This window comes from Falco peregrinus, chromosome 2 (assembly GCF_023634155.1).
Source record: "Falco peregrinus isolate bFalPer1 chromosome 2, bFalPer1.pri, whole genome shotgun sequence".
Lineage (NCBI taxonomy): Eukaryota > Metazoa > Chordata > Aves > Falconiformes > Falconidae > Falco > Falco peregrinus.
Genome location: NC_073722.1, coordinates 35,367,575 through 35,511,753, shown reverse-complemented (window position 1 = coordinate 35,511,753; position 144,179 = coordinate 35,367,575). Strand labels below are relative to the sequence as shown.

Genomic DNA, 144,179 nt, shown 5'->3' with positions numbered 1-144,179 from the left:
CCTCACCCCTGTGTGTGTATCCAGTAATTTTCAATGTCAATGGATCCCACAGGCCACGGAGCACGTCCCCATCCCGCTGGGGACGTGGAGAGGTGGCCTCAGAGGTGCATGGGGAGGCCATGACAGGGCCTCAGGAGCCACTTTGGGCTGATGCCTGCCCCAGAGCCCAGCCTGAGCGACTGCCACTGCCAGAGTGAGCCTGTCTGTGGGGCTGGGCCTGGGCCTGACCCATGAGCTGCCTCCCTGCTGCCAGGCCCCGCATGGCGCCAAGGGCTGGGGCCACTCCAGCTGCCCCCCACCTGCTGTGCTCCCTGCTGGGGCAGCGGGACAGGCCCTGCCCTCATGGACGCCGGGGGAGTCCCTGCAGCTTTCGACTGACATGCAGAGATTGAGTTTGAAGATGGTAGGGATAACTGTTCTTCACACACACAAGCACAGGGTGTTATTTGCATGAGTAAATAATTGTGTTTAGTAATCCATGGCTTATTAAAGTTCTGATTTTGAGAGCAAGTCCTCAGATAACTGGCATTTTGGGGTAACTTCTGTAAGGGGAAAGGAGTGGGTAGGTACAGACAGGAGCATGTCTGTGGTCACAGGGAGAGCGAATGGTGGGGGCTGGGGAGCAGGGAGGCTGAGGTGGAAGGGGCAGGTGCCAGAAAGGAAAAGCAGCAGGCTGTTACAGATCAGAAGCAAGAGCAAAACCTCTGTGCTGTAAAATTTCACGTAGTCTATAGAGAAGCAGGTTTAATCGACACAGCTGCTGAACTGCACTGGATTTTAGTGGGTAACCTGGAAGTTATAGATGGGCAAATATGGTAACTGTAAGTGTGTGATCTACTTGTCCTTGCAGCCAGCAATCTGGTTGTCAGGAACTGGAAAAATGCTTGTTGTTGTGAAAACCACGTTACTCCCTGGGCAGTTTTAGGGACATTCAAACTTAGTCAGTATTCTAACGGGTTTCCTATAACTTCAAGATTTCCTGTGATTCCTTGTTAGACTTTTTGTTATTTATCTTTGCTAGTACTATGCTGGTACCAAAAGTTCATAGAGAATTCTTCTCAGGTGGCATAATTTGCTGGGAACACACCCATTCACTGATAAAATCACCCATATTTGCCTCCCCCCCCCCCCTCCCCCAAGTAACAACAAATAATGTCAAGGTAAAGATTTTTTTTTTTCTTTTGCAGCCACACCCAGCATACTGTAACTGTGAGTCAGCCTTGCGTTCATCATATGTAGCAAAGCGATCGGCCTAATTCTGTAAGGGTAAGAATAAATGACCATTCATTTTCCAGCTAACAGTGTAACAGCCATAAATATTTCCTTCCAATGGAAAACTATATAAACTAGTTTGCGGAATATCCTGTTTTTCTCCTTAAAATGTCTGATTATGACTGAAGATGTGAAGTCAAACTAGTTTTTTATTTGCAATGGTTTAAATCTGGAACATATCCATTGACTTCAGTACAGAGATTACACATATTTAGGCAGAACACGGCTTAGCTTAAGTCCTTATGGTTAAAAGTTTTTACAGGGTTATAACATTCAAAATTCATTTGCTACAATGAATTCTGAAGAAAAACTTTCGGTATGTTAAACTCTTGTGAAACATCCATTACATATGCCCAAAGTACCATAAGAATATTAGGGGAATGTAAAACTTCATGCTTCTTTTATTTCCAAATCTCAAATAACTTTGGAATCAGTCTTCTTTATAAACTGGAAAACTGTGACTAGTTTGTCAAGCAATCATAACATGTCACAATCTTTTTTGCCTCAGGAAAAAACCCAAAGGATCTTCCTAATATACAGTTAGTACACAAAACTATTCCTTTTCTACAGAAATCTTTTAAAGATCAGATTGTCTAAACATTTAGATGTGCTTAAAGTTAAGTAGGTAAGCAGTTTCTATTCGGTTCAATGGAACTACTCTTGTATAATGTTTATGTATTATTATGTTTATGTTTGAGAACACACATATATATTATAATATTTGCAGTGAGTGTTTGAATTAATACCATTTTCATATGTGTATGCTGATCTGTAACAAATCTAGCTTTTTGCGTAACAGTGATGATGATGAGAAAAATAGTGAATAGTGATGAGAAAAAAGCTATGAACAGTAATAGAATTGCCGAGGTTAATTGATATGAAGTAATTCTTAGTGTTTGCAGTCATTTCTTGTTAGATAAGATTGATTTTCCTGGGTACTGCTGTATGTGTCAATATTCTGCACCATAAATGGACAGAGTTAGATGTAATATATATGGTAATAAATTTGCCATTTAGTTTATGTACTCTCAATACATCAGAAGTAGTTTACTAGATATTTGAATGATCATGGTCCTCCCAAGAAAGGTGACACAGACACCACTGAGAAAGAGATGTGTTGACAATTTCCTGTTAATAGACTGTAGAATTGACAACAACTAAATAAAAAAAAAAAACGATCAACAGACTTCTCTAGCTTTCCTGAACCTATTTTTTGGAACCTCATTAAAGCCAATATGGAGTTTGACATTGGTACTTCAAAGTATAGACCTTCAGTTCCATTCAGTGGTTAAAAATATATTTATCTTTCATGTTATGATTTATTAAATTTGTGTCAATGAAGGGGAAATATAGATACATAAATAGTACAACCTCATTCCTTATGAATAATATGTGGAAACTGAAGTGAAATAAAACAATATGCTGGACAATATAATAATGGGGACATTCATTATTTTAAATAGTCAACATCTTTGCTGGGTATGAGTGTTTAAATAAATATATAGCCAAACTATTCTTCTAACTTGTTTTTTATTTAGATAACAGGTATATTTATCTTTTATTATATTCATTTAATATTTGTATCTCTCATTAGACTCTTGAAAAGTCTAAAAGCTCTGTTAATTCTTTAAAATAAATATACAAAGTCTCTTACTTCAAAATAGAAAAGTTTTGTTTAGTCTAAGACAGCTGTGACAACATGAAAAAATGAAAACACAGCACAAATATTAGCATTCTACTTTCCCTTTTTAGCGTACTAACAGAACATCATATGAATTGTATGTTAGGAAAAGACAACTATCACAGCTCTTTTAAGACCTGTGTTATTTCTGTATAGAATATATTTTAATGAAAAATCCAGCTAATGTTATAATTCAATCTGAGATGTCAAAATTAAACCTATTTCAGAGAGGTGAACTCTATTAAAATAAACTATTGCATCAGGTATAGAAATCACATATCTTTTAGAGCTAGAAAGAAAAGTGTTCTATTGGCATGGAAAATTTCCAGATCTCAGTAAGACCAAGGAAGCAGCTTGTTTCCTGAGATGTGAAAGTGTTTATGCCTCTTCCTTTCTCCCTTTTTCATATAAAAGAAAAACGTAAAAGATATAAAGTAAAACTATCTCCTTTCTCCCTATTATGAGACAATGCAATTACAATGCAGCTATGTGAATTCATATTGTATCAAAAACCCGTTTTCACAAAGTAAAACCAAAACCATTGTAAACTCGAATACATGGAAGCAGTGCCAAACACAGCAAAGAGACCATAACAGGACCATAATGCTTATCTTATTTACACCACTGTGCTTTCATTGTCAGAATTAATAGCGGAGGGAAAACACAACAAATTTGAGTTTTCTGATGCTAAGTGTCAGTCATGCATAGGAACAGCTCTTAACTGTAATGCCACTTTAGATTCTAGTCTTATAACAGTATTGCTGTGGATTGCTTTGATGTACTCCCATTCCAGCTGTTGTGGCTTGCTCCTTAGTCTGTCCACCTTGTTTTGTAATTCAGCTTCATGGGCAATAGGACATGATCCATTGGTTTACATACCTTCTAATTGCTCTTCCTAAACTGTTGCACCACCGGACATGCAGTGAGACCAAGAATATAGCATTCCAGACAGCTCTTCTAACGAGATTTTGGTTGACAATGGCTTGTACAGATAAGCCAGTCTTGCAGATTCTGAGCCAGTTACTGCCTACCGTATGAGACCTCTCCCAAACTGAAGTTTTCTGATGATTATACATGACTAATTTTAAAAGATAGTATCACAACACACTACCTCTGCCATTTCCCATTAAAAATATCTCAGACAAATAATGTCCTCATCATTAGGCCTGAGGCATACTTCTGACAACCTGCTGATTATACCTGTGTAGGTTAGAGACTGTTAACGCTTAACTCATCTGAGCTCAGTCTTTATCACTGGCTCAGTCTGACTTTGAATACCTGCCTAAGATTGTCATGCAGGTCTTTTTGTTTTGTGGTATAAACCATTTGGCTGTTTCTTTTGGCATAGTACCCTCTTTATACCTTTGAATATTCTACTGCCATGTAAATTTACTGGGACCTTGTGAATCATAACAGTGTGTCACACAGAAAAAGTCATTCTTCGTGTCCTGCTTGTGAACAGATTTTCAGGAAAGCAATAAATACTTGTCAGTGGTGCAGTCCTCTGCTTCAAAAATGTTTATGTTGTGTATCCATCTCAAGAAGCATTGGCATTGACAATTGACCAGCTTTTTGGGAATTATCATTATGCAGGCCTGGAATGACTATATTTCCTTCCTTGTGATTTCAAAACTGTATCCATTCAAAATTGAGTTACAGGCATTTTTTAACTCATAGGAATTGTTTTTAAATATGCTTTTCAACAATGATGGAATATATTCACCTGTTCAACAGAAAATGGACTTACTGCAATGTGGAACAGCTTTCCAAGCTTCTCCACAAAAGCTAATCACAACATTTGCTTATGGTGGAAAAAAATTCTGTTTTAGATAGTTGTTAATCAGAGATTTCATCATGACAGAACATATTTTTGATTAATTTTCCTCTACTTCTGATATAGCAATAAATTGATTTGTTGAATTATACCTACCTGATCAATACCTCATTTGTCCAGCACAAGATCTTGTGCTTTGGAAGTCTTGCTGTAACTATGGAAATGGTGAAGCAAATAGTCATCTGATACCTACAGTCTGTGTTGTAATAAAATAGTATTTTCCACAGGCCCAGGCAATCTGGGCTCCTCTGGTAATCTGCTCTACAACCTGGCCTCAGTTTTCTGTAGGGTTTGCATTGCAGGATTTTTACATGTTCATCCTTGTACATATTCACCTAATTTGTACTCAGTGTGAGAGCTGATGTTTTCAGCATCCTATACGGTAGTGCATTAGATGCCATTCTTGGTAATGTAACAGTAAAGCACCTCTCTACTACATCTGTCCCATTTTCTCCTACTGAATCTTTGTGTGTTATAGTTCCTACTGGCAAACATGGCAGCCAGGTTTCCCTTCTTGGTTTCTATAAATTTTCATTTTGTTTTTGTGAGACCTCACTTTACTTGTAGTAAAGAAGTTCCTAAGCTATCTTCACACATCCAACTGCATGATGACCAGGCCAGGAAGATTAGTCTACAAAAGTATAGAGTGCATGAAAAGCTATGTGATGATTGGAAAGTCAGACAATAGGAGAGCTATAGCCATGAATTTATGTGCATTTATTGACAGCAAGCACTGCAGTTACACAAAACAGAGCACTGTATATAGCTGCTGTAGAGCTCCATCATGTATCTCTGACCACTGCCAAGTTATCCTGTTGTCTCAGCAGAGCTGTCTTCCCTTGGGTGCCCTCTGTGGTTAGCCTAATTATCTGCAGGATCTTTTGTAAAGCTGTTTGTGCTATAAAAATTTCATTTTTGCTACTGCTGAAGTCTTCATCTTTGCTGTCATCTGTCTAGAATCCTTTTGTATTTGCCACCCTTCAGCCTTCACTTGAATTAAATTATTATTTTCTTCTTGGATCTTTGCCTTCCCTTTCTTCTGTTTCTGATCATGTTCCACCTTGATTGACACTGCAATTATTATGTCCCCAGCTATTATGTGGATGTCTATAACATCTCCATGTTTCACTGTTGCTTTGTGGAAATAATTTCTTCATTGCACTTATTCCAAAATCTAGATGTTATCGTTCTTGTAGCTGCCTCAGGAGTTCAATAGTCTAGATGATTCCTCATTTAGACAGACTTGCCAATATCAGTCATTTTTTTTTGTCTAGAAGAGTGAATATGTTTTCACCAAGTAATCTATGCTGAACATTTTAATGAGCAAATGGAATAGTGCTTAGCAAAGACCTGCTAAAATGTCTGGGATTAGGATAAATTACAGGTTTTTAGTTATGATTAAATTATAAACCATTGCGGATATGTTCATTTTGGCCTTGACCTTTGCTTATGAGATGCTTGGGTACAATTTTAAGTCTGTCTCCTGCAAAGAGGTTATTTTTCTGGCCAAGCTTGATAATAGTGACTGACTGATATATGTACTCTGCTGGCATATCTGCATGCCTGCAAGGGCTTCCTGAATCATACAATCGGATTTTGTGTGTGTGTGCTGGCTGCCTTAATACTCAACACTTGTATTAAGGTATTGTGTTTTCTCAGTCTAACATGAGACACAAAGAACTGAAGACCTGACCTTAAATGGTGTTCAAGGGACTTAGCTTGGAACTGCCTCCTGTTTTAAGTGTAACACTAAAGTGGGTGGGCCCCTGGCATCTCACTCAGAACTTGAACTGAGAAAAACTTGACTTCATGCCCAATATCAGTCTTGATTATTAAAATGTGGAAAACTGAGATTTGCTGTGCATAGTGAACTACTTTTCCTGCTCAGCTTTATTCTATTCTGGGTGCAGGTTTAATCAGATTCAATTGCATCCATACATTTTGAGTATTGCCATACAGGTAAACTTAGTTCAATTCTGCATGTGGAAGAGTAATTAGTTTATTGTATAATTTTGCAGCATGTTACTCAGAAGGCTGAGCAAAACATAGTACTTGTACGCTATAGCACATATGCACTGTTCCTCTGTGTGAGCTCTTCATGTCTCTCTTATTCTGGTTATGTCTACCTTAGCTACTAGCAAGTTGCTGAGGACACCCACACAAGTGTTTGCAGCAGGGAGAGGTTACTTCAGGTTAGCTTGGCTTGCAGTCTGTTACCAGCTGAAGTGTATTATTTCAGAAGTACATTAGGTAAAGCCTTGCACTGTATCTCAGTCTTATCCAAAGAAAATAAATTAATGCATTCTGAGACTGCCCTGCAATGCAAACCAGTGTGTAGTAACTGGAGACAACTGGGGGACTTTCTTCACAAGGGCACTTTTGGTCTGAAAGAGAATGCCACTTTAGAGGTAACCTCTGGCGCTCAAGTGTTGTGACACTCTCTAGGATGCTTTGAACTGGCAAGAATTATAAGGATGGGACAATATTTCTATTTCTGTGCCTATGTTTTGCAAGATCCTGTTAATGACTATTAATTTTTTCCGTTACAAATCAGTATCTGTGACACTTTTCTAAAGTCTCTTATTCCTGTCTCCTGCTTCATCCTGGTTACCTATTTTTCTAATATTTCCAAATACCTAATTTCTTGCCTCTTACCTCTGCTATATTACAAACTTGCACGACTGCTTTTTTCCTATACCTAAAAATGGATAGTCTGTAATTACTCTGAAGACTTTATTAGAATCAAAGCATATTCATAACCATTACACATAATGAAAGGCTGTTATGAGATTTGAGAATCTTTGCCTCTATGGGAATTAAAACACAGCTTTTAAATACCTTACTATTTTGTTGTTTCCTGGAGCCTAGAGCTGTATGAAGAGTGCTGGTCCAGTCACCTCACTTCTCTGAAAAATTGCCAAGAATAAATTAGGCTAGAAATGGCTTACAGTTCTAGTGTATTTTTTAAATATTGCTTTTAAGTTAACTTGTGTTATTTGTTCATTTTGCTTTGTCATGTATCTATGGTGTCAGCCAAAATAACCTCTTTTTCTTTTAACTCAACTGGTGTCACTTCTGACACAATGCTTCCTAGCTGTTGGCTTTCTATACTATGTGGATTCAGAGTGAGAACAAAGGATGTTGAAAACTTCTCTTGCCAAATACCGTACTATACCTGCAGTGCTCCAGACTGTTTCATATAAGAGCTGCTTCCACCTTCTTCCTCTGACAGAAGCTTAGTTAATAGAAATGCCTCATTGTAATGCAGCATTATTACAGTATAATACACTTGTGTTAACTTAGTTCTTTTGGGGTGTATTTATAGCTCTATATTTAGTATAGAGGAGAAAGAATCAGGTCCTCTGTATTAGAGAACAGGACATTCTTGAAAAAGATGTAGCATACATGTTGCTTCACTGATATAAACAGCCTCATGAGGTTGAATAGGTGACTTGCGTAGGCAAAATACTTAAACATTTAAGTACCTATGGGATCAGAATTTTAGTGTGTATTACATTAATTGAGGGTAGAAACCTGGATCAACAGAATCCTCTGGGAAGATTTAGTATAGCTTCACTAAAGGGAATTTCTGCATTGCAAACCTCTTGAAGATCTTCAAAGGAATCAGCAATCATGTAGCTAAAGGTGGTCTGGCTGATAGTTTACCTGTATTTGTCCAAAGGCTTTTAAGGTAGCTAAGTAGTCATGGAATAAGAGGAAGGTCCCACTGACAAATTGCTGTTAAAAGATAACCAAAAAAGTATATATTTTTCTTACAAGGAAGAGTGGTTACCACTGTAGTTCCACTCTAGCTGTGCCATCAGCTTATAAATGCCCATCAATTTATGAATGATTTAGAAAATTATATTATTGTGGGTGAGAGAAATTTCAAATGATATTATTTACTAGAGCATTTGAAGACAGCTAAAGGACCTTAGAAGTCTAAGTGGCTATGTAATGAAGGGACAGTTGACATTCACTGTAAATATATACAACAATGATACACAAGAGGAAAAACAATCCTAACTTCACATGTGAACTGGCAGCCTGAAACTTTGCCATTACCATTCACAAGTGAATGGGCACTGTGATAAATAGTTCTGTCAAAACATGAGCTTAACATTCAGCAGTGGACAAAAAGGAATGTCAAGAATTTTAACAAAAGGAAGAAAAAGCAAATGCTAAATAAATGTTTATGCCACTGTAAATAAATGCTTAATTTTCTAGAATACTGCAATTTTTTTTAATCTCACTACAGAAGATTATAGGCCTACAGCAGAAATTGTAGAGGTTCAAAGAACAGTAAAGATGATCAAAGATATAGAATAATTCCAGCATGAGTCATGATTAAACTGAATGATTTCTGATTGAATGAGAGAAGACTGGATAGCCATATGGTGAAGCTCTACAGAATCGTAACTATCAGGAGATAGACGTGGAGAGGCTGGAGGAAGAGGTAGTTGAGAGACTTGAGAAACCTCTTCAGTGTCTCTTACAGGACAAGAACTAGGGACTAATGAATAAAGTTGGTACGAATATAGTTCAAAACAGAAGGAGGTGGTTGATCATGTGGTGGGGGTGTATATATTCTGAACTTTTAGCCAAAGGATGTTTTATATTAAAAAAATTAACATGGGCTCAAGCAGACAACTGTAAAGATAGAAGATACTTAGAAGTGTGATGCAAGTACTTGGAAGAAGTTATTAAATAGATAAGCTCCATCAGATTCAAGAAATTCCATAAATTGAAAATAGTTGAAGCCAGGAAAATATTAGAGAAAATACAATTTGTGCTTGCCCTGTACTTGCTTTTCCCTAGCTGCTTCCTTTGTCTTTTAGAATTGGGATACTAGAAAACTATCATTACTCTGAACCCATGGTCTCATAGTTTTCTGTACTTCAGTTCTGGTTCATTATTTATATTTTCTACTTATTAATTATTTCTATTTATTCTTGTGAATAAAATTAGTTTCTACATTAGTACATGTCAGTAGTCACTTTGTTGAAACTGACTAATTTACACTGGCATTCCTAACAAATTTATCCAGATTTGGTTCTCTGTTACATAGAAGCAGTCTGTCAACCTCTCTGAGCAATGTGTTTCAAAGAAAAAAAGTGTCAAAGTAAGTTGTTAATGTGATTAATGAGAAGCATTAATAAAACCCATGTTCTTATATCCTGGAAATTATGGGGTGAACTTTGCCATTAAACTAAGTTAATTAAACTTATGTGCAGAAAGTCCATTTAATAGCTACTGACTATGAGTTTTTATTTGCAGTTATTTCTTCTAGGTTTCTACTTACTCTGCTCTGTTCAGGAGCCATGGTAAAGGTGTGGTTCTGTAGGATGAAGTACAAAGTTGCTTTAAACTTTTAGTCAGAATGTACCAAGAAACATGATCTGAGAAAAATTTCAGCTGAAAGCAATGCAGAAGTTAATTTGGTTCCATGTTGGGTTCTCTTGGAAGGGAAAAGGGAACTTGTTAGTATTTACTAAACAGTAATGATTTCAGATTACTACCAGAGCAGGCATAGACTTCATACTCTTACCAACTCCATGTAACCATCACTCCAAAAAACATAATTATAAAAACTTTAGATTGCCTTTCATTATTAAGTAAGCTTTTACCTCAGGGTAATTACTACAAGCAAAATGCATGCAGTGACAAGGAGCTTCAGTTTTTCTACCAGGTAAATAAATATTAAAAAAATGAGGGACCCGAAGGCATACTGCTGACCTAATCTGTTTTATCTCAAGGCAAAACTGAAGAATCTTGCCTCTACTAAGCTTTTACTTCAACATAGGTCTGTAACTTTGGGTGTAAAAATAAAGCAAAGCAAAAACAACAATAAAAAACAATCCCTCTCAAATTACTATTTTCTAAAGTAATAAAGCAGGAAATTATCTTCGCTGAGAAACAAAACAAACAGGATTCTAGGATCATTACATGTGTATGTTTCACTTGGAAAACCAGGCAAATCAACAGAACCCTGGCTTAGATTTTTAAAAGAATGTAAACCTGCAGGTTGTTTGCCAGGAAAAAAAATATTTTATTTGAAAACTCTTATGCGATTTAGTGTAATTAGCAAATTTTGCTAAGAATGGTCTTTATCAAAGGACCAATATCTATCCCCACACATAGTCCAGCCCCCCAGGGGTGGTGATGAGTTATTTGCATCCTAATAGTTTGAGAAACTTCCTTCTTTTGTAACACTAAGATGATAAAGATCACCAGACTATTCTCAATGTAATCATTAGTAGACCTCTTTGTTTTCAGATGAGTCCTAATTTAGACCTCAGGTAAACAGATGAGCTATCTCATGCATCTTGTTTTATCCAAAAAAATCAAGGTGTTCATTACTCAGTTTAGCTAGCATATGATAACTAAGATTGCCAGTATGAAGTAAAGTCCTAATGAATATAAATGTGTTCATAATTTTAATATGAATTTGGAGATCAAACTAGACCTTTGCTGCAGCACAATCTGCTATAGCGAATTACTAATGTGTGAAAGCTGCAAATTGCCTGTCTTCATTAAGAATTTGTTAGGTATTTGTTACCATAGGTGAGGACACACCTAGTTTCCTAGTGAAGACATATCCTTTGTAAAATAGCTTCGATGTTTGGAAAAGGCTATGCTACCTGCAGGCAGGCAAATAAGCAAGCAGGCAGATTCAGGCACCCAGAAGTTTACAGTCATTTGGACTACTTGCCTGCTTCAAATTAAGCAGCTGCTAAATGCTTTGTGGCTCACAGCCTACATTTTGGAATTTGAGTCCCTTCCCCCTCCCCCATCGGTCTGAGAGAGCATGCTATCAAGACCTTTATGTAGCTGGTGTTAAGGCAGACTTTTAAAGTCTTTTGCTTAGAGAGCTGTATACAGTAGGGTTTTGTTTAATTTATACAGTTAATGTCTCTCTTTTTAGCAAGGGATTGTTTATTTTTGTTTAGTGGATTTTTTTTTTTTTGTTTGTTTGCTTGAGAGTATGGTCATGCAATGGTAGAAAGTTTTTGGAACCCGAAGAACCAATATTAATAATGCTACAGGGTGGATAAACAACACAGCTAAGATTGTTAAAAAAACTGATAGGAACCAGTATATAAACAAAACTAGTGGGTTTTTACTTGTTTTCAAGAAAGCTAACTGAAAGCAAATTTAGCAAATGGCAAGATTCCAAATGCTGTAGCTAGAACATGCCATAATTAATCTTATAATTTTTTTCTGATGTATGACAGTGATTCATTTTGCAATAACTGTTTAATATAATGCATGACTTCTCTTTTTTTTTTGTTATGGAAGTCTGAAAGCAAACAACATAGGAAAACATTGTCTCAGCTATGCCAGTTGTGACTGTGAGAAGGCAGGGATATAGGAATGGTTTGAAGATGTAGAAAGGTACTTCTCTTGCAGTTAGGGCAGATAGTCTTGACAGAAATTATCCATCCAGTTGCACCTTTTCTACACCAATCATATAGTGGTAACGTGCCCATAGCACCACGTATGTTTCCAGTCTCCTAATAACACAGAGTGAAATTCTTGAATTCTTGCTAAATAATTGCTGTCTTCTGCAGGCTAATAGGAATAACAAAGATTTCATGTAGCTAGTATATTTGGTACTGTTTACGTACATGTATATAGACACGTGCATAAACATACACGTAGGCAGAGGTATGTAAAAATACAATTCAAAATAATTAGGAGATATTCAGCCATTTGTTTTCTCATTTTGTCTTATGAAAATCAATTCAATGAATTAATACAAAACAAATTGATAAAAATAATAGCTCAAGAATTAATCTATTAAATGAAATTAACAGCAACTATCAATTAATATTAATTATAAAACAACATCTTATAGTCTTAAGATTATATAAAGTGATATTTTTTAATCTTCTTTTCTTGCAGACCCTGTGTTTTGAATCCATGGTTCCATAGCAGCAGGTCAGTCTATTATCAGTTGTCTAGTTATGCTTAACACTTCCTTTTAATTATAAGTATAACATTTAGCATGACAGACTGTATTTCCCAAATAGAGGGATCTTTCCTGATTTTGATGTATGTGTTCTGGAGACTCATATTTTCTGATCAGTAGCTGTTGTGAAAACAAGACATAGTTTACATTGCTTCTTGAAGGTTAAATTCTTCATGTGCTGAAGCTAATTTAATTTACTTCACTCCTAGAACATCTTGGAGCAATATTTTGACTCCCCACCACTCTGGGTGGGTATAGAGTGCTCCTAACTCTGATTCAAGAAGGAAGACAAGTGCACAATACATTGACCCCTTCAAGATGATACTATTTTTTTCAATCAGAAGACAGTTGTTACATGTAGGCATATGTACGAAACTGGCAATAGAGATATTTTTTGATACCCATGAAGGTATTATGCAAACTGAAATGGATGTTTATATGTGTATGCAGTTTATGAAAGTTCTTTACTTGAGTAGAAAGAAAGGTATGCTAAGAAAGGACTATGAAGTCAAGGTCATTTAGTTCTGGTGATACTAAGACAACTTGGTCTAAGAAAAGCTGCTTGACCTGCTCTGACAACTTGTGTAGGCTGCCACAAGTTTTCAGTAAGATCTCTAGCTTATCTCAGTTTCTCTGTCAGTAAAATCTGGGTAACATCAATGATCCTACTTCAAATTAGCTCTTGGAGGTTGCTTGTACAACAAATTGGGTACAGAATCTGACTTTGTTCTCACACTGGTGTTGCACTTGGATGAATAAGTGAGATGATTGCTCAGAATATGCTCTGGCTTTACACAGAGCAGGATCAAACTATTAAATGTGGCAGATAATGTGTTTGTCATTGTGCATTTCATTTGACTTTTGTTTGCATTGAAATAGCAGTTAATATCAGTATAGAATAAATTATGTTGTTATGTTTTCTTACCTAAGTGATTTACCTACTGAGCCTAGTGAAAAGCAAATGAGAAGTTTGTGAGTGAAAGCTCCAACAATAATTTCCAAAGAGATACAGTTTTGCTGTGATAACTGCACATGGTGACACAGGTCTCTTGCGGGAAAGTGATAAGTACATTCAGGATTAGAGTTATGCAAATTGATCTGATACTGTATCCCACCCAAATATTTTTATTGTGCTGCACACCTTTAAAAAAACCCAACAAACCAACAAACAGCAAAGTGCTCTCACAAAAATGTGTCTATATGAACTATTCAGTAGAGATGTTATTTTAAGGAAAATTAAACTGGCATAACCCATAAAGGAGATAATATGTTTTAAATTGTTTGTGTGTCCTCATTTAGAACCAGAACATTTTAGTATTAATCTTACTTTGGATATTGTGTTGTTATCACGCTGATATGGTGTACATCACTCATAGAAAAATAAGGAAACTTAGTTTTGTTTTGCATTTCCCTTTATGTGTAACACAAAGCTTTAAATTAATTTGACTTTGAATTTCTCTTGGATTTCCTTTTTACAAGGCTATATGTTAATTTATGAATTGAAAATGAAAGATTTTGCTTAAAATATTGAGTTTTTCACAAATTTTTGCTTACATTTTTTGTGGTAAAAACATCCAAACCTGTTGTTTGCCTTGATCAAATTGTCCAATAAACAGGGCTTTTCTAAGTAGGAGGCTGCGTTTATGTTCACATAGCCATTCCAGGTTGCAAAATGCAGAGCAATTATCTGCTGAGGCTCATATATCACACCAGGGGTACGGCCAGTGTTCTAAATTGAAGTTCTGTACACAGACTCTACAAAAATCTAGATCATACGATACCTAGTAATTTCGTTTAGTTTGCGTAATGGCTAAATACTGACTAGTGAGACTGAATCACCATGGAATCTCTGGAAAGACAGAGAACTGAATTAAATAGGATCTTGCATATAGGGTGAAGCCTCATTCTTGCAGTCTGCCCAGCAATTTATATAGATGGATGTGTATGGGACCTGATGCGGTTGTGAGCCAGCTTGTTTGTTTGCTAGTTCTGTGTATGCCTCAGTTTGTTTTTTAATTAGAGATATAGAGGAAATCCTTGCTTTTAATGATACATTTGGAATTTCAGAAAGGACTTATGATTCTTTTTTGGCTGGTCTGTGATTATAAGAATGAGCTGAAGAAAAACATATGTGATACCAAGATATTAATTTTGTATTAAAGCTTGTATATAAGACCTGATGTGATTTCCACAGCTTTTTCAGTAGCAATAACACTGCTGAATCAAACCCAGGGCAGTGGGGGAAGCTGTGTGTGTTCTGGAAGTCTTGCAGATGATAAGATTAGAAACTGGAGTCCAGTAAATTCAGACAACAGTGAACTTAGTGTCAGAGTGGATGGACATTTTTTTCTTGGGTTACGTTCTTATATGCTGTTTCTCAATATACAGAGATAAACCATATGTGTTTGACAGGCTAACTCTGGGTAAGGAAGCAACCACAAAAGAATAGATGAAGTGTTATGTGAAATAAGTGTTTTTCCATTGCAGTATTTTACATTGTTCTGCCTTACAAAACAAGAGCTGTCCTCATGGCCAGGCAATTTTTAGGAATACAAACTGACAGTAGACAAAAATGACATTGTATAATATATTTTGAGGTGAAAAAACCCTGTATTTTTTAAATGGAGAAAAGCTCACACACAAAATCAAGTTGGAATTTCAGTGTATGGTACCACACTGATGTTATTTTTATTTAGATAGTAGAGTAACTAATGGTGTGCACTGTAGATATTAGTAAAGGTAAGTAGCAATATTAGCTTTCCATGCACTTGCTACTGAAGCACATAGACCAGATCTCTGGGGAATTTATATCATAATTTCTAGCACCACTTGGAGAATCTGCTATATGCCTTTCATGTAGTCTTGTCCAGGCAACTCTAGAATTGTTACGGGTACACAGAAATGTGACAATTGTGCTAAGAGTCTGCTTTGATTTCATTTTAAGGCAATTTGGTACTCTTGACTTATAGATGTTTGTGTGACAACTGACTTGAGATACTTGAAGAATGCATGTTATTGTAATTTAGGTTTTTTGCATGTATGAATACTGAGCAACAAAGTAAGACAACCCCCCAAGTTGTACCACGAAAATAATCCAACCTAAAAAATCCCTGTTCTCACAATCAGTCATAACTCCTGAATTCCAGTCAAAAGCATTTTTGTGCAATGCATAGTTAAACATGGAACTCCATCCCACAGATGTTGTAGATGACAGAATTTTTATCTGCTCCAAGGGAAACTTGAACAAGTTCAAAGGATAAAACTCCATTAGGGATTTCTAAACATGCCGAAATTACCTACAGCTTGGAGATACCTGCACACATTTGGTAATCGGGAGTACTCACAGACAGTATGTTATGTGTTTTTCCTGTCCTTACACATTTTCTAAGCATGTACTATTGACTCATCACAGGCAGGCTGTTGGACTAATGGACCTTTGGTCTAAGGTAGTATGGCTCAGCTATGTTTAAATCCTCCTTCTCAGCATTTGGAAAATTCTAGTTTAGTATTTTTAAATTATTATTATCTGAAGCAAAACCATATATAATTTCAGCTCCATTCCAGTGTAAATTTTACAAAGTTGTCAAGTAGAATTTTCTATGAGTTTTTGTTACTGTGTGTTAAAGTGCACGTTCTACCTTGCAGGTGGACTCTTTCTACTCTGTCTACTGCTATACAGATGAAATTTACACAGAAGCCTGACTCCTTATGTAAAAAAATTGAAAAAAATTAAAATGTTATGGAAAGTATTAACAATCCAGTAGTTTCACACTGCCCTGAACTGGAGTTCTCTCATGCTTATTGTTAGAATTATATTTATTATTATTTTGAAGAACAATTAAAAAAATCTTAATATGGCTAGCTTTAGCCAGAAAGGCAAAGTGCAGCAAGGTATTGTCAAACACTAAATTCAGCCTCTGAGTCTAAATTAGAAATAGGTTTTATTGTTTTCTTTAGAGTGAAAATACTTATCTGTGGTATGAAGTCTTTCCATGAATATTTCTTAAGTTTTTGGTAGAGGAATTAACTGCTAGTTAATTGTGATATATGTCCATATGAGACTGCTGAATAAAAAGCAGAATTTGAAGGGTAGTAATAATGAGATTATTCATTATAGTTATTTTTGGCATTGTAAAACCTGAAGTAATCTTGCTTTATGCGGTCCCCAAGCAAAGAAGTCTGTAATATGAGACCCTGTTCATACTTGGCAGTCTTATAAAACAAATGAAAATCCTGTTAAGCTTTCATATTCTTAAACATTTTCAACTAAACTGAATACTTCCATTGTCTAATAGCATCAAATAATTATTTACAATGGTAATGATGGGTACAAAATGGCAAGAGTATAGCGTAACAAATCTTGGAGCTAATGATGTTTTGAACCAAGAAGCATATCTTTTACTTTTTGGAACTTAGCAGATACAATTACACGTATCAGTAATTCATCAATGTCCCATATATTTTAACAAGAACTAAATGTGATTTGAAACACAATTGCTATCATTCTATCTTTTTTTTTTTTTTTTTTTTTAGGGGAAACAAAACTATCAGTAAGCATTTTAATATCCTGTTTTCCAAGGCAATAGCTTGACATATTTCTAAGTCAACTGGAAACACTCTTGGCAAGACTGCTAAGTAGAAATTTAACATGTAACAATGAACTTCTTGTTTTTAAACTGTCTACAAGAATATGTACACACTTGAGGGCAAAGAGAATTCTAAATTTAGGAGATTGCTTTAGGCTTAAGAGGTGTTTAATTTAACTAAACAGAAGACCACAAAAAAACCCAAGTCTATTTTGCAGACTCTTTTCTATACTATTTTCCTCTTCTCTGATGTGAATTTCAGGGTGAAAGAGTTCTCCATACTCTTCTCTTAGACCACGTGCCATGAGCTATTTATCACAGGTAGGAAGGCTCTTCAGTGGCACCAGAGCCTCTTATGTGGCTTTGAGGTAACAGGATCAAGTGAGAGACAGTAGTCCATCAGCACAAAGCTGACAAGCCATTCAAATGAGCAGATTAAGCTCGTGAGGTACTGATGAAACAGAAGAAAAAGGTTCAAGAGAAGTAATCTCTCTCTCTCTCTCCGATTTGTATAAGAGCTATATTTTATTTCTCCAGCACACCACCACTATCCCTCACCCTGCCTGAAGACATGAAGTCAAATTATTGTATACCAACTTCCTGAACTATGCCCTCTTTTAAAAGGTACTCTTCAAGGAATCTAGCAAATACCACTTTTACAGTCAATGGGCAAGGCAATTCTTTCAGATTTTTCCAAAGTAAAAGTTAAAACCAAACCAGACTTTAAAAAAAGAAAAGGGAAACAACAAATAAGTGAAATCTTTCATCATTTTCAAGGAAAAATTCCAAATTACTAAAAAAGAATAATTAATTTCAAGTTCAAAACCCACTTCCACAGGACATTTCAGCCATACGTTTGGTCTTCAGTTTTTCTCCCCTCTCACAGTAATTGCCTTTCTACACTATATATTCTGAAGAACAATTACTATGATTCTGATAAAGCAAGGTTTAAAGCTCTGTTCCGTGCCAAAAAAAAAAAAAAGGCTTTCTAAAATTGCACAAGCACTTGCATTCAACCCTTTTGAGAAAAGTGAATTTTATCATTCTCTTTTTGTCATAAAACACTCCAAAACATCTTCTGTCATGCAGATGTGAAAAAGAGATTAATGAGTTGAATTCACACTTGAGTGTTGCAGTTTGAGGAAGCAGCAGCAAGCGCAGAATGCAGCTAAAGATACTAGAAGAGAAAGAAGAGCAAAGGTCACTGGCTTTGATTACACTGATAGGGAAGCTGGTATCTCTAACTTGGTTTTTGAACTTTGTGTTTACTGCAGTGTGAGATAAAGCTTTCTGAAGTCACATAAGGACACAAAAACTTGCCACTGACTGTATATGAAAGAGGAACCAAAAGAAGAAACTATTCTGATTGTAGGCGTTACAAAGTTTACAAAGAAATTTGTTTCCAATTTTTTCTATATATTTTCTAAGATTAAAAAACCCTAAATTTGTAGTTTAGAGTAGATCCAGTGAAGGAAGGGAAAGAGCATATTTATCACTTACAATTGGATGACAGAAGAATTTCAGCCCAGATGTTATGAACTGTATAAAAGCAGATGTATATCTGGTATTTCCATTATTTTCAGCCAGTTTTTCTTAAGAACAAGTCATGTGTTTTGACTCCATTCAGTCTGACTCATAATGAAGCACAAACACGTTTCCTCCGTACACCTCCAGCGCTTGTAGTTTTCATGTAATTCCCTTCACAATGGGAAACCTCTCAACAAAAATAACTATGGAATTGAAAACTAGAGAGTTTAGGGGGAAATGGAAGTGTATGGTACTCATAAAAATTTGATTGCAATCTGTTTGCTGAGGCACAATAATGTAGCTTAATCTGTAGACCCATGGGTCTGATTATAACTACTTATTTTAGCATTCCAGAAAAAGAGAGCATTTCTTTCTTTGGCAATGAACTCTTGTAAGTACGAGCAACACAGCATTACTAAGAAGGTACACTAGAGAAGAAAACCAGTGAAACTGCTTTTGAATAAATGAATGCAGAGCTGTATGTGTATAGTCTGTTGTGGTAGGATTCATTTTATCAGACAGGAAAAAACACATATAAATCAACACTAAATTACCTTGTTGCATTGAAAAACAGTGTTATTCAAATGGCATGATAGTGACTATTGAGTTGTTAGGAAGAGAAGAACAGGTTGTTCCAACTGCCTGCATCTTGCTGGCCTTTTCTCTTGGGAATGGCTGAGAGTACAAGTGGCTCTTGGTAATACCACTGAGCATAAAAAAAAGATGGACCAAGGCAGTAAAGTAAAATATTAAATTAATCCAGTGTTTCTTGTGTCATCATTGCATTACTAAGAACTGAAGGATGGAGCCTGCTGCTGCTATTGACCAATCTTAAGTTCCTCTGTTGATGTCTTTTAGGGTTTTTCCCATTTTGAAATGTTAAAATAATTTATCTTGGTACTTATTCATAATTTCTGTGTTCATAAATAGAAAAGATTCTTTTTTTTTTTTTTCCCCACAGAGGCACCGTAAAAACACAAATGGAGCTGTCAGATAATGTGATGATCAGTAATGTAGAAAAGACCACTATTACAGAAGATCAGTATTGCAAATCTAAATTGTAAAGGACCAGTGTTGTAGAAAACAAGACACTGTATCTGCAAACCAATTAGATACAACTAAAAAATGCTGAATATAATGTAGAAAAAACTGAACTTTTTTAATGATGATGTTCAGATTCTATTTTGCAGTAGCAGTGGTTGAACATCTCAGGTTTAACTACCTGGTTATGCTGCCTGTAGCAACCCACCAGTCTCATCCCTACCTCTCATGGGGGGCTTGAGGCAGGGGCTCCCCACCACAAAACCAGTAATCTGGCTAGACTTGTCCAGGAGGAAAGACCTTAATTAACATCTGCCATTAAACGTTGTCCATTTAGGGCTTTATTTCTTTCAGTAGCAGCTCTGTGGATAGAATACCCTAATCATGGATGGGTATTACAAAATCCTGCCAGAACTACTGTCCCATCAGTTCTGCTAGCTGAGGTATTTGTATATTCATTCCTGAGATCATTTCAGTCAAAATGAACCAGTTTAAGTCTAGCTGTTTAAACTAACCAGCTCATTTTGAAGAGAGTTACTTAGGGACTTGAGAAACTGAGCTAACAGGTAGCTAACCTGAGAAGGGCCTTGAGTAGGGACTTTGTCAGCTGCTTCAAGAAATGCCATAATTTTTTTTGTTCCTTTAGAAATATCCCAGAAACCCTGCAGTACTATGGAGCAAATGCCATTGCTTCTTTTGGTAGTTAGCTTGGTCACTATTTTCCATTCAGAGGGGCAATTCTTGGGGTGAATATGATATGCATTCGTTCAGACCTGTTGGCTTATGGAGTCCATTAAACTAAACTTTGGAATCAGTTTGTTTGTAGTTCTGAGCCAGTAGCTTTAGCCAGTTTGATTACTCTCTGTTTTCATTGTTCCTAACATTAAGTCTGAAAGAACAGTTATTGCACAGGCATCATCTATAACAGGCCTTGTAAGAGATGCCTGCTATTTATGTGATTATTCCAGAATAACTATGTCTATTTTTAATATACTGTGCTACATAATAGAGACAATAAAAATGGTTGTTGCTGCTAAAGAGGATGTACCATGAAGTTAAATAATAAATGGAAATAAATTAGGATTATAGACATGATGCCAATCACAAAAACGTAAATGGCTCTTGTCACTAAAGGGAATTAACCTAATATCTGCGCAACACTTTTAATTCTATTTTTGTTTTGTTAGCGATGTGGGAATCTCACTTTAGCCATCCAATTAAAACATGTTAAGTGAAGATATTTTCTATTCTCTTTTCTTGAAAGACTTATTCCAACTTGAAAGTTGGAATAAACTGAATGAACATATTACTGAATAATAATCTCTAAGTTGAGAACAACTTTTATGTAGGAAAATGCTGAAAGTATCTAGCTTCATTTAAAGAGCTGTAATGGCTCATGTTGGTCTGTGGAATTAATATTTTGCTGTGTTTCTGTACATAGATAAACATAAATAGATAAACAACTATTTCAGTGTAGTTAATGTATTATGATTGGTTATTCGTCATGTTGGTTGGCTAATTCTCACTAATATTAAAATTCTTACTAAAGTGACATTTATAACACCCTACTCAACATACCAACTTCTCCCATGAGAAGTTCCTGTCAGTACAAGAGAAATCTAATCCCAAGCAATTGAACAAAGTGGTTTGTATATACTCTTTCTCCTTCCCCTCCTTATCCAGAATAGAAATTCACCCATGCCACAGGTATTTTTGGCTATAAATATTAATTGTGGGTTTTGAAATATGAAATGTTCTTCTTTATTTATATACATAAAATGATCTCACAAATACATGCATGTTTTTATTGATCCAGAAGAAATTTTGATCTCAAGATTAGTATGCACTAGAAGTATACTGAAAGTAAATGAGTGCATTTTGGGGTATAAACCTGGACAAATTACCTTTCTTTCCTGCTCCTCAGCAGAATGATTGACTGAAAGAGATTTTAGAAAATTGTGTTATTTCTCTTGAGAAATAGCATTTTTGATCCCTTTTGAAGATTGTGATTGCAGTTTCAGATGACTGAACCAATTAAAGAACAAGTCATACTAAAAGATATAGCCACATCTCCCACAGTCCTGACTTTAAGCAGCTAGAATTGACTGTTCCTTCCCTGTTTTTATTGGTAAAACAGAAATAGTGAGCTTAGTGAGCTGAATTAGATTCCTCAAGTGCGGCCACAGAGCTGATATGACGGAGAGTTCAGGGCTGTAGATCTGGGCATCAGGGAGGAGAGTGGAAGGAATGAGATCACTTCTTTCACTGTCAGTGGGTTGCTGGACTGACTTAATTTTTACCACATTATCTGGAAGATTATGCTGCACACAGTGTAGTAAGTGAGCTAGCACTGATTTCAGTAGTTCAATCAACACTGTGACTGAACTAACAATAGTAAAAACAGGCCCCACTTGGCTTTCTTCTGACTAATTGTAAGTTCATGACAGAGCAGGAATTTAACATATTCTCCAAAGCTGGTGCTCTAGTGAGTCACTCCTAAATTATACACTGTTTTTAGGGTATACTAAGGTATGCTAGATCCTAACTAGTTCCTGGAAAAATATATTTGTTCTTGTTTTGCTGTTGCGTTTATCTAAGATAATAAAAATATTGTATAACAACTTAATGTCAATAAAAATACTGACTCAGGGCTATACACCCAAAGTACATATTTTGCTTTGCAGTGACAAAAGGTTATGACATTCAATTCCTAGCCAACATTTCACATATCTCTGTTTACTATTCACATGTACATAGTCAGATCGAATAGTACATGCCGTCATGAGTAAAATGCATTATGTAATAACATGTAGTTTCTAAGTACTGGAAATTTTATCTGCATACACACATCTCTGCGTGTGTATGTATGTATGTGCACATGTGCATATTCACACAGTAATGGAAACAATGGACTAGAAAGAAATTACTTAGTCATTGAAAGAAATCATTCTGCTGTAGGCAATCACATTATATTCCATAAAAAGAGTTGTCTTTTTGAAATATTGTACCCTTATTGCTTTTGTTGGAAGTCTATTCCAATTCTTGAATGCTCTGTAGGTTAGAACTCTTTCATGTATAAGAAGAAAGCCTAAAAGACTAATGACTAATTTTGTTCTCTTTTTTCCTGACATTCTTTCTTAGCTTAAAGAGATCTTTTTTGTTCTTAGTGTTTATCCCTCAACAGGTTTATAAGGATATGCTCAGTTTCCAGAGATCAGTTATATATCCTTTTTGTTTCTATTACCAGATTAAAAAATTTAAGCTCTTCAAGCCTTCTCATGTGAAAGACAATTTTAATATTCTTCTTGTAATCCAAGCAGTCCTCTGGATCTGTGTTTTGTTTCCAGGACTGTTGAATGGGATCTATTAATAATAAAAGTGTATCTGCTGCTGTTTCTTAGGATTTCTTTTGCCTTTTTCTCACCTTGCAACACATGACAGTTTACTATAATTCTGTAGTCATCTTTAAGTTCTTCTTGGGCATTTCCAGCTGACTGGCTACCAGTTTACAGCAGAATTTTAAGACTTTCTGTGTTGTACTATTGAATGAAAATCATGTCCTCCCCTCTCCACTGTACAAGATAATTAAGAAGTTTATGGAAAATGTTGTACATATTTCCAAACAGCTGTGTTTTGAAGTTGTGGAACAGAATTTTCAGCCACACTGTAATGGGGAATTACAGAAGTTGCTATGATAGAACACATTTACTGGTAATGCTGATCTGACATTGTGCCTTGTGCTTCTGAAGTAGTCAAGCAGTTGATGGGGCAGTAGCTATTACATTTAGTTTAACCAACTGCACCTCCTTAGAAAGAGTTTTTGATACCAGGAATGTGTACACCTATGACTTGATAACATCTCTGGCATGACAGGAGCCCAGAACAGGGAATTTCCATGTTCAGTGTAATGCATTTTATTGAGCTTTCACCCTTACAGGGAAAATTCAACCATTTATGCCTTTTTTTTTCCTTTTCACTGTTTCCTTTTATGTATGGCTTAAAACCTCTCGCAAAACCCCTAAAAACCCACTCCAAAACTAAAGCAAATGGTTAAGTTGCTCTAAAGTTACAATTAATTTTCTTGTAGTTCTTTTGTTACCCATCCTCAGAGAGGTTTCCTCAGAGCAACACCCTCACAGCTGTTTGGCTGAAGAAATTCACAACCAGCCCTTCTGCTCTATTTATTTTTGTAGTCATTTACACCATTGCAAACATGTATAAAAACAAAATCAAAATAACAGCAACCTCTTGGATTAGGTATAAGTAAATAAAATAATGCCAGACACCTTGGGAAAAAAAAAAAAAGAAAAAAAGGCAGGAAAATACTTTCTACCATGCTTCATAATGTAATTTATCTGCATGTCTTTTTTCAACAGAACATATCTCTTTATTCACTGCAGATATAACATTACTGAAATAGTATTCTGTCCCATAATTCAGTATATCTAGTAAACCATGACAGCCATTAAGCATGAGCCACAAAAGAAAACAGGACTCTTATTAGCAAAATAAATTCAGGTGAAAAGAACAAATGACTTTTCTTGAAATACTGAAATTCTCAATATGTAATTCATTGCTAATTACTGTACTTCTCAGGACACACAACCTCATATTCCCTCTCTCACTTAACAATCAGAGATGCAACTGATATGGAAGATGGATGCAAAAGGACAACTCACCTTCGCCAATTAATAGTTAATGCCTTTTCTTTAGAAAGTGCGTAACAGAAGAAATATTCCACAATGAACATAAGCCAGCTAAAATTAAATCAGCCTCCAATTTACACCAAAGAGCTTGGTTTTGATAGATGAAATACTTCACTGCCCTCCCTTTCAATTTTAAAATAAGCATCTTCTTGTGTATACATTTTACACACTAATAACTATATAAGATAAAAGACTGAAAATCAGGTCTATTATCTTCTTTGTGTCTTAAATGATTTAAGAGGAATTCTTAGCATTGGATTAATAATGTTCTTCAGATGTTTGACATTACATCAAAGGAAGCATTTGGATTTCCTGACATTTCAGGATTTTGGAAGACTATTTAGTTTTGTTTTTCTTTTTCCCATGTGCTTTCTGAAATAACTGGCCACCCCATTTAATAATTCTTGACATGCTGAAAAGTTTAGCAAGTTCAGAGAAAAACGTCCTTTAAAAGTAAGTATTGATTCTGACCATATTGATCTTAGCACCAGTAAGGAGGGAAGAGCAGTGTGGGTGTGCTCTTAGAAGTATTGTAAACCCAGCTGTAAAGATATTAAACCATTGTGCTATATTTCACTGCCTTTTAGATTACTGCAATTATACAAAACCTCAAAAAGATAAATTATATCTTCTTTAAGAACAGTGGAAGATAACTTTAAACATAGCTGTCTATAACACTACTACAGATTTCCTGATTCCGCTTGCTGCAAAGGCTTTTTCTTCTCAGCAGATCTACCTGTCTTTCCATAAATGACGTTGCCTTTTGGGGATAACATCAATATAACTGTTGGTACTATGGTCAAAGAATGCTAGAAAGTTATATTTTTTCCCCTTACTAGCTAATGGCTGAAACTAATTTAGAGGAATTCTAAAGGTTCTGCAATAGGGAAACCCAATGTCTTTGGAATTAACCAGTGCTATGCAGATGAAAATATGATACTTATAAAAGCTGTACTTGGCTTATCCTCCACCCTCCCCAGATAAAGCATCAGGGGAACAGAAAGCACTTTGATCAACAAAAAGGTGGAGAGAGAGATGCTGGGCAAGGTAGGCTGCAAGACCGGCTTATATTCTGATCATCAGTACCCCCAAAAGGAATGAAAGGTATCCCAGAAATCAATAATGCCTTTATTGCCAGTTTGTAGTAGGTCATGCCACTTGATTTAATTAGGTTCATTTACAGTGGGTTCTTCTGGAAGCTGTGTCTAGATACTCATATGAAAATGGGCTAGAACATCTCAGTTACTTATTGGAAATAGGTGTTTTCTGTTCTTTCCCTTAGGAGATTTAATGGTGCCCATGTGACTTCTATCCAATGATGCAAGTTTCCTGGTGTTCTGAAAACCTAATGCTTCATTTCTTTATATGAATCTCTCTCATCATTACTAGTCATAAATAATACCTCTGTATCATCGTTTTTATGAATTGTCAATGAAGTCTTATTGTAGAGTAAATTCTTTTTTCTTGTTTGGTGCTTATAAGGTAGCTGTTAAACTGCTAAATGAATGATAACCAACTAGATTTTGTAAGAAAGCAGGTTTCACTGAGTCTGCTAACTGTGCCCTCAAAAATGCATAAAATAACCTTAAGAAGCTCTACATTCTTAGGAGAAATCCCTTATATAATGATAGCTTAGCATTCACCAGGGAACTGCCTCCAGCAGAAGTTATCCTAAGTTATGAATAGGTTGAATACTTTAAATTGATAATTTTCAGTATAAATACATTTGCTGTTAAAAGATTTCAAAATATTTGTGCTAATAGAAGAACATTTAATGTATAAATAACTTGTCTATCATTTGATGGTTGGAAGACATTTTTCAGGAGCTGTTTTTAATGTCTTATTAGTTGTAACATTAATAATCAGAGATGAAATGCTGTAAATTTGGCTGTGGAGCCAATGAAAAGTCAAAGGACAAGTTCAGGGAAGGTGATTATGCTTTGAGCAATACAATAGTACTTTCAGATTTTTTATAATGTCAGTTGCAATGGTATTGTTTTCATGAGTCCATTAGCTTGGTTTTACCTTGACCTTGAGCTGTCATTCCTGAGAAATTACATAATTGATTTAGCAGTAACAGAACACAGACACTCCACAGTTATTTCACAGATGTAATTTTTTCCCTTAATAACTTTTTAATTTATCTGCTTACTCAGTATTTCTCATATAATCCCGAAAATTTATTGCTTATGAAAAATAAACCAAGATAGTTCATTTAAAACAAACCTATAATTTGTATTTATTTAAAGTTCTTGAATAATCCAGTTATTTTAATGATTACATATTTGTTTCTGCCCTTGCATTTTGGTGACCTTCTGTGTTCCTCTGTCTCTCAATTAAAATCAAGTTGTTTACATGGGTCCCTTGCTTAAAGGCTAGGAACTAAATGTGTCAGTGCTTTAATCAGCAGTTGAAGATCTTTCTATATTCTCTAAAATATTGTTATCATGCATATACTTCAAGGAATTACATGTAAAACCTTCCTCCAATTTTATCACAAAAATTTTCCATTCAACAACAGAAAGGCCTCTTCTGTAGGCACCAGCTATATGCTGAAAGTATTCTAACAGCTCTCTAACAGTGACAGTCCTGCATCTTCCATGATAATTTGTGCCTGGGAGTGTACATGGGTGAAAAGGAAAAAAAGGAAAATCTGTTTTTTATTTTCTGAAAGCAAGACGTGGCATGAAATGAATATTTACTTGAAATCTTCATGCTTTCTTCCTTAAAAGCACTGTTATTACAGCATATGGATAATATGTACTTTGGCTGTGACAGGGACACTTCAGAATTATCGAGTGATGGGGACAGCTCTACCAACACAGTCTTAAAACATTTTGAAATGTTGTGTGAAGCTGGGGAAGGAATTTTAAAGGGAGCCTTTTGTTCCTTGGAAAAGATTCATATTACATTGTTTTTATGTCACTTCACACTAGAAGTGAGCTAAGTATTTTGCTCAAGTAAGCAAAACAAGAGACTAACTGGTATTTGTGCACAAAAGAGAATCTACGGATTAGTACGATTCTAATCATGCTAATTATGATTAGTATGATTATTCTACTCTGATTTGATTGTTAATAATTTTTTTTTGTCCCCCCAAGTCAAGTTTGTTTTGCCTGTGACAGTAATTGGTGAATGATCTCTCTCTGTTCTTATCTTGACCTTATCTTAGCTTTCAATTATATTTTTTTCTCCCCTGTCCATCTGAGGAAGGGGACTGATAGGGCAGCTTTGGTGGGACCCTGGCATGCATTTGTATGTGTATGTGGGTGTGTTAAGAGCAGGAAGAACTTAATAAGACTTTATTGTGAGAGAGTGGTCAGAGGATTTGGGTTATCAGACTATTGCTGCATGTTACAGCAGTGATCTGTGTCTTTGTCTGTGCAGTCCAGCCTGGCTCATTGTAGCCCTACTATTTATTGTTTATTCCACTGTGCCCTTGGTTTTTCCTGCTGTTTTTTTCCCCCAGGATATCAGTTACTATTTTGTGTATTGCCAGTTCACTCCAGCAGTTGTGTAAAGACCTCTACATCAACTTGATAAAGTTATTCCTTCTTATCAGCAAAGCATGCAGGGGACTCAGGTTTCTGGGAAGGAACATTTGGTAAGAGTGGGATGAGCTGGGGTATTAAAAAGAAGTACCCCATGGGGTGGAAAAAATTAAACAGGTCTCAGTTCCTTGTACTGAACGCTACTCAGATTGTAAATGTTCTGCAAGACACAGGTCCTAGCCTGACTGAGGAGGTCAGGGAATGGGTAGTTACTGTGAGAAAGAGATTCTTACTTTCAACTTCCCAAACAACTCTGTCCTTTTGTCCTTTGAAATGAGGTTGTAACTATTGATACTGGGATACTTTGGGCAATATGAGTCCTGTGAAGACTAAGTCTGTACCTGCCATCACTAATATGAAGATGATACACAAAAGTCATGAGGCCATGGAGGGAAAGTAAGCAACGACACCAAGACTTGAAGACACTTAATATGTTGCATCTACACTATGGATGTGGCCCTAAGTATAACTAATAGCAGTAAGGTTATTTTTGACCTTGGAATGGGCTCAAGTTATCCTTTCTTACTCTTCTACAATTCCAGTAATAACTGGAGTTAGAAGTTGTCCTGGAGAAACAGGAAAGGTAATTTGGTTCTTCCTCTTTTTTGGGTAACCTTTTCCTGTAAAATACACTGAAGATTCATAGAGCTATTGTCACAGGTGCCGTATGAAGAGATTCAGTTCATAGCTTTTTGTTCATTCTGTAAATAATAGAAATCGTTGCATCATAGATTGTTTTTCTCCACAAGACAGATGTGGTTTTCATTACATGATTTCAGAATGGAGTTAATTACATGTTCCTGTTAAGTAAACAGAAGTGTTTGTTTTGATTCTGCTGCCTTCAAAACTATGTAGATGCAGCCATGGAGTCTGGCTAGTTGGGCTAGGTTTCAAATTAGCTGCTCAAGAATAATTACCTGCTGTGGATTTATTTGTATGGACAAAAGGACTGGGAATGCATCTACACATTGTTCTTCTACCCTTTTCCCCTTCTGAATCAACTGATCTCCCAAAAGAAGCAGAGCAAGAGTCTGCCTTAGTTTCACATTCATCTATGGAGTGATAAATCTGCCAAATTCCTGTTTTTTCCAGTATAGATAATCTTAGGAGTAGCGTAGTAATGCAGTTAAATGGCTAGAATTCTTGTACATATAAAGGAGAAACAGATAAGAGAAGAGCTGATTGAAAAGAAGGTCTCCAAGGTTTTGCATTTTTTCCCGAAAGAAATGCAACAACAATCAAGAGTGATTCTCCAGCAGGTAAAATCTGTTTAATCACTTGTGCAAGTTTTTCCCCTCTTTTTCCATGAACTCTGGAGAGATCTGATCAAAGACAAGTTCCTATTGGCACAGAAACTCCAGGGATGCAATTTATGTGTTTGGACTAAGAGCAGTGCCAAAGACAGCTCTGTTCCTTGGTATGTCTGTTTGGAGAAGACATCCAGATTCTGAAGGAGTCTATTTCCTTCCACAGGGGATTTAGTAAAGATTTATTTTAATGACCATTACTCTCCAGGGATCCATGAAAAGGCAAGAGCTGTTGTCCTCTACTAGATTTAAGATGTTGATAAAGAAAATCTCAACTCAGACTTTCAAGTAGGAATGGAACAAAAGCATGAACTATTGGGAATAGTTATGGACCCTCTCTGACACAGGCTAAATAAAAAGAAGTGATCTTTTTCTAGATCTCAACTCAAATAAGTTGTATAAAGCTAGGAGATTTAAGTGTTTCTTTCCTTGTTCTGACTTCTTTAATAACTACTTACTGTCTGGAAATAAACAGTACCAAAAAAAAATAAATATCCTGTTTCCATAGGCTTTTATCCTGAAAATTAAAAAAAAAAAAAAAAAAAAAAGAGATTGGAGGATAAAGAGTCAAAGAGTTGTACAATGAAAGGATTTTCTTTTAGTGTTCCTGCATGTTGCCTGATTATTATCTTACCATCTCTGAGAATATTTTCCATGTTTATTCTACTATTTAAAATATTACTGTGTAATTGAAACTATTGAAATTACACATGTATGAAATGAATAAGTCTTAAAAAGCCTCTCTCAGCCATTGCTGAAGTCAGTATAAATATTTCCACTTCGGGCAGAGCAAGACTGGATTGCAGCATGATACAAGAGGCAAGATGGTAAGCATATTTTACAGCTGTTCAAGTTTGGTTCAGATGTTCAGTTTACATTCTGCTGCACTATATTTTTATGAACAGAGTATTTTTAAAATAATTCATTAACTTACAGGCGCACAGCAATTAAACACTAGAAAGGACTCATAATTTTCTTAACTCCCTGAGTTCAGAATATTTGTTTCAGGTCTGAAGCAAACTGAAATTTTTCAGAATGATTATGTCAAAGATACTGATTCAATTTCCTTTGGAAAAGTAATTAAATTTCCAGCCTGCAACGAGGCATATAACCACTGCCTTTTAGAAGCAGGTAGGCCAGCTTGATCCAATTTCCTTAGACATTTTTTCATTGACTTAAGATCCATAGAACAGGGCTATTGGGAACTCCCCAAAGAGGCTTGACAGCAAATTCTTGTTCAAACCAGATTCACAGAAAGTCTAGCCACTAAAACTGTATCAAGGATATTAAGTTCAGAAAATGGCAACACCACAATGAATTGTCACTCACTGATCTTAAACAATTGACTAGATGTAGAGGAATGAAGGCAGTGGGTTGATTATCATTGATAACATGCAGCTGTGGCCTTGCTGCAGCGGCAGTGGGTTGATTGACATGGATGATGTGCAGCTGTAGCTTGTTCCGGTCAGTGGTTAAATAGTGCTGAGGATTGTGGGAGAGGGGGGTTGGATGGAGGAGGAGTAGTAGTGGTGGTGTGGTCTGATTTCTGGAGGAAGGAGATTCAGCACAAATACCAGAATCTGACCAAAGGTAAAGCCTTGTTGCAGCCTGCTAGTTTGTTTGTGCTGCAACAACTAGGCACTTTGGAAAACTGGTTATATCTTTTTTTTGTGGAGCTTATATAAGTTGGATGAGGATGCATAGCTTATAACATTCATAAGTTTTTAATATTCTCTGTGATTTTCTCACTCAGATGTGACACTAGGAGGTTTTTCTTCCAGGAAGGCAGGTCAGAGTGATCAGGTAGTTGTGTTAGCTACCATGAAGCTAGCAGGGTTCTAAGACATTATTCATATTCTAAGAATAAGACAAATAAAATGCCTGTTATTTTGTTAAAGATTTTTGTCTCAAAAACCTGTGACAATCCTCACACAGTAGTTACATCTTAGCCTTTTTTTTATTCCTCTGGTGTGTTAAATATCAGTTAAAAGTCAGTCTACTTTGCTATGCTACTTTTCTGTACTTTCTAGCAGGGGCTAGAAGCAAGCTTAGCAGCATCTTTCCCTGGCAATATTCATATTCTGTTTGGTGTTTTTTGAAAAGTTGAAGTGGCAAAAACATGTATTTTGGACATACTTTACATATACTTCTGTAAAAATATTATAGGGGTGGACAATTCTGTTGGAAATCTGTCCTTCTGCATTTTAGTGCACTTACAGGCACCTAAAGTACCACATGAATGCTCTGTTGGGAATATAATGATAAACAAACCATTTTCAGCACTCCAGTATGGCTGGTGTCTTACAGTATACTTCTCATAGTTTGTCTTCATTCCTGCTAAAAGCTCTGTTTGCTCCAGAACGTCTGGGTAGGCAAGTGCAAGGCGCCAACAGGGTAAGAAAGGTGCAAATAAAGCTTTGGAGGACAACTTCTCAGAATCATTTGTTGGATAAGCAGTTATTTTACCACTTGCTTTCATGAAAATTCCATCATGCTCTGATAAGGCAGCCTTGCCTAAAAATCAGTGGCAGAAAAGCTTTTAATCATCTTTTGTTCAAGATGAATAGGTAAACATAGCTTGTGCATCTGTACACTCAATTTTTGTGACCATAAATAAAGCTGCAAAATTGTGATGCATATGTAAATTGTGACTGATGTATGTGCAGCCTGGCAGGGACAGACAAACACATAGCAAAGAGGACTTGTGTGCTTACTAGGGCTTAAATTTGACCCTGAATTAGGAAACTGTTAAACATCGAATGAATAATGGAAAACACTAACACTTCCTAGCACGCTGCAAAAAATAGTTTTATTTGGAATGACTTTGTGCATGCCAAAAGAAGCATGCAGGATATGTTTCTGTGGTTGCTACAAGTAAAATAATCTGCATTATTTTTTGATGGGTTAAGTAACCTTGTAAAATTCACAGGTGATCAAACACTGGCTGTGCCCTGGAATTACGCTGTAGCCATCTCATAAATATTAGAGAATACGATATGGTTGGGTGAGAGATAGTACAGGTTCAGGAGGGATTATGAGGGTGGACAGGAAAAGACAATGTATGGGATTTTCTGTGAGTTTACAGAAATTACCCAGCAGTCCCTTTGGGCATCCCAAAGGAACGGTACCCCTCAGGTGAAACCAGGGAAGGAATAAATAAATTTTGTAAATTCTGATAGGATTTAGACATAGGTTTAACACTTTGAAAATGTGTCGTGAAGAAGGTGCTTATAGAAGACTTTAGGCAACTTGGACATGTTAATACTGAATACTGAACTTGAACTTTTCCCAGCATTACATAGTAAAGGAAGGAAAGAGGTGAGAAAGGGATATGAGTACATGAATTTTCTTGTAACTCTTATCCCAAGTGATTGGTTATGGTCTCAGGGAAGAGGATGGATTTCAATGTTAAGCTGAGTCCATACTTTCCCTTATAGGGGGAGCCAGGGTGCGAGCATAAGCATGAATGTTGTAGGTAAAAATGGAGTATTAGAAGTTTGATAGTCTGAAAGACAATGTAACTGTTCTACAAGTGGAGCAGCCGTGTGAAATGCTGATGCTAATCAGAGGGGAGAAATAGTTAGAAGGGGAGCAGGGATAACAAATTGGTTCAACACACTTAGCTCTATATCGGACTGCAGCATTGGAATAGACTACCTCTCCACTGAAAGCATTCTGAAGATGTCATTAAGCAATAAAGGAATTAATGCAGGGGTGAAATCAAATCAGGCCAAAATGTAAGGAGCTCTTAGAAAGATGCCTTCTTATACCATCTGTACTTTACCTGATGTCGATTGCATTATTCATACTGCATATGAAGCACTGAATTCCTGCTACCACAACCAGTAGCCTAGATGAGACTTGAACAACTGCTGTCTTGCACTGCAGCTATTGAGTAAAGTCCTCAAAGAATGTCCTAGTCTCCCAGGTGGATCAGATTTGCTGTGAGATACAAAGCTGTTGGGAAGAAAAGATGGAGAAAGGGAGAGAGATGAAAGACCTATTACATTTTCACTGTTCCCTCACCTAGAAGCTGCTTTGGTACTGCTTCAATACTCTACACAAAGTTATGTGGTCTCACATATTTACAATAACAAAATTCAAACGTTTTTTGGAATTTGGAAACCTAAAGTAAATCTGAGGCTACTGAAAAGGACACTTTTGAAACTGCTCTAAAATTTATTTTCTCAAAACTGTGTGGTGTTTTTGTATTACCTCTGACCACATTTGTATAAAGTTGAAATGTTTCCTGTTGAAATGAGGTATACTGTTTTTATCTTTACTGAGCCCCTTTTATTTGTAATAGTTATATAAAGCAGTTGCTTTTTAATTCAGTTGAATGATCATTGCAAAGCCCAGGGAAAAAAATTAGTACAACAAATACTATATTAGTTAATTTTTAATTTGTAAATACTGCTGTGAACCTTAAATATATTGTTTTCTGACTTTTAGCAAACAATTTGTTAACTAGTATTTGATTCAAAATTAATAGTGTGCATCAGGGTCTCATTTAACTAACATCTATATCATGAAAGAGAATGTGTTGTATTCTCTTGAGAAATTAAGGAGAAACAGTAAATGGATGTTAATGTTACACTGTAGTATCTGTTTTAGTCTGCAAATGTTTCATAGTATCTACTTGTAATAATATCCTTAGTATCACTTCAGATCAAACTTCAAGGTGTTCTTACTGCTGTTTCCGTATTTGTTCAGTGAATGTGTAAAGTGGTGAAGTCTGCTAGGAAAGCAAGAGGGCTATCACAAGGCAGACTGATCTGCTTACATTGCTGAAATGTGTGTGGTCACCTCATCTTAGATATAATATGAAGTTATATATATATAGCTTTCAGAGAGGAATGCTTCCTTCTTTGCATTTATTACAGCATAACAACATAAGTGTTGTAAATAAGTGGAATAGCTGTCGTGCGTAACTGAGGTATTTGTACCTGTGCTCTGAAGGCATCCTTAACATGAAGAATCTACTCCAAAGACCTTCTAACTTTAGCAAATTTGGGAACAGAGTGTAAATTATTGTTTTCATCTTTTTTTTTTTAAATGCTTTAAAAATTGGTTGGTGATTCATTTTCTGTTGGATAAAATCCTATATGTAGCAATAAGTATTTGACAATCGATAGATACTTAAAGTAAATTACTTATTTCTGTTTTATAAAGCCTTTTTTATTTAATAAAATATTCAGGTACAAAAATGTTTACATTTTCATATGTGTATTTAGATGTAAACCCTTGGGGTTGGTTCTTACTAAATTAACATCTCAGCTATTTTTGTTCCTAAGACAGCATTACCTCCATACATTTCCATCTCTTTCAAAAGGAGGTGTAGTTTGTACCATGAATAGTGCTTATGCTTCATAGATTTCCTTCTTAGTAATGAGTGTCAGTGCGTGAAGTTTCTACATGAAGGATGCGTTTGGCTAGAGTTTATCTCCTTGAACAGAATCTGAACATCGATGACAACCCCCAATTCATATGAAAGGGAGCCATCTTCTGGTGTAATTTATACTTTCCTAAGAAATTATGATGCTTATTGCTATGAGAAACAAGAGATGGATGGGGAGAGAAACTGGTTTTGCATATAATGCAATGAACAATAACTGAAATTTGTAAGAATTTCTAGCATCCTCTTTGAATAAGTTCAGCCACATTCTACCGATGTGTGGGCTTATTCTGATCTAATATACCTACATGAGGTTTACTCCTACCTCATGCAGTGGCAAACAAGCTGCAGTATCATGTGCTTTTAAAAACAACAGTTTGAATGTCTCCTGTACCTACTGAATATGCCTAATGAGAATAACTAAATATATCCAAAGTAACACACTGGTTTTCAAGGCAGGTCAGGTATGTTATTACTAAAATAGAGGCTAACATTTCAAGAAAAGTTTTTTTCAGTATTGTGAGGGAAAATGCAAAGTCTTGCATCCAGGAAGTAACAACCCTATGCACCAGTGTATGCTGGGGGATGATCAGCTGGAAAGCAGATGTACAGAAAAGGACATGAGGGTCCTGTGTGCACCAAGCTGAACATGAGCCAGGAATGTGCCCCTGCAGCAAAGGTGGGTAATGGTATCCTTGGCTGCATTAAGAGCGTTGTCAGCAGGTCAAGGGAGGTGATCCTTACCCTTTACTCAGTACTGGTAGGACCACACCTGGAGTACGTTGTCCAGTTCTGGGGGATCTCATCATTTGTATACAAATTTTTTCGGTGATGCCCAGTGACAGGAGAAGAGGCAGTGTGCATAAACCAAAACACAGGAGTTTCCTTTTGAATATCAGGAAACACTTTACTCTGAGAGTGACTGAGCACTGGCACAGATGGCCCACAGAGGCTGTGGGGTCTCCATCTTTGGAGATACTAAAAAAGCATTTGAACATGGTCAGTTTTCAAAAGCCATCTCAACATGGTCATGGGCAACCAGCTCTAAGAGGCTGTGCTTGAACAGGGGAGTTGGACAAGATGACATCCAGAGGTACCTTACAACCTCAACCATTCTGTGACTTTGTGAATCTGTGAAGTAATGTTGAAATATCTAATTTTTTTCAATGACAAAATATTATATAGAAAATATATATTTGTTTATTAAAGGTTTGGAGATATATTATTCAAATTTTGAAAGTTTCATTTATTCCCAAAATTAAATATTCTCTGTAATTCTTGTTTTGTGGCTGTTTTGGATTGTCATCCAGGGTTTTAAATTCACATGCTTGTTTCTTATTCAGAAAAAAAATCTCAGATCCTGCTAGTGTATAGAGAGTAAGATACTAGAGATAAAATCCACTGCATAGACTACATGGAATTAAATATTTATTTAATTTTAAAAATAATTAGGTGGCTATGTATGTAGACATGAAAAAGAGGATATTTGATATCTGTTTTCCCAGAATTCCATGTTGAAAAGAATGCGCAGTTTATGCAACACAATCGTGTGTTGATCTCTTTAAGATCTGTTACTTCTTTTTTCTATGACTCTTGAGTCACTTTATCTGGCTGTTACTTTCTGGTTTAATTTCTTTTTGCACACCTGGTACAGTGTATTTTCAGATTTCATGCTCTTGAAACTGTGCACCTCAGCATGGAAACATTTGTTACTACTGTAGTTTCATGACTTTGTTGTGAACATACCTGAACAAGGACAGAGGTACAGTTATGCTTTGCTCTTGGGAAGACAAGATGGTATAGACTTGTTGGAGGAACCCCTGTCATAACTAGCAGGGGTCTGATCACACTGTTCTGCAGGCTTTGTGACAGCATGGTTAGGATTTCTGTTCCAATTCCACTGGTGGTCCTGATATATTTCACTGTTCTTTTGATAAATTTTCATTTCATAAAGTTCAGCAACTTATGGCTTGGAGCTGAATTACTAACAACAGATAATGGAAATACTTCATTTACGAGTATAGCAGATTTTTTTGTGTTTGTATCCCATTAACATGAAAGGCAAATTGAAAGCAGTGAACTGATGTTGCTTTTTGTCATATAGGGGGCAGGGAGCACAAAGCAACTATGCTGAGACTGCTAAAGATTTCTAGCCTAAATGGCATCATGTTGACATGTGGCTATTACTGACGTGATGTATACTCTTTGCAAGCGTATTAACACTGTTGTAATCAGATCAGCAGAACTCAGACTGTTCCCAAAGGACTTCTTATTTGCTAACTTCACTTCAGTATTCTTGAAATCATTTTCTATCAAGGAGTACTTAGGAGGGCCCACAGATCTATAAAGTTTCTATAAGGCTATTTTGCTGCAAGTGAAATTCTTTGTCTTTTGGTAATAAGATGAGCAGCAAAAAAAATATTTTGGAGTGGCTGTAATTATTTCAATAGGCATTTATAAAGATGATTTTGCCTGAGTTTTCAGAATGAGCTTTTTTCAGAACTGGAGCCCATCTTCCACCTGTCCTCTGGGGAGATCTTGCTGTTCGCTCACTGTAAAGGAAGCCTTGGAGGATCATACTCCTAATTCAGTGTCTGTCACCCTCCACCATGATCTCTGAAAACACATCTTTGTACACTTCATTAAAACAGTTAAAGTGTTTTGAAGCTTAACCTGAATAATATAAAAACTGAAGGCACTCTATTCTTCTTTCTCAGGTTTTCACTCGTGAAATATTTAATGGTAATGCACCTTAACTACTGCTGAGGGTTTCATCCTTTTTTCCAATAGTGTTGATAGACTCTCCTGTGACTTTAAACCCATTGCCTAAAATACCATAAAAATAATCACGCTCTTTCTGAAAAAACTTAAGTTTATTTTTCTTTGATCAAAATATCTACAATGACATGGGTGACACCATAAATTTCACATATTTTAATACTTCTGTCTGCACAGAATGTCAGTTTAAGTGCAATATGATACTGTAATACAATAAAAAGGAATTTAATCGAATCCATGCACAATACATTTATAGAGTTTTATCAAAAAGGAAGTACTTTGGGATGAAATTGCCATCAGACAGAATTCACAGGAGAATATTTTGAAAACTCACAAACAAATTATTAATACACTACCATATTTTTTTTTCTTTTTTCTTGCTGTTGCCTTTAAAAAGCTGGGATCACTAACACACAAAATACTGTATATTATGTTAAATCTTTATGTCAAAAGCTTATGGCACAATTTCTTTTTATACAACTCACAATTACACATCCATGGAACATTAGTAGCTACTTTAGTCCATTTCATCTGTTAACATCACTCTGTCATACATTAAAATACAAACATAAGAAATGTTTCTTGCATATTTCACAAAAATGAAAGTGAAGAAGTGCAGTAATATTCAAGAATGTCACGGATACAGGATGAGCCAACATTCTTCTGGCATTTAACCCTCTGCTTCTAGCAATCTAACCTGCTTCTACAAGCCTTCCAAACTGATAGTATTTCAGTAACTACTGTAAGTGATGTGTGTTGCCTGAAGGCACCTTTTCCATAACCACTGCAAAATAGAATACCCATTTTATTATTAAAAAGTAGTTTGGTTTGCAAATTGTATTTTTCTTCTTAGTTGCCTCAAAAAGGAAAAAAGCCATGATGATCTGATACTGTTCTCGCCAAATAACCATATGATTGTACAGTAAGATGTAGATAAAGATATTTTACTATTTCACAGGGGTACTGTAAGAATTAATAGCTCATTTGGCAGTTTCAAAATTTAAGGCCAAATTTTACTCTGCTGGATTAGATTAATTCCCATGGTAGCTCAAATGAGAGCAGAAGTTGCACATAAAGTATATCTATCTTTTGCAACCAACCATCTCAGCCTGGGCTGGGAACTGTATGAATAAATTCATTTCCATCTAATATAAAATTATTGCTCAAAATTTTTTTTTAAGGTTAAGGAAGACTTTTTATCTTTCCCTATTGTTAAAAATACATGGTTTTGTACAGTTTATTAGATTCTATTTTTATCTACATTATCAACCTACAGTTCTGTTAGGGGTTATAGTACAAAGTGGAAGCAATACCTTACTCCTTAAATGTAAAGTGCACATCTAAATGACCTAAATATGTCTTCTTTCTAGTGACTAAAGAGAATCATCTCTCACATATCACAAAAGACTTTCTATAAATCAGCCTATAACAAGGTTTTGCAATAAATGCTAATAAAGAGAATCCAAAGAAAACTAAATCTGATTGAGCTGAAAAAATAATTAGATCTCATATTCTTCCTGAATTCCACTAACCTGCTTAAGTAACAATGCTTGTTGTCAAAACTCCTTGAAAGTAGAATGTGCTTTATTTTGGTGTTAAAATAGCTAAATTCTAAACAGTAAATCACTAGTATCCCTTCTTCCTTTTCTTCTCCAAGCCTCCTCTAGATGATCAGTATTACAGAGAGAAAAAAGCCAACCCTCTAAACATGAAAACCTGTTTTGTTGATATTTGAATATAGTTTTTAAAATAAAATGTATTTTGCTGTTCAGAATTTTAGCAGGAGTTTGGTACTGTGGTAGCTGGGTATATCTACTGCACCTCTAAGGGACCTTCCTTATCCTCTCTCAAGATCATGAAGGTTTGGCCTTACAAGGTTTGACATGGATTTGGCCACATCTTTCTTCGGTGCAGGAAGAAAAGACAGTCATATGAGAAGTTCCAGGCACTGCTTTGGTCCCTCTTATGCTCTGTACAGCACATGCTTTTCATCCTGTACCCTCCTGCTCAGCTCCATTAAGAATGTGGATGGTGTGCAAGTCGATTCTCTAACTGCACAGGTAGAAACTACTGTCAAAGGAGAATACATACTTTGCAGCGGTTGACATAAATTGTTTCCGCCTGTAGGTACTGCTTCCATCTGAAGAAGTGTACCTACAGAGAGGATACGGGGGGGATGGGGGAAAGTAGTAAGGACGCCTCTTGCTTTCTTCTTTCCCCTTTATGGTGACTGTGACAGCTTTTTGGTAGCTGTGTTGTTGGAGCATTCCTCCAGATCCTAGTTTCTCTGTCTGTTTTCAATGTATTGCAATAATCTTCTACTGCCAGTATTCTGTTTTTGGAGTATAGGACTGGTCTAGAGAGACCACAGAAACATGATCCGAGTGGCACAGAGTCTTCACCTATGATGAATAATGACTTGGGGCAAAACTGTGTTAGCCTGTCACGTAAGGGTTGTGCTTACAAGAAGCCTTCTTGTGTGGTTTTGCTAAGTTCCTGTATTCTACAGAGCCCAGGTTCAGTGATTGTGAGGTGAGGTAGCTATCTACTTCAGCCTAATAAATGGGGTCTTTTTTAGCTGTAGGAGAAGCCCTGCTAGGTAACATATGCTTCAAGCATTATTTCCCTGATGATTATTTTTCTGCCTCCCTGCTGCCTCTTTCACAGGACAGTAGCATAAATACTGCAGTCTGATAATACTTCAGAGTATTGACTCTTGCATCTTCTTAATATTATTCCCTGCTACTTCATTATAAAGTTACAAAAGAATCATAACCCACACTGATATTAGCTGATGACAGTAGCTGTTGATTCTAGCTCTGCACAGAGGGCTGGCATGCCTGCTGGCATTTTGGGACTTTTCTGCTAGTCAGTGGTGAATAGCAGGTGGTTTCTTATCTCAAATTACATTTCTTTCTTTACCATGTGACTTTACACTAAGTCATTTAGGAATAATCTAAATTAAATTTAAAGTTCTGCTTTCTTTTGGAAAACATGTTATTTAGTGGACAGCAGAGGCTTCTGTTACCTGGCACTTCCAGTAAAAAAAACAAACCACAAAACCATCAGTTCAGGAGAGATTGTTTCCATTACATCAAAATAGAAAATCTTTACTTACCTGGGGGCAGCAGAATCACATGCCAAATGTTATGTGCATTTAAATACATGATAATGGAACCATTTCTTTGCTTTTCCCCTCTGTTTACTCTAGTCAAAGTGAAATGTGGCACAGGGGTTATTTCCCCTCACTGAGGTAATAGGTTCATATATGAATGAAGGGTCTTGTCCTTCTTGCTTAACAAATTACACTCTTTCTGACTCCTTGTTACATTTTGCCAGTGTTACAATCCAGTTTCTCCTTTATTACTTCCAGGATTTCCTGTCTGATTCTCTCTTTGAAAGCAGAGACCTTTTCTGCCTTAAAGAGTGAAGAAAGAAATTAGGGCTAGATTTATTAATCTCTACAGTACTCAGATTTGTTAATGTTTTCAATACAAGGTAGTACTACATGTGTGAGTGCAACAGGCTATATTGAATGCCTGGGTAAGAGGCAATGTGAACCAGGTACCCAAGTGTTACAAACAAGAATAACTATGAGCTATTCTGATCTGGCCAGCATTTTTTTCATACGCTGATCCCTTCAATTAATAATTCCTTATTAAATGAAATTCAGCTACTTTAGAAGGAAAGAAGACAGATGATCCTGAAAGGTAATGTAATTTTTTGATTGCCTCTTGATTATGGATCTAGTACTTCAAACAGTCCTTACATAAAATACTGTTGACTTCACTGACAGGAGAAGCAAGTTAACATCCCTTTTCATGTGATACAGCTAATGATAACTTTAAGAAAGTTGAATATAACCCAACTGAAATGTCAGACATTAGTTCATGATAACCCCTCGCATACATGAGCACCTTCATAAGTGAACCGGATTTTTGGAGCATGCACATAAAGAAATCAACAAAAATAAGACACAGCCTCAGCAAAAAATAATGGTTTGAAATTGAGTTCATTTCAGATCATAAATAAAGCAAAACTATATAAAAATTGTTTTAAAATAAAGGAGGATCATACAGATTCTTTCCGAAACAGCTGAACAAAATCTGAGAGCTGCTATTTTAGAATCTTTCTAACTAATCCTTGGAGGAAAACAAAAACAAACCCAACCCATCCCAAGGTTGCTGTTATAAACCTCAGTGCAGAGTTACATTGCTTCTGTTATTTCATATGCACCATGCCTTTGGCAGTGCACCAGATGTTTGCCTCCAGCTGGTTTTGCTTTTGTATACAAACTCTGAGCAACAACAAACAAAAAATAAAAATATTTTGCAATGAGAAACAGCCTCAGCTACTGGACTTAAAGCAGCCAGCATTTCTAAATGTCAGATTTCCATATCTTAGCATGTTTTTGGTTTTCAATAGAAAACACTCTTGCCTATAAGCTATGTCTTAAATGTGATCTATTGTGTTACAATTCAAAGAAGCAGCTAATATGAATTTTTTTTTTTTAATCCTAAACAGGGAAAATCTAAGACTTTTAGTAGTTGTTCTCCTGTTTGTTAGTGTGAAGTACAACAAATGTATGTAAAAGACCAGGCAGATCCTACTTCAGGTTTCTGAAGAGCTGCGTGTTTTTCCAAAGTTGTGAAGTGTTTCTTATTCACTCTTAAAGTCATATAAATATACTTCAAAGAACAAGTCAGAAAACTTGATATATTCACAAACTAAACTTCCTGTATTTTGGTAACATGTTGGAGGTAAATGTGCATAAACACAGCTGTACTCGTCCTCCAAATGTTTCGGTGAAGCGGTTGACTAGTTACTTTTAATTTTCGTCCAAGATCTCTTTCCCTTGAATCAAAATGAAGCAGTACAAGATTTTGATGTAGTTTGTCTATCTCACAAGCTGTATGAGTTTTATCAATTGAGAAAAAAAGAACCCTTCAAAAAAATATAAATGAGTGAAATATATTATGTTTCAATTATTAAATTGTATGTAATTAAAAGAAAAAATCCTTTGCACTAATCAATACTTTATAAATGTTAATGTATTTCCCATGTGATATGCAGACTATTAGGCTATAGATACCTTGTGCTGTCAGATTATTTCAACATACAGCTTCCGGGGGAACGGTAATATGAAGTACCTTAAATAAATTATATAACTTTAAATGTGTCAAATGTGCGCATTGCAAAACCACAGGTACCGTCCTTAAAACAAGAAAACATCCTTAACATTGTAATCTGAAATCAAGAATCTGTCATTATCTTCTAAAATTGAAATAAAGGTTAAAAATACTAATCTATTCTGTCATACTGTGGGGTTTACCTAGGGTATTCTGGATCAATTGTTTTAATTAAAAATACACCAGAATTTAAAAAATTTCATGAACATCAAAGAATACTGTACAATTGTACCACTATGTAACAGTATGTATAAATACTTGGCAGTAAAGCTTCAGCAGAGAGTGATTTGCAATGAAAAAGTTAATACTTCGTTTGACACAGAAAGTTTGCAATAGCAGATGTATCGTCTCTGGGTGTCATTCTTCCATTCCACTGTGACTGGGCATTGCAGGCCATGCAGGATATTTCCCGCCCCCCCCCTCTGAATGTATTTAACTCTCCCAATCACTCCTTTCATGTGTATTCTTAACAGAAAGCCTCCTGTTGAGCATGGCAGCCAGATCCGTATGCACTACAAGCCTTAATCTCTTTTATTGGTGAATGTCCTCATGCCTGATGATTTTGTAAATTACCCAATAAAAAATGTTGAAAATCAGAAAGGCTAATGGGAAACAAGCTCTGGATATTGTGTCTATCTTCTTGGCCCGGTCAATGAATACCTTTCTCATGTCATCAGGGCTTTTTGGTGCAGCTTGAATAGGATTATTTGGCCCCTTTGGTGTCACTCCATCTTTTGCTTGCAGACATGGGCCCATTCCATATGCTGTAAAGCTAAACTGACTTTCGCGTACGTCATCATCCTGTTGAAAAAAAGAGAGGAAAAAAAAAGAAAAAAGCAAGAAAGTGTTGGGTTTTTTTTAATTTATTATTATTTACAGAAATCTTACCAGCTTCTAAATAGCAATTATTACATCATTACCTCAGTGACTTCTTGAATCCACAGTTTATCTTAACTGGTTGAAATTTCAGCCCTATCAGTGTCTGTCAAAAATATTGCAGGTGCATTAATAAGAACAGAATTTTCCTATTTGTTTATAGTTTCTGTAATCTATTTGGAGAAAAGAGAAAGCTTAGTAAACTAGTGGTAATCAGGCACAACTTCTGACTTGGTTTAATTTTCCTGTTTACAGTAAATATCCGTAGTCTTCAACTGGGCACACTTCACACTGGTCTTTCAGAGAACAGCCATTAACTCTATATGTTACTTAACAAAATGAGATCCTGGCCTCTAGAGGTATTCATCGTACAAGTGCTAATGATGTTCACGTTGATTATATTAGTGACAATTCTGCCTATTTGGTCATGGCGTATTTAGTTAATCTTATCTTTATGCTTTATTTCTGCTGTTCCCTGTGAATGCATTAGACAAAGAAAATAGTATGTAAAGTGTCTTTCATTCATTTTATTTTAAACTAAAGACCAGATTTTTCTTCTCATTCATTCTTCTGTCAAATCAGGGGAGATCTAGCAAAGACATTCTGAGTTTAGGGAGCTATAAGAGAAAGTGGTTTTAAATCCTGTGGCACAAACAAAAGTAAGTGGTCTGAAGTGATATATATTTTCGCAGCATGTGTTTCAAAAGAATGTGGCTTCTGGCTTGACAAACATTTTGTACTCTTTACCTGGTTATAGATATTCTCAAATAATAAACGAGGTACAAATGCAGGCAAATAAATGATACACAGACTGTGAAGCCAGGGGCAGACTTGGTTCTGAAATATATCCCAGTGTATTCCTTCACTATGTATGCTACCCAAGGATAGTCAGATGATTTTGATGGCATTCACAATTTTTTAAATACTGATTTTTAAATTCAGGATTTCCTATCTTTTATGTCTAATTTAGACTAGTTGCTTTAGGTTTCTAGACTTTTATGAAGGATGACAAAATACTATGTGTTTATTATTTCTTAAGTATTTTGGAAAATAATTTCCATAACACTTAAAAAAAGAATTGAGAAGCAGTCAATTTTCCTTTTGTAAGAGAAGTTTTGATATTTTGAAGGTCTTCTTCAATTAGATTAAAATAAAAGGGTAAAAAGAGTTAATTATCAAAGCAAATAAAATAATCCATATTTCAGTTCAGTAATTCTGGAAGCATTTGTGTTTTATTTAAACCTCTTTATACAAATGTAATTTCTGAATGAACACAGTTTAAATCCAAAATTCTGAATTTTTTGATTTAAAATACCTGTGACATTTGAAAAATCTGAATTTGTTTTGGAATAGAGAATTAATTCTAAACGTATTTTAAAATCTTGATTGAGTAGTTGAAGAACCATCGTTAATTACTTTTTTTAAAAAAATCCAGTGATATTTATTGTCAATGTCAGTTGAATAAGTTATCTATGAAAGAATGCTGATCAGTTACTTAGTTTGAAGTAAACTAGTTGGCAATCAGCATGAGCATCCAAGCAGAGCTGTAGTTACCACCCAGCTTCAATAGTTTTTCATATATGCAAATTGGAAAAATGTGTAGACTAAAATAGTTCAGTGAAACTACTATACTTCAAATCTGTATTAGAATTCTCCTATAAAAACAAAAATAAAGCAAAATTAACATGAAAGAAACGGAGGAGGAAAAATCACTGACTTCAATATGGAAATGAATAACAGAAATACAAAATGATAGGTTCATTATTTGATGACGTGATAAAAAAAGATCTCATTACTGCAATAGTGTTCCTCTCCTGTCAGAAAAGGATTGGAAATAACATCTTTATAGAAGCTGTATTCCAGCAGAGTTGTAGTGTTGCATTCCAGTTAACAGAAGTTACAAATACATGGACTGTCAGAATTTACACCAAACTTGCCCTTTAAACACCTTCTATGTACACCACTATGTACAATTCAGGGTTTTTTACAATGCAGTTTTTTCACGCTTCTCCAGAAAATAATGTTTATGATTGCACAGCCTCAAAAAGATAATAAAATAATTCTTCTGAGTAGCAACTTTCAGTTGGATATGTTTTCAGGATGAGGCACTATATACTAAGACTTTACTGTCTTTGTTCTATGCTCCTGATCCCCTACAGTGGTTTTCAAGGCCATTTTTTTTTTTGCTTTGAGAAGTCCTGAATTTAGTCTGCAAGCAGACTGCTTAGAAATATTCTCTGTTGTTGAGTGAGTGACGTGAAGGTCCTTCTAGGAGTACAGCATTTCTGCCCAGTGTGTGTTGGATGGCATGTCTGCAAGGGCAGGCAGGATGGTTGGAGCCTGCCAGTCAGACCAAAGTGCCAGGGCTAATGGGTATGCAAGAAAGGGCACCTTCCAGAGCTTTGTAACATGCCAGGTATCACCATAATTTTTTTCTGAGTTACTGGCTGAAATATCTAAAATGTGGTTCTGTAAGTTTTCCAGCAGGTTCATAATGCAGAAAAATCATTAATTTGGCCTCAGGTTCATATCTGAGTGTGCTTGTGCACATCAGGAAAGGTATAGTTACTGTTATTATTGATACTAACATTTGAGTGTGTTTCCAAAGGCATTTTTATAAAATGTCAGTGACACCCATTTGTTTTTATCAAGTGACTTGGCTACAGTCCCTCTTTTTGACTAGAAATACTTCTTACAGTGCACGTGAGTCCACAGCCGTTGAAATCAACTAATGGAAGTATCCTGTATGCCCCAGCTGAGAATCTGGACTATGAATCTTCCTGGAAAAGTCCTGCATTTTCGTGGTGGTGTTTTTTTTTTTAAAAAAAAACTAATAAGGAAGCTTGCTTTTTTTCCCTGGTCTTTTGTGTATTTGTTTAGTGCATCATCACTAAAGAAAAGAAAATGAATGATTTCTTATTGATTTTTGATAAAGCTTTTAAAATCTTATTATGAATGAATTTTAAGAAGGGTTTGATATGAATGTCCTTTAATAAAGGTTTGGTACGAATGTGCTTTTCACACATGGTTTTGGAATTAAAAGTTTGAAGGTTATTCTGCATACAGCTACATAGAAATATTTTATCATTTCTATTAAAATTACTGTAATTAAAGAATGGAAATAAATATAGATAATTTTTTTTATTTAGAAAGAATTCTTTGGAGACCTGAAGGAAATAATTTCAATTAGTTTATTTTCATATCAGTGCTGTTCCACAAAATACTTAGCTATAAAGTATTAGAAAGCTGTCAGTTTCTGTGGCCCTGACTGCTGTTGTCTGTCCATATATTTAATAATACATTTCTCTTGAGTAATATGCATAAGAGCTGAAAATATCTCCATAGTCCTTTGACTGTAGGTTGTAGTAATAGCTTGAAGACTTATTTGAAGCCTTGGCTTGGTTATTTGAACACTATTTTTTATTGTTCATTTTTGAGAGTAAAAGTGTTATTAAATTTTTGGTACTACAGACAGCTTGGTTTTAAATGCTGATGTGGTAGTAACTGATTTCTCCATGAACTGATGTCACTATTTCTTTGCAGTTCAAGAGTAAAATTTTAATACTATATTTTAATCCGATTTAAACAGATCAAAATGGATTACAAAATTAACAAGACAGGTACCTTTATTAACATTTCACGTCATCACATACAGGTAGCAATGAAGGTACATGGAGTTCACGTGGGAAGACAAAAGGACAGGGCCTCTGTTAATGATTGGATATCACGTTATGACAAATAGGACATCTTCTTCATCGTTTACCCTTAAATTTGTATTGTAGATTTGAGGCAAAGTCCCGTCTATAGGTCCTGTACATCTCAAGCCATTGCTATGCTGCAATGATTCACTGATTTCATTTCCATCAAGAACTCCCTCAAAATACTTTCATCAAAACGGATGGGTGGGTTGACCAAAAAGAAAACAAAAGAAAAGAGGTGTGATTACCATTAAAGACAATCTAGTTTGCATGTCTATTTTCCCCACTAAAGATACGTTGATCTTTAGGTTTTTGAAAATAGAATTAAAAGATTGACTATTCCTGAAAACTAAATATATTAAAAGCTAATTTAAAATCAAAGTATTATTAAGTATACGTGCAGTTAATCTTTTTCCCTGTACAGTGTAAATGCAACTAAGAAAACGCACTGTTCATAGCTATATGTCGTTATCCCTGTATGACTTCTGATTCTGCCATTTTTAACTTTTGTTTCTCAAGACTGAAAAGAGTGTAACTGTAAATGGATAATTAATATTCATTCATTCTGAAGGATATTTCCATCACATTAGTAATATAAGATTTGTGAAATAGTTTTGTTCATTGGCCAGATTTCTTTTTCTGACAGAGAAAAAGCACTACGGATCATATATGGACTACAAAATGAAGTCTTAAATTAGGGACCAAAATCCCCATGTTCTCATGATTCATAATGCGATTTGTGTAATCATAAACAAATTAGACCCTTTTTGAAAAATCTCCTATACCTTTTGTGATGCGTATTGAAAAACAGCAATGAGTAAATTGTATATTATGTAGCAATAAGTTTTCATTTATAAATGTATTTATAGCACAATCCCAGACACTTCAGAATTTTTGTCAATTCTGTGCAAATTGGATTTAGCCTCTGAAAAGAAATTTGCCTTTCAGTTATTTGGAATCATTGAAGTCCATGCTTACAACCATAAAAACGGTAGCCAGAGGGTGCAGTTATACCTAAGAATTGCCTTTGATGCTGCTGTTACTGTTTGGGAAGGGAGGCTGCAAGGGAGGATGTACTAGCTGGTCTAAGAAAGAGGCAGTGACTACTTGAAAAAGCATAAGGAAAATGGCAAGAATAGATGAGCTTTGGATGCCAAAATATCTTGATACAGCTCTGTAAATAACTACATTTTATATAACTGTACAATTTTCTATAAAACTCAGCAGCTCTTATTTTGTTTGCTACACTAATTTACTGCAGAGATTTTATCTGAGCTCAGTCAAATGCTTTTTAAGAGAGAGATTTCAGTTCTGTGTTTTTAATCAGCATTGAGAAGGAATAACCCATAGTTCTGACAAAATTTCAAAAATGCTCTAAACTCGGAAAAACTGTGAATTTGTTTAAGGAGATGTTTGGAGTTAAAATTGAACGTAATGATTTGGACAAAGAATCTGAAAAATAGAGGAGAGCTGGTAAGTGCAAATACAAGGTACTACATTTAGCCAGGAATAATCAACTTCACAAACATAAGATGGAAAGTGAATGGTTCTGCAGTAGTTCTGGAAAGAGACGTGTGAGTTATGGAAGGTAGCAATCTCGATATGTCATTAAAAAGGCAAATGGAAAACTGGTTTGGATAAACCTGCGAGTTATGGAGGGTAGCAATCTTGATATGTCATTAAAAAAGCAAATGGAAAACTGGTTTGGATAAACAAATGTATAACTTCCATCATGTGGTCATTTGGCTACTCTCAGCTGTTACTGGCTAGGCTTCATGTTGCAAACACAGTTTTGAGGAATTATATAGACTTACTAGGAAAATTCCCAGGGAAGGAGAATGAGAACGAGAAAAAAAACCCCAGATTGTACCAACTGGGAATATTTAAAGAAAAGAAGACTGAATGGAAATGTGCAAATTGCTACATCAAGGAATGAAGTAGTCTGTTCTTTGTCCCACTCTAGACAAGCCATGAGAGTCCAAAAAGGGCATTAGTAAAAAAACTTTCTAAACCATTGGAATAGATTTCAGAGGAGCTTGTGGAATTTTTGTGACTGGGATGAATTAGGTATAACTGATCCTGATTTATGTCAGGAAAATGGATTCATTGACTTCCCAAGGGCATTCCAGCACTGAAATTCAATCGTCTGATCATTGGCTAGGGTTTACTGGGTAAAAGTAAATAATAAATAGCTTCCCTATTGCAATTAGATATTTATTCATGCATGTTCTCTTCTGTCAATGTATACCTGAAATAAAACATTTCTAGACCCATCTATTTTTGGATTTTTGCAACACAGTCAAATCACTAGGAATTTTGCCGTACCCTTGGCAGGTAAAATGCCAGTGCCAAAAAGATCTATATTCATTGGTTGGAATTTACCTGGTAGAAAAACCTAATCCTTGTAAAATGTCCCAAGATGGCAAGCATATAGGATGAAAATGTCAAATAAGTTATCCTAACTGCTCTATTTCTCTAATCTATTTGGACATAAATACTGAATAGAATAACAGTTTTCACTTTGAAAACAAAGAGGATTTAATGTTCAAGAAAACCTCTGTAGTTTGCTTCAAATGCAGCCTTTTAACCTAACTTCTTTTCGTGTCTTATGACTTTGTGGTCAAATGAACAATTCTGTATACGTGGTAGTTTCAAAAGTCAATACAATCTAATTCCTGAGAGCCAGTGGCTGTTTGACCTAGTCCAAGGGGACAACAAACCCTTACAAAACTTTATAAACATGAGCTATAGTAACTGACTTTGAAAAAGACAAAAGAGGAAGGAAACAGAAAATTTGACTTATGATCCTAGGGTCTGCTTTTCATGTTAGAAATCATGGTGAATAAATAATAATATTTATGGTAAAGAAGGCTAGATATTAACCGTATCTATTCTTATATAGCTATAACTATAGCTTCCTTTAATCCATAAGACATCATTTATTATTTATATACCAGAGGGTTTAGGATGTGATCCATTTTTTTTTAAGAGGTAAAATCTCTATGCCATAATGTTTCAAGTTCTTATATATTTATTGGGCAGGGAATTGTTTAATAAAACAATGAGAAAAAGAGAAGCAATTAGCTGAGCTGTCTCTAGAGCTTGAGAAGGTGTGTTCTTAAAGATTAGCTCGGGCCAGGAGCTCTAGCTCTACACAGAATTGGAATCACTCAAGAAATGTTCAGTTAAATTAATCTTTTTAGAAATATTTCTCAAAATCATAACCTTGCATAGGAACAAAGCATTTTTTGGCAGATTTAGGCTGAGAAACCTGTCTCATGATGAAACATACAGATACAGGCAGGAAGGGAAAGCCATATACCGTCCAAATATAGTTAATATGCTCACTTGAGTTTTATTAAAAAAGCATGGAAATGCATGCCTTCATCCTTCAGAATCTAAGGGGAGTACTTGATATTGTACTATAGACCCTGCATTCTCTAAATCTAATCCTCTAATTTTATGAGTACCTAGCAAGCAACCTACCTGAAACTAGAAGACTGTCTAATGAAGTGTCAAATTAGAATAAGGACTTTTAAGTGTGTATTCAAAAATACCATGATGTGAAGCACTCATCCAGCAAAACACTTAAGTCAATGAGACTATTCATGTGCATACTTGTTAGGCGGTCTTCTCTTAGAAGTGCTTTGTATATTGTGGAGCTGTCCTCACATACCTCTAAGGTGAAATTTGATTGATTTTGATTGCTGAAGGTGTGTCTTTGGTGAGCTTGAAGTCTTGCTAAGAGGGGGCTGGAAAAAGATTTGGTTTGATTCTGAGGAAAGAGGGTAACGCTACTACCTGCCAATTTCTAAGCCCTGTGATTATAATAATGAATGTGTACTTAAGGAAGCGAAAAGGTGTCACTATAGTTGAATGCGGTAAATTTGCCTGAGATCCAGAAGACACTAAAATACATGGTGAAAAAAATAATGGACTGAAGTATAGTCACATATCACTCACCAGAGCTGTTTGTATTCGACACATGACGCATTCGTGGTGGCTCACCTGCCCCCTGTCCTGCAGTCCATCTCTGCCTATCCCATTCCCACCATTCCAAACCTTTAAGCAGCTTTCAGAGAGCTGCCATATTTCAAAAACAAACACCCTGTCACAAAAGTGCTACTTTCCTCTTGTGTGTCTCAGAAAGCATTTTTTCTGCTACTGTCAGTGAAAAGAAAAAAACACATTTTTCACAGGTACAAATGTTGAAAGCAAGTACATGCAGTCTGAATCATCCTCTAGGCTACAGTACATTAGTTTCTCTCTGAAGCTGAATTAGCTTAGAACTCGACACACAGGAATGTCTGAAAATATCGTCATTTGAGTGTCCAGCCTGTCTTTTAACATGGAGTCTTGCTAGCAGAGACTGCTTAGGTAGGCCTTACAGCATGACAGGTTTTTAATATCTTCTAACTAAAAGCGAAACAACCTGTAAAATATCTTCTTGTGATGTAAGTAGTAAATTGAGGTAAGTCTTCAGGAACAAAAGATGGCTGAAATGAGTTATATTGCTACAGACTTTCATCCACAGTAATATTCTAGATAGTGACTGAAAGCCAGTAGAAAGGCTCGGAGTGACATCAGTGGTGGGTACTCATTTAATGAGTAATTTGGAGATATATTTATTCTTTGAAAAATCAGAAGTAGGAGTTATGTATTGTTGTAAGAAATTTTACTTATTGCTTGATTTAAGAGAAGAGTTCAGAATTCAAACCTGTAGTCTTAGCTCTTTGACTTTGCACACTGGTAGTGGCATATTTTAGTTAGTTTAGTGGTAGTTTAGTTAGCTTCAGCTATAAATTATATATTAATAACCATTGCTGTATTAACGTTTCTTACTAGTTATATAAACAATCTATGCTATGTTAACATGACAGAAGGAAAAAACCAGCCCCAAACTTCTCAGCCTTTTAAAGGGAAATGTTTGTTCTTCCACCAATAATATCAATTGAATAAGTATTTTTTGTATTAAAATAATATTTACATGAAACACATCTGTTAAGGCTTTGAACTGAATACAAGAATGAAATTTAAGAAACATTATTTGTTGAATCTCAGTATAGTACAAACTGCTGCAAGCACCAGTAACATTCATCCACTGAAGTATAATGTAACTCTTCTAACAGAGTGAAATCCATGCTTGTACAGATGGCTCCCACATGGCCCATGCCTCATTTAAATCTTTCTTAATCCCTCTTTTAGGAATTCAAGTTGGATTTATGCAGTGCATAGTCCTTGTAGTGACCCTCTGCCTATAGTGAATTTCATTCTATGCTGCCATATTATTTGTATTGCCACTTTAATCTACAGTATGTTTACCAAATTAACCCTATATCCTGGCACAAATCAATCTCAGACTCTCTTGCAAAGTTGTGAATATGGTAACTTTTACCTTGTTCTTCTTCCTCTTGCGACGGAATCTCAGAAGTTCTTTATGCTGCCTTGACACAAAGTTCACAGCTGCATACTCCAAAAGTGCAGAAAATACAAAGAGCAGACACACAGCCATCCAGATGTCAATCGCTTTGACATATGACACCTGTGCAGAGAATAGAATAGAAGACTGAATATGTTAAGACCACAGATGTGAAGTTTAGTATTTCACATCAGGAGGAAGTGCATTAATATCTCCACATCCCAACACTACTTCCATCAAACAACATTTAGCATGAAAGCCAGCTAATAAGAAGGACAACAATTCAATCTGTAAGCATTAAATATTATTTTTGAAAATGTGGTCTTTCACAAAATGTGTTTACTGTTTACTTCATTAATGGTTCCTCATAGTGTACTGTGTATTTTATCACAAACCAAATAATCCAGAAGCAGCACATGCTCTTCCTCTATTTGTCCTCCTGACATCTGTGAATGATACTAAGGAGGCATAGAATAGATTATAGTGGGACCAGTGGGAATTCCTGTATTATAACAGAGCTGATCTAAAGCCCTGAAATAGAAATTAGGTGGCAGGAAGGAGATATATGACGAACTCTGATGTGTTCATTCACTGCTAATTTAGGCATGTTAAGTCAAAAATATAGGTTCAAAATTAGTCCTGTAATGTTGACACAGTGGAAGTATTGAAAATCAGTTACAGGGTGGATGGAATCGTTGCAATCCTTTATTGCCAAGCTCAGCTGCAGGATATAATCTGAAGTAGAAAACTAGGGCCTGTTCCCTCTCTCTGCAAATCTGCAAGAGCTTTTTTTCATACAAGCCAACATAGCTTCAGACCTCAAAAATGTGATGAAAACATACGTAGCTCTCTTGGGTAACCTCTTAGGTTGTTGCTTTTCTGAGTTTTTACAGCATTCTATTTTCTTATGTGTTGATGCTACGTTTGGATGCATATATATGAGGCACAAAGAACACTCACTTCTGTTAAAGGTATCTATTTTACTTAGGAAAAAATCTAATTAGCCAACCTGAATATTGCATGTTAAAACTAATATAGAAGTAGACTTTGTACATTTTTATTGTACATATTTTATTTCTACTAACTGCAATGGCATGTGAAGATGGTTAAGGAATAACCCTTAAAATGAAAAACAAAATCTTTAAAGCAATGGCAGGTCAGAAATCTTAAATACTTATAGAAATATGTAAGAAATACATTATTTACATTGTGTGGTGAGTGATTCTTTATACCATTATTTGGAGCTATTTAGCTTCACATTTTTCTACATGTTGATGTAAATGTGTTTGTAACTAGTCGAGTTACATTGTAATGTAGGCAGGTTTTGAGAAAGGAATGTAATTGAGAACAGTTTGGAATCTATGACCTTTAGAAATTCAGTCATATCTGCTAGCACGTCATCAGAGACTGGGATCTGGAAAAGGACGAGCTAGTCATTTGTTAAGCAGAATTTATGGAGTACTGAATAACGTTGCTTTCATCAGTTGCTGAGGTTTATGGAATTTAGTAGGTATGTAGTTGGCTAAATAGTTGAGATGGGGATAAATAGAGTATATTTGATTGGTGACTCAAAGAACCTCTAAGTATTTCAAAGTTATTTATCTCCTTTAGAAGATGTTTAAATGCTAACAATTAAAACACATATGGTTGACTGAAGGTGTTTATTTGCCACATAACATTATGACTTTGTACTAATGTGGTACAAAGGAAATTCTGCTTACCTTTGGAAGAGATGCTCGTGAACCTGAGCTTTGTGTTGTCATGGTCAGTACAGTTGTTATGCCTAAAGCCACTCTGGCTGGAGCTGCATCCATATTGATCCAAAATGACACCCAGGAGAGAATGACAATCAAGAGACTCGGTATGTACATCTGGATGAGATAGTAACCCATCTGCCTTTCAAGGTGAAATCGCACCTCAATACACGTAAACTTTCCTTTTTATAACAAAGAAGAAATAGTCAATAGAACGTTCTTTACTGTCAACATCTAGTGTACACTTTAAAGAATTTACACTCCATCAAATGTACTTGTTCTCTAATGAAATATGAATGTTTTAATTTCTCTTCAGTGGTTTTTAATATGCATGTTGCCCATTATAATAGGTGTATCTACTGGAAAGAAAGGGGACAGAAAACCTGAAAATTTAAGAATTCAATAACCTCTGGAACTCTTCTTTCCTTATAAAAGCCAAAGCACAATTCACTATAACAGGGAAGTTCCTCTGTGTGATCACACTTATTTTTCACTTATTGTTTGAAAATACAGCTATATGTAAATATATATCTCCCATTGTATAACATCTTCTTTGTCTTTTGGTTCAATTTTAAGCTTAAATTTATTTTTTTAATCCAATGAATTTGGGAAAAATATAGTGAGATTAATGTGGACATTAGGTTATCAATAGGAGATTCTGCTAAATCTCTCTTGATCCCTAAACTGTTTCAGCTCAAAAGTACAGTGACCAAGATTCAAACAGAAATCAAGGACTTGATATTAGACAACTTCAGAAAGCTAATTGAATGACCTTATTTTTCCAGGTAGTGCACATCAAGTAAATTCTACTGCTTTAAGCAAATGAGAAAAACAACAACAACAACAAAATAATCTATTGTTAGCTCATAGAAGCATAAAACCATTTCCTTTCTCTTATCCAGATTGAGTGTGTTTTTGTTTTGTTTTTTTTTTTTTTTTTAACCTTGTAAACTGTAGGGTATTTCACAGATCTTGACCTGGTCTCATTATAGTTTCTAATTCTGCTCAATGCTTATATTAGTCACATATGAATGGTGCTGGAGGCAATGCTATTACTGTAAATAACGTATATGTGAAACAGTTTCTTACAGCAGAAACATACATACCTCAGATTTCTTCCTTATTTGAATGAAAGCATTTACTAATTCTAAGTTTAACATGAAAGCTATATAGTTATTTATTTCTGAAGTTGTATGAAGTTGTTTGGTTATGTTTTCCAATAGTTTTTGATAGATATTTTCCTAATCCATTTATATTTACCAAAATGCCATTTGATAGCAAATCATTCCACATTAATAGTGCTTTAATATTTATCACATTAACAGAATTTATGTAACGGACTTCTTTACGAGCTTATCCTATACTAATTTAATATATTGTGTATTATACTGTGACAATAGTGTTAGGCATACAGAAATGAATTTCAGAGAAATTAAAACCAAAATGTTTTTATTCTAGACATATTAAGTGCTTGCAAATATCTTCTGAACTTCATTATTTTCATAATAGTTCTCTTAAAAGGCTATTAGTTCTTTCTATGGTGTCATAGTAAATGTTATTGGATGAAATTTTTATTCTGCTGAGGCAGTAAAAAAATATTTCGTAAGATGATGGTTATGATGTTCAATTTTAAATTGTTGTGATATCTCAGGAGTTTTATATCTGCTGGCTCAATTATTAGTTCCATTCCTAATTGCTCATGTTTTCTGAATCCTATCTACACTCCTGCAATCTGTGTCCCAAATCCTGGCTCAACCATCTGCTGCCCCAGCTTCAAAACCGATTTCTGCTTCAATCAAGGGATGCAGTCCTTGTTTAACAAAGTGAATGGGAATTTTGGTGTCTACCAGGGTTTTCACCTACATTTCTCTTCCAGTATCTTCAAAAGGATACTGACACAAGGCATTCTTTTGCTTAGCAGTTCAGTACGCCCCGCCTAACTAGAAGTTCTGCACTGACTGGCCTTTGTCAGAATCATATTCTTACTTCAAACTGGTCCTTACCCAGAAGATTCCTTTTTTGTGACACCTATTAATTCAGCAGCCTTGGAAAGCAGTAGTCTATCTCTCATACATCACAGTATATCATGGTGGTAAGTAGTGACAGAAATGCATCTAACAAATCTAGGTCTTTTGTAAAGCCATTTTATTTGGCATCACATCAGCCAGAATTACAGTTCAGCATGGAACATTTCCTTCTTATAGGGTCTTATACTCTTCTTTCCAAACAAATTAGGAAGGAAAACTAAGGAGCATCAGAATGGGTAATTTATGCATAACCGGAGTGTCAATAAACATTGGCTATTGCTTGTACATTTTTTTTTTCTCCAAAGAAAGGTGGGATAAGAGATCTGAGTTTCTCTTCTGAGTAATCAAGTGGGCTTGAGTTATTACAGAGCTCTCAGCACAAAAATACTGTGGTCCTAAACAGAGAGCAATAAATAATATACTAGCTCTGATGTGGATTATTTTTATGTAGTTGCATGTTTGCCAGGTTTATCTGAACTAAGAGGAAGGAGAGGACTAGCTGTGGACCACAGAACCCTAACAAAATGAAAGAGATTCTGAATGAAAGAATTGCAGATGGAATATACAGTAACCACAGAAAAGGAGAGAAAAGAGACAGGATGATGAAGAGGCCAGAACTAGGACTGAATGATGTGTCGGAGGAATTATACTGAATGATTTTTTTCTTGGTTTTGTACTTTTGTAAACATCATCGGCCAAGGTAAAAAAAAAAAACAATCAATCAAACAAAAAACAAAAAAGCCAAAAAAAAAAGGTGAAGTGTGTCTCTAAGTGGTAAAGTACCTTTGCTTAACTCCACAAAATGTGTGACGTAGACTCCTGCCTTTGCCTTAGGCCCACTGAGTTTATGGACATGCCAGTCATAAGTCTACTGTTTCCCAGACAAGACCACTGTGCTCCTCATCTGTTCTGTTCTAGTGTAGCACTGAAAAATTAGTATGTGGCAACTCCTCAGGGAGGCTGGTGGCCACCCAGGTGCATACTTCTCTCTGTTACTCCACTGCTGACTGTTGGGGCAAGGCGGCAGTTGGGAGTGTCTTGGCACTGCAATTGCTGGTCTAAGTGTGGAACGTGTGACTTTTTTTTTTTGCCCTTCTTCTGATATCAGAACCACCTGCATAAACCTGGCTAATGAAGCAGAATGGAAAAAGAACATTTATACTAGCAGATGTGAGCCTCAGCTAGGAGGCAGCCAGCAGAGGCTGTGCTGTTGTTTCCCCACTTAAGCCAGCATCTAGCTGTGGGCCTTCTTTCTCTTCATGTTTTCCATTTCAATTTCAAATCCAGGTTAGCTGTGGTTTATCTATTTGACTGGATGCTTGAACAGATCAGAAGAGACATACCCATGAAGTCAGCTCAGCTGGGGAAGGAGATAGACAAGCAACTAAGAACACTGGTCTAATAATTCATTACAGTACGTAAAAGATAAGCTCTAGTTCATTCTAATATGCACTGCAAATGTCATGGAGAGTGGCTAGGAGGAGTATATGCACCTTTGTGGTATCGTGGTTTTGCTGAGGCTGAGTAACAAATGAAGGCCTGATGCTAGTTTCAGACCAGAGCTAAATACAGACACGCACACAATGGACAGATTTTTGTAATGCAAAAGAAAAAAAACAGCTAAGCATTTTTTCCTGAAACAGAGGTAATGTTCTTGGCGTTTGTAAGTCTAGCCTAACCAGGGATTCAAGTGCACCGAAGGCACCAAAAGTGCTGCACTGCTGTGTGCTGTACCCATGCATATGAAGTGAATGTACTGGTATATATGCACATGATTGTGCATTTGTCTCTCTTACACATGTGCTTTGGTAACAATGTCAGATCTGCTGGGCTGGTATGATTACCATACAGTGTACATAGTAAAACCAATGCTGTAGTGGAAAAATGTATATTCCAGTCAGTCTATGTAATTCTTCTTTCTCCCAGAAAGTATAAGTAGCTTTTCTTGGGAGTTAGCATTTAGGTCACATATTCTTTTTTGGTTGTTGCTGCTGTGGCCAACTGTGAGTAACCTGAGGAGAACAATTTTTTACCTTAACACACCTTCACATGACACAGCATCCTCTGACCAAGGCAAGTGATGTTTAAGCAGTGGGCTATGCAGGCAGCAGTATGCTTGTGTCATTAAAGGTACTGCCAGCAGTGTAGGATGTGCAAGGGAAATCAAGTGTAAGTAGTAGCTTTCAGGCCATAAGGAGTCTTTCTTTTCAGTTTTGTCTGCCTCAAACTGCTCCAGAGGCAGTAGTTGGTAGAGCTTAAATATATTTGTCCCCTTTAAGCAACCCTTAAGATATCCCCCAGGGGAAGCTTTTCTTACTGTATCCTTACAGTGTCACGATCATGTTTACAGTTTTCAACCGAGGAAGGCTGAGTATCTGTTTCAGAAGTTACATAGAAAGTTTTTATAATGGGGAATCACCTTAGGAAACTGAGCCAAGGAAACAGTGTGCCTGAGAAACAATAAAGGTAAGAGTAATAAAATTTATTAAATCACTATGACATTAGAAATTAATAACATAAGAAATCAGAAAATTAATGTGTAAACAAAAAAGAAGGAACTAAGCATGCAGAGATTCAACTATTAATTCATGCAGAATGGTGAGATATCTGCTGAAGGTTCTGGTTATTGACACTACTTTAGATACTAGTAAGCCATAGTCTGTCCTTCCTTATCAGAAAAGCCACTGCTAATACTATTAAGTGATCTACTGTGAAGTATTTTATGGATATAGAGAGGGCGGTGGCTTAAAGACTATACAGCTTCAAGATATTACATTAAACTAGTTACTTAATATAAGAATTTTATACTTGATGAATAAAGAATGATTCAAAGATTAGCAAAATTGAACTTAACTAAGGTTAGCAAATCTGAATAAATCTTTATGGAGCCCTACAGAGTATAAGTTTTAGATCTGGGAAATGGATATTTTATATTCTGTTTACTATACATCTGTCAATATGGATGTAGGCCACACAATTCTGTTTTTACCAGTAACCGATAACCAACAAACAGGCAGCCCAAGGGCTAAAATATTGCTAGCTGTGGAGGTTTGCTAACAGAATCCTGGGACAATTGAACTGTGATGATGGTCATTGCATTTTCTAGCACTGCATTTTCTTCCTTGAACAACAGCTAGAGACACAGGTTTAACGTGAAATTAAGTACTGAAAGATAGCAGGAAAGGGGAAAGGGAGAATGAGACTTCTCCAGTGGCTAGGATATGCTCAGTCTAAATGGCTGAATTACATTTAGATCCCTAATACAATACAGAGTTTCTCCCATTTCTCTGTCTTCTGGAAATTCCTTTCTTATGCAGCTCAATTCTTCTACTCCCCATAAAGATCCTAAGCATTCAAGCTCGATCTGAATTTGAAAATTGTGTTAGACAGAGTATTTATTTCTAGATGTTATTCTGAACCTCTGCAGTGTTTTCCATTTTTAGACTTAGAAAAATCAGTTCTTCATTTTATGAGGAAAAGATAACACAGTACAAAAGCCAGCTGACACACTTTTCTCTATAGACAGAAAAGCAGACAGTCCTCTCTACTAAAATCAAAAGTTAAAGACTTCTTATACGACAAAACAATAGGGGGACTCAAAACAGATTTTTGTATGGATGGATTGATGCAACTTGGCTACTGTACTTTATGACTTTGACTGTTTTCTAATGTTTAATACCTTGGATTCCCAGGTTTTCACTAAATTGTTGCCATTGCAATCCTTTTGAGTTTTCTTGTCTACTCTCTGTACCCTTCTAAGAAGGAAAAAAGGACTGATATTTACTCAAACCAAATGTCTATTGCAGGACAATTCACATTGAGAATAGTACGTTTTATTTATATTTATACATATATATATATACAGAATAAATAAAAAAAAATCTAACTGCAGGCCATCATAGAGTTCCCCTTTGCTGTATTTTTCCAGCCCTTCCCTAATGCTGGTTCTGACACTCGTCTCATCATGAGCTGGGACACATCAGTGTGCTAGGTAGTAGAAAACCTAGTCCTTTATGTATGTCTGTGTTAAAGCCCCAGACAGATGAAGTTTTGATCAGTATTGTCCTGAAACAAAATTACTCATCATGTAATTAATCAAGGATTTTGTTACAAGCCCTGCATACGTGAGCCCTAATGTTTCAGATTATCAGCTAGTACACAGGATGGAATCATCCTGGCAAAGATTGCTGTTGCCTTTAGTAGGAGTGAAGGTATTGGTTCCAAGTGTCCTCAGACAAACTGGATTAATGATAAAAAGCCCCAAAACACCAAATAGAAAGCTTTTTACTTTTAAAGTTATTAATGCTAAAATAATTTTCTGAGGACTATTTTGTGTTACAACTGAAATAACTGGCTGAAACCAGACATATTCTCAGAAGGAAATACAACTGTACTGCCATGAGGGATGGCATGGACTACCAACACTTTCCTTCTGCGTTTTTTTTTACATGCTTTCTTTTTGCTCTGCATCTGCTAAAAGAAGACCATAATTAAGCTTATTTGGCTACAAAGCACAGTGTGTTATGTATCACACCACAAACATAATGGCAGATGATTTTCACGGAAAGCGTGGAGAAGGAGAATGAAATATATAAATTGACTTTTCCATGAGGCAGTACTGCTCTTTATACTTTCTCTCCTGTTTGAGTCATTACCAGAATCACCACTAGGCAAGCGAGTTTACCTTGTACAGTAAAAAGATTTCCTTTTTATTCCTCCCAGAATGTTCCACCATCATTTTAGAGACATTCTGCTTTACTTATTACTGAAATACAGTTAAATACTTTCTGTCCTTTTGCCTTCCTGTGATAAAATTTCTTAAGTACACAAGACAGTCCATAAATTCTGTGTGTGTGCAAAGAGACTGTCTTCATAAAGTTGACTATATATAAGTAAAGTTAGCTGAAATTATTTTTATATATAATAAGGACAAGGAGACAGGGTAATAAAGCAGCACTTGGTAAGTGCAGTCTCCAGACACTTTTTTGCAATTTGCACTGAAATATGAATTGCAATTTGAGTATATTTTGCTGATAAAAAGTACTTATAAAAGTACTTGGCTTTTCCTTGTCGTAAAATGAGGCTATAACTAAGATCATGCAGCCTGACTAGAAGTGATGATTTTTGAGTGTCTAGTATATAGAATACATGAGTGCTCATATATTCGGCTGGTGTCTATCTATCTAAAGCCAAGATTCACAAAATGACTGTAAGTATGTACTGCCATCCATTTTTTTTTTCAAGTCAGACTGCGAATATCAGTGGCATATTGCGGGGTATCAGTGCTGATGCTGTCACTTGCCATTGACTACGTAAGTTCTTGGTCAGGAAGGAAGTGACTTTACATAGCTTATTTGGAAACAAACCTGGGGCAGGTGATAAACTTAACATTGATGTAAGACTGATATTGACTGCAGTAAAGGAAAGTTGAAAATAAATGTGGAAAATAGTAACTATTTTTTTTTTCAACTTGATGGCTTTGCACTTGCAATTCCTATCTCTCTCAGAATGGCGGACCAAGCTGCCATCGAGAAGGACCTCCATAGGCTGGAGGTCCCATTGCAACATTATGACAGTCATTAAAGACAAATGTACATTTCTGCAATAAGAATGGGGTAACCCCATGCACTTGTACACGCTGGGGATCAACTAGGTAGGCAGCAGTTGTACAGGGAAGGCTAGGTAGATATCAAGTTGAACAGAAATCATCAGAAGAAATATTGAGTTGAACAGAAGTCTTGTGAGGTGAAAGACTAGTCACATGCTATAATGTGTTAGGAGGGACAGAGGGGGGAGAAGTAGAAACTAAGGAGGATCTGATAGCAACATAAATATCAAGGACATCTAGATGTAATGTCTCTACTTCCAGGAAAGCTGATCAATTTGTATTCATTGAAACTTTAAGGTAGAATGTGTAAATTTTCATCAGCGCAAGGGAGACAACTGAAGTCTCTTCTGCAGAGAAAAATGCCCTGTTGGACTCAGGCAGTGCTGTTTTCTGTGTCTAGGACTGGTCACATCCTCAGCCTGTCAGACTCTGTTTTTCAATTTTTTTTAAATATATGTGTTTTTATATATATGTATATATATATATTTATAATTTCTCTTTTTTTCAGTGAAGGAATGAGCAGCTTCAGCGATTCCATGCCCATAGAATACCTCCTGGATAAAAAGTACAAATACCCTTTTCTGAGAAGTGGACCCAAGGGGTTAAAAAAGCATGGCTTAAAAATTATTGCTATAGTCTCCAAAAGAGTGGTTTAGGTGTTTATCAAAACAAGTAGCTGTTTGAGTTCTTGTTGGCAGAAGAAGGCATCAAAGTTATGTCTCCTTTAGTTGCTATGCTGATGGCAGCACAATGGCCCAATATAAGGCGTTAAGTCAGTTGAAGGTAAGGCCTAGAAGGGGCAGTCTACAGGTTGTTAAGCAACTTGTTTGACGTTAAGGGGGAACAAAAGCAATCACGAGAAAAGATGGTGTTTGGGAAGTATGTGTTAGGAGAATGGGGAATGTGGTGTTAAGGAAGTGGGCCATTTTTCGCATCACAGATTTAAGCATACAGACTCATCAGGAAGGGTCACATAGAGAACCCATCGGCTCTGGTGGTGGGTGTAGCAACCACTGTTTCCAGGACCACTATGTGCAATACTTTGAGCCAAACCCCATTAATCTATGTAAGACTGTTCTGAGCAGCACCATGCAAGTGCAGGTTTAGCGTGTTACCCGTGGTGTATAAATAAAGCCAAGATTCAGAGTATTTCTGTTTGTGGCTGTTAGCCAATGCTATTATGTACATATTCATGCTATCATATATGGGTCTTTTTGAAGTTGTGATTGAACATACCTGCAATTGAAAGTAAAATTAGGTGTTGCATAAAAGCCCAGGGGAGCAATGCATGTCACATAGGAGGTGAATGAGGATGTGGTAAAGCAAGACCATTCTTGTAATGGGAATGGTTCAAATGTGATTTTTCTGGTTGTTAATGATTCTACTTCCCTTGCCAAATTTGTCACTGTGGAAATGCAATTGAATGTGAAAACATGAAAATGATCAGAAATGTTGCATCACTTCAGAACACAAGACTTGATGAGCCATTATGCTGTACCGTTGCTGAAACTGTTATGTCCCTATATTTAGAAGCAGTTTATTTTTCAAGCTGTGGTTACAGTGATCCATTTTCAATTGGGCATGAAACACTGACGAGACATGCACTGATGAGCTTCCACATACTGTCCTGAAGCTTCAAATTAATTTGTTTCACAGGGAGACTTTTGGTTTTTTTCCTGTTTTATAGGATGTCTCAGAAGAGCTTTCTGTCCTGGGCTGTAACTAAATTTAAATTAAAAACCCTTCTTTGGTCACTTATTGCATACCAGCTGCAGTTGCTTAGCATTCCTTTAAGAATTAATTTTATCTAATCTGTTGTAGGCCAGAGAAACAGGCTTCATTTCTAGGTTTGTTTTTTTTTCTTTTGTTTTGTGTTTTCTTTGTGTGTGAGTGTGTGTGTAGAATCCTAAAGGAGTATCTGTCTACAGTATCTCATATCAGGTGCCTTAAGAAAGCACATTACTGGTCACATATGCGAGTGACATAATGGAGGTAAAGAAACTCTTAGTTGTTGTTTCTTTTAATATAATATTTAGGATTTTTTAGTCTGTGCACAGTAGTTAACTAGTAGTAAGAAAGATATGAAAGGCACTCCCACCCTCCTGGAAATCAAACCAAACCTCTCTAATTTGATTAAATTAACATCATACTGAAGACTTGAACAAAAAATAAAGGGAGAAAATGTTATGTTGAAGAGGAGAATGTAGCAAAGGTAGTCCTGCATGAGTAAGACTATCTTTTCTTTCTGGTTTGCCCTGCCAAAATTCTTCTAAATTTTTACCTGTAATTTTGGTGTGGTAACTCAGAGCAGGCCACTCTGCTGTTTCCTCTGGTGAGGATGTACCCTTCTGCCTGCAGCTGGTGTCACTCACCATTGCATTTCCCCCCTCCCCACCTGTCACAGGCAGGTCCCACAGCTGCAACTGTACTTGTTTGCTGAGGTTTTTTTCAAGTCTTCAATCTGAAGTGTGCGGTGGGTGCCTGCATCCAGGCTTCCCCAGTTTTCTGTATTAATAAATGGCTTGAATTTTTATGGACAAAGGAAATGGCCCAATTATTATTTTTTTTGGCCACAGAAATGCAGTTTGGCCAAAGCAGTACAGAAATATAAGGGACTGATGATTGGCTGCACTGTCCTTTAGAGTTACGACAGTAAACCTTCTCCCAGCTAAATGTGACAGCAGTTCACAGGGGTAAGTGCACTTGTTTTGTAGGTACATTTTGAGAGTCATGAGACTTTACATGAAGTTAATAACATCTGTTGCTCCCGCTTCCCAGCTCAGTTTAGGGCCACAGTGAAAAAGACAATAGATGTAAGTTGACCCCATGCAACCTAGTGTGTTATGCCTAGACATAGCATGTTTTACTATTTCTGCTTGGAAGAAAATGAACCAACTTAAACAGGCTTGAAACATATGTTATGAAAAAAAAGCAGTGGCTCAAAATGAGTGAAAAAATGAAGTTTCAGTCAAAATCAAAAGGTCTAAACTATGATGATTATAATGAAAGTTCCTAGACAAATGTGCAAGAGTACAATTCAGCTTTGGGTGAGGTGTTTGGAAACCACTGGAAATTCTGACATTTTAAAACAGTTCAATATCAGATTAAGTAATTATTAATTCCTCAGAGATTTTTGATGCATCATGTTGTCCAAATGAACTTTGGAAAAATTAGAATACTTTCTACCGCAAATTCTCATTTGTTAATATCACTATACAGGTTATAGAAGTACAGTTACATGCACACATCAAAATGGCACAAAAGCAGGAGAGTCCTAGGAAGGAAGAAGAGGTTGCCTATAGATCTCAAAGGAGACAGAGAAAAAAAAAAGAAAATAAAATTTCCTTTTCATAAGGATTATGGCAAAAAGAAAAAAGAATAATATGAATTTCATTACCATTAACAAAGGGATGAATGAGTGAAAACATCACCACGCTATAGGATATGTATGTCCATTTTTGGAAGGGTTTTAAGGATTAGCCAGGTGTTAGTACTTGACCAGTAAAAGTGCTCAAAATGTCTCTACCAATATCTCCCCACTCTAAATGGAAATTATTAGAGAAACTTTCCCTCCCTTAGGGCACCATGGCATTTGTGATAAAACTCAGTGTTGAAAAGTGCTCTTCCTTAATTTTGAGTACAACAAGACATCCCTTATGAATGCCACCTATTGAATTTTTTCCCCTCTGCCATTTTGGCAGAATCTGAATGAATCATTCTAATCTTAAATTTCAAGACATGTTTAATCTAGAATCATACCAGAGACCATAAATTAAAAAAGATATGGATTAGAATGAAAGAGCTCTTGATTTTTTTCCCATTAGAAGGTAGAAGCTATGCATTCTTAGCCATTGATACATGCTTTTTGAGGATTATTATGCCTGTGATTGTCCAGTTATTCAGATAATTTTTTTACAATTGAAACTGACTATATTATTAATGTTAAAACCTCAAATTTTCAAATAATCCCAGAGATGATAAGCTAAACATGGCAGTTCTACAAAGGCTTCAACTTGGAAAGGCCATATCTAGTTTGGACACCTGGCCACTGTACGTTAAGGATGTTTTCAGCTTGTTTGCATTGCCCCCTTGCTGTATGAAATAGGGCAGGGATAGCTGGCTTGGCAGCTCTGTGTCCCTTTTTCTGGACTGAGCCAAACCATGCTTAGTGCATAACATACGGACCTTTGGATATCAGTGGTGCTTCAGATCCCACAGTGTAGATGTGGTCATGGCACCCACTGTAAATATAAAACTCCTGACTGAATTGCTTCTGAATTATTTCAGCTATGTATTTTCTTAAGTTTACTGAAAGAGCAGTTAGATCAGCCTTCAGGTAGATTTGTTTTGTTGTGTCAGTTATTTAAGACTATTATCCTGCACAATGCACTTGTGCATTTTATCTTTGTGTGTTCAATGAGAATATAAAAAAAAACCCCACAACTACAACCACAAAACAACCTCTCCAAATTAACAATAAATGTTAAATGTCTTTCCAGTTTTAATCACTAATACACTTTCCTACCTGTATTGTAATGCTTGGTGCAGTAACATAAATCCTTTTCTTCTTTCAACAGAAACTGTGGCAGAGTGAGACCTTCTGCTACTTGAACTGCTCCCTTTTCTTGCCATTCAAAAATGAGATCATTCATTGTGTATCCAACTAAAAAAAATAATAATGCAACAAACAACACATAAACTCTAAGTCATCTGCAAACTTTGAAAATCAGGGGCATACCAAATAGTGATGACTTAAATAAATTCATAAAAAGGAGATAACGTGGGAGGTCTGCTTGTACCTGTTAATCACAAAGTGATTATCTGCCATTTTATACCATACTGAAATAGAAAAAAAGCCAGACTTATGCATCCTTGGTGAAATCTTGATAAATAGGTAGTTTATTAACGGAATTAACAAAAGCATCAAAATAAGTTAAACACTGAATTCTCTTGGGTGATTGGGGAAATCTTACCCTCCCCAGCCCATAAAGGATAAAATAGGCCCTTTACACTCAGACCTCTTTGTCCTTTTATTTGAGGTGAAATGGTGGATTATCAAAGATATGTTTATGTGTTTATGTTAATTTGAATTGTTAAGTGCAAATTCTTCAAAGAGAACAACAAATTAAAATTTCTGAAGGAGTGAGGTACTAATTGAAAAATACTTTTCTCTGAAACTGGTATAAAACAAGGGAAAGCAATTGATTGTAACCTTCTCATATTAGCTGACTGTGATGTATTATAAAGGCATTCAGTTTTAATATTCAGATTCCTGCACTTATTCATACTGTATGCATGTGTGTATAAAATTAAATAAAATAGCAAAAGCCGTAGTAGAAGTACTAATCAAGGGTAAGCCTTTTTAACGGGCAGGTACTATTTCCTGCTGTTTCCCCCTCTCAGTTTGCATGGGATATCAGTGGGGAAAATAGCTCTACTTCCTCTGAATATGTGATATATTATCTTTCCAGTATATCCCTGGCATCTTATTATAATTTTTTTCTCAATAAATTTTATCTGGTTATGGCAACTAGGAGAGAAAAAGAAGGCTTCCTATTCTTATTCAAGTTTCACTAAGAATTTATCAGAATCTAATAGATTTGGACAAAGTGAGATTTTAGGATTGAAATCTAAAACCAGATAGGTTCTATTGTTGTAATAGTTTGAATGACAAAGGTACAGGTTGAGCCAGAAGGAAAAAGGAGTAATTTTTACATCTAAATTATATACCTTTCATTCATCTGTTTTGCTGCTTTGGAATATTTCCTTTCTGCTTTAGTCTAATGCTAATGAGCTGTTGAGGGTAACCTACTGATAACTGGAAATATCTTTTAACCTTTCAGTAACAAATTATAGTTCAATGTATGATGTTAAGAACTTTCTATGAGTTACTGTCTGCCGGCAAATACTGAAATTTTGAGTTCCAGTGAACAAAATAACCTCTTTGGTGTGTGAGCATAAATCTTTCCTCTATTATTTTCAGTGACTCCATTACTCTTTGAATACATCTATAAATGCTATTCAGTCATAACAGCCTGATATGCTGACCTCAAATCTGAGAGATACTTCATCCTTTCTGATCTGTCTATGTTGGATACACCTATAAGGTAAGAATTGCTGTTCATAAGTTTAAAACTGTTTTCAATAAATCTCCTTGCTTCTCGATTCTCCATGTTTGTTCTGGGGAGTACCTTTATACAAGGTATTCACAGGCACTCAGGCTGACTGTTGGTTTACTTTGGTATTTTGTTGAGACTGTATGAATATGGTAAAAATTAGATTATATTCTTTTAAATAAGTATTTAATCAAGATCAGATGTTACTCAAGTCATTACAAGCATATATTCACTGTGCAAGGAAACATTTATTTTTTTGTCTTATTGAATCCATGACATTCCAGAAACACAGTCTTAAAATTCACCATTAAATGCCATAAACTATGAACAAGCAGAAGTACAGCTTTTATCAAACTTTGCATGAATTCAGACAAAATCAGTTGTGTGTAAAGCAGTTTATCATTTGAAGCATGTAGATTATGGCCAGAAGTGATATCCTCTGAGTAAAACTCATTGAGCTGACAAGAAACAACTGCTGTGTCAAAATGTATTTCAATAAATCAGATTCATTCATCTCTAATGCATGCTTTTAATTTTATTTACCCTGCCCACTAATTCTTCTGTAGTGCAATCTATTAAAAATCATAGCACTGCTGATGGAGTAAGTAATTTTTATCATGTTTACATTTTAAATACCCAAATATAACTTTAGCATTTAATACTATAACTCTGTAACTTTGGTTTTGTATGTCAAAATCATAATTATAAAGTAAATATGTCTTAAAATATAGAGTAGCTTAATGGAGATGTGAGCTTATGTTGTATGAAAGAAATTTCAAATAGTATAATATGTATTGTATTTCTACTAGGTATATTTAATTAAATCTCTATTAAATTTATGGTCCTTTATTAAATGTGAAATACATGGCCCAATCAAATGTGCTGATTGAATTAAGGATATCCAAAATCTTGTAATAATCCTGTAATTGGGGAAGTGACAAAACAAATTATTTAAGCATATTGAACTATTTGATAACACAAATTTGTCTCTAAATTTTCCTTAGTAAGTAGTATTAACAAGGACAGTTATTCTTGATTTTCTGAATGAAAATATTATTTGGTACAGTTCCAAATAAACTGATGATCTCTTCCTTTTGTCCAGTTACTGCATTGTTTTGTTCTTGGCATGGAGAAAATGAAGAAAGACAACAGTGGAAAGTATCTGGTCACCAGCAGAGATAAAGCAGAATCAGAGAAATTGCAAGAACAAACTCAGCCCATGTCCTAGGCACATCCCACAGTATTCTATGCATAAAAGGGCTAAACCCCTCATTGTTCTGTGTTAGAAATTTTCCAGGAGGAACAGCAATACTAATAGGTAACTGGGCTTCCTTAATATCTCAAAAAGAGGAAAATATTTTTGTGTTTTAATTAATTTTATGAAGAAGAATTGCTGAACACCACTTAGAATGCTCATGGTATTGTGTGCACTGTGCATAAGGGGAAAAAGGCATTTTTAGAGAAATGGCCCTTTAAACCAGTCAGTGGTTACCGTATTCTAGTATTACTACAGTTTATGTGTATGGTGTTATATATGCAATGAGCCTAAAAATCAGTCCCCCAGCATCCTAATTTTGGGAGTCTTGCTGATTAATGTATTTAGTGTTCCTTATTGAAGTGGCTGGGCTTCCAGCAGCACAAGAAGACATCATGGCAGATTTTGAAATGACCTTAAAGTTCAGTCTCAGCAACAAAGTAGAGACTTAGGATCCTGATATGGATAAAGCACCAGATTGCTTAGTGCCATCAATGGGATGGTGGGGGCTAGGTGCACAGCAAGTAGTGGAAGTGTAGGGAGCTTTGGTCATGAAAATCTTGAAGCCTCGAGGGCAGTGTTGTTTTTTTAGATTTAGGATCCTAGAATTGCCAGTCATCAAATTTTGAAGTATTAGAACTATGTGGATAACTTTAAAATACTGATGCTGCTCTCTGAATTCAACAGGACTATACAGATGTTTCATGCATATGTATTTGCAGTACTGAGGCTTACTAATCACAGAAATAATTAGATGCTGCAACAAAGGTCTCTGCTAAAATGCTTTTACCTTACTAATCTAGATGAAGAAAGTACACTCATCCATTCACTGCTGAAATGAGTTTTACAGGAATAAAAATGAAAAGTTAATTATTTAATTTTCTGTATAAGATTAGCAACTGATTAGTTGAGAAAAAACAGATAAGAGAAGTGAGTAATGGTGCTCTTTTTTTCCAGGTTTATGCAGCACCGGTTAATCTAACTGATTAAGCTCATAATTAAAACTGAGTGTTCCTGAGGCACAATTGCAGTTAAAAATGTTTGATCTGAATACAGTAGTACCCAAATAGTAAAATTCAATAAGACAGATACCTTTGTGTAGTCTTTCAAATTTTGCTTTGATATTCTTGAATAATGGCACTGCTAGTAGAAAGGGCTAATTTGTTGGGTAGATATATGCAGACACAGTTCAAAAAGAATATATTAGGAATAGATTATTCTGCCAATGATTGATAAATGTATACAGGTTCGATCCAGGGCGTTAATTTCTCATGAAATAAACAGAAAGCATGATAATTAAGATAACACAAAACATCTTAAACTAAATTCTAGAAATACTAAACCTGAGGTCGACCTGAGCTTTAGGCTCCTACTCAGCTGCTTGTGTTTAACACTGCTTATAGATGTATGAAGCTTATTCTGTAGTAGACATGAATGCTTAGCTCTTGAACCCTGACTTCTTCTTGGGATAACACTTGAGTGTAAGGTGTTTCCCCTCTGTGATTTGCTTCCATTTTATTCTGCTTTCTATAGGACATGTGGTGTGCATGCCTGAAGGGAGTCCCAGTCTATGTGTCTGGAAGAGAAACTGTGAATCTGTTTCTGAGCACTCTTTCAGGGTAAGCTTTTGCTATATAATAGTTATTCCTATTCTTTGTAAATTCATGCTGTTCAGATAGCTTTCTTGGTGCTGCTTTGTGAGAAGAATACATATATATATATATATATATAAAAAATCTTATTTGCATTTGCTGCAGCCCAGCATGATATTCAGCTTCAGTACAAAGGAGTTTTTCATATTTGACTGTGAGGTGGTTGGATGATTGGGAAATAGAGCATTATGGAGGAAAGTCCTAGTGGCAACATTTTAGTCTTGAAAAAAGGAAAGTCAGTCACTGGCCTTACTGGTATATGAGGACACAGCTCACTTTTTCATTGCTGGTGGAAAAAGTGAGTCTTTTCTAGTACAGAAACAGCTGAAAGCAATGGTGGTTATCATCTAGTATAGTGATTGCAGGACCAGGCCAACCTGAGCTAAATCACGTGCATGAGTAAGGACTTCTGTCACTGAAATGCAATGTACTAGGGTTTGAGTTTGCAGGATTTAAATACATGGATGTTGAGAAAAGAATTAGAGATGCCAAATTATGTGTGTTATGGGATGCAAACCAGCTGCTGTGGCTAAAGGAGATTGCAGTTTGCAATGTTGTCTGGCTACCATCCAAGTGTTTGTTCTTACCTAATTCTGCAAAGGTATTACTAATTATGCAAAATCTAAGTGGTGTCATCATAGAACTGGAAAGAAAGGACAGAAAAACACATTGTTATGTTGAACAGCAGTGTTCAGAAATTAGAGGACCGGTTAGGTTACATTAATACTGTCTCTATTAACGCAAGGATGGGGTCTTGCACATCTGTAATGCAAAAGCAGATGAAAATTGTTGGTAATTATATGACAAAGTTATCATCCCAGGAGCAGAAAGTTGTCAGAGGGAGTACTTCTGGGGAAAACCCAAGAACTGTGTGTAAGTGTGCCACTGTAGCCTCTCAACAGCTTTCTTTAAAGAGACAACTCATTTTTAGGGGCCTGATATCATTCCAGGTAATTAACTAGTGAAGCATGTACTGGCAGACTGCAACCTCCACCTGAGATGAATATGAAGAACTGGCACACTAAGTAGAATAGAAGTAACTGGCAAGTAGAGGGCCTGAAACTGGGAAAGTTGGATCTGGCCTGCAGAAGTTTTTCTTTAGAAAATTGTCTGTCAAAGAGCTGGTGATAAATATGAAAAAATGAAAGTAAAACTCTGTGTGGTCACACTTATGGAGGGAGGAGGTGGAAAAGATAAGGCATTGATGAGGAGTGGTTGTCAGGCCTTGTGCCTGGAATAGTTGGTGCAGGGTTTTGAATATCTGGGCATCAAATAAAATGAAACTCTAGTGATAGTCTATTTAATTGATCTAATCCAGGGGTCCTCAAACTATGGCCCGCGGACCAGATATGGCCCCACAGGGTCCTCAATCCGGCCCCTGGTATTTACAGACACCCCCCCCTCCCCCGGGGTTGGAGGGGGAAACCAAGCAGCCGCAGATGACTGCCTGCCACTGCATCCGCGCGCCGGCCCCCTGGTTAAAAAGTTTGAGGAGCCCTGATCTAATCTATACAAAGCTCTTTGGCAGAAGATGGACAAGACAGACTAACTCCAGCCTTTAGACAGCACTGAAAATTGTCTAGCTAGAGTGAAATTTTTCATCATGTTCAATTGCATGCTTCAGGAAAACTTGCAAGGAAAAAGAATCTGATCCTGCTGGAGTATTTCTAAGCAGCAAGGGCAACTGTAGTGTCTGGAAAACAGAAAACCAAATTTTTCCCTTGGTCTTGGTCATCTTTCCCAGAAAACCTTATCTTTTCAAAAATGGTGTTGACAAGTTGTTATTAACACCCATATGAGGCCCCTGAAAGAAAAAAGTAGATTGTATCTGTATTTTTTTAAAACTATTTTAACTATCATTAATCTTAATAATAAATATAACCTTTTCATTCATCCAATTTTGACAGTATAGGACGAAAGCCTGTCTTAAACAAATAGGATTCCTTTCAACCCACATCAGTCCACAAAACTCTATAGAACTTACTGGAACCAAGCTATTTATATCAGTTGCATACATGCATGCTAAGTTATGAAGTTTTTATTTCAACTAATTCAGTGTCAGTTGTAGGCATTAAAAGCCCATAACTTATAGGAGACACAATGGACATCCAACAAGTTTGTCTTAAAAAATTACTTAAGTATTAACGTCTCCTTTCCAAGCTGTCCAAAGACTACACCATTACAGAAAAACCAAGGTTTGTTATTCAAGACAAGCAATTCCATTGCACCTTCAGAGACTCCACACCTTTGAACCACAATTGTCTTATGAATTGCAAGATACCCCCTTTTCTAATTCTGCTGACACAGCCTTATTTGCCAAGTTTTTTCCTTTTAAGCACCCTTAGAGTAACATTCCAAGCTATGAAGAATAAAACTTTTAAGCAAACTTGTGATCCATCTGAATACCAATGTATCTTGTAAATTTTCTACTCGTTTTGTTCTATTCCAGGAAGGCCATGCTTCCCTTGTGTAATTTTACAATACCTACAGGCAAATCAAAATCTTTTGTTCAGTAAACAAGAACATGTATGGCATGAAACAACGAGGCTGAATATCTAGCGCTTTTGTACAAGAGAGTTTGGTTCAACCACAGAGTTTATTTTATAGTTCTTTTAATCCAAGTGATTTATCTAAATTCTATTCTAATTTCTTTAATGTTTAGTAAGGTACAGGTCCAAAAGTAACATTGGATTTATTCAGCAAACGAAGTAGTTCTTTAGGTATTCAGCTGAAGCAAGGACTACAGTCATGTTTACTAGAGTTATTTCTGTTAGGCATCCCAACAATGTGCCTCCAGGATAGGCTGCCTGTACATTACTGTCCATATGAACATGGCAGAGGTTTGAATTGTGCCCTGAATTCCAAGCAACATAGCAGGGGGAAGAGATGACAGGGCTAACAAATTTGGCTTTGACTTGAGGTTAGAATAAATTCTTCTAATATACATTAGGCACTAAAAATACTAGCTTCAGAAATCAACTGTGATGCATTTCAAGGCTAAATTTATGCTGAAGCTCCAAGAAAGCAGAATTTTATTCTATATACATCTGAGCTGCTTTGCAAAGGGCCTGCCCCTTGCACTGCCCTTGACATCGTCCTGATGGAGTCTTTCCCTTGGGAGTTACAGGTTTATCCTTCTTAGCCTGAATTTCAGAGAAGAATAACAGTTTGGGCTCTGCTCTCTACCGTATCTCTCAAACCTAATATTCCTTGCAGATACCTATAGATTTTTGGCTGTCACTTTTATATTAGTTTCTATAGGTTCAGCTGCAGCTGTACGACTGCCCTTTCATCCTGTGCTTATGAGGAGATAAAGATTACAAATATCTAGCTCTTTGTCACTGTGTGTCAGATCTCACTTCAGATACATGTAGCGGGCTAAGTGACCCATCTGCAGAGTTGGAACCATAGGATGAATTTTTGATAAATTTTGTGCTTCTGAAATGGAAAGAAGAGGTATAGTTTTCACAGGTTTAGGCAAAGGCAGGCACTGATCTAGTGTGTCCGTAATTACTGTCACTCAGAGACCTGAGGTTCCCTGGGAGATGAGAAATATACTCCAGTTTTATTATCTATCTTCTGGTGTCTTTGTGCTGTTGTGGGAAAGGAACAATGTGTGCATCATTTTCTGTAATGCAGTAGCCTGTATTGTTATAGCCTGCTTATAGATCTTACCATTTGCACAATCTTCAATTTAGACACAGAAAGGAAAGAAATTGTACTATTCATGTAACAGCATCATGTAGTACAGAATGAATTTTCTCTAAAAATCTAAAAGACAGGTGGATGATTGCTTAGAAAGACTAAAACACCTCCATAAATCAATAAGAAGGCGACCATTGTTTAATGTATTGAGAGACAATAAGCATAAAAATAAAATTATGAGGTGAACCAGGTGCTTCTTTCCTTACATATGTTGCTTTTGATAGTATATTTCTTCTTTTGTTACTAGTTAGTCTTTTCACTATTCTTGGAAAATTCATGAATATTGAATGTCATGTAAAGTTATAATTGTAATATATGAATAAAGGAGTGCTGTGAGATAAAAGTGAAACTTAAAAAAGAGGGAGACAACAAGCTCTAGCACATGAAAGAAAAACATTTCTTTCCTGGGAGACAGGGTACAGAAATAAATATGTATCTAGCTGACATTTCTTTGTATCTTACTCAAACAGAATAAAACTAAAATTATCCCACATGCCTATAGGCTGCCCTGGTGTAAGGCACAGAAATGTAGAAGGGATTATTTCATATGTGCATTTTCATTTGCTTCCTTTCTAAGATACAAAAGCAGCTCATTCTAGTTGCTGAGAAATCATTTGGTAAAACAAATCCTTTAAAAATAGAAGACATTTCCACTTAAATATTTCTCAGACACTTCATGATATAAGTGGAGTACTTTAACCAGCGGCAAATCCAGCTGCTTAGACTGACCTTGGAAAAAAAACCCACAAACATTAACTGGTTGAAAATAAAAGTATAAATTGGGAAGAATAGCTATACATGAATTTTTCTCTTAGAACTGTCTATGCTGGAGCAACAGTATCAATATTGAAGGAAAGTATCGAGTAATAAAAAATTATTATTTTATAGTAGAGGTAAAACCTATGATCTTTCCTTTATACATAACTGTCAGCCTTTCTTTGCAACCTGGTGGCGAGATGAGTAAGAAAAAGATGAGTGATTTGTTAGGAACAGTCTAATTTGCTTAGTGATACATGCAGGAGCAAGGCTTGCAAGATCAAACATAATTCAAAGAAACTGTGAGATAAATGAGCCTTGTAAATTAATAATTGCACAATGTCCTACCCAACTTGACATTCAGTGGGAAAAAAAGCAATGATCATCACTTTAAAAGGAAACATCTGGAAGCATGGCTGCTGCTGTTTTGCTCCTGCAACCTCTTTGGTTTTTATAACACAACCTGATGATCAGATGATTTACTCAGGACACGAGAGGACTGTGTTCTCAGTTTTGAAACCCCATGTCTTCCACTTCCCCAGACAGTGCATTAACCACCACTGTGAGTGCTTCGATCCCCCTGTTTAAGATACCTTACTGTGTACCAAAAGATGTAAGCCGTGCAAGCCACAAGAGAGTATGACACTGTGGCCTAGAAATTAGATATGCTTGGATGGATTCAGACTTGCAGGGTTATGTCAGTTCTTACCTCAGAAGACTTGCTATGAAGCCTGGGAAAGTGCTAAATGCACTCATTGTCCCTTTTCTCTTCTATAATTTTAAAGAGAACTGGCTGCCTGTTCTTAACCAAAGACACTGGAATTTGGATGTTTCTGCTCATCTTCTAAGTTTTGGAAGTAATCTGAGTTCAGACTGACATAAGCCATTTTTTTTTTTACCTCCAAGGTGTCTATTTTCCTTCCAGTACATCCTTTATAGAGAAACTGGTTTTGGGCAGTTGCACTCCTGCTCTTGAACGTTTAGGAAGTCACTGTGCCTATCTTCTTTGAATCTGTCCCAAAGTAATTTCAGGGAACTGCTGTCTTGTTCTTGCAAACCTAACTGGTTATTCTACTATCAGACATGTAGGTATAGTCAGAGCTCCCACATGTTGCAAAATTTTCTGTCTCAGGCCAGCTGCTTTGCCTATAGTCTCTATTTTTGAAATGTCTGGAGTTACAGGTAAAATAAAATTAGACAAGGTGATATGGTGAAAGCTTTATTACTTGTAACTTCCTTATGAAATCCAATTTGATCTTTCCCTGTAACCAGAAGATTTTGAAGCACCCATTTATATTTTGTTCAGCTCTTCTTTTGTGAATGTTGCTTCTCTACTGTGTAAATGTCGAGCAGGGAACTTACTCCCACTGAACTGCATGATTAAAAACAAGATTTCAGTGAAAAATGGTCTGCTGGAAAATACAGTAGGACAACTATGATCTACAGTGTTATTCAACTAGTAAGTACTGGTTCCCTATGGTGCAGTCTGCAGGAATTGTGAGTTCCTGCAAGGCTTCTATAAAGCAAAACAGATGCCTGTTTGTTCAAGAATGCTCAGTTGTTGTATGACCTGTCCTCACAAAGGCTGAAAAGGAGGAAAAATACAGCTGAGTTTTATGAAATTGTTAAAACAACAATTTCCTAACTTTTAAAACACAACTTAAAAAATATACCTTTTTCTTGTTCAGTCAAGCACTATGATACTTTCTATTGGAAGCATAATTGTATACAGCGAATATAGCTGTCATCTGTATGTACTCTGATACAACTGCCTCATATTAACCTTTTATTTAGTCATATTAATTATAAAGGTGACATAGGTTATTAGTAAGATTATCTGCTTGATTGACAGTGGAGTTTTGCTTGAATGCTGAATATATGACATTGCCCTAAATTCTCTGACATTTGCAGCAAATAACTATCTCTCAATTTTAGTCAAGAAAGTTTCTGCTGTCAGATTCAGCCATTGCCCTCATACTGAAAGCCTGCTTTATATTAACGTCTGTCCACCACAATGAAAGATAGATCTGGCTTTCATATGCACCCTACAATTTTTTGTAAAAGCATACCATTATCCATACAACAAATAGTTCTGACATACTGACTGATAGATAATTACCTCCTCCTTTTCTTAGACAGTACTTTGTTTCAGTAAAAGAAGAAAAAACCCAAGAAACACTTTAATCAAATTATGTATGTTGTGTTTCTGATCTATAGTATATTTCAAATAATCCAATATGTTCATTCTATACACAGGAAATTATTTTCTGAAATATTTCATTTATTGATCTCAAAACTGTAAATCTAGATCTGACATTAAGACGGGTACTTATTCATCTACTTTTCCCCTGTCATTAGTTTTCACAAAATTCAGATTGCTGGAATCTTTGAAAGAATGCTTTGCTTTACTTTATTTCTGGTTTTCACATCATTAGGAGAATTTTTCTGCTAGAAATCTTTCCCAAAGTCCTCTCATTTTAAGTGGCAAAGGTGATTCCCAAATACTTCATATCACAAGGAAAATGAGAATTTAACGCATATGTGTGCCTTCCTCCTCACACATCCTGTGTTAGCTCAGATCATAGCATCAGACAGAACCTTTGGTTTTGTCTTTTTGTCTCTGTGCCTTGAAACGGCATAATGCTTTATGCTTTCCAGCCTCCTTTATGTTCTGAGGGAGATACGAAGGGAGATGATAAGTACAATATATGGTGGGTCAAGATAACAAAAGCTAATTTTATTTATTTCATATAAAAAGTATTGCTGTTAACTGAAAGATATTTCTGCAAAGCCTGTCTTGTCTAAGCTGGTTTTACCTTTTCCTCTGCCTTCCTTAGGATATTGTTGTATAATGCAAACAGAACTTTATGAACAGATTACTTAAAACACATGGAGTTGTAATTTCACTTTTTCTATTTAAATTCTAGTGTAGCACCATGTTTGGTCAAACTGTCACACCATCTTTGCACTAGAAAGCTATCAGGTCTTTTTCTGTGTTCTGCTGTGTGTTTTCAACATCAAGCTCTCTGTACTACTACAAATTCTTTTAAGCCTTGAGTCTTCAGAAGATGCTAGAATTTTTTCCAGTGTTATGGTTGATGGTCAGTTCATACTCATATTTTATCCCTAGCTAGGTGATACCTTGTATGGACTTCTTCCTCCTCATAATTCAAGGGCTCTACAGCCCTTCCCAAGATTTTCTGGGGAGGGTGTACCACTGGTCTAGAGGTGCTGCTCCAGTTGAGGGGGTGAGGGCTGTATAAGTGAATATCCTATGTAGGTACATAGGCATAAGCATATATACTTATATGTGCTTTGCAATCTTTTACAGTTCTCCCTTGTAGTAAGCCCTTTCCCTAAGCCCTTCTAGGATGATCAGATAAAAAGTACAGATATGTAGGTGTAACATGTAGGCATGCTGAACAGCTAGGGCAAGAATCTGAAGACCAGGGACTCAGTGTGTATCATGTTCTTTCCAGCTTTTAAGGACACTGAGTTATTACAGATTTTAGGATATTCACATAAATCACACAATTAAGTTATTCTCATATTTCCTCTCTGCGCTCCTGTATTACTGTCCCCCTGTATATGTGAACACAGGGAAGACTTCATGGTGAATCCCAATACGCATAAATTTTGCATAAAGATAAACTGGCACTGGATACTTAAATTTAGAGGTAACTTTAGATTTACACAAAACTGCTGATTTGCGGTACAAATAAGGATGGAAGAATCTCTTCCTTTGAAAATCATGTATGTTTCATAGATTCTTTTGGTAAAATAGAGGATTCTTTCTTAAAAATTTATTCTTGTACCCTACAAGGGGTCTTTCTACCTCCTACATAGCTGTTGTAATCCTTGAAAAAGTATTTATATGATAATACATTACACAAACTTACAACTTTCCAGCTGCATTATACACGTTTGCACATCCATTGGAAAATTTTTGAGATCCATCGGACAGGACAGTATTAAAGTCAATCTGAAAGAACAGAAAAAAAGTATTAAAAATATACCACAAAATGCCATAGAACTGCACAGGAAGGATGCATGAAAACACTGGAAGCCATTAGAAATAGAAGAAAATAATTTTTTTCATTAGAAGACTCTCAAAAGGGATGTATATTAGCTGAACACATTTCACTTGCTCAGCCTAGGGTGGCTATGTGGAAAAAAATATTACAGACTTTCAGAAAACCAATTTTTTCAGTAGGGTTGCTTGACTTTATGAGAAGTCTAAAGGAATGCAACAACACCATGCTTTTTGTGCTACAGCAGAGTTATTGTACTGTTGAAGTATTTAAAATCCTTCACGTAAAATTTACCCAGATTTACAAGAATTCCGTAACAGATGTCAGCTGCAAATCATGGTGGCAGAGTAATTTATGTGCTATTGTCCTAAAATAAGGTGCTTAAATTGTCAACTCAAAGGTTCAAGATAACATTTTATGATATTGATGGTAGGCTGAAATGTGCCTGTAATTTTGAACGGCAGCTGTGTTTCATGTTAGTCCTGATACTTCCTGTGAAATATTTTACAACCTCTTTTTGCAAAAGAGGCATTTTTACATTTTATCTCAATACAATAACTTAGAGTGATACTTCTCAGAGGAATGAGAAGTATATAAGAAGTAAAAGCACACGTTTTCCCTCACTGGCAATATTTAGGTATCCATTCATCATTCAGGGTCATGACCGCACCTTTCTTCTTGCTAGAAAATACCCTGCCTGAAAATTTTGCCCCATATTCATTTGTCAGTTAGTTGATAGAATGTTCTCCAAAAACCTGAGAAGCTTGAGTTCAATCCCTTATGCATAAGGCTCTTCTAGAATGGCACTGCTCTAATCCCCTTCCCTTAAATACATTCCCCTGTTTTTGGCATTGGGGCTAAAGGGAAGTGGGCAGTAGATGGCAAGAATGGCTGTATATTTCTTTTACCCTACTTTTTCCTTCTCCAAAGCTTCTTGATTCTTTATTTCTATAACTTCTGTTTGTTTAGTCTGCCAGTGACAGAGTTACATGGGGAGAGTCCAAGGAGGGAACTCAGGCCAAGGCTTTATTTTCATTTTATTAAGAATGGTTCCAAACACAAAATCTATGTGGCTGGAGATATGGGAAGTCATTTCAGAGAAGCAGCACCTGGACCTTACTTTGTGCTTCAGTAAATATTTTAGTACTTTGTATTAAGTATTCATTGAATCACAAACTGGAAACTTATTATTTTCTTGTCTGAATTGTTCCAATGAAATTAGGGGAGGAGGAGATACCAGGGAATGAAAGAAAAAAGCAAATTTAGAAATCTTTTTTTTTTTTTTGCTTAATATCAGAACATTAACAGTTAGCATGTCTCCCCTCAACAAAAGCTCACGTGACTCAAATTCACATAACAACTCAACTAGATGCCAATTCTATGTTTCAGAAATTGTAATAGTTCTTAAATCATGGAAACATAAACTTTCTGCCTCCATAAAAAACACAGGAGTTACCTGGCATCTGCTTTCATCACAGTCAATGTTTCCTTTTATAACTTAATTATATTAAGCTATGTATAACTTAATATATATTATATAATATATAATAACATTATTTTTATTATATTATGTTATATATATAACTTAATATATATACACATATATATTTATAAAACTTATTCCTTTTATAACTTTATTATATTTCTCATGTTTGTTTCCCCCCATTTCATGTGAACTTGGTGAACATGAACATGAACTTGATCTCAATTCTATTGAAATTGCCATCCAAACATGCTTCAGTTGAGTGGTGGTGTCTATACTCTGTTGTATGTATCTGGAGGGAGAAGGGCAAGGAGAAGGAGTTATTCGGTTAGAGTGGAACAATTGCCAGTGCCTCTCAGGGTGACTCAGATGAGGGATAATTTATTTTAGCTCTACTTTCTACTTGGGTCTGGAGAAGGAATAATTTTTACTTGCTTTCCATCTGTTTCTAGTGACAGAGTGCATGTTGTGACACTGAAGAATTATTATGTTTCCAGATAGGCATACTAACCTCCTTTTGGATATGAAATGCTGATAGGAATTTTAACCCAACCTTTCTCCTCGTGTAAGCTTGACAAGACACTGCCCACCTGCGCTGGAAGGAGGGAGGAAGGAGGCTCCCTTGCCACTGACACATGCATGCAAGTCACATATTATCTTAGTGCACAAATTGTTTCACAGATTCCTCATGTCTCTTCAAAAAGTCCAATTACCTGTTAATGCAGTGTTGTAAAAGTACACAAAACAAACCACTAAATGGACAAGAGGTAAATTTATTTTGAAAAATGTAAAATTTTGCATAGGTAGGTCACTGTATTAATACCAAATCTGTATCATGCCTAATAGGGCATTAGCATTCTTATATCCAATGTGTTTCTCATTAGATTAGGTTTTTTAAAATAGTGGTAAAATGCCTACTAACGTCTGCATTAAAGTGAGGAGAAGTAGGATAACTAGATTTTGTCAATACTTATGATTGCTGCTTACAGCTTCTTAAACCCTTCAAAAGTTTACTTTCCACTTTTCTTTCCATCTCCAGCAGTACGTGAACTATTCTTTAAATGTCATGCTTCCTCAAATAGGTCATGTTTCCATGTTGAAGTGCAAATGCAATATCCAAAAAGGCGAAAAAGAAAAAAACATGATGTTGGAGGCTACAGTGTGTGAAACTCATACATAGGCCAGCTCAGGTTATAATACTCCAGGATTATTTGCTCTGTGAAGTGCCCTATGTACTCTAGGCTCAGTATCTGTACTCGAAAGTAGGAAAGATACTTTTCGTATTATTTTTACTACATGCATGACTGGTGAAGGATCATTTTCTATTTGGTATTAACAGTGAAAAGTAATGATGATAAAGTTCTGTATTCAAAACTCACAACTACTTTAGTGATAGTTCTGCATGACTAACAACTGAAGATACTCATTAGAAATTCTTAGGTACACTTTTGAGTTTCTATCTGAAAAAAAAAATCATTTGATTAGAGGCTCACCTGATGGAGTAAAGTACATTTCCATTTTTGAAAATTCGCAACAACTTATTATCTGTTGTAACTTCATGAAAGTTGGCACCTTTTTCGTTGGCAAAGAACAAATCAGGTTTCCAAATTGAATCCAGCATGGATGGATCTAAGTCTAAAGAGTCATCTGGATATTCGCTGTATGCAAGGCGGGGATCATTCCAATTCTGACGGAGAAAGATGTTCACTCGGTAATCCTGAATGAAAAAGAAAACAAACAAAGCTTTATCAAGCATAGGGATTTACCTTTTATGTCATTTCTTAGCCATGTAATCCCCTGTCCATCTGTGGATGACAAAAGAATTACTTAGCTGAATGCTGGCATGATACCTATTTGTATTAGTGGGGACACAATGGATAAGAATAAAGATGCATTTCAAGGCAACTGAAAAAATCCCAAGCGAAGGAAATCCATCCTCCATGTACAGTTCATATAACTCCATATAATTCTACTGCTACAGTAGCTTTCTCTTGATTTCAAAATGAGAGAAGCATAAAAAGAGTTTTTTGGAGTTACCTTTTTCTGCCCAGCTCCTGGTGGGGACACTCCCACTTCCCTCTCTCTGGCAGTGAGAATCTGTCCCACTGTAAGGGAAGTTAAATTAATCTTTTTTTTCTCTCCCTATTTTAGACCCACCACTTAGACTTTCTGTGCCTCTGTTCCCTATTGAAAATTGCGTGAGCTGTAACTTGCCATGCAGCTAGCTGAGGAGGGATGTTCCTCCTCTTCAATTATTGTGGACATGATGTAAGTCCTTTTGGTAAATTATCTTAGGTACAAGTGGAGTCACCCTAATGCCTAGACAGTCATGTCTTAATCAAGGGTACTTTTACAGAAAAGAGCAGCATGCTTCAAACCTCTGGAAATCATTTTGGAGTCATATATATTCTCAGTCAAAGACAATGTTGTATTTATGGCTGCACATTTTCTTAAAACTTTACCACTGAAAGATGAAAATATTTGTTTTTCAATAAAAGTGAATATAATATATATATAACATACACAATGTTATACAAGTGTAATAGCATCTCTTACACTTCTGAATGTAATAGAAGTAAATAACATCACTTGTTTGTTGTTAAAAAAGAATAAAAATTTTCAAAAGAAAACTCTGAGTCAGAACAGAAAATGGTCTTCAAGGCTGAGCAATACAAGTTGGCCAATAACTATGAGTAGTAGTGGTTATTAGTGGTTAGGATAACTAGTTAAAACCCCACTGGTCTAGAAATTGTGGGTACTGTTAAAAATCCAGTGTTGTATCAATATTTGGTCTTATGAAACTCGGAACATCCAGCCATACAGTTGTGAGAATCATGCTAACAGACATAATAAATGACAACAGGAACCTCAAAATGCAACATTTACGCATGAGAAATATGCATTTTTATACCTTCAGCATCCTGCTGTTTTGGTTATTTTAATTACTCAGTTTGAATAAGGGTAGGCAAAAACGCTAAAAACATGCTTACCAAGCATTTGTTGCTTGATAATCAGAAAATACTGCATATCATATAGAGAAAGTTCTAGTAGAGGATTTTATATTTGTATAACCTTATACATTTTCAAGACAAAGCCAGTAAGTGGAAAACACCTGGAGAGTGAAATTAATTCAGATTATTGTTTTCAGCAGACATGAAAAAGGCTCTCTGGCTAAATGGAAGTATAAAACATTAATGCCAGGTAGAAAAAGCTTAGGATTTGTTAATCGAGTGGGGTTTTTTTTTCCCCAATCGTTAATTACTTTAACCTCCCTTTCAGCAAAGGACTGAAGTAAATTTCCCTTTCTTCTTCATCATGGCTAGTGACAGCCTCAAGATCCATAAAACATTCTTAAGAGAAGCTGTTGGTATTTTTGATAATTAGCACCATGGCATGATGAAAGCAGAGGCAGGGATTTGTACTTTACAGATGTAGAAACAAGCTGCTGCTTTTTTTTTTTTTTTTTTTTTTTTTTTTTTTTTTTTTCCCCTACCTCCAAAGTAAGGCAAAACCCTTAGACCAGCTAGTGCCTCAGTGTTCATAAAACTGAGTTTTTGGTGTCTTCCTTGCAGCGTGTGGACATAATACACCCTGAAACACCTTTATTTCTTTGGTTGATATCCTAAATACCACATAGTACTGGTTCTCTTTCTAGATGCCTGTGTAAAATCGAAAGACCAGGAAGAAGTGGGATGTGGGATCTGTGATGGCTCTAGTGCCTGCCCCAACATGTGGAACCCTTGCATGGAAGGAAACATTAGCTGTAAACCTGGGGCGCGCTGGGTGGGAGCACTGCAGCTCTCAGGACTTCATCTGCACTTCAGCCAAACCCAAGCTTTACCTTTTAGTTTGTATAACCTGAAATTGAAGTATGTCTATTTGGTTTACTTTTCTCTGTAGAATATGATGAGCTTATGAATGGGATTGCTTATAGAGTATAGGACTTCTCATATGTGTAAGACAGAACAAATGAAAAATGCATAGGAGAAAATTGAAATGAAAATGGAAAATGGAGGCAGACAAATAGAGGAATCTGTTCTAGGTTATATTAAGCTACTCTATATGTCAGTTTGCCTAAAGATTATCATTTTAAACTGTTTGCAGCTTTTAAGATTAAAAAAATCCCAGTTAAATTTTTCATTGAAGCAATTGAAGCTATTTTCATGGTTTTCTCCCCTGAGAATTCTGACTTAAATTGGCTCTCATTATTTACTAAAAAAAAAAAATCCTAATATATCAAAAGGAAAGAGATACATTTGACTGCTAATGTATGAAGGGCAAGTATTTGTCATCTGAGTTTATGCTCACACAATGCTCACATATAAGAAGCATAAGGCTTAACTGCTTTAAACAGGTAGCGTTGTTTAATGCAAACACAGAGACCAGAATTAAACTGCCAGAATTAATATTTTTTTTTCCTGCAAGAGGATTACTATTCTCACGTGTTACTTGCCTGGAGGGGTAACTTCTCACTCAGATAACTGTGTTGGGGAGCTTCCTTGAGGGGAGAGAGAAATCATCATTTAAATTGTGGTGACTTCCGCAGCCACTTCTATAACCTCAAGGCTGCCATCATCTGAACAGCTGCTGTACCCTGGCCCTACAGAATGAGATTGCTTTATGGGTCTACACTTACTCTATCATCCTTCCAAACCCTTAGCCACAGGGTGAACTTTCTTAGAGGGTCAGGATACTGTTCATCTGCTTCATGGGGCTCAAAAGACAAACAAAAAAAAATATTGGGAGATCAGGCAATTGTTTTTTGCTGTCCATGGCAAGGCTGAGGTCATTATGGACTCCAGTACTAACTTTTCCAGCAGACAATGAAATTTGAAATACTTACCAAATATGTTAATTTGTTCTTCATTATACCAACACAGATAAAGCTATATTGCTATAGCATACAGAATAAAGCTAGACCACTTTTGTACAAAACCTCAAGATATTGATTGCCTCTCACTGGTTTCTTTAATGCATTTTTAATATGCCTTCCATATGTGGAATCCTTCTAGATATAAGAGAGAGATATCAAAACAAATTTCCAAAATTTGTCCTGCATTTAAACATTGCGTATCACCTTCCCTCATCATTTTTGAATGCTGTCATTTGAACCAAATCATCACTTTTTTATGCATAAATGAATAATCTTCCAGAACTTTACCTGTGGCAGTTCCAAATACTATCATAATTTTGACTAATACATTCATCTGAAGTGAAATCTAGAATTGTCTTTTGCATAATGTAGTCAAATGATTCTTGCTTTATTGGTTCTAGCTTACTGTAAAATTTTAACATGAAAATCTTATGGACTTCCCAAGAACACTGCCAAGAGTAAATTTAAATGCTCTATAAGAAATATTGTTCTTGTGAAGAATTATTTTTAATCTGATAACTATGGCACTTTGTTGTAATGAAAGCTGGATGTGATCATCTGTTCCTAAGAAGGTATCATGGATGTACTGGAAAGAGCTGCTCACGTGAAGGCTGAAGCGAGGAATGAAAATTAGCAGGGTGACCTGATGTAAAAGTCAGGCAGAACTAGAGAAATCTATGAGACTTGGGGGGGGGGGGGGGGAAGGAATAATTTATATGGTTTAAGTATATGTTACAAAGGAGACAATATGTATAAGGAAGAATAAGACCCAAGGAAATCCTGGCCTAAAAAAGTAACCAATGTCTTGAAGAGCCACTTCAAAATATGTATAATTTTGCAACCACGGTGGGCTATCCACTGTGGGCTATTTGTTCTATTGAATTTATCACCCCATAGGGAATGAGACTATTTGGTCATATGTGTGTGTGTGTTATCATTCTTCCCCCTCTATCCTTGCCCCCCGCCCCAAAAAAAACCAACAAAACAACAAAGGGAAAAAAAAAGGTATCACATGTTGAGTTGTTTGTGAAACAGTATTAGTAATTTCAGATTTGAGCACAACATCCTCAGTACACCAACTTAAAAAGGAATGTTGTAGAGTATATGTCACTTCATTTTCCATTTTGTTTCTTGGCTAAACAAAAAACATATTTAGCCTTCATTCTTCAAAATATTATGGCTGCCTTATGCATTTTATCTTCAATATACTTTGACTTCTTAATCTTGTTGTAATTTGTTAAATAGGATGCTTGCAACAGGCTAATTAAAAGCCTTGGAAATTTTGTCTTTAATATTTTAATTTTGATGTAATGCTGTGTAAAAAAAATGTTAGACTTAAGGCAAACTGCACAATTGGAAGATAAAATGGAAAACTAAGCAGAAAATGGTTATTTTCTGAACCAGATGAGTGCTGCACAATCCAGTACAGTACTAAAGTTGTTACTGTTACGGAACAACAGTAAAAACATAATACTAACTTATTTAATTTTCACTTTCTAAGAAAGTTTTCCTCTTGTAACATATGATTTTCTGGTTTACCATAGCTGGAATTATTTAAAATTCTTTTACTTTAGAGAAACATTAGAGAAAATTTCACAAAAATTGAAGGAAGATTTTGGCTTTTGTTATACGAGTACAAAGGTAAGTACCATGTAGGGACTTGACCATTACAGGTTGTTATAGTTGTCTTCTCTCTCAGGTTTGATTTCTTGTTCTAATTGCAGTACGTGAAAAGCTACGATGTTACAGAATATATTAATAGTTTTACTTTTTATTGGTGAGATTTTATAAAGTTGCTGTCTTAGTCTCTGAAAAACATGCAACTCTACATGCTTTTTATTGCTGCCTTGATTAGTATAATTAGACAGGATGCCCTGTGGCATAATAGTACGTTGTGGTAATAACATCTTTCCATTTTAAATTCGTTCACTAGCCCTAAGCACTATGGCTGCACTTTAGGTAAGCTAATTACTTTGGATAAATTGATGGAGTATCCTTGGTTTTGCTTTACATATCTGGAAATTTCAGACCAAAAGCTATTCAGCTAATGTTTTCAATATGCCTTTGATTAAATATCCATAGTATAGAAACTCAAGTATTTAAATTTAAGTAAGCCTCCTAAATTGGTAAATCATTTTCTATCCAGGTTACTGATGTCATTGCAAAATAAAACTAGAGGACCCTTGAAATTCATGCTGACATTTGAGAAATGTGAATATAGTTTGTGTGATCTGAAGGATTCCCCTGTATTCCCTCATGCTTAATAGTTGGAATTCCATAATGACTGAGGTTCTTTATCGTGCAGACTCATTTGAAGTCATGTATGTTCAGAAAAAGAATATACAGAAGAAGGTGCAGAAAAGGATAATATAGGTCTAGGACAGGTTAGCCAGTTCTGTGAAAGTAAACAGGAAAGGTTTGTTTTCTTTAAACTGGTAATAAAAAGGACTTGTATTATGACTTGATTGCTATCCATAGATATATCAAAGGGTAAATACTAGAGGGAGAAAACATTTTAAATCTAAGCACAAAAGCATCCTTAATTATCAATAAATTTAGGCTGGACTGAAATGGCTGATCTTTTTGCTTATCCTGTTAATAGACACTGGTGATCTTTTCACTGGCATGATTTGTTGTTGCATATAATGGGACTCTTCTTTATTTTTTATTGTGTCTTTACCTTATTACAAGTTTGAACTGCAGCAAGGATGCTGCATGTATCTATGCTGTATGACTGTTCAATTAATGAGTGGAAAAAAATTGCAACAGACTCCGTGCTCCACCATTAACTGTAACTCATTAATCTGTCAGAGATTTACCATAGCAGCTAAAGAGAAATTAACTGAGATTTAAATTGATTGCTGAGTACTTAACTTTAATTGACACATCACATCTGTGTCAGAGTACCAAGAACTGACTAATGCCAAATATCCCTTAAGAACATGCTTTTCTGTACTGAATAGCTGTAGGGCATTCATTACAAGAAACAATGTAGATACGCTGTTGATTGTGATAAAGAGTTTGTATGACGCACAGAATCCTTCGTGGTGATCTGTCCCTGGATAATTCCATAGGTGGAAGCTCTCATTCCAGAACTGATTTTAGCAGTGGGTGAAACTAAGTATGACCTTATTGTTCTCATCTGGAATTACAGAACCCAAATAGGCTGGTAGACACTGCAGTATTGCACCACTCTCTCAGTAAGAAGCAGCTTTGTGAATTTTTCAGAACCACATGATTCCTCCCTGAGAAAGAAATCTTTTCATCCATGGGCCTTAAGAGAAAGCTTTCCTCTTGCGAGTTTTCTTTCTAATCCTGTGACTCTCGCAATTTTGCTGTATAAGGACAAGTATGCAGTTCCATACAGGAAGTCACGGAAAATTTTCCTGTCAAGTCCTGCCTCAAGTTAGTTGGCTAAGCACTTTGTTGGTGATTAGGATCCCTAGATTTGAGCCCTTGCAGGCTGAGGATGAGCAGTAAGGCCTGTTTGGTTCCTGGATAAAAGCTCTAATCCTAGATGGTTTGAAAATCATGGGTGATCTTACCCACTCCATTAAGTAGGACAGGCCAGATGGTTTGGGGATTTTGGTGAGGGCTACTTGCCTCTGATCTCAGGAAGCTTTAGAAAATTATTTCAGCTATTCAGAAAAGATTGCTTTGATGGATTTTGGATGAAGAGCTCTTTCTTTGTCTATGAAAGTATAAAAGCAGATTTTAAGGTGTTCATTAATATTTTTAATCTTTCTGGGTTTTTTGTTTCTTTGGGTTGGTATTTTGTTTGGTTTTGTTGGTTTCTCTTAGGCTTCTGAACTATGAGGTATGGAGGTAGGTATTCTGGGAATAGTTTTGTGAATGTTTTATTTAAATTTTTCCCAATTCATTTGCAGAGTTTGACTCCAGTAAGTGCCCAGCAACACTCAAATTGAAGACAATAGATCTAGAAGTTAGCAAAGAACTAGCTAAGACCAGGACTTCAAAATTGCTACTAGTAATATCAGATATCTCAGATTCCCTTACAAAATCAAAATTCAGAGTTCAGCAAATAAGTATATACACTAATTGTGCACCAGGTGCTCTTCCTAGCTGTGTGACCTGCTTTCATAACCTTGGATTCCGAGGTATGGCCTCTGTTAATGTTCTTCCTGGAACAGATGAATGTAGCTTGCTTTTCTTCTGGGTTGAATAATATCTCATTTACCATTACTGCTAATGGTTTGAAGGATAAGAACTGGTCTCACTACTTTAGTTCAGTCTTTCCCGTCCTGTCGGTATGGGGTCACTTGTAGGACACTTATTAGTACAGAGCTACAAGTTTTTGTCATTCAACCCATAGCTAAAAAACAGGAATATAGTCGGTAGTTTCTGTGAGGACTCCTTAATTTTTAGCTTCTAACTGTCTTGTCTTTATTACAAAAAATTAAAAAATCTTTTGAATTCAACAGTGTGCTACAAAATGTACTGATTTTCCATAGATTTTAGAGTGGAAACATTGTAAAATGGATAGGTGTAGTTAATTTTAGTATTGGATATTTTTCTGGTTTATCAGTAGCACTGGCTGGATTTTAATTTCTGTACTCACAAATAATCATCATATCAAAAGTGAAAGCTAGTTAAGGGTGTTTACTCTTAAAAAATGAATTAAGCACAGTACTGACATACTGTATAATGTTTGTCACAGCTCTTACTAGAATATTTATTAATTGAAGATTGAATACACTATTCCCATTCTTAATGGAAGTTGTTTGTTCCCAACTCCTAATGCATTACACTAAAACCACATTTTGCAACCTGTTCAATGTAATTGCTTTTTTAAGCTTTAGCTCAGGGGCTTTTAAGATGTTTGCACTTTCAAGCAGTAGTATAAAGGATTAGATGAAAATGGACATGACAATTACATGAACAAACATCATGCACTAAGCCTCTGTCTTCGCTGATCTTTGCTATGTTCTCAGTTGACAAAAGATTCTGGACTTTTTTTTCTGCAGGCAAATGATGTGTCCCTGAAGATGTTTTTGCTCTGACAGCAGAAGGTATTTCTTGCTAAGTGAAAAGCTGGTTCTTTTCTGATATTCATTTCTTCAGATGAATTTTTGGTGCTATATGTTCCATGTTGTTATTAATACATTTTGTATTAGCATTTCAAATATGACTGGTTTCAATGAGTGACTGAATGGACTAATAGTAGAAATCTTTATTGAAAACATGAATTTGAAACTGTCCTCTGTTTCATCTCCTCAGGGAAATATAACCAATTAGATCAAATAGGAATTTGGGAATTCCATACTAACTTTCCCTGCAGCCTTTCTTGTGTTGGTAGGTAAATATGATGTTGCCTAGAATAGGGTAAATAGGGTAAAATAAAAGGTAAAGCTGAACTAGCTCAAGTCCAGAAGCAGGGCCTGCTATCTCCAGCAGCTTAAACAACTGCTAAAATTTGCTGTGGGAAGGGATAGATCTCTAACTTTAAACAAACTTGATTAGATATGAGTTGTCTTTAAATGTATTGATACGCATGAAGCACACCAAGAAATATGTCAGGAAAATCATGTTGTTTTAGAGGTTCTACCACTGATGACACAGCAACACATAAACGTTAATGTGTATTTGAACTGTACCAGTACTGAGAAGAAAGGGAACAACTTGTCTACACAAAGACATCTAATGGTGTTTGAAAAACTGCCTTGCAGCTGCTGGTTCAGAAAGATGCACATCTTCTGCAATCCTATGATATCTCTACCAGCCTAGATGATGCAAGGCCTCTTAGGGATTATTAAGGCCATCTCTAAAAACACTAAATGCACTTAGGCAACTAAATAAAACTTAAACCAGGCACAAAATCCATCCAGTATCCATTTGCTAACCTGCTCCTTTCATGGAGAAATTAATTTTGTGAACTAATGCTACTCTAGATGAGTAGCAAGAGAGAAAGAAGAAAAGTCAAGTCGATGGGCTTCCTCTAGGTCCGTGATGAAGGTGGTGGCAGTAGACGTTACTCATTGAAAAGCCAATCCTAAACTTATTTTGATAGATCTCAAATACTGTGATTTGTAATACTACAGTCATACCAGAACAGTAGTCACAGGCACAAATCTGAAACATTTTCCCTACATCTTGCTAAGCTGGGAAATGGTCTTGTTATACTGCAAGGTCTAGTATAAACATTTTAAAATTGCAGTAAAATTATCCAAAATGAAGACTTAAGCAGTGTAAAGTATAAACACATATTTGAAAACTGTTGTTATATACAGATATATATGTATTATGTATTATATATAATATACATAATATCAAGTCATGCAATTTATGAATTTTATATATTCAGTTTTCTGAAACGGTAGTCAGTTTCACAGTGTTCATAAAAATAAGGAAAACTATATTGCAAAAGAGGGAACTAATAAAGACTGACTAGAAACATCAAATTTTCAGTATTTTATCCCTTCAGTCCTACTAGGAGTCAGGTAGCTAAGCTCTCATTCAATTTAAATCTATAAAAGAAGATAGAAGAACTAAAAAGAAGGTTGTGAAAGATCCCACATATTGTAGCACACAATGTTTGTAGTTGGATAGTACAATGTAGAAATCTTCTTTAACTCATCCTGTTATGTCAATAACCTAGCTTTCATAGGTTAATATATATTTACATTTTGGAAATCTATAAACCGAGAAAGAAATTAGTGACTAAAAGATTAGGCAATGTAAAGACTGGTTATTTTTTAAAACAAAGGAATAAATTCAGATTCCCCAGAAATGCTTTTGAAGACTATTATTTTGTCATTAAAAACAGTTAAAGAAGAAATAGTGAATACATACTTTTCCTCAGTTCTGTGTATTCAATATATTTATATTTTAACGCACCTTCAGTTTCTTCATATGGTTATAAAGCATTTGATCAATATCTGTTCACACTGGCTCACAGTTTCTGACAAGAAATGCCTTGAGGAGATGAGGGGATTTTTTTTTTTCTTGGAAAGAAAGAGATGGGATTAAATTTGCTTCCAGGGTCATGTTTTGTAGGGGCTTGCAAACTGGGACCTTTCCAAACTGTGGAGAAGGCTGCAGCTAGAGCGAGCTGTTTGTTGTTGGCTTTGCTGTGTCAAAAGCCCAGTATGAAGTTGCTGAGAAAGTAAAAGCCTCTGCAAGCTGGAGCACTAGGAGCAGAGGAGCAGGTGCCTGTGAGCTGGGTTTACGTGCAATTTGGAGAGAGGGAGGAAGGTGACAATCTGTTGATTCCTGCATAGAGACACCTGTCTGGTCGGTTTAGAGGCAGGGTAGTGCTTCCTGGGTAAGATAGTTGACGAGCTGAAGGGACAAAAGAAAGTGCTTGGGAAAATGAACATGCAGCACCCAATTCTATGCTGTAGAGTGTGACTGAGCCTGCTGAGGACTGTAAGTGGTGAGACAGATCCTGAAGTCATAAGGGTTATTATGTGCAGTTGAAGAAACCAAACTGTCTCAGAGATGCCATGTTTTACTGTTGTGTAAATTGGCATTAGAATCTAGAAGGATTTGGGGGACGAGGGGGGGAAGAGTTCTGGCACCATTGTTATAATGCCAGTAATAACATAGGACAGGGCATATCGGTAAAAAAATGCATGACAGCCCACACCTTGCTGTGATTATATTGACTTTCAAAGAAAATTAAAGCCTGAATCACAGTCTCATAATACTCTTGTTCTACTAGCTGTTAATGACCGTATTTGATATCATCTGTCTGTTCTTTTTGGAAAAGGAAAAAGGCTATGTAGAAAAGAGATTCTTATAAGTTCTTTTGATAAGCTGTATAATTTTACTGTTTAATTTTAAAGTATTTTAAAATGTTTTCAACTTTTTTGGATGTGATTTAGAACATATATTTGCAGTATGGGTATGACATATAAAAAAATTGAGTGCACAGCTCTTTCATGCTGAGTAATTACTTTGGCTATTGTAATTAAAAATGCACACCCAGAGTGCATGAAGTACGAAGTATTAAGAACAGGATGAAGACACAAGAGCAGAACTGAATTTTTAAATTATGCCAAAATAACTTGAACTTATTCAAGGAAAGAATTTCAAGGTTAATGCTTCATGTAAAGTGTTTGTACTGGAGAACTCTTCCAGTACATATTTATTATTTAACCATTTGGGTTTTAGACAGCATTAGAACAGGTGATGAATTAGATTATAAAGCAAAATTATCTGCCATAGCAAGGGCTTGCACTGATGATGTAGGAGGCCCCTTCAAGTCTTCTGTTCCTAATAATTGCAATATGTGATTGTGGGGAAAAGGAAAATATGGTGTCTTTAAACTGAGCTGTTCAACCTTCTGTATTGTACAAACTGTTTTGCAAAGTCTTTAAGAATGTTTCTTGAAATGGACCAGAGAGAATGAGAAAATTATTTGCCATAGTAGGTCTGGAAGAGCTGATTATAACACCTATCCTGGTGAATATTTTTCTATTTTAGATAAAACAGGTAAATTACTCCTAGGCTTAGAGTACTAAGGCAACAGCAGGCTTGGATTCAGGCTTTTCTTTAAATGAGGTAAAAAATACTTGAAGCTAGGTTTTCCTTAATATAAGGAAGGATATAAAAAAACTGTTGCCCAGCACACAACTGTCAGACTACTGCTGCTGCCTGTTCCCTAGACCCATGAAACAATCTCTGATTGATGTGTTCTATGTCGTTTGCAGAATTTGGTATACCTGAAGTAGGTATAGATGTATACCTGATTGGTATTTCTCCCAGGAGTAGGAAGTCAAAGCAGAAGATACTGTGTGTATCTGGTGGTAGCTAAGGAGTTTGTGGATGTGCAGCTTGAATGAGTGGATACAGGCACTCAGCTTTCAGCCCTAGGCCCGAGGTACTGGAGTATTTTCCATGTTTTGTGTGACAGCTGGGACTATAAACTGTTGGTTGTTTTTCAAGAAGAATCTTGGAGATTTTATTCAACATTTAACATTTTATTGTTGCTACTGTTCATTAAAGAAAACATTTCTTTGTGGATTTATGTATTGTCAAAAAGTACCAAAGTATTTAAGCATGTAGTCTTAGTCTTTTGTTAAATTGAATGACAAAAACCTGCTAAAATGTTGGAAGTGAAGCTGATCGGTGTTTGCTTTTTAAAAATCTGCATGCAGTTCTCTTAAATTAACTTTATTTATAGGTATGGAACTGCATTTTCAGGCACCACAAAAATAGGATCAGAAAAGAGCAGTCTGCTTTGAAATAAGAAAAACTGGTTTTAGTCTCTACCTGCAGCTTTTCTATATTAACTCAGACTGCCTGTCTTCTGCATGTATAATAGTCTGGAAACACTGTTATTGCATGTTGGGAAACCTGAGAGATTACCTCTTGTCTGTTGACAATAAGTAATAAAAGTTATGTCTAGAAACCCCATAGGTCTGAAATTAGTCATAATTTACCCTTATAGATGGGTATTAAGATCTGGATGATTTGTTTTATCAGTAGTGAAAGTTAAATGGTACCAGCAGTCTTTATTTCTGGCTTAGTTATTTATTCTGCATATGGCGTAAAGATAACATTGAATTTCAGCTCCAGGTTCCAGAAAATGTTACAGAACTTGGCTGGTCTCAGCCACCAAGCCTTGCTATAAAACCTATTCCAATTCCTCTTCTTTCCAAAAATCTTGAAATAAGTTATGGGTCACAAGCACAAAAATCAATCCAGATTACAAATCAGGACAACTGAAATAGGAATGTTAGTATTTAATTGCAGAATCCTTCCAGTATATTGTGTTTCTAGATTCTGCCTTAAAGGTATCTGTGTTTGCAAAAGGACCACACCTTTATTGTTTGTGCCCATTACATGGCTGCTGTCAGTGAAAACTGTCAGTTTGAACTTCTGCTTTACTGTAGATACTTGTTATTATATTTTCAGACCTATGACTTGTTCATTGTTGGAATATAGTCCTTTTGAGTTCTTTCATCACTTTTAAATTTCCATTAATACTGCAAATGCACATTGAACAACTGAGTCGGATCCTCTGTGACAGTACTTTCATCTAAAGGTATTGAAAATGACTGAAACTTTTCAAGCAGCTTTTCATCATTACAGTATCACTTATTCTAGACTAACTTCACAGCCAATCTAAAGATGTTGACTGCATGAAATATTTTCTTTTTTTCATAAAGGAAGTTTCAGTTCTTTATAAATGATTGAAAGGCTATCTAGAAATGGCAGTTTTTCAGACCTGAAAACAAGACCTTGCTGTTTTTGTAATATTTTCTCAGACAAATGCATTCTGTTGTTAGGTAAGGTTGCACTATATCTCAAGCTTTCAAGCAGAATTTGGCCTCAGGATGCTATCTAAAATAAACCTGAAACTTGGTCTTCAGTTGGTTTGTTTCTCTATTGGTGACAAGCAAGAAAGATTAACCTAATGTTTAATAAAACAAGATTATTTGTTCATATTTTACTGATGAGTCTATTCATAGTTTATATTTCTGTTTTTCTGTACATCCGTGTTGAATATACTGGCTTTCAAACATATGAAATATGTGGGAACCATCCCTATAACCAACCCCTTTTTTTCAATTAACATAATCACACTCTGATAACCAAGGAACAAACACTACTGCTCCCTAATAACTCACTGCAGCGTTGCTTCTGAAAACAGTTTTAAAACCACTGGCTTGAAGGGCCAAGGAAAGAAGCCTGCCACCAGCTTCTGCGGAGGTCATCAACTGCAGCAAAGGCAAAGCTTCTGACTATTTTTAAAATTCAATTTAATCAGCCATTTTTGCTAGTTCAAACCTAAACCGAACATAAGTCAAAACTATTTTCTTCAGTGCAAAACTCATTTGCTGCCCAGGCTCCTGGAATTTAATTATGGAATGATCCAACCCAAACCTTTTCTTTTCTGAATTATTTATAAATCATGAAAGGAATCAAAAAGGAAAAAAAAAAAATGACGTTTCCTTTACTTTTCCAGAGTCATAAAAGAAGCCCAAAAGGCTGGAGTTATTTCCTGAGAAAAAAATCCAACATAGATGCCAGAAAAGAATACAGGAATAGTCTTAGCTTATAACACAGGAAGAGAAGGTTAGGAAGAGGTATAGAATAGTACAATCGTCCTTGTAAGCTTCCCAGAAGCCAGGAGATAACCACAGTGAGATTATTTCTCCCCATTTGTGACTTGTGTAAGGGTGATTTTCGGTGTTCGTAGGGAACCAGATTTCCCCAGATCTGGAGATTCACCTGTTGGTATCTGATAACCATTATGTGCAGTATCACCTGTACTAGTCCTTTCTATGCATAGCGTCACCCAACCTATCCATCTGCTGCACCATCTGTTACAGTGTATGAGTAAATCAGGTACTTGACCCTCATGTTTTAGTGCACAGCTCCAATTGTGTCATTTGTAATGGGCACCTGGAAACACCTCTTCTCCTCAACACCCTTTAATGATATGAAAAATGCGCTATTGATCAGCTTTTGCAAGGAGTTGGCACCATGCCACACCTTCTAAGTTGGTGAGATGGATGACATTACTTTGCCTGACATTTCCTTGTCTCTTTCTGCTTCATCATGCTGTTGCGCTGTTATAATACCAGCCAGCATTTTACCTGATATCTTCTACCACACAGTATCGGAATTCCAAGACTCCCTTCTAAAAAGTTGTCCTAGACTAAAGTTTCAGAGCACAACTGCACAAAACAATATTTTCCACTGCTACTCCTAAAGTCAACTGATACAGGTCTTTTTTTTTCTTTTTCTTTAATTTGAAACAAAGGGATGCTATTTGTTTGCTAGTTCACACTCTGTATGCATCACAATGTACTTTTTCAAGCACACTTCGGTTGCATTCTATAGAATTTCTGTACAATATGGAAAATAGGAAATATGGAAATCTGTGGAGGGTGAAATGATACTGTCTGCTTAGAATGCATGTTCAGCACGGAGGTTTGTTTGAATAAGTCTGGTCATGTGACAAACTGGACAGTTGTAGACCTGCTAGGATTTTAAAAACCTCTGTCTACTCCTGACTCTGTGACCCAGGCTCAGGGTGGCAGAGGCAAGTTTATGATAAAATAAAGGATGTTAAATAATTTGCCTTCCAAACTTATACAAGAACAGTCTCCTGACTTCTCTGTGCCTTGATATAAGGAAGTTTATGGTCAAATAGGGGAAAGAAATTGAATGTTTGTTGTTGGTTTTTTTTGTAATTTTGAAACTGTATAGTGGCCTTTATTGCATGTTCACTCATCTGAGTTAAAAATTGTGCAATGTGGATATTCCTGCCTGTCACTTCAGTATTAACACACTGCTATATTCATTACACAGAACTTTTTAGCATATTTTCACTAAAGGCAGACATATATCTCCTTGTATTTGAGACAATCAACTAAATGATTCATTTAGACAAAATTGGTGAAAATCTTCAGCATTAAGCTTTGCAAGGTATACAAGTGAACACTTTTCTTAAAGACAATGTAGAGTAGATAGAATAGAACATAAACAGAAATGCTCACTTGAAGAAAGTTGAGGCTAATGAAATTAAAGATCTGAGACTTGTGAAAAGAAAGTAGTTACAATGGGTCAAAAATGGGTTAATGTGGGCTAAAAGAGCATTTCATTTGTAAATGTAAGATGATCTTATTAGTGCTGGAAGTACAGGAAGATCTGTCACCTGCTTCCTAGCAACATCCAGGATAACACAGTTCTTTTCAGACTGAGTCAAGAAATACCCATCAGCAAAAATGTGGCAGAAACAAATAACGGACAAATGGTTTTTAATGTGTTAATTGTCTGCACTGTTCTCATTTGCCATTATGTCTCTCAGTGAGTGTCCCTTTCAATGCACTTTTAGCATGTGCATTATGCTAGGCATATTAATATGTACCTAGTAAATACTGCTGTAAATCTGCATTAAGATCAAGGTGTTGTTCCTGAGCTTTAAAACCCAGAAAACCTTGAGGAAGTTGGTCAATCATATTTACTGAATTAAAAAGAGGCTTTTTGGTATAATCTACTAGCCGCTCCCCACCCCCCACCCTAACTATTCTGTAGCTTCTGATTCATGCATTCAGTATTTTGCCTCTGAACATCTGTATCTGAAAATGTTGGCATTGATATTGTGCTCATCCTGTAAGACCATAATGTATTCTTTTTATTTTATTGGTAACTGCCAACAATGTATATGACCCTGCACTTAACAATCAGGAAATCTCTTTGCATTAGGAGATACCGTGCAAATACAAGCTGATCACAGCTTGAGCTACAAAACACCTCTGTAAAAAACTTTTGAGGATGTTGTGATAAACCCTGAAATTTAAGTTCCGGTGGACCAATAACCAAATTATTTGGTTTCCTGTAGGATATGGTTTCCATATTGCCAATATATATTTAACTTTACATGACCAAACAATCTGACTGGTTTATCATTTTTAAGGTTAAGTCTTCTTACATATGTCACTATTTGCCTTAAATAAAAGACTTCAGATGTTAATTTGTTAATTATGTGATGTCAATTTCATGTAATGAAAGAGTCATTTTATTCTGAGCTTCCATATTTTTTTAATCTCATATTTTTTAAGATTTCTAAATCCTTATGTGAGAAAAAGAGTAGTAGCAACGTGAAAAATGAGACTAGATCTATGTTTTCCTTTTTATGTGCGAAGCAAGAAGAGTTTTACTTGGCTACAGGACAAGTGTGAAATCCTCACTTTGTGAATATTGTCAAAACATATACAGATCTGGTACTACCATTTGGCTCAATAGGCTGCATCCTAAATGGTATCAATGATGAAATTTTAAGGGAGTTTTCAGTTTTGTGATTTACTTTTTTCTGCCTCCTTAGAGCATACATGACACAAATTAAGTTCCTCATATGATCACTTAAAATTACCTAGGTTCAACTGGAATCTCAGCTTCCTAGCAAGAGGTGGCATGTCTTTTCCTTGCTATGAACCATCCAGTTTGTCTTTTGAGACAAAGAAAGGTAATATGAAATAACTGTAATGCATACTCCAACTGTAATGCATACTCCAAAGAAGTTGAATGAAATGTAAAAAAACAAGAAAAAAAAAAAAGAAAAAAGAAAAAGAACAAACCAATTTACAGAAGTAACAAGCTGCAAGCCAAATTCAGCTACTTTTTTTCTGGTTTGGCTGTCTCTCCTGATCTGCTAGATCCTGTGCGGATGAGTTTAAGAGTATCTGCTGGCCTGAAAGCTGATTCCTGCTGCACACTGTACATCCCCATTTGCCCACCGACAAACTCCTCTTCCTTATGGAGAACTATAACGTCTGGTAATGTAAAGTGGGCAAAGGGCTATTTTGCAGCCAATCCTGTTTTTTTAACCCTTTATTTTTCTGTAACTGCTTACTGTGTTATATGTAACCGAGGCAGCAGAGGGAGCTCAAAGATTTTGGTCGTCAATGAGAGAACTAGAAAACTAGAGACGGGAGAAAGGGACCTACTGCCAGAAGCAGTTACAACGACAGTGAAGGATGTGGCTTGATGTACTCGGACTTCTTTAAAGCTAATAGATTATATGCATAACCCATTATTTAGCTGGTAGTTTTAAATACCAGCGACACTTCAAGGTACCACTTAGTGGCCAGTTTTGTTTTGCATGTGTTGATTACTTAAGCTTTTTTGTTTACAGTTTGGAAAAAGGTATCTATCAAGAAAGCAAAAGTATTCTAGTATATTCTAACTAATATATTGTTCGAATGAGCCCTTCTATGCATAAAGATTTAGAATAAATATTAAGACTTAAGTACCTGAATTTTAAGGACTGCAGTAAATAAAATTGGTAAAATAGTGATAATTGTTAAGATACTGAACTGCAGTGAAATAACTTGTTCAGCAATGCAGAAATTCAGTTTGTAAAATAATGAAATATGGGTTTGATTGTAATTTTAAGATATTAATCTTCAGTGTTGGGGAGAGGTAAAGCTAATAAAATATGAAGTTGAAAGTCCTACCTATAGAAAAGCATTTACTTTTCTGCAAAGGAAGATTTGAGTGTCTGAGAGGTCAACAACTGCGGACCATAAACAAAAGTCAGTTGTGGGCTGTATCAGTGAATTATAAACAGAATACCAGCATCATGAAGGCAGCAGTTGTCCTAAGTTTGAGGTTGTGTTTAATTGTCTAGTTTTTGAATGCATATCATCTACATAATGAACCCCCTGTGGTTCTGACAAGGTTTGGTGTTTTCTATAATGTACTGTCTGGAACCATTTGTTACAAACCAGATTGTAGTCTATCTTGACTGCTTTAATTTGCTTGCAAGGCAACAGGGAAAAGAATGTAATTTAATTATAAAATAGAAGTATTGTACTAACACTTACACTGAAAAGAAATGTTTATAATTCTCTTTTTTTTTGGAGAGAAAATACATTTGCGATGTGAACTCAGGCATCCTCTTTCCATTTAAAAGTAGCTGTGGAGCACTATTCTAATCCTGTGGGTATTGCTTAGTCCTCTGATCAAACCTGAATAAATCTCCTTGGATGCCATGTCAATCTGTTTGGGATTTGCAATCTGGCAAGGCACCCAAATACAAATTAAAGTAATTTTCTACCTGAAAAAATTCATCTGTGTCTCTCAGTAACATCCACCGCTATGTTCCAAGGCAGGTAAATATCAGGCAGCTGTGAATATCACTTTGCATTTATGAATTTATGTTATTGATTTTCTAACTCTAGGTCCATGGCTACATTCAAAGGTCTCATTTGTGCTTTTATTGCTAATTCAGAGGGATGGCTTTTGCTTAGTGGGTTTTTTTTGTTTGTTTGTTTGGTTTTTTTGCTATACCAATTATTTTTATTCTGTGTTCTGTCATTCCAAGTACATATCCTGATCCTTGAAATTGTTGGGATTTCAAAGCATTTACTACATATGGATTTTACAAACTCTCAAACTTCTTTCTTCATCTCTGTATTTTAATACTTGGTCCCCAAATTAATACGTAATTGTTTTAAAAGGTGTTTATTTGCCTTTCTTAAAAATTTGTGAGCCACTTGTATGGAGAAGGAATGCTTATATCTCCTCTTTCACCAAATTTTAATGAGTAAATCTGTGCTCCAAGTTATTAGCATGTATGTTTCAACTGTTAAATAAGATTAAACAATCTGGGGGTTTTTTTAGTTCGCAGTTCAGTATCTAGTTTTACTATTTTTAGATTTTGACCTCTCTTTCTCCTTCTTTTCTTAAAATTTCTGGTGCTTTTGCACTCTACCTTCTGCCTTTCCTTAATAGACAAATTACAAGCATATGTACAAAAAGCAGGAAATCCACTTATATTTACCCCATTCTTAGATTTCATAATGAAATTTTATATAACAGATCACTGTTTCAGTTATTCTATAACCTCTGTGCAATGGATCTATGGAAGAAGGACTTTTAAAATAAAGTATACATCCCTATATGCACTGTATATAATGAAATTATAACATCTTAATAACAAAGCAACTTAATGACATTTTTGAGGTTAGAAAGGTGGAACACTATGGGAAATGATACCTGTCAAATTGAAAAAAATGAGTTCATTACAACTGTCAAAGAATTTATGGAGAAATAAAAAAAAAAAAAGCAACCCTTGACTTTACTTTTACTTGTGTGTTTGATGGTATAATGATGGTTTTTCTGTTAGAAAAAATCAATTACCAAATTAAATGTTCTCACTTTCTGTTCTTAGAAGTGGATTTCCTTCTTCATTTAGTTCCAGGTGAAAAGAAGCCCTAGTTAGCTTTTGAGCTCATTGAACATATTTAACTTGAACTTTAAACACTGCTTGAGGTAAAATATCTTACCATGGTTGTCTCTGCAATGGATCCAAAGCTGTTTATAAATATGTTGCATGTGACATTTACTGGAGGGCCTGCAAAAGAAAATAAACACCAGTCCCTGTTCCAGAATCATTGCTTTTGAATGACTGTAAACTATAAACCATTATGAAACAATGTTTATTGACTTAGGAGGAAATAATGCTACATTCACAACTCATTTAATGCACAATTAAATGAATGATTTCTAATAACTTTCCTTTTGATTTTTCTCAAATGTACACTACTTGACTGGCCACTTCTAGCATTAAAAATAAGACAGAAGGTTCATTATAAACTTGCACAGATGATTCTGTGCAAAAGAATCAGCATCCTATTTGAAATATATAATAAAAAATATTTTTATGAGTGTTTCTGTGAGCATTGTATGTCACTTCTTACAACAATTAGGGTAAAAAGTGACCTTCTTCACTCAAGACAGCTGCTACCTTTAATGTCATAACTGGTAACAGAAATACCTTATTGCTGCTCTTATCTCTACTGCTTACAGGAACAAATGTGGATAAGAAAGAATGACATAGATTCTATTCTCATTTCTCTTAAATCCATAAAATGGTTAAGAATCCATTTAAATGGAATTTTCTGTTACTATGGGTCTTCAGTTAAACATTGCTCTGCCTTATCTTGCATTTGTGAAGTATCAGTAGTGGCAGAGCAGTCATAATGATAACTGAACAATGAATTGTCTCTTTATGGAAAAGGTTTTCAATTATTTCTCTGAAAGTCTCTGTAAAAATGGCATTGTGGTAGAGTGTGTTGATTTCTCCATTATTTCTTATCAATTTCCGTCTGTGTACAGCAGAAACAAGGTTTTTCCATCACAAGTTTTTTTTGTCACCCTGCTGCACCTTAATATTCTTATATTGATAATCCAGTTCAGCACCAGAGAACCCCTTAGGGTTTTTTTCCTCAGTTGTAAAGTCTTTAATAATGAAAGATGTATATCTGGAATTTGAGGACTGGTCTTACAAACCTTTATGTAATATATCTTTTTTAGGGTTGCTGAAGTAAGAAGCTCCTCTGCCACTGCTGGTGGTTTGCAACTAGCAAAACTTAATGTGACCAATGAACTTGATATTAAATACTTGAAGAATCAGAACATCCATTAAAATTTCTGCCAACAGGACACAACTTGGAACAACCAGCTTGCTTTCCTCACAGGAATAATGATTTGGAGGTACTGTATAGAAATTGCAACATCACTACTTCAGCCATTGTAATACACAAGACTACACCTATGGAGCAGAATTCTCAGGTAAGGAGGCATCACTCTGCAGTCACTTTGATGCTATTTTCGCTTCGCTACTTGGTTAATTAAGAGCTGTTGAGCATATCCAGTACTACTTAGAATTCAGTAAAAGTTTGACATTGACAACTCCTGAAAAGGATCAAGGGAAAAAGAAAAAGCAAGGGAGACAAACAAAGGCAGAGCCACTAAAAACCATCAGGGAGAAAACTGTACTTACTAGCTATGTTAGATAATTTGTTTGCAAGGCAGCTATCCTTTTAAATGCTTTCATCTTGTAGCACTTGTCAACATTTAAAATTTGGTATGATACTATCTTGTTTAAAATAGTACTATGCTATAAAGAGTAAGTTTGCTATATCAGCAAGCATGGTTGCTTTTATAAAGAAAAAGCCCTAAATCGCTACAACACTGATGCTTAATTTCAAAAGCATCATTACAAAAATACAGTTAGCAGCTAGTTAAATAGACCATAAAAGGATAAGCTAAAAGCAGCTTGCAAATGTTTTAGAGATCAAAGATACTGTGCTGAAAGTAAAAATTAACTTCCCAAAACATGGTTAAAAAGAATAAATGATGCTGTTAAAACTGGAAGTCATATTCAAACATAGGATCTCAGGCAAGTTGAACATAGATTAAAGACAAGGAGGAAAAAAAATGGGGCTGAAACTCAATAGAGGTGGAAAAGCTAACGATGATAACTATCTGCAAGGCATTAAAAATAGAATCCTGCCAAGACCTGGAAGGTGAAGTCAGGAGTAGATGATTAAGATATAAAAGTATCTATGAAAGTGAAGAAGGTCAGAGCATAAAAACTAAATGTAGTCTTCTTAGCAGCATTTGTCTCCAATTGCTAGCTGTGTCAAATACTGGAGCCGTTCTGATGGAAGATTTGTATGAGGACTGTAGAAGACATTTCAGACTAAGTGAACAGGAGCAAACTGACAGGCTGAGGTGATATCAAGCCAGACAGTATAAAAATCTTTGCAAAATTGTGGAAATACAAATCACTGTAAGTCAGCTATTGCTGGTGTCAGTTTTGTTATCAGTGGAAATGTGTACCATGTTCAGCAAGTATAACTTGAATTAAAAAAGAAAAAGACTTCAGGTATGATGGTGGATGACATTGACAATGAATGTTATGCCTGTGAACCTTACCTCTGTACTGGTTAGACTGGTTAAAATGATGAGAACTGTTTTGGTTAAGACATGTGGATTAATATTATTTTTGTTATTTTTGCTGGAATAACATCTCTCAGATCTACTGAAGCTCACTGAAAGAGCTGATGACCGTGTGGACAAAGGCGATAAAATAAATATTATTTTTAATCCTAACATAATTAATTTAATTAAAATAGTTTATTTGGAGTTCCAAAAACTTTCCAACATGATCTTTTGTTGAAAGCTTTTTAAGGATATTGGTCTTGATGTGAGAGAAAGTCCTTTTATATGCCTTTTGCTTTAAAGTTTTTTAATGTTAGGAATAAACAGCTATTTTTCAAAGTGCAAGGTAACTGCTGGTGAATTCCCCACTGGATCTGCACTGAATCTTTGTGTTTCGGTATTTATGAACTAGAAAAGAAGACATGGCAATAGAATTCCACTTCTGCTGTAAGATTATTTAGGGTGATTGTATATAAAGCTGACTACAAGGAGGTGCGGAAAAATCACAAAATACTGAGTTATCAAGCAATGAAATATTTGATTAAATTCCCAAATGCCAAATAATGCTTACTATGCATTCCTACTGATGGGATCAAAATTAACGATTTCCATGCAGGAAAGTAGGGCAACATACATTATGGATGGTTCTCTGGAAGTATGCTCTGTAATCAATAAAGTTAGGAGAATGCAAAGAAATACATTAAAAAAAATTAACTCCCATATAAGCAGATCATCAACTTCCATCTTGAATACTTCAAAATTTCTTCTCTGTCTGCCTCAGAAGGGTATATTAGGGAGAAAAGAGATGTCAAGATGTCAAACAAGGATCACAAATTCTATGAAATGCTTCACACAAAACCAGCTTAAGTAGAACAGGACTCTCCAAACTGGAAAAGGTGTATTGTACGGAGTGATACATAAATATAAAATTTGTGAACATCAAAAGAAAGTAATTGTTTTCCTCCATGTCTCAGAATAACACATTTATCTAAACTAATATTTTCAGTTAAGTCGTGCCTTAAGAAGTTCCTAAACTAACAATTGAATACTGTTTGGCAGTACCAGGGCAAAGAATGCGTTGTTCTTTCCTATGTAAAGCCCCAAATTTCCACCTTAATGGATTTTTATCAGTGGTGCAACCTGTGCTGTATAGATTTAAAAATATAACACCTCTTCTGTATCAGGTTAATTCTGAGTATCTTGAGGCCATGACAATTTTTGCACATGGATTACATAATTGCATCAAAATTTGAAAGACAGTGACGTATTTCCCATATTTGCAGGAACAGATATATATTGGGACATGGAACAGCTTAGTAATGGAAGCATCTTGCTATGGGTTTGATGTACTGAAAATAAAAATATTTTGCAACTGGAACAAAGATTTTACAAGAGTTCTTAAATTTTCTATTTTATTACATAGATAAATAAATACTACTACTTCTATATTATTTCTGTTGAACAAAACCAGATATACAGAATTCCTTATCCAAAAGCAGAGCACCCAGACAAAATATGTAATTATGTGTTATTGACCAAGATTAATTATGACAAATTGGTAGTCTAAAATCATGTCTACATAGGGATTTTACTGGAAAGACAAATGATTTAAAATTATCTGAGTTCTCGTACTAGTACTCATTCTGTTTCTTTAGAACTGTTGCTAGATTAAATACTCAAAAAGGCATTAAGCTCCAGCACTTGTTCTGGGACTAATAAAACTAACCAGAAAGTGGCAAAGTCACTTAAGGTGATACTTATTCTTAGTGATAGGTCTGAATCATTCTGGGCAGATTTGTTCAAACTGCATAGCTGTCTAGAAGATTTAGAATGTGCACTTTTTGAAAAAGAACAATGTCAAATTAGTTTTGTCTCTTTAAATTTCAATAGTTACAAAACAAGGCTCTAAGTCTTTTGAATTATACTTTCAGGAGGCACAGTCTTCAATTTGCTAATCTCTAAACCGTCTGCCTATTCTTCGCTGTAGCCCCATTAGAAGACTGATTACGTGGCGTCCATGACAAATGCCAAAATCCAATCTCCAAATCAACAGCTAAACTGTAAACTCCTCATTTTTAAACACGTGTTTGTAGGTCTTCAGGAGACTCAAAGAAAAAACAAGAAAAACTGCAGTGCCTGGGCTTTGCCTGAGGTCTTCTGTCCAGCACAGCTTTACCTTAGGTTGAACCTGCAGATTGCGTGCTAAAAAGTATACTGTGGCAACAAGTCAGAGTAACTTTAATAAGGAGCAAAAACAATGTAAGAGCTACCATTCATATAAGAAAGTAATTTTAGAAATACAATGTTTTGCATTACTTTGCTAATATTGTTTGATACGTTAATCCTCCAGGAAGCCTGGCAATGGAATATGCTTCAAAGTCATTCTGGCAAGGAAAGCCCAAGGGACTTATTCTGTATGGTCATCAGGGATATTGAACACTGTTGTGAATCTTTTAGTGATGTGTTTGAATTTCCAGAGCACATTTCTCATTTTCTAAGAAATATCAGCACTGCTAACTTATTAAGAGCAAGGCATCTCCAGCTGCAGTGAAACATGGGTAACAAGTTTATATATATATACCAAATGTTTATGGCTTACTGATGAGGCAGTAATTTGACCAACTACTTATTTGGTCCTTATGAATCAGCCTGGGCAAATTCAGGCAAAACCAGTAAATAGCAATGGCTTTAGAGTCACAACCCCTTACATTTCTGGGTATTGAAGGTGTCAGAAAGGTGCTGAATAAGAGTTAAGATGGAAAGGTAGTTACAGATGACTTAGAGGAGGAAGGCCTGTCTGCTTGAAGAAATTTTTTTGTAGTAAATATGGAGTAAACCCCACCTCATAGTGAAATGTTAGAGCTAAGAGAATCTCTCGGACTCAAGAAGATAGGCAGTAAGAAAAAGTAAGAATAACATAATTTTTAATCACAATAGTTTTACTCTTTCAAAATATTTATATTCTGGAGAATTTAAAGACTGATAACTTGATTTAAAGATTCAGAAATAAAGTTAAATATAGTTCCACTACATTATCGGAACTCTTGACATTCTGAAAAAAAAAGTTAAATTTGCCTAAACTTCCTGGACTGCAACAATTAGAATGGGTAGTTTTTGTCTATATAATAGTTTGTATGCTTGTATAATAATATAGTTTCTGTAATCCCTCATTCAGTACTGTAGTATGCCTGGGTCTGGATAATATGGTTTGTGCTAAGACCCTTAGAAGATGTAATCATTTTATTTGCAGACTATGGACCTCCAATCTTTTTTTAATTTCCTTTGTCTTGTTTGAATCTCCTTTGTTACAAGTGCATCAAAGGCACATGGCAAGATGCAATTCCAGGTATTGAGAACCTGCAGTTTCAGTAGAGAACTAAGAGCAGGGAAAGGAACAAGAGGAAAGATGGTCCTTTTTGCCATGTCAAAGCACAACTCGGGCACAGGAGTGAGGAATCTAATTTGGTGATAAATTTGGTAACTAAGGCTCTCTTGAGCTTTACTCTGATTGTCATATCATGAACACACTCCTTTTACTTAGGATCAGGTAGGTATGAGGATTTGGCCTCTCACAGAACTTGCTTTCTGGAGTGCTTCAGGATATGTTAGTCCAAGGTGGGAATCTGAATCCATTAACAAGCATTTCAGGAAAGGAAAAAAAACCCACCAAACCATATTAGACAATTCAAATCTAGTGATAAGCTGAAATTGCAGAAGGACTGCATCTGGGCAGCTGTGAAAGTGGCAGGAATAGAGCATATTACTACTGAAATGAACTGTCATAGCAAAGTAAGGCAAAAGGAGACCTTTTTTTTTTATCCCCCTCCCCGTGAGTGTACTTCTTTGTTTTTGTATTTGTTCCAGAAACTGCATATGTGTGAAAACACTTAAAACCTGAAAGTTTAGGTTTGAAATTACCTTTGAAATTTGGTCTGATCCTTGCATCATAGCCCGACATCCTGCCCATTAGCTTATCCAGGAAATCAGATGGTGACATTGGCATGCTACGAGATCTTGCACTGTCTGTTTCCTTTGTGGCTACCAAGCTAAAAACAAGGAAAAACAAACAAACAAAAAACGAGAATAAAAAACTTTGTAAGAGATTTTATTAGGGGAACTTTAATTTTACACAGTTAGTCAGTTAATTCTTGTATGAACAGAAGATATAGAAAGCTAAGATTGCCTTTCAAGCTAGTTTATGCTTCAAAAATAGTAGTAGCAAGGAAATGGAAACAGTAAGTCCTTTTTATATCTGTCATTTTATAAGCAAATTTTATTTTTCTAAGCTGCACAGTTATAAATTGCTATTACCTCTTCCTTATGACTTATGGAGATTAGTAACACTTCCAGTCAACAGTAACCAATCCATTATCACAGAGTTGAATGTCATCTACACAAATAGCTCTGCATGTGGAATGTCATAATTTGGACTCTGCTCTAAGATTGGTCTGTTTAACTGTGTAGTGTAATAGAAGCCTAGATCAGGAGAAAAAAAAAAAAAAGTAGTAAGGATCTTTCATAGAATAGCACTACTACCACCAATTTTTGTTCAGCCAATGTTTTATGTTGATATTTAAACATAACACAACATTTCAAACTGTCTTTTGGCAAATGGTATTCTTCAACATTGTCTTAAAGGTTCATTTCCTGCTAAAAAAAAAAAAAAAAAGTGACTGCTGTGTTGGAAAAAACCCAACAACTTACTGAAGGAACTATTTTAGGGAAAAAATTTCATCTCGGGACCACACGGCAAATGTCACCTCCTATAGCCTCCTCTCCGTATGCATGCAGAACTCCCACTGACATTTCAAAGTGTGCTCTGCACAAGCTAAGAGAGAAAAGTATTGGCACTGTGATCAGACATGTGGACCCCAACAAAAGGTCTTTATTGTTGTGGAACACTTCCTTGAGTGCTGTCCAACCCACTGAAAAACAATACAGTCAGTAGATACATACATAAATAAAATTGTGAGTAATGTTGTGATACACAGTGCAAGTAAAATCTTTTGTGGCTTTTGGAGTCTGAAAAAAGATAAAGAGCTTTTCCTGGTTTTGCTGACTTCTAGTCAAAAATCTTTTGCAGAAGCATGTGAATCTCTTTTACTTACCCACTTCTTTGTCTCCTATTAATGTCAATTCACTCTTTTAGAAATGCTTAAATATACCTTTGTTTAGAAGTAAAATAATGTAAAACCCTTAGGAATTTTCTAACTAAAAAAACCACCAAAAAACCCCAAACCAAAAAAAACCCCAACCAACAAAAAGCTACGCTGAACTTTGCTTGTTAAAAATGGATGGGCTTCCAAAATGGAAGAATTCTATACAGGTATATGTGTATGCAGATGCCATGTTAAGTGCAGCCTGGGAATGTAATTTTTTTCCTCCCTAGGCTGTACTGCTCAGAACAAGTTAGTTTTGGCACTTCTTTAGTTGCAACAACTTTAGTTGCACTGTGTATCACAAATGGCAACTCCCATTTAGAATTTCTGGTAAAAAAATCTGTCTTCAAATTTGAAATTTGGATTTATTATCTTAAATCAAAAAATTATTTCTTATTAAGTCCTGAGTATTACAAATTTTGACACACAGAGAATACGAACACAGAAACCTCTAGAATGCTGTGGTTTACTCATATTTTCATTAAAACTGGAAATCAAGTCTTTTAATTGTAATATTAAATGAAATCAGAGAGTCAACAATTAATCCTTTTATTTGCTTATCTAGTGTTTATTCTATTCTATGTGTAAGTCGAGTTGCATATTTCTAGATTGTTCATAAATTCCTGAATTGTTGGATATTTCTAAATTGTTATGAACACTTTGTTATGTCTTTTAGTACTACCTTTCAGTAACAATGTTTCTTTACTCTCCTTCAGTAGTTAACCTAGTTCTTTATTTCTCCCTGAACCTGGAAAATGTATTTTCCTTTCGGAGAAAATAAGTACTGAACATATTCTTTTTCTAGTTCAATCTGAAATTATCCTATTGGCATCATTTTCATTATGAATCATTCTGAAAGTATCTGATTCATCACATTGCAACTTATTGTCATTCGTATTTCTGTAAAACACGTTATATATTTGCTTTCTAACCATGGTTAGAAAGCAAATAAAATACAAGAGTCCAATTACACTTTGCTGGATCTTTCTGCTTGCAATGCAGGAGAATCAAATTACTGTGTATATACATCTATATGTAGCAAACAGATGTATATGTGTATGTGTGTATATATATATCAAACACTTAGATTTCTTTCTATAAAGAAGTTATATTTCTATTGTACAGAGAATTCCATATAGAATTCCTACCCTACTGGATATATGTATCCCCTATTTTTGTTCTGGATAGAAATAAATTATCCAGAACATAAATATAGGAAGGCTTATTGTTAGCTTCAGTATTGATCCCTTTCTCTGAATGGAGAACTTGTTTGTTCTTTTTTCACTTTCTAAATCTCTCTGTTGCAGTTGTTACTTTTAAGGGTTGTCATGGAATAGAGTACTCTGAAACTAAGGTAATTAATACTGAATAGGAAAAATAGTAATTGCTGTGACTATGGATTTTCTCAAAGTGGCGTTTACCTTTTGTATGATAGCATCATTAATATTTGCTTTCATTAGTCAGTTAAAAGTCTCAGAATAATTTGAATAATTGTATTGCCCGCTTCTGAAAACAATACATTCAGCATAATTTATACATTTTGTATAAGCAAGTTTTATATTGGAAATCAGCTGTAATTTGTAACTAAATATTTTTTTCAAGGAATGTTTTCCCTTTTTCTTAGCTTGGTGTGTTACTAAGTAAAAGCTGGCTGAGCACTGCAGAGTTCTGCCCTTTCAAATTACCTTTAATCAAAAACATGTATTTCAAGAATAATGTTGGATGAGTAATATTTTCACCTATGTGACCTGACTTGTGGAGTTCTTTTCCAGCTGAAAAGGAGCAAGGCTTCGTAATATAGTAAAACCTGAGTAAAGTATTGGATTTTAGGAAGGCCTACGTGGCAAAGAACGGGTTTTCTGTTTACAGATTAACATAAAAATTAATTCTGCATAGTAAGGATTTTTCAGTTTTATGGTACATTGCCTCTGAAAAATAAGTCTTTCTGGTTAAATGGTTAGAGAAAGTTACGCTTCTTTCATTAAGTAAGAATTTAGCTCCTTTTAGTATTAATGTACATAGCTTCCTCCTTGATACACAACTATTGCATAACTGCAGGAACAGCTTTGCGCACCTCTAGAGGGAATTTATTCTGACCTGTCACAGTTTTTTAAAGTATTTGTGCATACATTTTCTAACAGGCAGAATTATAAGAATTTAATCTCAGCAAAACTTTTATCCTGTGGTGCATTCAAAAGTGAGCTACAAGAGCTGTGATTAGCATGAAGTCATTATGCAACTTTAAATTACTGAGAAGGAAAGCTGTACATTTTTGTTCACAGGTAGAGGCAGCAAAGACTTCCCATTGCTGAAGTATTTTACTGGAGAGAGATTAAAACCTCCCAGTCTTCTGGTCTATTCACATCTTAACAGGAAAAGTTACCAACAAGAATGCTAGCCCTGGTAGTGATTCTGTGTTGTTCCTGTGGGCTATTGGTAAACATTACTAACAGTTATAAGGATTTAAACTATGTTTCAGTTTCAGACTTAAAGCAGTACTTTATTTCAGTTTCCTGAATGTGTCCTGAACATCTTTACAATGTAAATTAAGCCTTACTAAATAATTTATCTTTTTAAAATTAAAAATAAAATTTTAATAAATATATATAAATAAAAAATAAAATTAAAAATATTTTGTTTTGAAATTAAAATAAAAAAAATAATTGTAAGTTAAATCGGTCCATAGGTAGTGGACAAAAATCAAGAAAAAAATGGAAGATATTGTCAAACGACGTATTCAAAAAGTCATTTGAGACTGGCTGAATTTATACTATCAAAAGTTAGGATAAGAAGTTTTGTTCCTCATAAGCTGTTATACAAAACCAGGCATGAACAGTATAATTACTCCTGTGTTTGGTCTAGTCTGTCTGTTAAATCACTGTTCATCTAAAATCTGAGGAGACATGAGCTTTACATCATGCTGTGAAGACTGCCAAGTTGGAATTTCATGGAATGAGTTAGGAAAACATACTGATTCACAGGTCTGTGATAGTGCATGACCTACCAAAAGTCATATTTGAGTCAGAAACCGTCAGGTCAAGTTGCAGATATTTACAGTGGGATATAAACATTAGAGAGTAAGAAGTAGCCTGGCACAAACAAGATGCAGTTTCTCTAGATCAGCACCTACATCCTAAATTCTAGACAAAAGGTACCATAGGCAGTTGTAGTAAGAGTGGTGTTCAGCACTGCCATCTATGATCTGGAAAGAAAATACAAAATCATTGATGATTTAAAAATAAGAATTAAAAAAAATAAAAATAAAAAAATTACAGAGGTATAAATATTGATGAGAACAAGAAAACAAACCATTTCTTAAGTTCAGTCCATTTAGGTAGAACAGTTTAAAACAGGCAGAGGAAGGATTTGAAGAGATATATGAATTGAGAATATGGGCAGAGTTGGAGAAAGCAATTGAGTCTGAAGAAGGATTCAGAGCTCATGTTGAACGACTCAGCACTGTTGTGGTAAAGTTCTTACTGCACTACTGTACTATCCAGTGGCGTGGAAGCATGAAGGTCACTTATTACTTTATATGATATTAATGAGACCAGTTCTGGGACATTGCATCAAATTCTGTGTCCAAGCTTTAAAAGGACATTAAAGTGTTAGGAAAGGTACTGAACAAAGCCACTAAAGCATGACCTGAGAGTTAGGGACACTTTCTTAAAGTAAGAGACTTTAAAAGCTCTATCTGCCTAGTTTATCAAAAAGGAGATTACAGACTTCAATCATGTTATTTTTCAAATACCTCAAAGGGGCAGAAAATCCTGGACATTTATCTAAAGAAGAAAGGCAGAAGAAAAATCAATGAGATACAGACAAATCCAAATGGAAACTTAGACACAGAACTTAATAATAAGGGTGACAACAGAAGATCAAACTGTACCAGCCAAGACGGTACAGCTTTCTGGAACAATTTAGCAAAATATAAGGTATTGTGTTTCATATATGGCTAGTTTGGTGAAAGAGAATGATGTGTTATACAGAAAAGCAGGCTAAATCCATAGTAGCTTTACAAATCTTACGCAGAAATCATTAGATTGCCAAAAGACACTTTATGGACTTAAAGACCTTAAGGAAGGGGAGCAATGGGCATAGTTCAAAGTGAAAAATGGTGTCTTCTTAGAGTCCTCCTATGCTGGGGCTGGGTTCCAGGCTAGCAGTTGCCTGTACTGTAACCTGTAATCTGAGGTGCAGGTTACACATGGTAACGTTGGCCCATTTTGCTCAATTCCTTTCACAGCTGGGTATTTGATTTATCAAAGAGTTCTGTAAGCATCAGTTCATTGCACAGTATGGAATTAAGCTCCAGAATGGAAACTTCACATGTGTTGCCCATAAACTACAGGCACCTTAAAAAATCAGAGATTGACCACTACTAGGAATAAATGAGCTAGTGTTCCATCTGTGACATGCACCTCCAAATAGGAAAGAATTTTAAGCTACATGATGGCATTGTCATGAAAACAAATGGATATGAAGAGGCCAGGGTTATATTTAGATCATAAATTAAAAGGCATGCAACCACTGAAACACTTCAGGAATAGTTTAGCACTTTTAGTAGAGATAGAAAAGCCCTGTGTGTTTCAAGATAGAGTTAGATATTAAGATGCTGTGACATGTATGATTGATTCCAGGTGATGGGACTCGGTTCTTTTCTAACCCCTCTGCTGAGGCTATGTTTGCATTATTATTGATTCTTTTGTGCATTTAAAGTAATTCTATAGAACTCTAAAAAAATATATATACAGTTAACATAGCTATGCAGTCAGAGCACCAACACCTAAAGAATTTAAATGGGAGATCTCATCTAGCAGCTGGCAATTTAGCTAGCAAGAGAAAGTATGGGTCATGAATATGTGCTGCTGAAATGCGTTTAAAGCAGGCATGTTTGTGAGAGAAAACCTAACTCTCTTCCCTTCCTCCAAAAGAAAATTATTGAGAAAAACTCTTCAAAGGGAATTTCACAATCTCCACAAATGTTTCCTTCTCTAAAACATTTAAAGCTACAAAAATCAGATTGATTTTCCATGTTTTTTTGAAGAGCCAATGTATAACGTAAGTTCTCTCTTTTCTATCTGCCCCAAACTTCTGCACATTTTTACCAAAGCACAAATAAAGGAAAGGAACACTATAGCTGACAGTGGGTTTTATATGCTTTATTCTAAAACGTGTATTTTCAAAAGTAATTTCAGTCGTACTTCCTTTGAGACTTTTGTATCATTTGTGTGCTACAGAAAGTACTGCTTTTGACTGATTTTTCTCTTTTAAACTTCTCATTTTCAAGGTGGGTTCTTAACAATAACTTTCAGTGTTTTGTTTCACCTTTAAAAGAATATTTTTTAATTTGAAAATACCGAAGAAAAGAAGTAAAGGCTACTGTCAGTATTTGTATAAGAAAGGTTGTAGCCCTCCAGAAGGCTTAATAAGAACAGTTATAGGCAAAAGGTGAAAGAAGAAATTACATCTTACACAATTTTCTGATTCCAAGTTTGTTGCTGCTACAGGTGGATGACAGAGGTAAAGAAAGAATATGATGTAAAGAAAGAATATGATACCATCCACTGGAAACTTACCAGAGAGAAGTTTCCAAGTTAGAGCAGTCCCCTAATTATCCAAGTTGTTCTAAGAGTAGTCTCCAGAGTCTCACTAATTTACTTGTGAATACAATTTATAAAAATTACCTTTGAATTAGATGGTATGTTCATTTTTTTCCCTTCCATTGTTAAACTATCTATGTATTTTATCTTGAAAATCTTATATTAACACAATTACTGCCATACTTGGCTTGCTGATTTTTCTCATCTGATCATAAATTATTTCTTCCATTTCAAACACAATCCATCTTAGCCACTCAGAGAGACAGAAGTTTTGTGTTTCAGCTTACAATGCATCTACAGAGCTGTTATACGATGCTTTGCGTGCATTATGATGGTCCAATAGCTCTGTCATTTCATTACTTAGCTCATTCTCTCAGACAGCAAGTGCGGCAATTGGATCTTGTGTTTGTGGTCCTTTTTCTCCAGCTGATGTTTGAATGCTTTTAATGCACTTTAAATTAAAAAGCTTTGCAGAGAAGTTCAAGAAATTTATTACACACTCATAAGGAAAGCAAAAATGGTAGCCACCCAATATGCACTCCATTGAATCTAACAAATAGAAATACAGAAAAGTATTTCAGTAAATTAATCTGCACTGGTACTTAAGTCACTGGTTTATCAATAATGGTTAAGTGAATTAATCTGATGACTATTTCCCTTGATTCTGTAAGTAAAGGTGATATAATTAATTGATTTTAAACCAAAAATTATTCAGTGATACAATGTAATTAAAAAGGTTTACTCAAAAGAAATGACCCTCAAATTGCCTGTGTCTGATCATCTGACAGTGCCTTGATAATTGCATTTTGAAAATTGTGGCAATAAGATTTTGTGGTATGAAGACTGTCTTTAAACCATCTTTTGTGTAATATAAAAATGTATAAAATATAAAATGCATTTGGTAGGATTAGTGGGAAAAGTAAACGTTATGTTTGAAGAGGTCAGAAGCATAGGATTTTTTTTTTTGTAAAGGGAATGTCTCTAATTACCTGAACTACTAATTAAAGTAGGTAAAGGACTAACAAGATCAGAGTTCATAGTATGTAGAATTTGCACATATAATTCCAAGAATGAACATAAACCTGACAAAGCTACCTTTCTGACAGAAGAATGTTCCAGAATGTGCCAGCTTAAAAGAAAACCTAATTGACGTTAACAAGAATGACCACTGCAGATCTCAAGCCCAGACAAATTATAATGTTTTGCTTGTTTGTACAAAACCAATAAACCCTGCTCTTTCAGAAAAAAAGAACAACCCACACCTGCTTTCAATTTTAGACAAAGAAATATGTCAATGTAAAGCATGAACGATACTAATTTGTTTGATTTTTGTGGATAAAATTAAGTTTTTTCCCCAAATTTTGCAGTTTGCCATTGAAATGCATGTCCAGTAAGTAGCGTGACACAGATGTTCTTTTGAGGTGTGATGTGTTCAAGCTGGCTACCTGCGATAGCTGTGTCAGAACAGAAATACAAGTCTCTGTGTTTTATTTCAATACACAGTTTTAACTTTTGAAAGCCTTGCAGATGAGGCGAATATCATGGAATGGGAGCTCAGAAGGAGGGATAAATATGTTTAAAGCAAGTATTTTTAAAAACTGCAATAAAATCGTAAAGCAATCTCTTCACTCTACTGGAAATTAAAACCCTTCACAGAAAACAGAAGACAAATAGACTTATTGGAGGCCATTCATCAGCAATATTGATTCACGAAAAACCAGGGCCATTCTGGAAAGCCAGGAGCTGTGTCAGCTGGTCACAGCTGCATGGATCCAGTCCTGAAAGTGACATACAGAATTGGCTGTCGCTGCTGTCCCATTCTAGCTCACATATAAAGAGTTTCTTCTGAGGAGCAAAACAAGACTCAACATTTGGGTCCTTCCCTGAATCATCTTTCGAAAGACTCAATCTCTCCCTCTTTATCTACATTATAAGCCTAGGGTAACTGAACTTCTAGTTTACATGCTAGGTAACATATGTTACCTAGTATGTAACTTTACACACTAGGTAACAGTACCTTCTTCTACAGTTCAAGGTTAATGCAAGGAGATAATTTCCTTCCAATTCCTTTCTATTTCAGCACGAAAATGAGTTTTAATGGTGAATAAATTAATTTCATTCTGAGGACAGAAAAAAACCCTGAGTTTCCAATGATGGAAGAGTAGTGGAAGTGGGTGGCATGTACTAAACGTGAAGACAGTAAATGAAAGAAAAAGAATTAAGTTTGTAATATCTCAAAAAAGACTGAGTTTCTACATGCTTCTCCTATTTTTTCTGTTAAAACTGACAATAATGTGTTGCTTGCTAATTAAAGATGAAATGTCTTTTATTTGTTGTAGGTCATGAAACTGTCAGTTCGTAACGCAATGAAAATGCAGATTTCTATATCCTGCAATGTTTTAGGTAATGATAATTTTACCAGATCAGAGAGAAGCTCAGAACTCTCAACTCATATTTGCCAGAGAAAAGACTGTCACTTCAACTAACGAGCAGAAACATTGTATCATCAGGAATTTAAAGAGGTATTTTCTAAGAAAAATCCTTAAGATAATTTTAAATATTTTCTGTGACAGGTTAGATTTTATACTGATTTTTCACAGATTTATATATTTGTAGTTACCATTTTATCCTTTTATTTTGAATAAGTTCAAATGGTCAGATTAATTTTTCAATATAATGCTGCAGAGATAAGCAGAGTTACATCAAGACACATTTTCAGCCAAAATAACAATTTTTATGTGCAACAAATAATAAATTTCCATTTTAAGATCATTAATTATCCATTCTTTATTATTTTAGTGGTTAGAAATGAAAACTACATGAAAATCCATGAAACTGCATTTCAACACGATTATTAATAATGTCTTTTCCTTCGGATTTGCAAAATATTAATTTTTCTATTTCAATGACTGAATCACACTTACATTGCATTTTAGTGCTCTTTGTAGGTTAGTTACAAGCATTTTGTTATGATATTCCTGATACCTTTGTGGTATTTTTTTTTCTCTTATTAATACAGTTAAGAATTTCTCCAGCTCTATAGTCTTCCTTCAATCGTTTGTCGTGGATGTAGAATGGTGTAATGTTTATAGTTTATTTACATACTATAGTTTAAAAAAAGGTTTGGATTGCTGTCGAGTGCTTCAGCTTTTCCTGACAGAGAGGAAAAACAGAGAATAATGGGGGTTTAAGTCTTCTGGTTAAGTCACTCTGACCTGATCACCATTCTGCAGGTCAGAGGGTTTCATATTCTAGATGAGGCTAAATTTGTATATACTGGTTTTTGTTTGTGACTCAGTACATCTATATAAGCACAATGCTTTATTACCTCCCTTTGGGGAAAAAAAATGTATTATCTCTTCGGGTAAAGGAAGAAAAGTAATTTGTAAGCATTATTCATAATCCTATGGGCATGACTTTCTATGTTAATTAAGATATGGATTCAATAAACTACAGGTTATCCCTCTAATTTTGCTTTCTTGTTTAAGACAAGTATATTTTTGCCAATTTCAGCCATGCAGCATGTGAATTTTCTTAAGACATTTTATGAATTATGACTTTAATCTGAGTATTTTTTCATTGTTTTCCCAGAATCACCTACTTCCTTAGTAGTCTTTTGTACCTGTGGTATACCTTATTTTTATAAATGTTCTAAACTAAGGTCTTAGTTTCTTGCTCTTTCTTAATTTGCTCAGCTGACAACTTTGGGGAAGAACTCGACTGAGTTATACAAGGAACAGAGAATATTTTAAATATTCAAATTCTGACAAATCTCTCACTTTTCCAAAGATCTACTCCATTGGTTAAGTTTTTTACAACTTTAACTTTGAATTGAAGAGAGTCAGATATTCCCTAAATGCAATTAACTGGTTTGTAGGGGTTCTTTTAGACGGGTAAAACTTAGCTAAAATCAATGGAATATCTTTGAAAATAGAAGCTGTAAATCAGTAGTTTATAGTAGTCTGCAAGTCTGAACTTGCATTACTATCTCACTATAAAGACTTATTTGTGTATTAACTGAATAATGGAGGGCAATTACTGAAGTAATGGGTAGATGGCAAAATGACCAATTAAATAATATCAAAATATTATGTTTTATAACACCAGATATCCTTCTATAAAAGCATGTCAGAGCTGAAGAATTAATTTTATTTTTGTCATTAATGAATGACTCCTCTAACCAATTGAACTTGTGCAGGAATTGACAAGTTGTTTTTACTGCCATAATGAATAGTAATTCAACTAATGTCAATGAGGCAACACTAGACTGAAAGGAGAATGAATTAAAATGAGATTTTTGCCTGGCTAAAAACTGCAAACTTTTGTTTCCCAAGGGAAACTCTTCCCAAATGTAGGAGCAACCTGTGAACACTGAAAGGAGAATTCTACTGATTATAGCTGCTTGGTTGATCCTGTATTTTGAATGCAACCCAAAATTTCCTTTAAATTGTACAGCTGCATATTACTGTGTTTTCTAGATCTAATTCACCACCTAGATTTTCTACTATTGTTGCAGCATTTCCCCATCAGCTTACTTTGCATTCACTAGGTTGCTTTACTCTCACTCAGTACAAACAGGAACGTGTACAGTGAAGTGTGCATCTGTAGAAAATAGGTATTTATTGTAATCATAATTGGGGACCATTTAGAATGTCATAAGGCTTCTGTTCCTCCTTTGCCTTTTTTTCCTTTAAATACCCACTTTTATGAATTGAAAACTAACTGAAACAGAAAATTGGGGTTCTTTGATATGTTTCTTCTCATATAATTCTTTTACTATTCATATAAGTCTTCACATAAAATCTTATAATAGAATGAAATGGTTGAGGTTTATCAAAACTAGATAAACATTTGATTTTGAATTAAAACCCCAGGGTTTGTGAAGACTGAAGCACAATTCAATTAAACACTATTCCATTTGCCTTAGGGAAGCTCTGTTTGTATCAGTACAAAAACGTTGTCCTGTATCTTCAGTGAGCATGTCAGATGGTTGTTTAGAATATGAGACCTTTTCTCCAAAATAAGTTTGATAAGATACAAGTTCAGTTAAAGAAGAGCTGAACATAGCCTGAAAAGTCATTCACCTTAAAATAAAGTATTTCAAGAAGCAGGACTGCAGCCTAGACAAGTCAAAACTTATCAGTAAATAGAACTCAGTGCTATATAAAGTTCTTTCCCAAAACACTTCTCATGAGATTGTTTTGATTAGTCAACTAATTATAGTGTAGATACTGTGTTATTACTATTGATTAAGAATTTTCAATTAAGATAAAGTATTTCTAATTGGAAAAATACTGATTTCTTGAAATAGAATTTTACAGAAACATCTATTTCAGTGTTGTTCTAACAAAATGCTGGCAGGCTTGGGTGGAATATTGTCCAGTGTCCTTTTAATTCTGTCAGCCACAGTCAGTTTTCTAAGGTTGATGGGAACTGAAATTGGGTCTTGGGTTCTAATTTTCAAAAGCTTCTCTGTACATCTTTCCCACAGAACTCACAGAGATTTATTCCCCCTTTCTGCAACGTAAACTGCCTTTTATGCATTGAAAAAAACAATAAAATCTTTTGAGAGCTTTGGAATTTTCTGTTAGACAGTAATGGTGATATCCAACCAGCTGTGTAATTTGAGATACATGGATTAAGTATTTTTTTCCCTTTTTATTAATTCTATCAAACAGTATAACAATTCAGTATAAGACTTTCTTTAAGGAACAACAGGGTTGAGCTTCAGGGTGATGATGAGAGTGGCAGGATTCATGCCTCGTAATGACAGGACCCAGTATTCCTAATGCATGCACTGAAGCATATTCCTTACTGACTAAGTCAGAGAAAATAACGTGAAGGTTAAAAACAGTGCTGCTAGCCTTTCATATTTCCACCAAAATTATCCTGGTCCACTACATGCATTCTCCTTCATGCACAAGAAGTGGTGTTTGAACTTCCCCTCAGATACATACTTGGTCTTTGCTATACTAGTCTTGGTTGTGGCACGTTATCCAGTCCCCCTTAATTATCATCTGAGTCTTCTAAGCTTCGTGTAAACGAATGGAAATATGCTAGGTGAAGGAAAGATGATGACCTGCAATGATCCTCCTGCCGCCCCCCGTACATCCTATGCAGTTTTGGCAGGGGGTTTCATGGGCTCCTGGTAGAGCATCCCTTTCCTGGGTGATTGTGAAGGCATTGAGGACCACCTCAAACAGTGTTCCAGCCTTCATTATGTGCAAGACACTTAACCTCTTGAAAGAGTCATCACTGTTTAAAAAGGATGAAAAAGGGCATTCCCTTCACCATTACTTAGGGAACCTGAGCAAGTGCCTTTATGCTCACATTTTGATTGCAGATGAAAACTGGAATACTCTTACATCCGAAGATCTGTGTACAGGAACAACAAAAACAGGTGGAGAGATAACTATACCTTACAGTTCATTTGCACAGTGTTAGAATTTTGCGATAAGTTTTGGAGGTAAAATTTTAAAACATATATGGAGAAACCTCTTGCAAACAGCATTTTAAATTTCAGTTCTCTACTGTATTCTACATTTTGTAATTGTAGATTGCTGTCTCAAGTGGGTGCACTTCATATTCACTTTTTGCAGTAAAAATTGGTACATCATGTTCAAAATGAGTATCCAATCTTTAGTGTTCAGGAACCGAAGGAAAACAGAAGATCGTTTATTTTACTTCAACTTTTGCAAATTAAGAGTTAAAGCAAACTCTGATAAATCTGCTTCCTTTTTTTTTTTCCAAACAAAAAAAGAAAGTTTGTATAAAGTGTTCTTTCTGATAAAGCAATGAAAAAACCCAAACCACTATGGATTTAATAAAAAAAGTATTTTACAGGATGTAGTCCAGATGTGATGGTGAAATCTGCCCACTTTGATTTTAGTTCTAATACTGCTGAGTCAGAGGTAATGGATCTGACCTAACAGCATCAGGAAAAACATCACTCAGATGTGCATTGCTTCATGGAGGTGTTATATAGATGCTTAGGCACAGAATTGACATTTACCTTAGAATATTGCAGTTAGTCATAATTTAGCTGTGTGAAGTCAGTGCTTTAGTCATGATTGATGTTATAATTTTTATTTTTCCCTTCAAAAAATGAAAACTTTTACCCTACTTTTGCCAGCAAGTTACCACTTTGTGGCATTTGCTTCATTCATCTAGTAGGGCACCCTTAGCCAGCTCGCAAAACTGGAAGTTTAGGTGGTCCCTGCAGATGAATATGTCTCATCTTATGCACACTCCTGAATTTAACAGATATCTCTGTTATCTCTGAATTTAACAGATAGCAGTGCCGTTTTGAAAACTTTATGAAATTAAAAGCTTTAGCAAGAGAAAAAATCAGGATCTTTTTAATAATCAGGTCCCACTATATCCCAGAACATTACAAACCAACTTTTCATAAAAAAAAGTCCCTGATCTCTGCAGTCACCCACTAAGATGTAAAGTAATAATAATTTTAAAAGAAACTCTAACTTTCTGAAGAACCATGCTGGTATAACTGTATTTACTAGGCATTTCTGCTGAATGGTTAGTTGTGGAATTAAGGTTAATTAAAGTTAATTGTTAGTAAAATTGATACATATATATAAAAAATATATATATATAAATTTATACAGTTTTGTAAACAGCTGATTTTATAGAATCTAATCTTGGAAATTATATATTCTGGCACTTGTGGATCCTCAGAGATGCTATTCAGGATGATGTTAGGTTCATATTTTACCTTTCAAAATACTGAAAGGGAGAAGATTGTATTTTACAAGAAACTGGAGATAAATTCTAGACTTAGTGGAGTCTTATGCAAACTGAACCTGGTATGTGAAGCTTTGAGAAGTAGTGAGATGGGTAGGATGTTCCAAATTTACTTTTATTTTGTATCAAAGGTATTTTTATATGAATTTATATCAAAGATGGAATGCAACGAAGGGAAAAATGTCAAAACAGCAGGTTATGTAGTTATAACTACAGCTTGAATTTTAATCAGGAAGAGGAAAAAAAATGTTTGCTTTTTTAAATGTCATAGCTGTACTGATTTTGCTTATGATACCCTTCCTAAACAATTTTTAGCTGTAAAAATCACATACAGGTTAATAGCAATTAACTCACCCTCACAGACTGAGATAATTTAGTACTCCTGTGTTGCCTTTCTACTCACTTTACTGTTTCACTGAAACAGTCACGATAATCTGCCGACTTGCTTTTCCTGTAGCCGTTGACTTGTATTAGTAACCCCACTACTTGTGCAGCTCCCCTCTTTCACCAGCCCCATCAATGACCCATGATAATCTCAGGCCAGAGTCTTGAACTTTTCCACACTTTCTGTGGTCTCAAAATTTTTCCCTTGGAAATTGCATTTCACCTAATGTTTCATTTCACCAAACAGAAACTTCAGTAGTAACCATGTTGAAGAGTACTGATCTTCCTTAGGGAAATTCCTACCTGGAAATAGCCCTGACTCTCCCTGCTGTCCCTGCCCACTTTGCACAACTGAGGTAAGTCTGGAGGAAGCCCGGGGTGGTATGTGGTATAGGAAGATTGTACGGGAAGTGCTCATTATGTAGAAAGTCCACTGCAATGTAGACCAAGTATTGTTACCATGTTTGCTGTTTCATAATGTTGGACCACCTCACTAGACAGCTGACTGGAAGAGTAATAACAAAATGCTTTCTTTTATACTTTTATAACCACATGCTGTCTATTATTGTACTTTTTTCCTTCATGCTTTCTTTTACTCTCACTACTAAGTATTGACACGGCATCTAAAGACATCAGTCAGGAATGATTATATTTCTTCTTAAGCCATAAAAAATAACGGATTATAGTCTCTGCCAGAAAAAAGTAGTCTCAAAGATTCTTGCCATCTTTTCTCTTGACTTTACTGTGCAGACTGTTCTGCTTCCTGATGCCTTCTCATTCTGCTTTGGTCCTGCATTCTTGTTACACATAGTTTCTAGCTGTGTTTTTTTCCTGCTTTCTGAGATGTTTCCTTTCTGCTGGTAGTCGATATCCTCAAAAAGGTGCTTTATGCTTGATCTGTTCACAATACCTATGTGTCAGTGAAAGTAAAGCTACTCTTTTTCTAGTTCCTGTCCCCTTTTACAGATGCTTCAAATAAACATCATGAAGATCAGTGGGAAAAGCAATAAAAAAGAGAAGATGTAACACCACACAGAAGGGCTCTTCATTGTTCGTTGCTTGGGAAAAGCTGATTTGCAGGAATAATTCCCTATAGGTATTATTACATAATACTCAGTAAGGTCATTTGAAGCTCGTATACTAAGTCTGTTAAAACAAGAAGCTCCAATCTAAAAAAAAATTTAATTTTCTCTAACTGTCATGGTTCCTCAGATATCTGGACAAGACTAATATGATAGAGAAGCTATTATATTTTTCATCATATAACAGCGCAGCACATATCTTACAATATTACTTGCTTTCAGTTGTTAGCACCAATGGGCTAGGAATAAATTGGGAGAGGTTGAAAAATAAGCAAATGTCACTAGCACAGTAAGAATTGAAAGATTCATGGTTTTAATTGAAATTTCTTGGTTGTTCTATTTTCTTAGTTTATAACCATAAAACCCAAAAATCTACATGTAATTCTTTCTCAAAACTATAAACACAGTAGTCACTTGCAAAAATAACTGTTTTTTATTGACAGAAAGAATGGATAGTAAAAGTTCTGATCAAATTCATACTGACGACAAAACTCATACTTGGCTCAAAGGCATCAACCAGCGTTTTCACTGGTAGAGTTGAAATAGAAAAGAATTTGAATTACGTATTCTTGGCTGCAAAAAAAAACCTGATTCCTTTTTGTCTGAGTTTTGGAAAATACAATGCCTGCCTATGGGTACATCCTGCAAGGGAACCCTGGTGTTTTACTCCTAACATTTTATAAGGACCCTGAGTACATTTTCTTCATCCCAGGGGTTTGTCTACCTGTACTCAATGCCAGCTCTGATAATGCAGCAGCCCAGCTTTGAAGCAGAGCTGTTTGATAAAAGCTGTAGAAGCCTCAGTAGGGGTTCACCCCTCTACTCTCAGGAGCTGTTTTTCCCTTTTTTCTTTGTTTGTTTCTTCCCAGCCTCCTACCCCCCACCTTTTCTTTCCCCGCCCCCCTCCCTCAGGAGTGTTGAGGAAATGTTCTTGGTCTCTGTGCAAGCTTCCTAATTCTGACCCAAAGCCTGATCTGCTGACCTGTTTTTGGCTTGACCTTGGACTGCCTCATCACTACCAACTTTGCCTGTCAATCTGAACTGTTCTTTGGACTGGATCTCCTCTGCTCCTGCACAGGTGCTGTGGAACTCTATACTTTGTGGGTAGGATCCTGCTTCTATGTGCCTTGCTGTGAGTTTGAACACCCAGCTCACCTTGCCTTTCCTTGCTACTCCCTGAGGCATATTAAAATTTTTTCATTAGGACCTGGAGTGCCTCAGTGCTCTCATGTTGGATTACTACATTCTCTTTCATGCACTGTTTTATCCACATTCTGGTTTTAACAGACACTTTTATCTCTTTAATAGTATTGTAGGCATAATTCTTGACATATTAATAAGCTAGTGAAGTCTAATCAGAACATCTGAAAATATTTTCAAAGATGTTTGTGATGATACATCAGATTTAATATTTTTAGATGTTGTTTTTTTCTGTCCATTATTTGGAGGAACTAATGCTGGCTTAAAGGATATTGACTTCTGCTTCTTAAAGCTATTAATCTGAAATCAATTTGCAATGCAGTGCCAGAATACTTTCAAAATCAGTTAACTGTAAGCTCAGACATGCCCCAGAGTTAGGTTGCATGTTTGTGGTTTTTTTTCCCCAAGAATCTCTCTCTAAGTGTAATTAGCTGTCTTTGGTACTGTTTCCTTCAATATAAGGTCAATAATGTAGTGAATAGCACAAGAAAAAAGGCAATAACCCAATCGTAGCATGATTCTTGGCCGATGATAATACAGATAACTAAAGAAATATCATATAGGGAGAATTTAAATTTCCACAGTGCCACCTACCTTTTCATCCTATGCTTTCCCCATACACCGGTCTAATATGAAATACCTATACTATGCGCTCTAAGGAGAAAGCAGTCCCTGGTAAGTCCCTGACGGTGTAGTTCTAGTAGACCTGCGCTCATGCCCATGCAAATTTGAGAGCTCCTATAAAACTGTTTGACTCACAAATATGATCTTTGTGTTGACTACAAATATGATCTTCCCTGCAGCATGACCTCTTGGAATCCAGGCAAATCCAGAGGAATTTTTGTTAACACTGTTACTTCAATGGAAACTCAGAGAAATTATCAAAAATTATTATAACTTCAAACCATATCTTAGAAGTGTTTATTTTCCTTCTTTGTTAGTGAATTACAGTTATTTTTAGGCTCTGTTAAATAATTTTCCCTAGCTTTTACCCTTATTTTTACATCTCTACTCTCATCTTAATATCACACTGGGGTTTGGCCTGGAAGTCATTAATATATAATAATTATTTTATTTTTGGTCTGATTATAGCTTTTCTCCCAGTCCTCAGATATTTCACTGAAAACATAATGGAGTGCTATGTGCTTAAACCCTTGTTTTTATTCTAAAACCTATGAATATATTATCAGTATGTTATTTGTCTAAGAAATAGCAGTACATACATGCACAATATTATGAAAGACTATTAAAAATGCTTTATTCTCTCTACAATGTATTTCAGAAATCAAATCAATAATTAGATCCTACAATAACCAATATACATCTTGTTTCTGTCATTTTAAGTGGAAGAGCGTTTAGATGTGGGGTGAAAAATTAAAAGAAAAAAAAATCAGGTGCAGTTTCCTCTTGTGAAGTATGCCAGTCGTGAGACTTTGCTCATTAAAGTAGCGAGCCTGTAACTTTATACTGAAAATAATCCTTTTTGTTTTCATTTGACCCATACTGAAAATAAAACCGAACGTCTGTCTTCACAGGCATATCATTTAAACAATCACTTTAAAAAGCCTTGAGTGCTTGTTAATGAAGAGCAGAAAAGTTTAAATGTTGCACAACATAAGAGAAGATACATTCTTTTTTTCCATAATATCTGAGCAAGTAAAACACTTAAGGTTCCTAGAAATTCATATCACATCCATCTTCTCACTGAGGGTGTTATATAGGTGCGAAGGCTGGAGTCTGCGCATCTTACAGAGAGTGAAATCAGCATCTACTATTCCCTGTTCCCTTTGCTGTAATGGAAATAATTTCACAAGGCTTAAGCTGGGAATGAACTAGAATTAATGGCTTCAGGAAGTTGGGAATTTGACAGGTTTTAATATTTTAACACTTTTTTTTTTTTTTTTTTTTAATCACTTTCCCCATTTTAAAGCTTGGAGAAGACTCCTGTGTGTCTTGAACTGACTTAGGTTTCTCAGGTATTACTGCTAGACCTGAAGTCACCAGAAGTCTCTATATTGAGATAGATAGCAAAGATATACATAGATTCTGAGCAGCTTTCTGAAGTCTTTCTCAGACTGTACAGTCCTTGCGCACAGTAACCATATTCATTGTGATGAAATGGCAATTTAAGAGCTGAGGGTTATTGCAATGTAATGGTTATTTGGACATTGAACAAAACAATTTGAATTGATGCAAAATAAGATGCCTGTATACATTTTGAAAAAAATGCAATGTTAGTTCAGACTTATGTGATGCAAAATACATGTATGCTTTCCAAAACTGACTTTTTTTACTACTTCTTCCCTTGGAATATAGTATGTGCTTTTATATCATTAAAATGAAAGATGAATCATTCAACAGTAGGATGGCAGTTAAATAATATGCAGAGGAAAATTAAGTTCTATAGGTACATTGAAATAGAATAATAATAGCACAGTACTGTTTGTACTGACTACACTACACAGGGGTTTGGTCATCTACTCTGAACATTAAATACTCAATGCAACTGGAAAAGTTAAATTGTAATATCCATGCATTTACTCTTTCCTCCCGGTGTCAATGCTGTACCACGTGACCCAGTTTCTTAAAATCTCTTTCTTCTGGCACAAATACAATAAAATCACATTATAAACTATTTCCATTACATATGTTGATACAAAACAGGTAATAAAGCAAACTTCAGAAACGAAAGCTTTGCTATCAACCTGCGAGAACCTGTGAAGTCTGCCATCATCGTGGGGCACCACACACTGCTGTTTTAACTTTGTGGTTATAGATCCCTTACGCGTATAAACCCCAAACTCTGTTTGGAGAGCCACTTGTCAAATTTAAGTTTCCCTTTTTATCTTTGTCAAGTAGCAATGTGATCCTTAAAATAGTCTGGCATTGTCATGTTATATGCTAGTCTGTTTATTGTGATACAGAGCAAGAATGTTTGTTGATAACAAGCATGGCTAACTCTGCATCAGCATGATGACATTGAAGTCTGCTTCTTTACATGTCTGATTTTTCTTTTTAAGTTTTCCCTCATTGTTAAACAGAGAACTCAAGTTTATTTTAACCTGCTATTACCCCACTTCCAGAGCTATGCATTAAAAGAATGCTTGCATTGGTATCATAACGTTGCTTTACCCAGAAAAAAGCGTGCTGGCTAGAAAGTAGAAAAAGCCGTATGAACCTTTAGTCTTCTCCTCAGGTCATAATTTATGGATACGTTGCTACCTTTTGTGATACAAATCCTAGACAGCCAGTAGCTCTCCCTCTGGAGGGAAGTTCTGTAGACCGTATTCTCTGCTCACTCAGCTATAATTTTTTTGTTTCTGTATAAGAATTCTCTGAGTTCTCTAACGCAATCCCTGATTTTACTTTTACTGAAAAGAACTGAGAGTAATAAATAAGACTATATTTTCCCAACTGGGATTATCTTCTGTAACTTTTGCATACAGACACTTCACCCCCGAAGAATTTTCAAGATCATTAAAGTTACAACTCCTGCTAAAACCTGATAAAATTCACAGATCAGATAGGGAAACCCTAACTGTGATCAGGTGACGGAAACGTGCAGCCTTTGGCTTGCAAAATGCAAAACCGTCTTCGGGGCAATGCGGTGTTACGAAGTCACCGGCGAGGCGTGGACCGCACGCCCCGCGTCCCCGCGCCCACAGCCCCGCTGCCGGAGGCAGCCGGTCGCTGGCGGCGAGCGGCGACGGCGGCCGCGGCGACTGTCCGCCTGAGTCCCAGGCGTCCCAGCCGCCGCAGAACACCGGCGCGGGGACCTTCCCTTCCCCAGAGAGAACAACTCACCTGAGCAGTACCGCGGCTTCCCACAGATAAAATCCCGAGACGGCGGCGCGGAGGTACCGCACCCGGGCCATGCCTCCCGCCGGAGCGGCGGAGCCCGGGAGAGGTCGCGTCCGTGGCATCGGCGCGGCGGCGGCGCGGCTCCCCGCGGGCGGGCGGGCGGCACCCAGCACCCTGGAGAGCTCCGGCGGCTCCGCGCCCGCCGCCCGCCTAGTGCCCGGCGGCGCCCCGCTCCCTCCCGCTGTGCCCCGCCGCGGCCGCCCCGCCGCGCTGCATCGCAGCCGAGCGGGAGCCTAATCCCAGCCGCGGCGGCGGCGCCGAGCCGCGGCGGCGGCGGGAGCCCACCTCCCCGCCCGCCTGCCCCCGGCTCCTGACGGCAGCCGGCGCCCCGCCGCCGGCCGCATCCCGGGCGCTCGGCGCCGCGGTCCCCGGCGGCGGCGGGGAGGGCGGGACGGCAGGGCGGGGGCCGGACCCGGCCGCCCCCCCGGAGGCCGCGGCGGCTGGCGGGGCGGGGCCGGGGCGGGCGGCGGCGAGGGGGCGCCCTAGAGCGGCTGCCCCGGCGAGGGGCGGGGGCCCCGCGGGGGCGGGCTGAGCTGCCGGCCCTGCTCGGCGCTTGCGCTCGCCCCCGCCTGTGCGGCTGCCCGCTGCGGGCCGGGGCGGGGGGCGATGCCTGCCGCGGCAGTGGCCGGGCGGGGTTGGGGGTCAGTTCCCTCAGCCCCGGCGCTCGGAAACGGCCGGGGTAAGGGCGGGTGGGGGAGTGTCACTGTGCTTTGCCTGTAGGGCTGGCGGTGTGCTCTGTCTTACGAAACGGGGGGAAAGAACTCCCACCTCTGTATTGCGGTCTCTTCTGCTTCCAAAGCACGGTGCCGATGGACACAGGAAAAGTGTGTCCTCTTCTATCCAGAAAGGAGAGGTGCCCTGGTGCCATAAGGCGGGCTAGCAGGGAAATGCAGAGTTTGAAAGTTTGGCTGGGGAGGAGGGTGGAAGGGGTTGTGGGATGGGACAAGGGAAAGAGCCCTGTAAGCGGGAAACGGGAAGGGCCTGTGTGGGAAGAAGGAGGAACGGAGAATGAGTTCGCAAGTGGCAGCAGGAGGGTAAGGTGGTTACAGTTATTGTTAGAGAAACAAATGCTTCACACAGGCCAGAAGCTGCTTGCATTAGGAAAGAATAAGGATTTATCAGTTGGTGCTGCCAAATATTGCCTGAGAAATTCTTGTGGGAATCTGTACAGTTTGTGCATGAATTAAAATGAAAGGTATGAGGAAGGGCTATGCCTGGAGAGGGGCAGAAGAGGAAAATTTGTCTGAGACTGTGGAGAGGGATGCTGTCTGTGAGCTGAGAAGGAAATGGCCTTTGAGCACCTACAGCTGTCTGGGAAATCCAATGGAAGGAGAAATCTGGGAGCAGTTCAGAGACGGATATCTGCAGATGTGAACTGTATCTGGCCGTGCATATCCCCCTCTCAGTGTCTGCCTCAGCACTGCTGACTGGTTTGCTTTCTACTACAGCCACGAGTTTGTGTTAGGCAGCAGCCCTGCTACTCGTGCAGCTCCACTAGTTGCACAGCCTATGTGATTATCTCAGGCCAGAGTCTTATTTAAATTACTAAAAAGCGATAGAAAGCTTAAGTGCTGAAGAAGGAAGAAGATGTCGGAAAAGGCAAAGGTTCAGCAAAATTAGGCACGTGAAGCAGGGTAAAAGAAACTGAAATGTGAGGGAAGTATTGTAAACTCATTACAGAAAAAGGAAGATGGAAGGAGCGGGAAATATAGAACAACTTTTTACACAAAATAGAAAAAATAAGATATTAAAAGATCATTGAGTAGAGGAGATGCAGGAAAGAAATAAGAAACCGGGATTTTATGCACACCTTATATCCAAGGATAGGGCATGTGTTAGAAATAGGATCTTTCATCAGAAATCTTTAAAGCAATCACATGTTCCCATTTGAGGTATATTGTCCTTTTTGTTTCAAAAATATCCCACATGTCACTTTCACCTCAGTTCTTAACATTTTCCATTTTTGCCATATCCTTATTCTTTTTCTAGCTCTTCTTCAAGGTTGTCCCAGTGGGTATCACTAAATAATAACACCTACCACACATTTTACATCCAGTTTGGATGTCTTTGTTGATACCATCAAGTGTGTTGCTGAAGAATCTACTAGAATATCATTAACTTTGTTCCCTGAACACTTTTTGTATTAGTAGTGGTTACATAAATTCAGGGACTCTTTGTATTCAGTACTCTATAAAGTTTCTAGGTCCACTTTGCAAAAAGATTATGTTTTTGTTCTTGTTCACCCCATAGCCTTGGGTGGCAACAATGATTGTGAAAGAACCTGTTTAAACCCTTAGCTGAAAACGTAATGACAAACAAACTAAGGAATGCCTCTATTTGCTCAAGGACAGTCTGTCAATGCAGGTGCTCTACAAAATCAGTGTAGAGTACTTTGTATGTTTAGAACAGTTGATTCTTATCTTTCCCCTTAAAATAAGTGTTTTGTGAGGCTGCTTCTCCAGGCACTGTTTATCTTTGTGCATTATGTACTTAAACAGTGAATTAGCCTAATATTTGATTTCTTTGTACTGAGGCAAGTGGATTTTTCTTATAATCTTATTAGTTAAAACTACCAGCACAAACTCTCCAGTTCTCCAGTAGCAACAGTTCCATTAATTATAAATCTAGGCTATAATTTAGATATGCAGAGTTCAAACTTTTCAAAATCCCTGTGGGAGAAACATACACTTGCTTATGCTTTAAGTAGCAACTTTGCTGTTGCATCGTTTTGTTCTGCTAAATAAGAATGTTGTTTTCAAGCTCTTGAAAATTTTCATATGGGTAGTGTTGAATATTAAAATACTCTCTTCTGAGTGGATTCAAACAACTTGCCTTGAATTATGAAAAGTTCCAGTTCAACAAAACACTGAAGCACATACTGTTGATTCAATGAGATTAGAAAGAGAAGCATACTTAAGTTTTAATGTCGAGCTTTGATAAAACATTCCCTAATTGTTTAAAGTGTTTTAATTCACTATTGGTTTAATTATGATTTTTTATTTCTTTCTGTATCACTACTGGTAGACTTTACGTATTATTACACAAAGCTGAACACGTGGCTATGTCCAGTCTTTAGAAGGTCTTTATGTTATCTCGTGATACTTCTAATAGATACAGTAAATTGAAAGGTGAGATTTGTTTGAATATGCTTTTTTTAAAAAAGAAATCCATAGAATGTCACCGTAGTAGGAATCTGTCTCAAATAGTAATGTTGTTCATTTGTGTATGCCTCATACCTGGATGGCAACATCATAAAATATTGCTCATTGTTCAAAACATGATAGCTGGTATGTGTTTACCGTATGTGTACAAGGCTGAGTTCTATAATTTACTTTCAGTGGTATTGGAGGTTAATTGAAGCATATTCTTTACAAATGGAAAACAGTAGTATGTTGAAATGAAAAGCTTTCACCAGAATATGTCAATGTCTATCTCTAATTCTCTTTATAACCAGCAGGCTGTATAGCTACTCTTTCACTAGTCTAACTGACCTTGAGGGATGTTCACTAGGAGTAGCCTAGGGGTCAGAAATGCTTTAAGGTTACTAGAAGGAGATGAACCTAATATGGATATAACAGTAGATGACCTTTTTTTTGCCCCCAGAATGGGGATACTTGAAAAACTTTGTGTATTTGCAGTTAGGAAGAGACAAGCCTAAGTCAATTTTATAGAGTAGCTCACTTTAATCTGGAATTCAGGATCATGCAGCTACTCAACAGTGTTCATACAGAGAAGGCAATATGCAGATATGGATTGAAGGATTACTGAATGTACTTTTTGGTATGACAGAGTCCTTGTGGAATATTAAGACAAACTAATCATAGTAGTAGTCATGAGAAGTTGTGTTGCAAATGGGTCATTTAGGTTGCTTAAAGAATCACCATCAAAGTTGTCAGGGAAAATGGTTTTAATATGAATTTTTGGGAACGTGAGTTCACGAAGTTTGGTGGCAAGGTTCAATCTATTACTTATTACACGGATGAAACATACAAAGGAAAATTGAGTTGGAATTGAGCTAGAACAATTGAGACAGAGACCGCAGGTGCAAAAGGCTAAGGGAGATTCCCCTGCTGAGTGACAGGAGTTCAGAGTAGACCCCCTCGCATTCTAAACTCCTGACAGAGCTTAGGTCTGTCTCCTGACTGCAGCTAGGTCCAGTCTCAGACTTGGACAACAGTTTATTTCTAAAGGGGGTGTAAGGTTTATTTGCAGTTTTAAGTTGGATCACAAGATTTTAGCAGTACTTGATCATAGACTAATTGAACATTTACAAAGCGAGGTTAATAGGTTTTACTACAATCACAGCAGTAACTTAATTATAGAGTCATAGGCACAGTTCCAATTTGTGGTAAATTTATCCTAATAGGTTGTCCTGGCTGTAATGTTATTGGACACTTTCTTTCATCAGAAGGTGTAGCATCAGGTTCAGTTTTTGTTAAGAATGCTTGGATGACAGGGCTTCCAGTGGTCCCATGATGATTACTCAACTGGTGGGGTACTTTGGAAAGTTGAATATCCCACTGGGCCTCATATGGCTTGAGGCTCTTTATCAATAAGCCATTAGCTCCTTCTACCATACCGTGTGACTGGAGGTGATATGGGGTGTGGAATACCAACTGAATTTCTTCTCTTTTTTGCTCATTCTTATACATCCTTGCATGAGAAGTGTGAGCCATTATCATTTTGGATAGTATCAGGACCAGGTAGACTTGAGAACCAAGATGAGAGCCCCCATATTGTATTTTGTCCATTGGTCTTCCAGCACTTAGTTGCCATGAGGAGTCCAGATATTATTTCTACACCTGTTAAAATGTATACCCGATGTACAGTTTTAGAGGACTGATATTTATCTGGCAAGTATACTATAAGGCTTTACCTTCCCCAATGTGCAAAGGCAGTGCTTTAGCAGGGTGATCTGTTTGTAATCTTAATTTACATTGGGAACATCTTTAAGAATAACTTCACAGTATTTCCTGTCTAGGGGCCAGCCTTTGCTCTGTGCAGCAAAATGAAGTGCTTCTTTATCTACGTGACATAATTTTTGATGTAGCCATTCTCCCAACTGATACCAATCAGGATTTAAGGAATCCCCTATTTTCATCTTCCTAATTTTGGTCAATGTATCCACCTGTTTATTTGAACTTGTAGCTGGCTTATTGTCCTTAGCGTGTGCTTTCACTGATTCCATCTTGAATGGCGTTTTCCTGGCTATATTTATATAATAATGGCCAATCTTGAGCTCTCCAGGTTGGATATCTGTTTAGTTGCCAGTTGACAGAGCCATAGTGTGGTACCAGCCCACACAACATAGGAGTCTACATATATAATTTTTGCTCCATTCTGTGCTGCTGAAACATGTGTCCTTAATTCTCCAACCTGTGCACTGCCGTCACCTTCTTCTTTTACTTGTTTGCCAGAAGCAATATTTAATGCAGCAGCCTTTACTGGCATTCATCATTTATTCTTTTTGCTGAGACATCAGTGAACCAATTGTCTTCTGATAATGTTCCTTGTATGAAGGGAGGCACATTTAAAATTGGCGAGGGTTTAAAAGGTTGTTGTGGTGCTAATGGGTCTGCATTTATAGACATCTGTAGTTTGGAAACTTTAGTTTGTCCTTTGGTTAATTTCATTTCCTCCGCAATTCCTGTCAAGTAGAGCATACCATTTTCTACCTGCAGGTTTTCGTGTAACTCCTTCTGAGGCAGCAGTCCCCTTTAGGATTTCTTCTAGCAAATTACATGGCCGCCTGGTTTGCACAGGCTGTCCTAGTGTATTTTCTTAACTTGCTTTACTGCTTGGACTAAAGGCAAAAGTCCCTTTTCCCACTAGGAATATCTCTGTTCTGTTTCTTTAACTGCAGTTGAGCTGAACAATAAAGATCTCTGGTCCATCAGAGCTAGTGTGGAACAGGTTACAGGGAGTACCATGTTCAGCAAACCCCCATTCTGCTATAAAAGGGTCATGGGGATATACTGGTCCCAAGGATCGGTATGTCTTTAACTTCTGTATTAGAGTTTTGACTGTTTCTTCATGTTCTGGTTTCCATCTCCATGGCTTTCCTTTTTGTGAAAATGAATACAGTGGGTGAGCAATGACAGAAGACTTAGGTACATATTTCTTCCAGTATTAAAGTACCCATAAGCTGTTGTAAATCTCTCCTAGACTGGGGCATGTGCAGCTGTTCTATTTTACCTAGGATGTCCAGTGGAATTACTGCACTACCTGCTATCCACCGAGTACCAAAAAATTTTACTGCTCTACATGATCCCTGACATTTCTCAGGTGAGGTTTCAACTTCAGCTTCATGGAGTGTTTGCCACACTGCTGTTGTCCCTTCCTCTGTCTTTTCAGGGGAATATCCTTGGATTAGAATATCATCTGTGTATTGGTACACTTCCACATTCTGAGGAAGTGAGACTGTAACAATTCAGCAAATGCAGCATGGACACTTGTGGGTGAGTGTTTATATCCTCGTGGGAGTCTGTTAAAGGTATATTGTATACTTTCCCAAGTAAAAGCAAATTTCTCTTTATCCTTTTCTTGTTAGGGGACCGTAAAGAACACATGCTTTGCGTCTAGTGCTGCCACACATGGGTGTGTAGCTGCTCATAGTGTGACTGTTACATTGCAGTATTGGGTACTGCAGCTGTCCGTGGGGCTGTATTGGCATTTAAGTGCAATTGTTAATCGCCATCCCCCATCCGCTTTTCGGACAGCCAAACAGGTGAATTATATGAGAAGTGCGTTCTGGATACGATTTGTTATTTTTCCAAATCAGCTATGACTTCAGAAATTCCCTTTCATGCTGCAGAAGAAATTGGGTATTATGGTATATTAGTAATCTTTGAATCGGGGAGTGCGGGTGCTGCACAGAGTACAGACACTGTGGCCTCCTGTTTTCTGTCAGGGTTAGGGTCGATATTTGAACCAAAGGACCACATGCTGCTGTCTAGCAGATGCAAGGTTCAGCCTTTCAAAACATCAAAACCCAAAATATGTGTGATCTTTAACTGCAAATGGAGGCCTTCTTGCCTGGGAGCCATTAATTAACTTTTGTGGTTTGGCAAATAACACTGCATTTATTCCAATGATTTTAACTCCTTGCTGCCTGGGTCACACACACAGCTTCTCGACATATTGCAGTGGTAATATTGAAATTATGTGCCTATGTCTGTTAGAAATTTCAGCAGTTGTTGTCAAGGACCAACTGGAATTAGATTATAGGGGCTGTTATTATCTATCTGTTGGTACGATTCCACTTGCCCGCCAGACAGGCCCAGCTGTCATCCAGGTGGTATTCATTTTTGGATCTTGAATTTTGGGGAAGAAAGGTTTTATCATTCCCTCTCAGAGTGTGTGAAGGTGTCTGTGTGTCTGGAGTGTTTTCTCTCTGATTGCTGTTATCGTATCTCTGAAACACATGAATTAGATTCTGGATAATGCTGGCAGGTTGTCTCTGAATTACAGTTCTTGGAATGCTTAATGTCAATGCTTGATTATATAGCTCGCTCCTCCTCTGAGTCCTGGGTTGATGATCAATGAGTCCTGGTTCTTGGGAACCGTTTTGGGGTGATTGTACACTTTGTCTGACATTACAACCTGTTTTTTAGTTTCACTAGATAGATCACCCAATCCCACTTCTCACCCACGATTTATAATGTCATGTATTAATTTTGACTAGGTGGGGAGATTTCTGCACTCTAGGGCTCTTTCTGGTCATCAGAAATATCCCTTATGGCCAAAAGGGTGTTGAAGTCTGTGTCTCTCAAGTTCATCTTGTTTTGAACGAGGTAAGATTTGAGTACAACAAGAGCTCCTTTAATTAACGGCTTTAGCATGTCATGATCCATATTTGCCACTATAGGAACATCAAAAGGACTGTGCTCATGCATGGTCTGGACACAGATAGCTTTTGTAATAGCTGTGGAGAGCTTGATCAATGATCTAATGGGTGTTAACAGAGGTTCTCCTCTCTCCAGTATTCCGCCAGCCCAGTATGCCACCCTACTTGTTAATGAGTGGGAATCATTTAGGGGCTTGCAGCCAGCATATAAAAAGACACCAAGCCCCCCAAATCCATTTGCTTCATCACCTTTTAGTAAGATTCTGTCCCCTCCAGTTAGACACAATTGCCATAAATATAAGTTTCAGTTTTGCCTGGCTTACAACCATGGCACTTTTGCAAATGAGCCATCTGAATCGAATCAAATGGGGTTGTTTTTCAGGTATGATCTCCCGCTCCACCACTAGGTCCAGTAGTTTCCTCTGTTTTTATAATGGGTTTGGCATATTGAGGGGAATTTGTAAAAGATAAAGAATTCTATTCTCCTGTTCACTGTTATCAGGGTCACCCCATATGTTTCCATCCCACTCTTCAGGGGATAAAATTACTTTTCTGATCCATGCAATGTCAGGGGAATTGGGAGCCCACATAAGCATCATCTCTGTCTTTTCTTCCAATTTCTGTTTTTTCTCCTTTTCTTGTAACTGTTTCTGCAGCTGCTCAATTTTTAAAGAAGGTAGTAACTCAGCTGCTTTCCAGCCTTCTATTTCCCCTTTCATATCTTGCTTTTCTCTGTTTTTTCTATCCTGATAGGCAGCTTCTACGCAGGTGCCTAACATTTTTCAAATAATTCCTTTTCTTTCTCCATTTTTATATGGCCCTTGGAAGGTTTAACAGTTCTTCTACAGTTTTCCAATCATGCCAGTTATCACAAACTCAGTTTCTTGAGTATTTGGGAGTTGGACTTCTTCCATGTTTTCAGTAAGTAATCAGTGATACAACTTGCCATCCTGTGGACTATATTGATTGCAAATGGGTCATTTAGGTTGCTTAAAGAATCACCATCAAAGTTGTCAGGGAAAATGGTTTTAATATGAATTTTTGGGAATGTGAGTTCACGAAGTTTGGTGGCAAGGTTCAATCTATTACTTATTACACGGATGAAACATACAAAGGAAAATTGAGTTGGAATTGAGCTAGAACGATTGAGACAGAGACCGCAGGTGCAAAAGGCTAAGGGAGATTCCCCTGCTGAGTGACAGGAGTTCAGAGTAGACCCCCTCGCATTCTAAACTCCTGACAGAGCTTAGGTGCAGCTAGGTCCAGTCTCAGACTTGGACAACAGTTTATTTCTAAAGGGGGTGTAAGGTTTATTTGCAGTTTTAAGTTGGATCACAAGATTTTAGCAGTACTTGATCATAGACTAATTGAACATTTACAAAGCGAGGTTAATAGGTTTCACTACAATCACAGCAGTAACTTAATTATAGATAGGGTATCTAAATAAATTTACACACACGTGCACACAGACACAAAGAGATAAATGCATAAAGATATATGCATATAAATGTACAAAGGTATGCCTGTTAAAAATTCCCCGAGTTCCATGAAATACGTCAAATATCTTGGCATTTATCAATGAGTGAAGGGTTGAGCCTTGAGGAGTGGAGGTTTCAGCCCAGGCCTTGTCCTCACCTATTGGCAACAGTTCTCCGAAATTTGCATACTTGGGAGTTTTCAAGCTCTGAGAGGTGTCCCACTCAAAAGGGGATGCTGGTTGCAGCCTGCTGCAGTCCAGGAAGGGACCTCCTCCCTTAGGACATTGTTTATAGGGTCTCAAGATGACTGGCTTTAGTCATCTGTAAATTTCCATCCTGGCCACACTCTGGGTTGGTAATTTTTCAAAATTCTGGTAACAATGGTACCGTCCCACTAGGGCTACGATTCAAATGAGGAATGCTCCAAGGCTGTCAAGGGATGACTGATTATCCACGCTCTCATTCCCCACCTGGGCCAGGCAGCAGGAGCTGCTGGCACAACAGCACTCTTCCCCACCTTAGCCATGCAATTGTTGCCGATCAGGTCAAGGGACACTTAACTGCCCAACTCATTACACAAATGCCAAAGATTAACAGGGATCTCTGATACCGTAGAGCTGCCTAGAATGGGTGAGGAACTGCACCACCACCAGTTGTTTTTATTTAAGCGTGCCCAATCTTGGAACATGTTATGGTTCAATATATTTGTATAATCATTCTGTAAGAAGGCTGCTGACAAATTTGAAAGGTTTCTGAAAATAACTCCAAGAACATTACAGTCTGGAATACTTTCCTAACATAAAATTAAAGCAATTTAGCTTCTAAAAAGCAGAAAGGTTTAGAGGTATCTTTAAACACCTTCAGGATGAAAAAAAGACTGTGAATTGAAAGTAGTTTTTTAAATACATGGGGGTAGTAAACTAGCAAGACTGGAACCTGATAGAAGATTAATTCAGAATAGGACAAATTTTCCTACTTTGAAGCAATTAAAAGTCCAAAACAACTAAAGGGGGATCAGAACTGATCATCATTTAGTCTTTACATCTAGTCAGCTGCATGTTCTGGGTTTGATCCAGAAGTCGCTGGCTAAAACTTGATGAGCCTTGAGATTCAGAAGTTCAAATCAATGATGGCTCCAGTGTTAAAACCTGTGGATCTATAAACTTACAACGTTTTCTCATGTTATATACATGTACAACATCAAAGTTATTTAGTTCCTTAGAAAGGCTGTGAATTGAATTTACAAACATTAGATTGGCTTCCAAGCCGACAGAGTTTAAAACCACATATATCATAATGGTAAGGAATAAAGATCTCACATATGTAGTCTTTACCACACTTGTATTGCCAGTTTGAACATTCCAGCCTTTTAAGAAGGTGTTGTGATGGGATATGACATCACTGTAGTTTTAGATTCTGGTTTTACTGAGACATGTTTGATTATGTTAATTAATCTGTCTTTCTCAGTACACAGGATTCCCCAGGATCTAATTCATTCAAGTGTGAAACCCCAGAGGCTTTGACCTATTACTAAACACAGAACTACAAATAGAGTAGATATTTTTTGATAAACACGGTCCAAAAATTCATTTTGATAAACACGGTCCAAAAAGCCAACCTAAAAATATAAGAATAAAGTCACTAAAAAGAAAAATGTAGCTGTTCAGTATACCTCAATAAGCAAAAAAAGGCTTAGCAATGTATTTCAGTCTCTGAAAATAAAGTGGGGAGTCTGTATAAAAGAATTTGGTAGTTTTCTCTGTAAGAAATATAGGTATTCACCACAAAGTTGCAACACAGTATTCTTCAAAATGTATTATCTCAAAAGCAAGTCTTGGAGTAACAAAAAAGCAATAGACTTTTTAGTCTGGTTTGCTTAACTGTTGGCTGTTTCATTCAATTTCTGGATGCATACAAATAAATTGTTTCTAATTCATGGAGGATTAAATTATAAATATTTTAACAAACTGAGGTGTGATCAACAGTTTGCATATGTTTTTCTTCAGATAATTTTTCTTCTCAAGTACCTTCTATCTTAAGCCTTAATTCTCTTAATTCAGATGAAGTTCCCCAGTTCCAGTGGCAACTCATGTTCTTCTATCCATAGTATTCCTTAGATCTGTGGTAAATTATACAAGAAGCTAATATTTGGGAGATGGGTAATAGTAGTGGCAGAAATTAAAACACAGATAGATGGTCTATATTTTACTTTGAGTACTAGAGCTCATGCAATGTTGACAGAGTAATAACATATCACATCTACATATCAAGTGCATATACAGCAGAATTTGGAAAATATATTGGTAGAGGGAGAGGAGATTGGAAACTTCAATGAAAAACTTCACAGTCTTGTAAATAATAGGTATATACATAAAAACAACACCCTCAAATTTTCTAATATGTAAAGTAACATTATTATTAAATAAAAGTAGTTTTCAAAATGTGTGCCTATTCACTTCATATGAAGACGACTAAACAAGGATATAAACATAGTGTAAATTTGTACTGCATAAGAAGTAATCACTGAAAAGAAGTGCTGATGTGTAGCTGATATGTTTATATTCACTATAGTGTCTTGACTGCCTCAGAGCAAAATCTGGTCTTTTCTTTATGTGCTTATAAACAGAATTTCTGTTAGATAATGAGAGTCAATGGGAAGTCAGTATTTCCCCTGTATTTTAGAAAAAAGAAGAGAACAAACAGTGGTCTAAGAAAAGGGTGAAATGCTGTGAACCATTGTGCACACAGTCCAGTCAAAATCAGAAAGATTTGCAAACTGATTTAATACTTTGTTATTAGCTCCGTTTATTAATCAAGACTTCAATCCATCAAACTGTGTTTAGCTCAAAACAAGTGAGCTGGAGTTTTGATGGAGTCAGCGGCCCTGGTAATGTTTTGCTGGCTCAATGCTCAGGGGAGGTAGTTCCTGCTAGTTAGTAGGTGCTCCTCTTTTCTTTGTGTAATTTCTCCTTGCAATCATAACAGAATAATGCCTAAATATCCAGAGTGGCCTGCCATTTTCCCAGTGTGAAACTTTGAGTTTCTTTAATTTTTTTGAGTGTTAGTTATTTTTCTTTGCCCATGGGATAGATTTGCATGCAAAAAATTAACTTTGAGAAGCAAATTGTACTTGTATAAATTAACTCCCATGGATTTTGATGCTAAAAATATGATTGCTTGCATGTGTAAAGCATAGTATGGGTTGAGACAATTTTAATGATACAGCTGAAAATGTGTGGGTCTTGTAATGAGTTGAATTATTACAAGGACACCTCAGTGTTTTGTTTTTTTGGCTGTACTGTATTAATGTTTGTGCTTATAGTCAGGGGCTTAGTTATGATATTTTCAAAATGTGCTGTTATTGGACTACCTTTGTTTCTATTGGTGTATTTTACATTAAAATAAAATAAAACAATAATAATTTAAAAAAAATCCAAAACCCTTTCAAGTAAGCACTTCTCTGTGCCCATGAAAAAATGCAGTGAAGTATCAATGCAGTAGGTATATGTGAAATGGAAGGAATCAAGCCTAGGAGCCAAGAGTTTCTAGTCCTACCATTACATCGGTCTTCTCATTCATCTTACAGAGTATACAGATTTTGCAGCATGTTCTAGCAGCTAACAAACACAAGTATGAATTTAGAGAGAGAGGGAATACTAAAGATATAGATCAAAGTGGAAAATCTTCGACTAACTGTGATCTCTTTCTTGCTATGGTCTGTGCTATGCTCCAGCACGTGTACTGACCGTACACATTCTGAAAAGGGTATAAATCTATTAAGAAGATTATGAGCTATATAGACTGTCAATAACTCTTTGAATTCTTGTACAACTTAAATACAGGGGATCCTTTATAATGATCTGGGAAGCAGTTTCAAAATGTAAGGCCTGGGGTAGCTTAGTTTGGTAGCTGGCTGTTATTTTTTAAACATTGCTACTTGAAGATGGTTTTCATAGTTGTCGCTGAAAACCAAGCTATTTTTGTTCACTTTTTCCTCAGTAGTTTTTTCATATAAAGATATTTTGACATCTATTGACCCGTTTCAGCTCATTAATTTGCTGGAAAACGTATTATTTTGGTGATAATTAATTACATAAAATTGTTTTTATACATGTTACTTTTGGTACGGAATGAGTGCTTAACAACATAGTTTGACTTGTTTGTAAGGGCTTGGACGGCTGGATCATTTGCATTGAGGTGTAATTACACATGTCTCTGACCTTCCCTTTTCAGAAACCTACTTGAGAATCCTGCACATGGAAGCTTTTCCAAGAAATATAGCAAATGAACATTATCCCTGAAACTAAATAGAAGAAAGTGAAACCACCCCTTATTGTTCTCTACAGCCACTGACCTATTAGTTGTTTACATTTGGGTAGAATATGAGCTATAATACTTTGGGAAGATTGATATATTATGCCAATTGACAGTTTATGAGCAGAATGTAGTGCTATAACACACCCTAATGTACATTCCTTTTGCGGTAAGTGACTTAATACCTTAG

At 36.2% G+C, this 144,179-nt stretch overlaps 1 protein-coding gene across 4 annotated transcripts; it reads right to left on the bottom strand.

Moving 5' to 3' along the window:
• Positions 1–39,607: 39,607 nt before the first annotated feature.
• Positions 39,608–130,749, bottom strand: GLRA3 (glycine receptor alpha 3). Of its 4 annotated transcripts, XM_055797777.1 has the most exons (11): positions 130,295–130,749; positions 109,220–109,347; positions 102,859–102,926; positions 82,713–82,936; positions 79,605–79,687; positions 66,747–66,884; positions 54,554–54,768; positions 52,809–52,955; positions 47,479–47,598; positions 43,500–43,640; positions 39,608–41,068 (listed from the first exon to the last, which is right to left on the bottom strand). In XM_055797777.1, exons 1-11 carry the CDS (start codon positions 130,411–130,413, stop codon positions 40,976–40,978), a joined length of 1,476 nt encoding a protein of 491 aa, XP_055653752.1. In that variant the 5' UTR covers positions 130,414–130,749; the 3' UTR covers positions 39,608–40,975. The 4 variants fall into 4 exon arrangements, with proteins under 4 accessions (XP_055653752.1, XP_055653751.1, XP_055653754.1 ...); XM_055797776.1 differs by having other exon boundaries at positions 39,608–43,640; XM_055797779.1 differs by having other exon boundaries at positions 39,608–43,640; positions 54,554–54,636.
• Positions 130,750–144,179: the final 13,430 nt, after the last annotated feature.

Bases quoted from the DNA above. Each gene is read 5' to 3' on its own strand.
- GLRA3 (XM_055797776.1), bottom strand. From the start codon at position 130,413: ATGCCACGGACGCGACCTCTCCCGGGCTCCGCCGCTCCGGCGGGAGGC. The intron at 82,937-102,858 runs GTAAGATATTTT...TTTTTCATTCAG, and splicing joins CCATTGCAGAGACAACCATG to GATTACCGAGTGAACATCTT. The intron at 52,956-54,553 runs GTAAGCAGAATT...TTCTCTGCACAG, and splicing joins CACGAGCATCTCTTCCAAAG to GTGTCATATGTCAAAGCGAT.